The 111,422-nt window shown below is 49.6% G+C and overlaps 2 protein-coding genes across 2 annotated transcripts; one reads left to right on the top strand and one right to left on the bottom strand.

The window, feature by feature from the left end:
- Window positions 1-913: 913 nt before the first annotated feature.
- COTL1 (coactosin like F-actin binding protein 1) lies at window positions 914-42,776 on the bottom strand. The gene is made up of 4 exons (XM_057713583.1): window positions 42,498-42,776; window positions 42,157-42,239; window positions 18,713-18,870; window positions 914-2,133 (listed from the first exon to the last, which is right to left on the bottom strand). The coding sequence occupies exons 1-4, from the start codon at window positions 42,572-42,574 to the stop codon at window positions 2,023-2,025; spliced, it is 429 nt and encodes a 142-aa protein (XP_057569566.1). The 5' UTR covers window positions 42,575-42,776; the 3' UTR covers window positions 914-2,022.
- Window positions 42,777-70,454: 27,678 nt separating this feature from the next.
- Window positions 70,455-82,301, top strand: KLHL36 (kelch like family member 36). The gene is made up of 5 exons (XM_057712617.1): window positions 70,455-70,581; window positions 72,974-73,052; window positions 77,835-78,908; window positions 80,386-80,543; window positions 81,585-82,301. Exons 2-5 carry the CDS (start codon window positions 72,993-72,995, stop codon window positions 82,138-82,140), a joined length of 1,848 nt encoding a protein of 615 aa, XP_057568600.1. The 5' UTR covers window positions 70,455-70,581; window positions 72,974-72,992; the 3' UTR covers window positions 82,141-82,301.
- Window positions 82,302-111,422: the final 29,121 nt, after the last annotated feature.

Genomic DNA, 111,422 nt, shown 5'->3' with positions numbered 1-111,422 from the left:
TTCTGACCACACAAGACACATCACAATCCTGCCGTCTCCTCTCTGTCTCCAGTCCAGGGCCTCTCCACTCCCCTCACGAGCTACAGCACCAGGGCTACTGGGAGACCCAGGTTCAAATCTCAGCTCTGCCACCTTCCAGCTGGGTGGCCTCAGGTGAATCACAGACTCTCTGAGCCTCAGTTTCCATAAAATGGGGACGCCAACAGTACCTCTTCCTTCTTCCCTGCCTGCCTGCCTGCCTTTCTTTTCCTGGCTGCACTGTGCAGCTCACGGGATCTTAGTTCGCCAATCGGGGATCACACCTGTGCCGTCTGCACTGGGAACTTGGAGTCTTAACCACTGGACCGCCAGGGACATCCCAAACGGCACCTGTTTCTTACCATTGTTGCTAAAAATTAAATTTATGGAATATGAATACACCCAGCCCCCAACAACTCCGTGAATGCCAATTAAATCTGAATATGGCAAACACCTTTGTTTTTCCAGTAAAGAGAGAAGCTTTGTCAGACCAATCAGGGCTTCCCTGGTGGTGCAGAGGTTAAGAATCCACCTGCCAATGCAGGGGACACAGGTTTGATCCCTGGTCTGGGAAGATCCCACATGCCTCGGAGCAACTAAGCCCGTGCGCCACAACTGTCGAGCCCGTGCTCTAGAGTCCGTGAGCCACAACTACTGAGCCCGTGAGCCACAACTACTGAGCCCGTGAGCCACTGCTACTGAAGTCCACACACCTAGAGCCTGAGCTCTGCAACGAGAAGCCACCGCAATGAGATGCCCGTGCACCACAACAAAGAGTAGCCCCAGCTCGCCACAACTAGAGAAAGTCTAGAGAAAGTGTGCAGCAACAAAGACCCAACGAAGCCAAAAATACTTAAATAATAAAATAAATCTTAAAAAAGACCAATCAGCCTTGTTTTTTGAAAAACAAAAAACCATTTATTTCTGTAAACCGTTTCGAGTGCAGACGCTCTTCACGACCCCAACACAGCACAGACTTCCCCCAACGAAATGAACAAGGAAAAAAGAAAGAGAACGCTACCAAACGTGCTCATGAAGAACCAAGCCAATCTCATCTTTCTTTGAAAAAAAAACCCTTTCGCCGGTGTGGTGCCACCGAGGATTAAAACCACAGACTTTCTGGTCCCGCGAGGGCGGGGCTCCCGCTGCACACGCTCTGTCCCCTGCTGTTCTTGCCGTCGGGCAGAGGACCAGCTGGACCTGAATGCCCATCCCGCACCCTGGCCTCTCTCCCTAATGTCATCCCATGGGGAGCCCAAGACGTGAACCCTGAAGGACTCCTCCTGTTGAATCTGGACTTAGGCCTTTGCCCCCACTCCATGCCATCGTTAGATTTCGATCAACGGGCCACTTCAGACCGGTGGCAAAGCCAGGCAAGTTTTAAGGCAAATTTTCTCTCGTCTCTTTTGGTCTGAGTCAGGCCTGCACATCTCTCCACCGAGCACCGTCTCTGATGGGGGGGTGAGCTCGGGGCTCTGGAGCGACTCTCGGGGGCGTGAGCCTGGCCAGCGGGACACGTGTGTGCTTGTGGAGGCCGCCGTTGAGGGCACAGCTCCTGCCTCCTCAGCGGGAAGCAGGCAGGCCGCAAAGAAAACCGAGATCGCGGCCACGGCCCAGGCGCCAGAGGCGACATGAGGTTGGCGGGTGAGGCCGGGCAGGCTGCTTGTGCGTCAGAGAAATACCAGGCAAGGGTCACCACGGGAGGCACCTCTGATCGGATGATGTGCGTGACCTTGGCATCAAAATGATTTTTCTTTAGAACAAGAAAGGGGGGGGAGAGAAAGAAAACAAAGAGGAAAGAAAGATGTTGCATGAGCTTCATGGGCTAGGACACAGCAGGTGCACAAGGGAAGTGGGGAGGGGAGCTGGGTTTTCGGCGGGGTGGCGGGCGTTGCCTCGCATTGCGTCTCCTCTCCCTGGGCTGGTGGGCTGGTAGCTGAGGCCGCGGTCCCCTCCCCCGGGGAGCAGGCAGATGACTTCGGCAAGGGGCGGGGTGCGCAGGGGTTACTCCGTCTGGGCATCGTAATTGGCTCCCCCCGCCTTCTTGAGCTCGCTCTTGATGAAATCTTCCTCCAGCTCCTTCCGATCACTGATCACAAACTCTTTGGCAAAATTCTGCAGGAACAAAATAAAACACAGAGTTCCCGTTAAAAAGGAGGGGATGCGATCTGAGCGTTGCTCAGGCAACACACCAGGAAGTCTTGGCACCTAAAATACTAAGAAATGATCAAAATGAAAATCTGGTGGCAGAATGGTTTGGCAGGGGAAGAAAAACAAAAAACAAAAAAACAAATTAAAAAAAAAAAAAAAAAAAGTGACCAGAGATCAGGAAATGGATCAAGTCGAGATACTGTGTAGGCCTATGACCATGGGGATGGGCCAAAGTCAGGTCTGGGTTCGGATTCTGGTTCTGTCATTTTCCAGCTGTGTGGCCTTGGGCAAGTTCCTTCAACTCTTTGTGCCTCAGTTTCCTCATCTGTGAAAACCCACCTTCTCAGGAGAATAACAGAAGAGGAAGTTGGAAAGGCAGGCTGGTCCACGGGTAAATGTCTAATACCAGGCTCTCTCAAAAACAGGGCTTGGGGGGTGATCTGTAGCTTTTACCCATTTCCGTGGTGTAACTGTCCCCCAGGTGGCTGATTATGAGCTATCAACAGGGGACTTGCACGTGGAGCTGGGAAGAGACACATGATTGGCTGTCAGCTGGTAGGAGGTAGCTTCACGCACCCTGTCATAGGGATGCAGGGCCTCTGCTCCCAGGTCTGAGTGATCAGCGCAGACACTGAATGCACTAAAGCAGGTACTGGGGCTCCGCGCACCCTGACTAGAGAGCCCGTGTGCTGTGGAGCCTCTGAGCTACAACTAGAGAGCCCATGCACTGCAACTGCTGAGCCCAGCTCTCTGGAGCCCGTGTGCTGCAACTAACACCTGACACAGCCAAAAAAATTAACTAACTTTTTTAAAAAGGATGTACTGGGCTCTCCAGCCACACTCAGTTACTTGAAGGTGGGGGGGGTTGGTTACATGGATTTAAGAAACACCATGCCATGTGATGGGGCTACAGTGATTAGCCAATGGTTGCGCTCGCTGTGCCCTCTTAGGGTACACATTTCAACCATGAAACCCCACAGGCCTGGCACACATGTGGCTCATGGCATGAATGAATGACGCAGGTGATCTGGCGTATCAGGTAACCCTGAGCCATGAAGCATCTACAGTTATGTCAATACATGCATCATTAGACTCCCATCAACAAGGAAAAATTCAGGATGGGGACAGATAAGAATACAGAGAGGGGCTTCCCTGGTGGCGCAATGGTTAAGAAGCCGCCTGCCAATGCAGGGGCACAGGTTCAATACCTGGTCCAGGAAGATCCCACATGCTGCAGAGCAACTGAACCCGTGCGCCACAATTACTGCGCCTGCACTCTAGAGCCCGTGAGCCACAACTACTGAAGCCCGTGCACCTAGAGCCCATGCTCCACAACAAGAGAAGCCACTGCAATGAGAAGGCCGTGCAGCACAATGAAGAGTAGCCCCTGCTCACCGCAACTAGAGAAAGCCCATGCACAGCAACAGGCCCAATGCAGCCAATAAATAAATATATTTTTTTAAAAAAGAGAAATTTACGAAAATAGGAATAACAAGTTTGAAGGTCAGAAAATCATCCGCATTAAAAAAAAAAAAAAAGCCCACAAGGAAATAAGGTAAACAATTACCACCATTTATGAAGCACTTATGTATACCAGACACTGCCACACATTAGCAAACTTAATTCCTAAAACCTTTTAATATGACCCAGCAATTCTACTCCTAGAAATCTGCCCAAGAAAAAGGAAAGCATATGTCCACACAAACACTTGTAAACACTAATATCCACAGGAACATTATTCATAACAGTCAAAAAGTGGAAACAACCCAAATGCCCATCAACACATGAATGGGTAAATAAAACATGGTCTATCCATACACTGGAATATTATTCATTCATAAAAAGGAATCCAGAGAGACAGAAAGTAGATTCATGGTTTCTAGGAGCTGGAGATTGGAATAGAAAATGATGGAAATGCTCTAAAACTGGATTGCAGTGATAGTTGCACAACTCTGTAAATTTACTGAAAATCATTGAATTGTAGACTTAGGATGAGTTAATTCTGTGGTATGTAAATTATACCACAATAAAGCTGTTTTTCAAAAAATCGTGTAAAATGGTCAATATTATTTCCATTGTGAAGATGAGAAAATAAAGGCTGGAGATTATGACACCTGCCCAAAGTCACACAGCTAGTAAGTACAGCTGACCGTAAAGCTGACCTTCTTAAAAAAGTGTCACCTTGAGGTGGGGGAGTCAAGGAAGGGAGGGAATACGAGGATATGTGTATAAAAACAGATGATTGAACCTGGTGTACCCCCCCCCAAAAAAAATAAAAATAAAAATAAAAATAAAAATAATAATAATAATAATTTAAAAAAAAAAGTGTCACCATCTCCTTTAGAAGTGATGGAAATATTCTGAAATTAGATAGAGGTGGTGTCTGCACAACATTTTGAAGGAACTAAATGCCACTGAATTGTATAGTTTTAAATGGTGGTTAATTTTGTTACGTGAATTTCACCTCAATTAAAAAAAAAAAAACAAGAGAAAGAAAAAAAGGAGAATGACTAAACCAGGAGCACTCTCAAGGTCAAGTTTTACAGTGTTGAGACAAAACGTTCACCATGCCAAGCCACCAAGAATACTAACAGGAAGGAGGAAATGGGAGGTTAATATTTATCAAGCAACTAATAAGTACCAGGTGCAGCCACACACATTTTCTCACTTAATCCTCCTTCAGTATATTAGCTTTTTTTTTTTTAAAGATAAGATCCGCAGGCTGGGCTTGGAGAGATTGTGTAACTAGCTCAGATGACTAAGCATCCTTTCTACGCCCAGCCCACCATGCTGTACTGCTAAGTGTCTGTGTAAGTCATCAGCACACGAGTGAAAACAAGGGGAACCTAGAAGGAACATGTTTCTCAACCTGAGCAGGGGGAGGGGCGATGAGCAGATCAGGAGGAGGAAGCCCACAGCTCAAGATGCCTATAGAAGGAAGTCCGAAGTTCCTCTGCCCTGTGATAGCTATATATGGCAATCTAGAGAAACAAGAACACTCACGCTTGTGTCTGTTAGCCATTAGACAGTTTAGATTAAGAAGACGTTTGATAAGGTCTAAGAAATCCACAATGAAAGTGCACATAGAGCACGGTCCACCTTAAAACCACAGGTATATGGGAAATCAAATCACAGCCAGAAGGAGCAAACTGGGATAGCAGAACCCAGTGAAACATAACAATAAATATAAATGAACAAAATTACCTTAAAAAATAGCTATGTCTCTGACTGCCAAAAAAAAAAAAAGCAGCCCCAAACCCTATACATCTGAGAATCTGAGACATTTAAAACCAAAAGATTTGCCAAAAAATGATTCTTTCAAACAAAAGTACACAGAAAAGCAACCCTCCCCCATGGGAACGAGCCCCTGCCCTCTAGAGGGCAGGCAGGAGGTGGCTGCCACATGCAAGTGGTCCTGGCAGGCCTGGTGGGCCTCCCCACCACAGGATGCTGGGGTCGGGGGTGGGGGAGGGCAGAGACTTCAAAGGTGAGCCGATGCTTCCCCGCAGGGTGTGGACTCTGCAAAAAGTCCCGCGAAGGTCTGAGTCAGCCTCAACCCAACTCAAAATGACTGTACACTTGTCCACCTCTGTTCCTCCCAGAGTCCCTAAAGGGCGGGCCTTCGATGTGGCAAGGGAGATGCCACCACCTCTGCGGAGTGGGCTTAAATGTGAGTTTGCAAAAACAGGCAGAAACAGAGCAAAAACGATGGGAGCAGCACCAGGGACCTGAGGGGCGTGTAAGGACTCGCCTGTGCTGAAAGCCACAAAGAACACATCTGCACAAAGCAGGGCCACCTCCCACCTCCCCACCATGCTCCCACCTCTGCCCTCAGCCACCGTCCCTGGCACCCTCCGGGGGCCAAACACCTCCCAGGGCAGAGGCAGGCCACACAAAAGCTGCAAGATGCGGGGGGGTGAGCGGACGGGGGCAAGTCCTTACCAGAAAGGAGGCCAGCAGGGCCCAGAGCAATGCTAACACACAGGGAATTTTAAATTTTCTAGTAGCCACACTGAAAAAAGTTATTCTGTTCTCCATACTAAGTCTGAGAAAGCCAGTATGTATTTTACATGCACGCACAGCACACGGCATAGGACGAGTCAGACTTCACGTGCTCTGCAGCCACGTGTGGCTAGTGGGAGCCCAGGCCTAGATAGAACAGGAAAGAGCCTGAAAGAATAAAGTGCTCTGTCAAGGATTATTAATCATAGAATAGTAGAGCCAATCTGAGTGGGGGAGGGGGAGCCTTCGGGGGTGGGGGAGGCAGGGTACTGGAAATGCTCCATGTCTTGATTTGGGGGGTAGTGCCACGGGTGAGTACAAAAACTCAAAGTTTCCAAATTCAGAAGTTTATCAATCTGTATACCTAGGATTTTTGTGTTCTCCTCTATGTAGCAATATTATACCTTGGTTAACAAAAGAAGCGGGGCGGGGGGACTTGAGCTGAACGAGCCTTCGAAACCCTGACATTCACCCCTTTATTTGATAGAGAAGTAGTAAGAGACCTAGACAGGGGAAGCAATTCACCCCAGGGCACACAGCAGCCTCACCTCGGGGCCCTGGGGGCAGGTCCTCTCTCCTCTGCACCCTACTCGGTGGGCTGCTCCAGACTGCCCGTCCCTCCCCCGCCAGCATCCGTCATGCCCTGAAGGCTAAGAAAGCCACATGCCACAGACTTCAAAGCAAAATGTGCCGGTCTGGGGGCACTGTCACCTGCGGTTCTAGAAAGATCTTCATCATTTCTGGGAACTCGGTGTCCCTGGTTGATAGCCTCCAGACAGGGCAAGCGTGCCGGTCTGGGGGCACTGTCACCTGCGGTTCTAGAAAGATCATCATTTCTGGGAACTCAGTGTCCCTGGATGATAGCCTCCAGACAGGGTCTCTCCCTTTTCAGCCAGCGCAGGACTTTTCAAAGGAAGAGGCCCCATCCAGCTAAATAGGACTCCAAGATGGTTTGGAAACACACACCAATCAAGTTAAGGACATGTTCTGTCCCTGTGACTTTTCTCAAGTGCATTTAAGTTCATGCTTCAAAGATATAAGATGGACATCGGTCTGCTCCCAAGGAGGGCAATTCTAGAGAAGGACTGGGGTTAGGAATTGGGGCTCTGTACACAGTCAAGAATCTATTTGCAAGCCTGGTTTAAAAAGTGCATGAGTGTTTTCCTATCCTTGGTTTTAAATCACCTCATTTTTAAATGGCTCCCAACTGCCTGGGGTTTACGCCCCGGCTTCAGTCCTAAAACGTGCTGGGAGTCGTTCGTGCATCTCGGGCAGCCTGACCCTCCCCAGAAACTCACCAGCCCTGAGCCTGAGCCTCCTCATCTGCCAGCAGGGGACAACAAGAGGACCTACATCCTAGGGCTGGTTGTAAGGACCTGATGAGCATGCAAAGGAAGTGCTCAAGAATGATTAGGTAGTATTTTAAACAATCCTGGGTTACCTTCGTCCTCAAAATTGTTAGGGGAGTCTGAGCTATAAAGAGGTTGTCTGAAACACTCAGAGCAAATGCACAGGGAGTGGTTAGTTCCTCTTCTCTCACCCACACTGGTTTCTCCATCCCCACCGTTTACTTTTTAATGAAGGGAAGTCTGGGGAATTCCTCGGAATAAGCAGGGTAGTGACACTGGCTCTCCTCGTTCCTGCAGAAAGAAGACGGCAAATCCAGCTGCCCACCGAAAAGCTGAGCACGGGACTAGCCACAGGAGGACAGAGAGGAAGCCTGTCAGGGTAGAAGTGTGTCTGGCCTTCTACCTAGATCATTAGGACCATGGTGGGTTGCTACCCTACACAGACAATGCAGGTGCAGGGACGGTCTGGGAAGAAAAACTGAGTAGGGAGTCTCTGACAGTTAAGTTTGTGATGCTAGAAATGCACATATCTACAAGGCAGGGCCGGGGAGGAGAGGTGACCTTTGTTGCATCCAAAGACAATTAAGAGCTCATGCAATTCATTCTTCCAATAAACACATGCTTACTGAACATCTATTACATGCCAGACACTCTCCTAGGCCCTGGGAAGTCAAAATCTGGTACTTTTGAGTCCCTCAAGAAAGAGAACCCAGGGGCTCTAAAATACCCGGAAGGAAGCAGTCAATGGCTCTGGGCCCTGGTGTCCATCTCTGTGAAAGAAAAGGGCTGGACAACAGGTTCTGCCAGCCCTTTCCCCACCAGCCATCTGTGGATTTGCAACTGAGCCTACAGAGCATGTGGGACAAAGTTCCACCTTGGACACCAGAATCCAAGGGGCAATGGGGAAAACTGGCACAGAAACAACAACTTTGGGATCAGAGCATGGCTTTTGAAAAGGAGACTGTGTGCTAGTAAACTCTTGCCAAAAAGTGAGGGATGGAACCTCCCCTCCCACACGTGTGAGACGGGGCAGGGGGTGGACGAGACACATGCTGGCCACAATATTGTATCTTTTCCCCCAAGTAGGTGAAGATTAATTATAAAGCCAAGACCTTGACTGCTAAGGAAAAGCAGTTGGTCCCCAGCAGGCTGCATCTTGCTAGGAGAAAAGGTACCCTCCAAGGAACCTGAGCCAGATGAAAACGCACAGTAGCAAACTTGCCAGCCCCTCCTGGGCCCCCTACACCTTCCCTCCTACAGCTATTCTACAGCGCCGCAGAGGCCAAGGTTTTAAAAATCCTTCCAGCAAGGTGTAATTTACTCAAAAAGAACAGGTTCTTGTAACTGGCATGAGTCATCACAGACAAGGGGAAAAACAAATAGGTCAAAATGGTACGGTCCAGTGTTTGACAGATACAGGAACACAGGCACCTGCGTCACCGTCACAGGGCAGAAATGACACGACCCTATTTCACTAAGGAGAGGACAAAGGACGAGAGAGAGGCATCTGGTGACATCTCCAGTGGACACAAGGTAATTGCCCAACACAGAGGGATGGGGGGGAAGGCATGCTGGGGTAGGTTTGGGTCCAAACCAAATAGGGGCAGCCATCCCTATGTCTTGAATCCTGACCCATGCAGGGCCACCCACTTTTTTTTTTTTTTTTTTAATATTTATTTATTTGGTTGCACTGGGTCTTAGTTGCAGCAGGCAGGCTCTTTAGTGGCAGCATGCAAGCTCTCAGTGGCAGCATGCATGCAGCATCTAGTTCCCCGAGCAGGGATTGAACCCAGGCCCCCTGCATTGGGAGTGTGGCGTCTTAGCCACCGGACCACCAGGGAAGTCCCCCTCCCACCTCTTCAGCATTTGAGTGACTGCCTGGATTCTGACCCCTCCTTTCCTGACCGGGGATATTTACAGAAGCCCTGCCCCCATTCTTCCTGATTTCTGACCACAGCTCCATCCAGATCAGGGATGGTAAGAATGGGAGAAACACACTCCATTCTCTCCTCCAGGGTCCACGGCAGACGTGACAAATCCATCATGGCACTTTCCCCACTCAGTCCAGACTTAACCTCAGAATCATTCTTAACCCAGACCTCCAAACAGCCCCTGCTATGATCACTTGACAAGCAATATTCAATCTGGGTTTAGGACTTCAGTTTCTGCCTGGTCGAAATCATGCTTAGCATTTCTTGTTTCTCAGCAATACCACTTTGGGGACTTTTTCCCAAAGAAATAATTCAACAGAATTTTTTTAAAATTACAACACATATCCTCACAGATGTTCACAGTCAGTAAATACCAGACTGCTTCCACTTTCCAACAAAAGCTGGGTAAATAAGTAAACAGTATTGAATGCTTCACACGTAGCAGGCACTTATACGGTAGTTTACTTAATTTTTACAATTCCATGAGTTAGATATTATCATCCCCAATTTTCAGAGGAAGCTGAAGCTCAGGGAAGGGAAGTAGCCAGAAGAAGGTCGCACCCATGGTGAGAGGTGTGGCTGGGACCGAAACCCACATTTAACTCCACGTCGAGGTCTTTACCAGAAGAGTGAACACACACACACACACACACACACACACACACACACACACACATACACATACACACGTAATCCCACATTCACTGAACAGAACAGTATTCAGCTGTTAAAATTATGAAAACTGAAAATATTTATGAAATGTTACTTGAAAGGACACACACTGGACCTCTGCTATGATTAATCCTGTTTGTAATAACACGTACCATGTGGCCAGGGCTCCAGGGAAATTAGCAGAAATCGCCAGGCGGCTGATCATCATTTAGGTCCTTCATTTTGTCCGAACCATTTTTCAAGACCACGCTGCCCTGGGATAAACCACCATGGGGGAGAAAACAGAGAGCCTGGAGCTGGTTCTGGGAGGGACTCTCGGGACAAACTATGACAAGAGAAGGACAAAGGTGGGGTGGCCCATGCCAGGGAAGGGAACAAGGGAGGGAAAATCTGAAAGATTCAGATGCAGAGCGTGCAGGCAGCCTTCGGCCCCCAAAAGCACGGTGGGGGTGCGTGTCCCACGTGGAGACCTGTCTGGACTCAGCGCTTGAGCTCCTTCCGCAAACACCCGCACACGCTCTAATCCGGCGTCCCCACAGCATGGAAACCGTCTGCTGTTCACAGCGTCAGGAGTCACTGCGTGAGCATCAGAGGCCAGCTGCCGGAGGGCCACCAGAGAGGAACCACGCCAAGGCCGGCTGCCCGAGGGCGGGGACCCATCTGGGGTTTAGTGATGGGCACCCGGCCACAGCCCACTGGCAGAGAGGGCTTGTGAAAGCGGCTTCCATTTCCATGCCAGGCTCAGGGTGCGGGCGTCTTCCTCTTTCTCCCAAGAGCTTTTCACCTCTTGGTAGCAGGTGCATAGAACCAGGTTCCTCATTGCCCTTCCCTCCACTAAAGGGGTCTCTGAGCCCCACCATCTGGCTTCTGTCTTGACACTCACCTTGGCTTGAGGACTCACCCCCTCCAAGACTGTTTCCTCATCTGTATATTGGGTGTATCATGGGACCTGCCCCTCTACCCATGATCCCTGGCACCACTGTTCACAGGCTGCTTGGGAGCTTTGCATTTGTGTTTTAAAGATAGGACACGAGCATCGGAAAACCCCCTTGCCCGAGCCCAGACCCAGGTGAAACACATCAGCACAAAAGGCCTTTTCTGCTTCTGAGAAGAATAAAGGGCCTTTCCATGAACCACGGGCTTGAAGAAGCAAAAAGCGCCCCATAAAAATAAACAGCTGAAACCCTGTAAAGCAGGATGAAGCATCTACGCTGGTCCCCCAAGTGCCAGGCTGCAACTAACGCTTTGCAAGAGGGAGCAGCCCCGTAAATCTCATGACACCAAGGTGTGTGGGTTCTCCCAGCTGATCCAACCAGCTCTCACCTCTGCTTCTCAAGGAAACAAAGCAGAGCCTTTGGAAATTCCAATCCACCCCCAAATCCCTCCCTGAGTGTAAATGGCTTCCACAATTTAATTCAGCGGAACATTTATTTCATTCCTGAACATTTATTAGCTTCTGTCCTAGGAATTCACCAAGAATAAGACACAGACTAGAGCCTAAGTGAACAGATCTGATTCTTCATTTTTAGCACCTGTTTTAGTACTTTCCTTACAAGAAAGACAAGTAAAGCAGCCATGGTCCCTGCCCTTGAGATTACTTTCTAGGGTCACTTAATTATAATTCATGGAATTTGAGTCATAGTATTATACAAACACAGATAAAGGAGCAAATAATTCTGATTGAGGCTGGTAGGAGAATGGGGTAAAGAATAAGGGTTTTGAAGGATGAACAGGAGTTCATCAGTCGCTAAAAGGAGAAATCTTTTCATATCCTTCGTTTTTCTTTAATCCTTCCAACTGCTCTATGAAGATCCTTCCAACATTCTGTTTTTCGTAAGTGAGAACAGAGTCTGGAGATACAGTTACTTGCCCAAGGTCCTAGGGTGAAAAGTTGGTGGAGCTGGAATATCAACTTGGGTCTCATTCCCCTTAAGCCCAGCATCTCTTCCATTTGACACAGCAGCATTAAAAAAAAGAGAAAGAAACACTGTGCCATTGCACTGTTCAGCTTCTAGTAAAAAAAAAAAAAAAAAGATTCTTCCATCAAGGAAGATTGAGAACTAGAGTAGTAAACTTACAAATAAATGTAAAGGGGCTTCCCTGGTGGTGCAGTCGTTGAGAATCCACCTGCCCATGCAGGGGACACGGGTTTGATCCCTGCTCCAGGAAGATCCCACATGCTGTGGAGCAACTAAGCCCGTGAGACACAACTACGGAGTCCGCATGCTGCAACTACTGAAGCCCGCTTGCCTAGAGCGCATGCTCCACAACAAGAGAAGCCACCACAAGGAGAAGTCCCCACTCGCCAAAAATAGGGAAAAGCCCACGTGCAGCAACAAAGACCCAAACACGGCCATAAATAAATAAATAAATTAATTAATTAATTAATTAATTAAATTAAATTAAATGTAAGGAGACTTCCCTGGCGGTCCCGTGGTTATGACTTTTCCTTCCAATGCACAGGGTGTGGGTTTGATTCCTGGACAGGGAGCTAGGATCCCACATGCCTCGTGGTCAAAAAACCAAAACATGAGACGGAAGCAACATGGTAACAAATCCAATAAAAACTTTAAAAATGGTGCACATCCAAAAAAAGTCTTTAAAAAAAAAAAAGGTAAAAGGTTTGTTTCCTACAGAACTTCTCAGAGACTTTAATGTGAGTCTATAAACGTAGACTTTCCAAAGGGATGTTGGCCTCAGAACATTTTCCTTGGTGCTGGAGGACTCTGGGAAATGCGTAGGGGGATGAAGTGACAGAGCTGGGGCCCCGGGGTCAATCTGTAAGCATGGGGGACCTTGAGCAACTTCCCCAACTTCCCTGGGCCCCAGGCTCCTCGTCTATAAAATGGGGATAATGACAGAACTGGCCTTGTTGTGAAGAAGAAGTAATTTTAATATGTGGAAAGTCCTTGAAAATGACAGGCATGTGGCAGGGGACAATAAAACTCTCGTCCTTCATATTACGACCACACTGGTACACAAACATGACCCTCCTGGAGAATGAGGACATGTGCTCCTGGCCCTGGGGCAGTGGGGGTCCAAACTGTAAGTGGCCCCTGCTCCTGGGGTTCAGAAGCCATCAGGATACACTACACTGAGGGTTCCAGGCAGTCACTGACATGCCCGTCCTTTTCGCCTCCACTTCTCCTTGGAGGAAACACTCCCTGCCGTTCTTTTCCCAGTGCTGCAAGCTGAGCTCTACCTCTGGTTACTTGGCTCCATGAGCATTCTATATGATATTAAAAAAGAAAAAATAGATAAACGGATCAAAAGAATAGAGCGATTCTGCAAGGCCAGCAAGATGCTTCATCGACCGAGTCCACTCCAAGCCAAGGCAGCCGGGCCCGGCGGGGGCAGGTCTCTAACGGGGGTGACTGCAGTGTCCCTGTCATCCCGCAGAGGCGCCAGAACAATGGGACGGGTGTTGTGTCGCCGGCCCCAGCCGGGCATTTCTGTGCTGCAGAGGACGGCCGTGACGACGCAGCCGCGCACCCTGTCCACTCAGCACATTCCGGGGCCCGAGTCCGGCTGTCACCATCGCCCGGCCCGCCACCCGCTACTGCCTGTGGCCTTGCTGGCCTTGTCCTGTTTTCCGCCAGCCAAAGAGACAGCTCAGCGTCTCAGCCTGGCTCTGAACACAGACTAAAGAGACTCAGAATGAAACCTCCTGACTTTTAACTCCTCCGGGTTCCAGCCCTGGACCTGCTGCTTGTTAGCTGTGGGTTTGGGGCAAATCCTATCACTGCTCTGGGCTAGAGTTAGGGCTAGGGCTAGGGTTAGGGTTAGGGCTACGGTTAGGGTTAGGGTTAGGGTTAGGGTTAGGGCTAGGGCTAGGGCTAGGGCTAGGGTTAGGGTTAGGGCTACGGTTAGGGTTAGGGTTAGGGTTAGGGCTAGGGCTAGGGTTAGGGCTCCCCCTCTTGCTGATGCACCTCCGCACAGGCTCTAGGTTAGGTCTGGATTGCTTGAAGTCAGCACCGGCAAGGGTGGGTAAGGCCAGGACCTTCTTGTGTTGATAGCTGTGACTGTGGTCTAAGCCATTTGCAAGATAATGAGATTTCAGGACGGCTCAACAAGACTCATGCTTCTGCACAAGGACCTGCTCCCAGGGAGATGCTCTACAACACGGGAAGCTGTGTATCGCGGTGACGTCTAAACAGGAAAGCTGGGACGCATAACAGCTACACTTCCGGGCCTTGACCAGACACGGTTCAGCATTTTCCTTCTACTTGCTCATTTAATCCCCAAGAAACCCCAAGAGGCAGACTATCCCAGCCCTGTTTGGGCCGTCAGGGGAGTGAGGCCCAGAGGAGAGCCACTCCCTCAAGGCCCTGCAGTAAATGGCGAGACTGAAATCTGACCTCACACCATCTGGCTGGAAAGGCTAGGGCGGCCTGTAACAAGGAAGAGCCAAGACGGACTCCATGTGGGATCTGTTTCTTCTAGTTTAACCTTTGCTTCCCACTGCTTTTGTTCACTAAGAGGAGACTGTCTATACACAATGACCTGCCTCGGGGAGCCCTGCTCCTCTGCCTGAATGTTACACCAAAGTGCCTTTGTTCAGGGAAACATCCTGACCCTATCCACCTGTGGATGGCTGCAAGAAAGAAGAGATTAACACATCCCTCCCCTTGGCTGGCCATTCCAGAGGACATTTGGAAAGCTTATGGCCTTTTTACTTTACTTCCTCATCTCCTCCCCCTCTCTGTGCTATAAAAGAAACTGGCAACCAAACCCAGATAAGATGGTTTTTTGGAGACGCTCGTCTGCCATCTTCTTGGGCTGCCGACTTTCTGAATAAAGTCGTATTCCTTGCCTCCACACCTCGTCTCCGATTTATTGGCCTGTCGTGTGGCAAGCAGAGCGAGCTTGGGCTCGGTAACAAGACCACCGCCCTACACACTTTCTTTGTCTGACAAAGTGAAATATGGTTCACTTAACGGTGATACGCTGTCATAAACAAACTACCCCATAAAAAAATGAAACAATTTCAGAATAAATCAAAACAGAATACAACACAGCCTTTCAATTCATCCAACTCATTTTTTAAATGGGGAAATTGGGGCCCAGGAAAGGAGAAAAGCTTGCCCACAGGCCAGCAGGTGGTGTGAAGATCCACCCTTCTTGATTTCAGTGTCTCTGAATTCAATTACCTTCTCTATGTTTCCTACAAAGCCTAAGGATGTGGGTATATTCTTTTTATTATTACAAAAACCAAAGGTGTATCAATAATCTTAAACTAAAACTCAATCCATTTATTCTTCACATGGAAATTGTGGTAAAAGGCAGCTAGGGATGTGATCCTGTCCCCAAGACACAGAATCCAGAATGGCCCATCTGGAGACCCCTAAGAGAACATCTGTTCTGAGTCCCCATTAAGCAGAGGGGAAAGCTGACCCGCCAGAATCAGCATGATTTTCGTGACTGTCAGAAGACAACATTACGCCAGTAAAACTGACCCTCTGTAACATAAATGGTGGTATCTGCAACTGTAGCAAAAACGTGAGGTCTTCTAATAGCTTCAGGTAATAAACATTTTTAAATGCAGAGGTGGAAAATGCAAAAGGTAAAGACCAAAATATCACATTGCACCTGCAGTTCAAGACAGAGTCCCTGCTCCCCAGCGGAAGGGACATCTGTGCTTCTCATCTACCAGCTTCCCAATTTAACAATTAAACAATTGGGATCAATTCAGAGCGGCCAATCATGAGGCTCCACCTTCCTGCCCCACAAGATGTGCATGAGACCTAAGCTGGGCCAATGGGATCATTTTAAGGAAGTGATTGACACTGAGGGAGGAGGGCTCTCCTTCCCCTGGGATCAAGACCCAAAAGAACCACCAGGCCTGGACCATTTCCCCTGCTGCACAGAGGCCACCTGAGGCCAAACCCAGAGGGAAGAGAAAAGAGACATGAGAGGAAGATACTGCTTCAGCCCTCTATCCAGCCACACCTGAAGCTGGCCTCCCCTGCACTTGCCACTTCAGAGAGCCAAGCAATTTCCCTTTTTGCTGCAATGTATTTGAGTATGCAAACAAATGAACTTTAACCAATAGTCCCCACTGAAGTCTTTCCACCAAAGAATCTTATTTCCCCAAATCACCCTCTTAACCACTTAGCCAAATTCAGAAGTGTTCTAGATATAAAAGGAAAACTCTACAGACTGCTGATAGGGACAGGGTTTCCTTTTGGAGTGATAAAAAAGTTCTGGAACTTTTGGACGATGGTGATGATCACCCAACACTATGAATGTACGAGGGTGAGTCAAAAATTACCTGCACCCCGGTTATATTAAAAATTCTATAAATTCTACAGCCACAGTGTGGATAAATTTTTGACTCACCCTCGTACTTCATGCCACTGAATCGTACACCAAAAGGGCTAACGCTTTACGTTACTGTACTTTACCACAGTCTTAAAAATGGAAAGAAAACAGGAGCTCTGCAAGATTCAAAAGACTACCCCCACTGGATGCACCCCAGCAAACAATCCTCTCCCCGTGTGCCCTGTTCTCCTGGCCACGCCGGGCCGGCCAGCGAGCGGGCCAAGAGTGGATGGCGGGGTCCAGCAGGAGACCTTTGCCCTTGGATATGCGTTCTTTGGCCTTTTCCATTCAGCTGCCATAAAGGAGACCCTTGAAAGCTGGTTAACCATTAAAACCCCCAACTGTCCTAGAGAAAATAGCCCGTGGGGGTTGAGTAAGCGGCCATCTAAAGCAAGGGTGCCCGTGCTGGACAGGGTACCAACCGCAGGGTTCACTGGTAATGCGATTAGGACAGGAAGCAAATGGTACTCACTGAACACTGACTATGTCCCAGGCACAGTGCTACCCCTTTAGGAGGAAATCTGACAGCCTATATACTTTTTTAAAGCAACTATCACCCCTGCTAACTCTGGAACCCCCACCTCCTGAAAGCATATTCTAAAGAAACAATCCAGTGGATGACAGAAAGGAGCTGTGTGTATTAAAATGTTGGTTGGGACATTACTTACAACAATAACAACTGGAAACAACTCAAGGGGCCAACACCAGAAGCATTTTCAATACATCACAGTGCACTTGTGAAATGGGACACTCGGCCGCCAGAAAAACGTTCATTACAAAGACTCTGCAGCCACATAATTTATGTAATTACCTTACGTTAGGGAAAAAAATAGAAGATGCTGATTAGGGCGTGATTTGCAGGCTGGGACTGCAGCAATGTGTGGAGGTGGGTGAGCTCGCCCACAGAACTAGTAAGGAAGATGGAAAAATAAGCCGTAATAATGGAATCATAGGAAATCTTTTCACCTGTTATTATTTTTTAAATAGAAGTTTTATTTAGGGATACTTTGGGGTTTATAGAAAAGGTGCAAGAGACAAAGCCAAGAGTTCCCACTTACCCAACAGGCCACTTTGACAACTGGTAACATCCGATGTTACCGTGGTACGTGTGTTAGAGCTAAGAAGCCAACACCGGAACATGACTACTAACTAAACTCCACACTTCATTCCAATTTCACCAGTTTTCCTGTTCTAGGATCCACTCCAGGACGCCACATTGCACACAGCCAGTTTTTTTTTGGTGGGTGCGTTTCGATGTCGGTTTTTGTCTTTTTACGATGCAGTGGCTTTTCGTATGTTCTCAGATGTGTGCGACCATCATCACGGATTTTAGAATATTTTAGAATATTTTCATCACCTCCAAAAGCAGTTAGTTACCACCTCGCTATCATGGGTTTTGGGAAATCCTGTTGCAAAATGGAGAACCCTTTGGTAAGGAGAAAATTGTCTCCCCCTCACTTCCCTTCCCCAGTTTATCTTTCTGGAAATTGGATTTTTTTCCTCGGCATGACCCTGTGCCCTAGCCCCTCATCAACTGCTTTGGAAGTTTCCGATAGTGTCGATTTTTGTTGTGTCCAGAATGGGAAAAAAGTTTTAAGTGGGGAGCTCTACAGGTAGAACTGTTTAGAAGCTCAGAGACAAAACCAAGGGACCACCCACCTTTCCCTCTACCTCTTAGTCTAATAGGGACACAGGGGTAAGTCGGTCATGGCCAGCGCCCAGCTACCCAGTCTAGGAATCTCCGCCATTGTTGATACAACCTTTGTCATTCTAGGGCCATCAAAGGCATCATAAAACCCCTGCTGGCGTCCATAAGGTTGACACTTATTCATTCACCAAGTGCTATTGAGCACCTACTGTGTGCTAGACCCCACTCAGAGGGCACTCACGAATGCTCCCATTGCGTCCCCATGGCCACAGCTGGAAGTCATCCATCACCCAACCAGGAAGTGGTACCATTTTGGTCATCCCACCAACCGCCTTCTCCGTGAGCCACCTGCCCCACCCACAGAGGTAGACACCAGCCACCGTGTTTCTAGTATTCGACAGTCAGGACTGCAAATGCGGCTACCGCCCTCCTAGCTGCACCTGGAAAGCAATTTGGGGTACCTCTCACCAGTGGTGCCAGTGGTCCGGAGACGTAGCACGACACGTTCAGAATCACAGACCAAGGAGCCAACAAGCCCAGCCCCGGTGTCCCTGCTGGATGGTGACCCTTTGTGGGATGTGACCCCCTCCCAGACCCTAAAAGAACACAAGGACAGTTACCTGTACCACCTCCTTCACCAGGGTCTTGTCCGTGCCGGTCTTGGCGCGCTGCAGCCCGCTGACGTTCTCGCCAATCCACGTGATGAGAGCGAACTTGGACCTCTTGCTCATCGCGTCCCCGGTGGTGAAGCGCACGAAAGCGAACAATCGGATGTCATCTGCACCAACGGCAAAAGGAGGGCACGGTGCTCAGTTACGACACCCCACATCCACATCCCCAGCAGGGGCGCGGAGCCACGAGGGTACCCAGAGCCACAGGGCAGGAGACAACGTTCCCTCGTTCAATCCCGGCAACAGCGCTGCAGGCTGGGATGCCCATTTCACAGACGGGAAGCGGAGGCGCAGAAGGGCCACGTGACACTGCCAGGCAGGTGAAGCCCAGGCCTTTCTGCATGCCACATCCGAGACCCTCCCCTCCCCTCATACAGTCAAAGCTCAAATTCTGAATCTGATATAGGGAGCAGACGTTCGTCAGCTCTTTTCATCCCAAATCTTTGAGGCCCTATTTGGAACAGGAAAGCCACATGGTGGAGAGATGGGAACCAGGCTGGGGCAGGTGAGGGGTGGGGGATAAGGAGGAAACAGAGACGGTGGCCCTCGTTCTGGCCTGGGATCCTGCTCTGGGCACACCGGGCACTCCTAGCTTATGGCCAGACAATCAGGCCAATAAAGAATTCTGAAGGGACTTCCCTGGTGGTCCAGTTAAGACTCCACGCTCCCAATTCCGGGGGTACGGGTTGGATCCCTGGTGGGGGAAGTTCCACTGGGTGTGCTAAGCTCAGTATATGGTACATATTCGATGACGCTGGTGTCTATTCTGGCCGACGGATCTATGTTTAAGTCTGTGTCATTTCCACATCACTTCAGAATCTCTTCCACAGACCACGGTGCTGGTTCCCCTGTCCTCCGCTGCTCTCCATCCCCGAAATATCAGGTGATATTCCTGAGTTTTTAAAGCGACGCATGTGTGTGTGTCCACCTTGGCACTCTAGTCATTTGAGGCAGGGTCATTCTTCGTGGTGGGGTGGTCCTGGGCACCGGGGGACACTGAGCAGCAGGCCTGGCCTCCACCCACTAGAGGCCAGTATCACTCCCTGCGGCCCCCGCCCCACGACAATCAACAACATCTCTAGCCACTGCCCAACGTCCCCGAGGGCAGAACCGTCCCCCCCCCCCCCACCCCGGGTAAGAACAAATTTCTAGACATACTTTGTGTCCCCATTTAATCAGGACCCCTTTGTGTTTTCCATCAAAATCCTGCACTTTTTGTTGAGGGCATCACATATCCTTACTCGGATTCATCTCTAAATAGTTCCCATGTCAACTGCAGTTATCCGTGAACTCTCATCCCAGCCCCACCCCCACCCCCACCCCCACGAGGCCGGCACGAGGGATGCTGCTGGGTGGGGATCCTTCATCTCATACCTGCCGCTTCACCCAGCTCATACTCTCAAACGGCTTTTCGTCGCCAGCTTTAGGATTTCTCAGGGACCCAACGACCCGTCGAGCTGTGCTCCCCGAGCACTGTGCGCATCTGAATCACCTGGGATCCAGCTAAAATGCAGATTCCAATTCGGCAGGTCTAGGATGGGACCCCGGGGTCTGCATTTCTAACTAGCCCCCCGGGGATCCTGGTGCTGCGGGTTAAAGGATCGCACCTGGAGGTTTCAAAACTTTATGTCTTTCTTTCTAGAATCATTCCAGGTGCCTCCATGCCAAATCCCGCACAAGGTATAGGTTCTCACCAAGACCCAAGGCCACCAGGCCTCTGGGTGTAATGGGGACAGTCTACACTGGCTGGTTAGTGCCTCAAAGCCTGGGCTTATCCTCCACAGCAAGCTACGCTGTCTGACGGGGAACCGTCTGACCGGGGGAGCTGAGACATGGCCCTGGCAGGCTCCAGACTCCTGATCCAAACTCCACATCCAGGCGTCTCTTAAAGGAAATAGACCATAATCGCTCTTCACGCCGGCACAGCGCCTCTCAGTTTATGGGTTAGTATTCACTGGGCCTTCATTAGGATGCTGGGAGGGGAGCCATGGGGACACCACCGTCACCATCATCAACAACGAAACCATCGTTTGGTAGCTGAGGCTGGGAGGTGGTGGGACGTGCCCAAGGTAACACGCCAAGGACGAAGCCAGCCTGAAGCCGAGGGCTGGGACATCTCAGGTATGTCTGCCCGGCCCCCCTCCTTAGGGGAACCACCCCATCTGGTCATGGTGGCCCTGGTGGGTTCCCAACCTGGGACCTGACCATGGGGGTTAATGGGTGACAAGGCAGTGAGGACAGAGAAGAAAGACCGGTCTCAGGGGCACGTCACAGGCCAAATTGACATGGCTTGGTGACCAACTGGCCGTGGGAAGTGAGGGAGGAAGAGGCCAGGGACAGGAGACCACGTGACCCCCATCTCTTACTCCCCGAGGAATCTGAGGTGATCCCCAAACATCTGAGCCTCAGCGGCCTCACCTGTAAAATCGGGTGATTTTTTGGTCCTCCCCATTTTTTTCTTTATTGAGATGAATGTCACACCACAAAAATTCACCGTTTTAACTATCTTAAAGCACACAAGTCAGTGGCATTTAGTACATCCACAGTATTGTGCAATCATCACCACTACCTAATTCCAGAACCTCTGCATCACCCCAAAAAGAACCCCCTACCACCAGCCTTCACTCCTCACCCCCCCTTCCCCCAGCCCTCAGCAGCCACTAATCCGCCTTCTGTCTCTGGATCTGCCTGTTCTGGATGTTTCTCACAGACAGGACCCGACACTACGTGGTCTTTTATGTCTTTTCTTTCCCTCAGCATGTTGGCAAGTTTCACCCACGTGGTAGCACGATCGGTACTTCATTCCTTTTATGGCTGAATAATGTTCCATCGTACGGACTGACCACATTCCGTTCTGTTCATGCACGTCTCCACCGAGGGACACTTGGGATGTTTCAAACTGGGGTAATTTTATACCTCCCTCCTTCATCAGCCACGAGGAGTAAATAGGATGCTGTGAACCCACCTGGCCCGGCACGGTAGAACCGTCTCCCCAGAGCCCGAGCTATGCGGCGGAGCTGCAGGTGGGGAGCGAGCACAGGAAACGAGGCTGGTGGGGCTGAAGAACTGAGATTCAGGCAGCCACGCACGGCTGGCGCCGGAGCCCGTTTGTTCCCGAGCATTTCCCAGCATCAAGGCTGCTTTTGGGAAGCCAGCGCCCTGTTCCGAGTAGTGTTATTGGAGGCACAGGAGAACCCTCTCCAAAGTGTTTAATTAAATTGCAGCCTTGACTTGAGGGGGAGGCGGGCCACACATCGGAAGCCTCCCGCCTTGTTAATGCCAAGACAACACCAGCAGAAGAACTCGCCCTCTGTTTCCATGGCAACCACTCTATTTGCCTTTCCCTCATTGGATTGCCTGGACATTTGGGATCCCACAACCACACTTGGATCCCAACCGCCCCATCACTGGCCAAAGCCAGTGGGAAAGTTACAAACCACGTGTCCCAAGTACCAGCCCAGGACCCGGCACAAACAGATGCCCGATAAGTCAGTCTCACACCCACCCCCAAGGACACGGGGAACCTGGCTTTTAAGACCTTCCAGAACTGCAGCCCAATGTCATTTAAATTATCACGGCAGGAGAGACTGCTTTTCTGGGTGCCTGCTGGTGCCTATCTGACAATGGTCTGGCCAAAAAGATTGCTGACGTTTTTGAAAATCTGAGAGTCACGTTTTGCTTACCAATGTCTGCCCCTTGGGATTTGGCACGACATTGAAAAGTCAGCTGAAAGTCTGAGATGAAAAACCTCTTGGTCTAAACGACATTCTCACAGCTACCCATGCAGACCTCTGTCTCCCACGCATCCTGAAGGAGGTTCTCAGCCCATTTGACCTCCAACTGGTCAATGCAGAAGGCAGTTCTCATTGAGTCGCTAACTTCCTTCCTCTGAACAAACCAGACAGACCAAACACAGATGTGCACACGAGTGTATCACCTGGGAGGCAGAGCGTGACCCCAACACATATATGACTGTGTGTGTGCCTATACGCACATGTGTGCATGTCCATGGATGTGTGTGAATATATCTGTGAGCATGTACACACTAGGAGGGCCAAATCGGCCAGAAGGTTGGTACGTGAGCTTACTGTCACCCCCATGGTGCCACTCGGTCCCCCATGGGCAAATGGCACACCTTTCCAGTCTGAGGTTGAGGAGTTGAGGTGCAGCTCTGGACAGCCCCGGTGGGGTGACCCGGGCCCAGGACTCACACCAGGGGACACCCACCCTGAGCCCCCTGTGAGAGGTCCCAGCACAGCTGTCTACACCTTCTACTCCCTCGACATTCTGGTCTACAGCGTCCAGGTTGAGTCCAAGTTCTGGAATCCATTAGAAACTCATCCCCACTTCATACCAGATCTGTGACGAGACCAGATTCCGGAATACCTCTAAGCCTCAGTTTCCTCATCTGCAAAATGGGTCAAATACCTCCCTCACAAGGTGGTTGTGAGGATTCAATGAAAAAGAAAGAGACGCGAAAGGCCTGGCTGATGGGGATGGTGACTGTGTTTCCGTCCCCATCTGTCTGGTGAAATTGCTCTCCGAAGTCCACGGTGGCCTCCTAACTGCTAAACCCAATGGGACAGCCTTGGGGACTTCCCTAGCGGTCCAGTGGTTAAGACTCTGTGCTCCCAATGCAAGGGGCCAGGGTTCGATCCCTGGTCAGGGAACTAAGATCCCGCAAGCTGCACAGTGTAGCCAAAAAAAAAAAAAAGAGAGAAAAAAAAAAATCCCTCCAGCGGGACAGCCTCCCTTGCCTTCCCACCTCTCTGCTGGCTTTCTGTACCTGCCAAACGTATGCTCACCCCACGTGCTTTCAAAACAGGGGCCCTCCTAGGCACACGCAGTCATGTAGCCACTCCTCCCATGAGTATTTCTTGAAGACCTACTGTGTGCCAAGCACTAGGGTGCACAGATAAGACCAAGGAGTGTCCTAAAGATAACAGAGGCTATTTATTGAGCACTTACTACGAGCTCGGCACCTTTCCCTTACACGCAGCTGCACATTTTTCCATCCGAACCTCTCTATCGGATCAGCACTGCTCATGATCCCATTTCACAGATGGAGAAACTGAGGCTCAGGGAGGTGAAGTGACAAGGAGCCACACATCCCTTTTCCCTGGTCACATCTAGAGCAGCGGTTCTCAAAGTGTGGTCCTCGGACTAGCAGCAACAGCATCGCCCAGGAACACATTAGACTGTGAATTCTGAAACTCCGGAAATGGGGTCTGGGAAGTGAGTTTAAATGAGCCACTGGAGGGGATTCTGATGCCTCCAAAGCCCGAGAACCACTGACCTAGAGGAAGAGGTGAGAAGAGGAGAGGATGGGGTTTTCAGCTCAGAGGACCCGCTCTCCCCCGGCCAGGAAACGGGGTGAGACAAAAGGTCTCGTGGGCAGAAAAGCTGAAGTGCCTGGAGTTCAGCCCCACCTTCCCCTTTTATTTTAAGGAAGTGATCATGTAAAGGAGCTTCCTGTATGGTCTGTTTTCTCAACATTGGAATTTACAGAATTCAAGGCATCTAGGCATGGTTCCCTGAGCATCTCACCAAAGACCACTGGGACTGTCCCCAGTGACTCTCCCTCCCCACCGAATCCCACAGCCCCAGAGAAAAGAACTAGAGAGAGAGCTGCTGAACCACGGTACTGGTAATAGGGAGATTTTCTGTGACCTCTGCATGTCTACTGACATAAGCCACCATTAACAAGCATTCGCAAATGCATCGCAAAACCACACACGGCCCCATCTCAGGGGGAGCCATTGACCAATAACAAAGCAAGGTTGGAAGCCCCGTCCCCGAGGACCATCAACGCCGTTTGCTGCCTTCGGGCTTTCTCTGTAGTGGCCCCAATTCGGGGCTGTGGACACCCTCCCCTTCCCACTCAGTAAGAGTCTTGCTCATGAAGAGATGGTCCTCACAGGGCATTAATGAACTCCACTCTCAAAAGGACTTGACCCTTTGGTTGGTCTGTGAAGCCTCATCATGGGCCAAGGATGGGTTATCAGTGTGAAACAGCTCCTGGACCAGCCGATCCCACAGCCCTAAGGACTCCTCAGCACCTAGAGACCCCAGGCAGGGCCCACTTGGTTCAAAGTCCTTCTCCTCTTTTCAAGGCTCCTTGCCTTCACTGACTCAGTAAGTTAATTTGCAGCATAAAGTCATTGCACGTAAAGTTCTCGGGACACTGCCTGGCAGAACTGTGCTCAGAAAGGCCAGCAGTAGTCACTAGGTGTTCTCTCCTCTGCAGCCCCTCCTGCTCCCCCACCGCCCTCCTCTATCCCCCTCCTCAAGCCTGCATTTCCCTCTCTCTCTCCTATCAATTCCTTTACCACCCCTTCCCTCCTCCCATCTCTTCCCTCCTCCAGCTCCAGGTCTAGGGCTAGACGGGAGGGAGGGACTTTGGAAAAGAGAGAGGGGGAAGGCAGGAGGGTGGGGCATAGGAAGGAAATAGAAAGACACAAAGAGGGAGGGATGACCACTGAGGGCATGGGAAGAGGGGTGAAGAAAAAAGGGGGATCAGACTTCCCTGGAATCACCAAGGCCACCAGGATGAGCTGCTCTAGTCATTTTCCCAAAAACTATGAATGGCACATAATCCCCACCAAGATCTCAAGGACTCCCTGCCCTCCTCCGCCCCTCCCACCCAGACTTGAAATCTCCTGAGGCTCAGAATCAGTGAGGGGCAGATTCTGACCAGTCACACCCAGTATTCTCACCACAGAGACCCTGATACAGGATCCATATTGACTGAGGGTCCCCACCTTCTCCCCAAAAAGACCCTTGTCTTCCCCTCTGCCTTTTCCCAAAGCTGGCACTGGCTGGAGGACAAAACCCAAGGAGACTGAGGCTCTGCTGTGAGCCAAGCAGTGTGAGGCTTTCTCACACTTTAGCAAATGGTCTGAACAGTTTTTTTCATCACACACAAAACACACACTCGGTGTAGAATAATTAGAAATACAAACAAGAGAAGAAAAAAAAAAGCCCCGCCACCTAAATGACCCCAGTAAACTCCCTACGTAGCACCTATGTAAACCATTGCGTGCATGTGCGTGTCCTTTGATCTTTTTAGCTGCTTTCATATCTGTCCAGCTCCTGTCATTATCCCAGCACCAACCACAGCGCCAGGCACATGGTACACATCCAATAAACATCTACTGGTCAACAGAAAGAAAAAAGAGAGAGAAGTAATCATTTCATAATTTCCATCCAACACTGAATTTCAGAGCAAGACAAAAGAAAGGGGGAAGGAGACAGCAGGAAATTGCCCCAGAGCTGGGCTGAAGCTGCCCTTACCTTATATAGACTCCCTAAGAAGTTATGCAAACAAGGTTCAGTAAGGAAAAAAACAACCCACACACCAAAAAGCTGAGCTGTCAGCTTCCACCAAGCAAGCTCCCTAGAGCGGGCATGAAAGGAAACGGGAAAGAATTCAAACATCCTGCCGCCTGGGGCAGAGGGACAGCTGGACAGTAGCCACAGCTGCATCATTTCCAGCGGGCTGCTAATGGAGCCCAGGCAGTGACAGACAAGGACCTGGAAGTGGAGAATGTCCTCTCTCTCTTGGACACAGAGGACAAGGGCTCTGTGGATGTGTGTACAGTCCTTGCATATGAGATCACACAGTCTATGGACATCGATTCTTTGTCCCACCCCTTCCTCAAAACAGGAGACTTCTCAAATGATTCCTTCCTCATTGAATTTTCATGAAATGAATGACCCAGCTTTCCTAGTTTGACAGAGAACACAAGAAAATGGAGTGCAGGATAGCCAGAGGAAAAGAAAGATGATTACTTCAGTAGAACCCTCAGGGAATGGGCTGATCTGAAGGCGCAGATTATCAGCTTAGGTAAAGGTTTTCCCCCAGTGACAAAGCAGCAGAACTTTTTTTTTTAATGATGACTTTTACTTCCTTAAATGGAAGTCAGTGTGTTACACTTGGCTACACCTTCTGACTTAGAGAACCGTGGCTGTACCAGTTCCTGGAGGCTCTGAGTACATGACTGCAGTGTTGACAATGAGATGCTCTGGGGACACTGAAGGATTCAATGTCTGATTGCCTGAGCACTCAATGCCCCGCTGTGCACAGCTCTGCAATCTTTTATCCACTTTTTATAGTTTTGCTGTTTCTTCCATTGCTGTTAGTTAGTCATTTGACAAACACTTGTTGAGCGTTTGTGGTCCAAAGACTTTGCTGAATAAGACACAATCCGAACCCTCAAAAAAGACACAATCTAGCAGGGCAAAACAGAAAAACTAAGTGTGTGAACACAGTGAAGGTAGCACCATAGCCTCAGGGGTATCACAGGGCATCTGAGAACATCAAAGAAAGAGAAATTAAAGCCAAAGAAATTAACCATGCCTGGGGGGATGGGGATCAGGCTTCACAGAGGAGGTGTTGTTTGAGCTGGGTCTTAAAGGATGACCCAGAGTTCATCCAGCTGACAGGGTAATGAGGAAGAAGGGGGCCCGTGTTCACAACTTGAGGGGTAGATTCTGACAGAACTCCACAGACAAAAGCACCAGCTTCTGCAGGCAAGTTCAAAACGCTTTCCTCTATCAGCCCCCCTCTCTGTCTCTGACTTGCCACAGGCTAGAGAGGCGTACAACTAGCTTCTTATTACTGTGTGTAAAACAAGAGTTTAAAGGCTCAGAATGACAGCCCTCAGGGCTCCTGCAGTCTATTCATCCCTACACCAGGAGCACAGGAATCCTGTGGACATCTCCAGTGCCCACAACCGTGCCTGACACACTGTCCACACTCAACAAACGTTACTTGAGTAAATGAGGAGCCTCTGCCCATCTTCTTTAGCAGCTCAGAAGCATTTTGGTCCCCAGTCCTCAACTGTGTCACTCCAGTGAGAGATGCTATCTTATAAGAATAGAATCAATCCCCTCCCTGGATTTTAAAGGTGTGGCTTCTAATGAAGAGACCAACAGAAATAATCAGATGTGGGCAGACAGGGAGCAACTGCCTGGTCTGGACAAATGTACCCTGTAATTAAAAGCGCCTGGGAAGGGCAGCCCAGGAACATGGTATTGCTAGGATTGCAATGCCTGCATAACCTGGGGCTTCTTCTCTCCCTTCCCTGCTCACATCACCAAGCACAGCGCCCAGAGGAGCAAAGCAAAAGCCAACCCCCAGCAGCCCAGAGAGCCAGTCCCACGTTCAAGTCCCAGCTCTGCTTCTCTCTGCTGTGTGACCAGGGCCCCGTGGCATCCCCTCTCTGATCCCCCCCGCTCCAAGTGGGGGCGTGGCGGGGAGCTTCTCCATCCCTTCTCAGAACCCCCGAGAGGTGGGGACGGACACACAAGTGGTTTTCACCCGCATGGCTGTTGACACTCGCAGCCCTCGAGTTCGCCCACACATTTACAGCTGACTCACCTCACCCTTTTATCGATTCACTTAGTTACTAACCCACTTGAACATCCAAGACAGACTTTCCTCTTCTCTTTAAGTACCCATTTCTGACGCAAGGGTTGCAGGCAAAGAAACATCTCCTGGGCGCCACTTCGGTGCCAGGCGCTAGACTGGAAGATGAAAACCCAGCTGTGGGTCCAGGGCTGTGTCCAGCTGTCAATCCTCATCAGAATTGAGGAAAGGCTCAGAACTGAACCTGGCACAGAGCCAGCGGGTGGAGCGCGTCTGGGACGCGTGCGCTTGGGCTGTGGCGGTGGGAAAGGCAGGACTGGCGGGGAGGGAAGAGTGGCGGAACCAAAAATGCGGACCTGGGAGGGAACCACAGGAAGGCCCATGAGGTCGTGGGACAAAAGTCATGAGAATAAAATGCATGCCGTTTGAGCAAAATCAGAGTCCTCGCCTGGGTCCCCAGGCCCCGGCTCTGTCCTCACCTCCCTGCACACGCGAGGCCACCACCCTGCTGATTTCTGCCCTCCCCCTCCCCCCCTTTCTTCTTTTCTTTTCTTATTTACTTATTTATTTGGCTGTGCGGTGTCTTAGTAGTGGCATGCGGGATCTAGTTCCCTGACCAGGGATGGAACCCAGGCCCCCTGCATTGGGAGGGCGGAGTCTTACCCACTGGACCACCTGGGAAGTCCCACCCCTTTTCTTCTTTACCTTTTCAAAACTGAGATAATTACATACCATAAAATTCACCCCTTTTAAATGTACAATTCAGTAGTTTTTAGTATATTCCGATCTGGATGAATTTGCTTGTTTTGGAAACTTGAAATAAACAGAATCACACAACCTATGGCCCTTCACATGTGGCTTCTCAGCATCCTGTTTCACTCAGTATCATGTTTTCAAGGTTCCTACATGTGGTAGCACGAATCAGTACTCCATTTGTTTTCATGACTGAGTAATATTCCATCAATGGATGGACCACATTTTGTGTATCCGTTCATCAGTTGATGGACACTTGGGTGGTTTTCACATTTGGGATTGTGAAAAACGCTGCTGTGAACATTCATGTACAAGTTCTTGTGTGTTTTATTCTCTCTTGGGTAGATGCTAAGGCATGAGATAGCTAGGCTTAGACTTTCAGGAACTGCCAAACTGTTTCCCGCGGCGTCTGCACCAGTTTCCTTTCCCACCAGCAGTGCGCAAGGGTTCTGATGCACGACATCCTCTCAACACCTTTTATTATAGTCTCCTAGTGCACGTGAAGTGATACCTCACTGTGGTTTGACTTGCATTTCCCTAATGACTAGTGATGCTGAGTGTCTCTTCATGTGTTTGCTGGCCACGTGCATGTCTCCTTTGGAGAAATGTCCACGCAAATCTCTTGCCCTTTTTTTACTTGGGTTGTTGGTCTTGGTATTGTTGAGTTGTAAGAGTCCTTTACACACTCTGGAAGCTAGACCGCTATAGGATGTTTGGTTTGAGGGCTTTCCCTTTTGCTGGGCTCACTCCTCGCCACACACCCGCATGCCTGGCTCCTTTCCATTCAGGTCTCGCCTTCATGTCGCCTCCACTTCAGGCCTCCCCTGACCATCCTGGCTAACAGTGGCCTCCCTACAATCCCTCTCTGGCCCGTTGCTTCATTTCATTTTCTTAGCACCTTCCTCTCGTTCTAAAAAGATCGGCTTTGCTAGCTTGCCTATTAGCTGCCCCCGCATTCAGCGAGTGTAAGCTCTGTGATCTGGGTCCCCCAACTCCCCCAGTATCCAGAGTGCCAGGCACATAGTAGGTCCTCAATGTACATTTGTTGGATAATGAGTAGTTACCAAGAGCCGGAGAAGAAGTTACTTTCCCCAAATTGAACACACAGCAGTAGGTTTTGCCAAATCAAGAACAGAACAAGTGATGTAAATCAGCTATACCTCAATAAAATTAAAAACAAAACAAACGCAAAAAAATCAGAGCAAGTGGCATCCCAGTTCACGGCTGCAAGAGCTCGCCGGAGTGAGCACAGGCCCTCCCTGGTCGGGCAGGGGGCTCACACAGGGGCTGCACAGAGCCTGGCTCTTTCCACTCCTCAGGAGCCCCAGTGTGTGACCCAGAGGGGCCCCTGGCCTGCTCAAGGCAGCAGCTTCATTCATTTGCAAGCCATGAACAATACAGTCCATTCTAGAGTCAGGGTAGGATTATAGCCAAAAAAGGGAAGAAAACTACTTCCGGGTCAGATCAGATGACCTCCAAGGGACATCCTTTCGGTCAAAAGTCAGAATTCTTCCCTGGGAAGAATGGAGGTGTTTGAATTAAGGAGTGTCGCTCCCCAGAGACCACCACAGGCTTTCCACTTGAACAAAGGCAGAAAAATTACATCTGGGCTGCATATTCTCAGAAATGTGCCACCAGCCAGAGGCACAGGCCTCGGGTCTGCCCCTTGGCGTTCAAGAAAAAAGCTTGTGGAAAATTGTTAAGAGAAGAGCTCCTAAGAGTTCTTATTACATAGAGGAAAAACATTTTTTTTTCTTTTTATTGTATCTATATCAATATATTGTTAAGTACACCTACTATGGTCATCATTTCACAATATATGTAAACCAAACCATCGTGCCGTACCCCATACACTCACACAGTGATGCGTATCAATTGTTTCTCAATAAAACTGGGGGGAAAAGGAGCGAAAAAAAGAAAAGAGCCCACCCATGGTCTTCCCTCCTTGTTTCCAAAGAATTTCAGCTGCACGTGTTGGGAAGCAGCAGGGTGTGAGGAGTGGCAGCCAGGAGCTCAAGCACTGGGTGAGAAACACAGCTCTGCCTCTGTGCAACCCCTGCCCACTGCCTTGATGGCTCTGAGCCTCAGTTTTCCTGTCTATGAAATGGGAATGACAACAGGGCCTACCACATGGAGTCATGGTGTCGATGAAATGAAATCATCATTAGATGACTCTCGCGGGCAACACAATGGACCCCAAAGACGTCCACGTCCAAATTTCCAGAACCTAGGATTCTGTGTCGTGACGCGGCAAAGGGGATTTTGCAGGCGTGATTAAATTAAGGACCTGGGCATGGGGAGATTATCTCAGATGATCTGAGTGGGCCCAATGTCATCACAAGGATCCTCATATAGGGAAGACAGGGAGGCAGAAGGATCAGAGAGATGGCATCGTGGGAAGGACCCAACCAGCCACTGCTGGCCTTGAAAGTGGAGGAAGGGGCCGCCAGCCAAGGGATGTGGGTGCCTCCAGAAGCTGACAAAGGCCAGGAAATCTATTCCCCTTTTGAGCCTCCGGAAGGAACACAGTTCCGCCCACACCTTGAGGTCAGCCCAGTGAGGCTGATTTTGGACTTTGCCCTCCAGAACTCGAAGATGAGAAAATTCTGTTGTTTTAAAGCACTCAGTTTGTGGTCATTTGTTACAGCAGCCACAGGAAACTCATACAATGACCTCAGCACAATTCCTGGCACAGTAAAAGCCCAGCGTCCGCCATTATTTTTTAAGTATTATGATTACTTATTATTGGCAAGAAAGCTTATACAAATGCACTAATGATTAAAAAAAAGAATAAGTGAATGAGGAAAAATGAGACAGATGATCAGCAACTAAGTCCAGAACCCAAACAGGATGTCAGGCAGGTTAATTCCAAATGCACTGATGGAATAAAACACAAAATGCTGAGGTTAACAGCCCTGCCTTCACACACAGGCCTCTGGGGACCTGCCCCTGCAGAGGCCACTGAGCAGAGTCTGAAAAGCCAAAAGCATCAAATTAAGTCAGTGAGGAATGCAGCCACGCACGGGCTCCGGGGCAGGGAGCTGGGCCAGAGGCCAGTGGGGGTGAGGGTTTCAGAGTCTCGGCACCTGCAGACCCTCCAAACGGGCCATTGGGCTGTTATGGCAGAGGGGACAGCGAGCCATCCAGGGGTGAGCTCAGCTCTCAAACATCTCAGAGGACTGTGTTCATTCATCTATTCAACACACACCTGAGGAGACTGCCAGGTGCTGTTCCAGGTGCCGATGGTACAGCAAAGAACCAAGCAGAGCAGGCTGCCACCCCCAGGAGCTCAGATTCTAGCAGGAGAGTCAGACACCAAACAGATACATGAACGCTCACGTGGATATCGCCTGGGGAGTTGGTAAGTGCTACAGCCCATGACTTGGGTCCACACAAGGGAATAACATACCCACTGGGGAAAAAGAGATGGGGACTGGGTACCCATGAGGGGTGGGGATGCCCCACTGAGGATACCACCGCCAGAGAGACAAAGTCTCCCTTTCCAGGATCTCCCTGTGGAATTGAAGAAACAGACGCACAAGTAACTGCTGCAAAATGTGATGAGCATCGCAAAGACAAGGAGGACGTCTGAGTGGAGGGGATATTTACACTGGGCCTTGATGGATGTATAGAAGTGCTCCAGGAAAGCAAAACAGATGAGGACAGGGCCAGATGAGGGACAACCGTGCACAAGTCCCAAGCAAGGGGGAGGGCAGGGCAGCACAGGACAGGGGGAAGGCTGGGAGCCTCGGACACAGACCTGGGTTCAAAGTCCAGTTTTTCTACCTATTACATCATCTCAAGCAAGTGACTTCTTTTTCTTGAATGAAAGATTCTTTAAGTTCTGTAGTGCATTACAATTTTCAAAAGTTTCACACACATGGTTTCATTTAATTCCGTAATAACCCTTTTCCCGCCTTGCTCCTATGTTGCCCCCCTCCCAACTGGTAACCACTAGTGTGTTTTTTATCTCTGTACTCTACCAAGCAAGTGACTTTCGACTCTCCGAGGAAATCATCAGATTTCTTATCAGTAAAATGGGAATGGCTCCTACTCTGGTGTCACTGTACTTACTACATACACACCCCTCGTGGATAAGAAAAATCAGCTGCGCTAATACATGCAGAGCGCCCACACAGTGCGGGGCATTTGGCAACCATGGGGTCAGAATCATGTGCTGAGAACGTTCACAAGTGGGGTGAGCTGGCGAGCATTCCGTCCTAAACGACATTCCGTGCCATCTCTAAGCATTTGGACCTTATGGGCAAAAACTACCAAAGGTTATTAAGGGGAGAGAAAAGCACCCCCATCCCCACCTCCGCCTGGACTGCAAGCTCACCAGGGTCAGGAAATTCAGCATTCAGCAAATGGTTTGCATACAGCTGGCACTCAATAAATGCCCCGGAGAAGGAAAAGCCAGGGTCAAGGGTGGAGCCCAGGAAACACCCACACTTATGGGGCATGAAGGGAAGGAGAACCAGCAGGAGGAAGTGAGAGCAAGAGATAAAGAGACAGAAAAGGAGAACTAGGCGAGCTTTGCAGTACAGAAGCAGAGGGAAGGGGAAATTATCTTTTCAGTAAGTGGCGGTCACTGATAAAGCCTGGAAGGAGGGCAAGTGGAATAAAGACAAAGAAATGGCCACTATATTTGGCCACCAGAAGGTGACCAGGGGCCTGGGCACGGGATGCCAAGCTGCAGATATGGGGGGGATGTCAAGATGTAAAGAGGTGAAAAAAGGATGGGAGATGAGGACATGGATATAACATCTATACGATCCACCAGCAATACTTTCAAAAAGTTTCCATTAACATCTGAAGATTTTCAAGGAGCAAAACTCAATTCATGGGCTTCCCTGGTGACGCAGTGGTTAAGAATCCGCCTGCCAATGCAGGGGACTAGGGTTTGAGCCCTGCTGCAGGAGGATTCCACATGCCGCAGAGCAGCTAAGCCCGTGAGCCACAACTATTGAGCCCACACGCCACAACTACTGAAGCCCACACACCTAGAGCCTGTGCTCCACAACAAGAGAAGCCACCACAATGAAAAGCCTGCGCATCACAACGAAGAGTAGCCCCCACTCACCTCAACTAGAGAAAGCCTGTGTGCAGCAGCGAAGACCCAACACAGCCAATTAATTAATTAATTAATTTTAAAAAAACCTCAATTCATTTCAACTAGTTGAACACTTCTGTTGAACCAGAGACACCCTACTTACCAGGAAAAGGGACATCTAGCAACCTTCTCCATGGGAAACGTGGCCACGAACTCCAAAGCAAGCACAAATATCCCCCAGAAGGGCCGTCACAAAGCCTACGCAATCTTATGACACAAAGAAGCCACACAGTGCAGCTCAGGGCCTCCCAGCAACAGATGTGTGGGCCAAGAAGGCAGTGGGAGACTGAATTTTGCAGAAAACTGTGATGGTAATGTCTCAATAGCCCTTCAGGTGCCACTTAAGGATCAACACCCAACACTGTTTCTGAAGCAATAGAAACGATATTTCAATCAACCTTTGATGAATGCATGATGGATAGATTATTTAGCTCTTTACAATGTCCAAAGCACCATCACAGATTTACAGCTTCCTTTTGACCTCATATTCCCTTAGACTCACTAGACAATTTCTCTCCTTACTTTCGCACTCAAATTTCTAAATTTGAGCAATGCTAGGGGGAAAATGTGTATGTACAACTAGGGGGAGAAAATCCAAGTGCAGAAGAGCCAAATAGACTGCACCACTTGTATGTGTGTTGTACAACTGCACACACAGAGGCCATGGACTGCAGGTGTATTTACCTCTTTCCCATCCCATCCCGCTTGTGGTAATAGCAAAGATTCTCTCCTTGACTAAACTCTAACCAGGCTCTTCTGAGCTCTTTTTCAACTAGGTCTCAACTTCCGGACTTCTGTGTTCATCTCTGCCTTATCCATTTTCACAAGGATCCTGCCAAGTCAGTTGTGCCTGAATTCCCCCATCCTCCTTATCTGATCACCCTTGATATCTAATCGGGCTCCTCATCCCCACCCTCCCCCAGGGATGTCTGACCACTGGCCCGCCTTCAGCAAGAATTCCCCCCACCCCTGACCTTTCCTCTTGGTAACTTTCTACCCACAGATCCCCACCTTGCTCCTTGACTATAAATTCCTTCTTTTCCTTGCTGTATTCAGAGCCTCATCTCTGTCCCCTGTAATGGTCCCTACACCTATCACAACAGTTCCCTGAACAAAGTCTGCCTTAGTGTTCTTTAACAAGTGTTAGAATGAACGGTTTTTAACAGTAAAGACACCCCCGTTTTCCTTAGGAACCATCCCACTGCCACACTCAGTCCCTGGTAACGCTGACCCCACCCCAGAGGGGAATTACCTATGCCTAAGCTAATGCATTTTGTCACTCTTCCTGGGAGCAGAACAGACCAGAGAAGGGGGCTGTGAGAGAGAAGGAGGATGTACGGTCAGGAAGGGCCTCTTTCAATCCCTTTCTTAAACATCTATGACAAGGGGTTGGGCAGCGTCCCCTGATATACCTCCCATGATGGGGGTCTCACTACCCACAGTGACAGCCCATTCTAACGTGAGGCCAGTTCTTCCTCAGCCAAACCCAAAATCTGTCCCTGAAATTTCTATTGTTTGGTCCTCTACCACATGGGGCTGGGATGAGGGTAGGAATACTGAAGAAGTCCACACCTTCCACAGGACAGTTCCTCAAACATCTGAAGACAACACTCCTGTCCCCCTGAAGTGTCTTTCCAAGTAAAATATGCCCCATTTCCTCAGTCAATTCTCACATGAGAGGTTTTGAATTCCTTGCCCAACCTGGATTCTCCTTTTTCATCCTGTCCCAGCCATCTACCCTGGGTGCTATGGCCAGCACTCTTTTAGAGGGAAATGATAAAGAACCCACTCGAGATGGCTTAAGGGAAAAAAAAAATTGGCTCATGAAAGCAAACAGCCAGGAGAGAGCTTCAGGCATGGCTGAATCCAGGAGTTTAAGCCATGTCATCTATTCTCCACCCTCCATCTTTGGCTCTATAGCTGCATTTTCAGGTTCCTTCTCCAAATGGTTGATGGGTCCTGCAAGCCCCAAGCCTTCAATGTGCTTGCAGGTTTCAATCCCAGAGAAAGATAAAGGGACCCTTTCCTAAGAACTGTGTCCAAAGTCTAAGGGATGGAGCTGATTGGTTTGGCTTGAGTCACATGGGTCCAACATCAAACCAATCAGTTAACAGGCTTGTTAACAGTTAATGGCTTACTCTTATTGGCCAGGTCTGGGTCATGTGCCCTCCCAGTGAGGAGAGGCAGTCAGCCCCACTGGAACTACACTGGCCGAGCAGGATTATTATAAAATGAGAGGGAGAAGCTCCCCCAAAGAATGGGATGCTGGACAGACAAAAACATGGAACCTCACATCTCTCTGTGAATGATGCTTTGAGTTGAACACTCCAGACTCACCAGAGCATCATGGGAATATCATCTGCACCCAGAGAGACATCTTCCAAGGTGTGGTTATTAACAATAACCACAGTTATTGAGCACCCACTCTATACCAAGCCTTGCCCTACAAGCTTTATGTGTATCATGTCAATTTACCCTCACAACAACCCGGTGCACCACGTGCAGTCACCATCCCCATCTTATGGACAAAGAAAACAGAGAATCTGGGAGACTTGCCCAAGGTCACACAGCGCAGCAAGGCTACAAGTCAAGGTAAGACACCCTGCCTCCACCATCAATGCGCGTAACTGATCGGCTCTAAAATCTGCACCAACGGAAAACTGGCTTCATTCCCAGATGTCTGGATTCTTTCTAAAATAAAACTGCTTGCAACAGAGTACTTTGGGGTCCATCAATAAAAGATCTGTTAAACAGTGTTACATTTAAATGAGGGAACGTAATGGAGCCACTTTAAAGGCTGGGTGATGACAACAAAACATCAGCTGCATGAGGACAGGGGCTTTCTCTGCCTCCACATTTATCCTCAGTGCCTGGAACAGCTATACCCTACAGAGTAGCCGCTCTGTAAACACTGGAGGAAGGAAGGAAGGAAGGAAAGAGGGAATGAATGAATGAAGAAATTTCTGAGTGTTAAACTATATCTGAACTGTACCTGGCTTTTATTCTCTTCTTTCTGCTTAGCTTGCTTCCTGGATATTCTGCAAAGGACGTGCATTACTTGGAAGGTACAGAAGCAAGACGATTTCATAGCCTGAGCCATTGCCCCGACACATACGCACGATCTGTAAGCCCTTTCTGCTGAGATCAGAGAGATCACACGGCCGGTCAGTGTGGCAAACAGCTCCTTTCTCCTTTGCCAGCTGAGCCCTAGCTCCTCCCGACTCCCTGTGGCTCTGTTGGGGCCCCTTCAGCACAGCCTGGTACCCATTCCCTTCCCGTCACCTCTTCCCCTCCCATCTCTCTTGTGCTCTCGGACCACACACTGCACATCAATTAAATCCACCAGCGAGGTGACAATCACAGTGATTAGCATTCACGGGGCACTTTCTGCGCCCTTGGCACCACGCACCTGCTTCTTCAATCCAGCTGATGACCACATATAGCAAAAGAATGAGCAGGTGAGTAAACGCACCTGCTCCAGGTCACATGACTGCCAGGTGTTTGAACCCAGGCCGTTTGAAGCAGCCCAGACCTTTAACCACTGTGCTAACCACCTCTTACCATGTCCTGAGCCCCTACTGCATGCAGACTCGGGCCAAAGATCTAATGCATGCCCGCGTGGGGCCTACTGCCAGCCTGGGGTCAAGCGCCTCTAGTGGGCGAACCCAGAGCTGAGTGCCTACTGTGTGCTGAGCTGGGGCACGCACTGAAAGCTTCAGCGCACAAAGCACGCTGCCATCCTAAGCGCTAGGAGAATAAAATTAACGATATAAAAAGTAACAGTAACAACAGCCAATGCGCTCTCCTTTTAGACATATCATTTCAGTTAACCCTCCCAGTCACCATCCGAGGCCAGTGCCACCAGGACCCGCATTTTAACAGACCAGAAAACTGTGGCGCAGAGGAAGGAATGTCCTTGCCCGAGGCCGCACGGCAAGAGGCAGAGTTTCTCTGACTCCCAAGGGCCCTGGCTGTGGAAATGCAGAAGAGATTGCACCAGGCTGGTTTGCTGGCTCAACCCCAGATGGGCAGATACAGCAGAGAGGAATTCCACCCAGAGGGAACCTCCAAAATCACTGGCCTGCAGGCTGGGAGTGTTACACAGGGTCAGGCCGCAGGTTGCGCTAAGAAGGCTGTGGGCAGGGCTTCCTAGGTGGTGCAGTGGATAAGAATCTGCCTGCCAATGCAGAGGACATGGGTTCGATCTCTGCTCCAGGAAGATCCCACATGCTGCGGAGCAACAAAGCCCGTGTGCAAAAAAAAAAAAAAAAAGGTAAAAGAAGGCTGTGGGCGCTCCCGGGCAGGAGATGTGGGTGGGGGAAAATGGAGTGGAAAGCCAAGCAGACAGTCCGCACTTAATGCAACGGGCAGGTGGGAGCTATGGGTGGTTAATGAGCAGAGGAGAAATTTGATTAGAGCTGTGCTTTAGGAAGAGTTACTCCCAATGGGGGGTGGGGCTGGGGTAGAATGAACACAAGACAAGAAAGAACAAGGGCTGAGAGACTGTTGCAATTAACGGGGGCCATGGACCTGTTCTGGGATTGCCTCTCTTCTGGAAGCAGCATGCCTTCCTTTTCACTCTTCCCTTAGGAGACCACCCTCCCCTACCCTGTGTCCTGGTTTGGGTGGGCCTGCCCCTGCCCCCACTCTCAGGGGGAGCACTGATCCCGACCTAACCAGCCAGCACATCAGTGATCAGTTCACAACAAGCACGAGAACCCAGCCAGGCCGAAGAGCATCTGCCAGTCTGGAGACTTCCACTGAAATCAGTGGCAAAGGGTCTCTCTGCCCCCATCAGCGTGGCTCTGCCTGCAGCCTGGCAGCCGGGATGTCAGTGACCGTCTCCATCACCGCTCAGGGAGAACTGCCCTCCTCCCCCGAGAAGGGCAATGAGGGAGGAAGACAGAGCTAGAAGCGGGAGGAGGGGTGAGTGATTTGGGGCAGCCTTACCTGCAGCTAGTACTTTGCCTGGACTTTGCAACCATGGAAACTACAGACTGATTTTTTTTTTTTCTTAAGCTAATTGCACTGGGCTTCTCTCACTGCACCTGACAGATCTCTGACCATCCCACATGGACTGAAGTTTGGGGCAAGAAGCAAGAGTAGAGGTGGTGATGGAGCAGTTAGTGCAGAAGGAAGGGGACCAGGTGAGTCCAGCGCCGGAAGAGCCAGTGCAGAGCACAGAGAGCTCCAAATCCTGCCGGCAGAAAGAAACAGGAGGACAAGGGCCCCACGACCTTCCAGATCCATGACCTTCAGGAACCAGCTCCTGTGGACAAGGACTGGCCAGCCTAGGGGCTGAGAAGAGGTGACAGGGAGAGGATGGATGGGCAGATTCCATTCTGGAAAGCCCGAGGGAAGGACAGGAGAAGGAAGACAGTAGCCAGAGGGCAGAGGAGGGGCAAAGGAGGGCGTTTCAGAGAGGATGCCCGAGGAGGGGCTGTGAGGGAGGAGAGAGAGCCTGGGGGCGGGGGGTAGGGGTGGGGGGGGGGGTGGGCAGGGAACCCTCCACCCTCTTGTTCCCTGAACACAGAGGGAGGAGAGACTAGGTACAGTTTTCAGGCTCCCAGGTTCACTGTGACCCTGTGAGAGATTTGGAAATAGGAAGGCTGGGCCAGAGCCAGAGCCTTGGGCCTCTCAGGACACCTGGCTGGGGATGAGGGCCACAGAGAGGCCTCCCTGCATCACATGAATGGGCAAATGTGTCTTCTGTAACCTACAAACAATCCCACAAGCCCTGACCAGAACCTGCTGTACCACTGAAGAAGCCTCATGGCTTAGAAGTGAGACCTTAAACCACTGCCTTAGCAAGCAGGGGCCAAGAGCACAGGCCTCAGAGCCAGCCTGCCCGGGTTCAGGTCCCAGCTCTGCCATGACCTTGCTGTGTGATGTCAGGCAAGTCACTTAACCTCTCTGGGCCTTGGTTTCCTCACCTACGGAAGGGAAGCAAGCTCAGTAACGGAGACAAGGTGTGTCCAGTGCAGTGACTTGCATATAGAAAGTTACTAGTCAGCGTTCTGAATCCTCGGTCACTGGGTTATGAGGACACAGCAGTTGGATGGAACCGGCTTTTCTAAGACAAACAAGAGCAGACACGACAACCATAACTCGCCTATACATTTGTCCAACAGATGGCGGGGGAAGGAAGGCGGACTTCCAGCCCAAGCAGACGGAGCCTTCAGATCCCACAGCCCGTTCATAAGATTGACAAGCAGCAGGGAAAGCATTTTTAGTTCTCCCACCAGGCCCTCCCCACTCCCATCCCTGCTGTTGGGGGAGGGGTTGGAGTAGCAAACCACAAAGCCCCAGGGAGGGAGGAAGTGTTCTCTGACCACAGCCTCACCCGATGGCTTGGAGCATCTGTCCGGAACCTACTCACAGGATGCTCTTTCTTCCCAGGGTCACCTTCTCCTACTCAATGGAGAAAACAATAGCTTCAGAGGTGTGTGTGTGGGGTAGGGAGGGGGAGACCCCAGTCTGATGGGGGGGGGGGGGGACGGTGATGGATGGCCGGCAGGAGGAAGCTGCTACTTTACTGTCCAGAGAGGAAGGAAGCTGGCCTATGAAAAAGCCTCAGAGCCAGCAAAGCAATAACTGCTGCTGAAGCTCCCAGTCATACACCAAATCGTGGGAGCCAGGGGTCTGCACTTACTCCACCTGTAAAAGTAGCCATCACGGTGGCGGAAGGATAGAGGTGGTTGAGAGACTGGGCTCCTGAGTCAGGGGCCTGGGTTCCAATCCTGGCCCCACCAGGTCTCCACGAGAGACCCCATGCACCTCATTAGATGTGAGTTGTAATAATACTTTACACATCTGATATTTTAAACAATCCTTTCCAAAAGCAGTGAGTGAACTTCTAGAGGTAGCTCTCAGGGAGACATGTTAGTTGAGAGAAGATTTAAAAAACAAAACACACACAGGAAAAAAACCTCAATACCACCCAACCCAAAGCAGACACTTTATAAATATTCTTTGAATTAGAGTAAGTGTAAAATACCATTTGAATAAAGGGACCATTGGATGATCCTGGGCACAATATTGTACTTTTTATTTCACAAATGACCATGTCATTTGTACAGGCACTGACTCCCGCATCCTCACAACATCCCTCTAAGATTACAGGTGAGGAAACCAAGGCCCCGTGAGGTTAGGCGACTTGTCCCAAACCACACAGCTAGAAAGTGGCCACACTGGGATTCCAACCCACCTTGCTGACTGAGTCCCCACCCTAACTTCCAGGCTGTGCTGCCTTTGTCTGAATGTATCTATTTCCAAGCTGGAGACCAGAGCTTGGAAAAAAAGAGTCCATTCTCCAATCTCAGCTTTGAAAGGCCCTATTACCAAAGATGCTGGACCTTTTGCTTCTATGGGGTGGGGTGGGGCTGTGGTTATACATGCATGCATTCTTTCCTCCTAATGGTTCAGCACACCCCAGGGTAGGGCATGAAGTTTACAAATCCTAAGGATTTTGCTTGAAAGACTTCTTACATATGAACACACCTGTGTAATCGCCTCACACATCAAAATACAAGGAACATTTCCAACCCCACCCACATTCCGTGTACCCCCCCATCAGTGGCTATCTACCCTCAAATGTGACCACTCTTCTGAGTTTTCAGACCACAGATTAGCTTTGCTTTTTCTATAATTTCATATAAATGGGATCATATGGTATGTACCCTTTCATATCTGGCTCTATATTCTACAAATATAACACCAGCACATGAACAATGATGGGGGGGGAGGGGGAGTTGGAAGCTGACCATTTCTATTTCCTGCAATAAGTACCACGATGGTTTTTATTTGGGCTCACTAACCGATGGAAGGGAAAAGTGGGGAGGGCTGGACCCTGGAGTTTGGAACTGCGAGACTTGAGGGTGGAAAACTAGTGACCCACAGGGGGCAAAGGAGCTGCCCTGCCTGAAAAGGTTACCGTGGGAGAGAGGAAGCCAGGCGGTCACCTCTGATCGCTCTGGATGCCCAGAGGGGAAGAAGCTTTTATAAGGCTTTAAAACGCTCAAATCTGGTTCCTCCAGCGCCAAAGGCGCCCAGGGTGGCCACAGGCTTCTCCCAGTTTGGCCCCTGCCGCTCCGCTCCCTGGCACTGACAATTCCCCCCCAAAGACGGGGAACTCCCCCAGAAGGCGCGTCTCCCTACCCGTGCACTGTTGGATGAAGTCCTGGTACTCCGCTCCCTGCTCGCCGGGGACGATGGTGGAGCCGTCATATTTAAAAGTCACCCTTTGGATTGGGAGAAGAGAAAAACACACACACACATCAGCGTTGGTAGCTGCATGGCAGAGCTTCCAGCAGGACAATCTAAAAGATGCTCTGGCTAGGGAGACGCCAGCGCTGGCTTTCCACACTGTCCCGAGTTAAGGCTGCGGGAAGACAGCACGGGACGAGCCTTCATCCGTCCCGTCTGGACCACGGCTCAGCGCACCAGGCCCCTTGCGAGCCCGGGGAGTGGGGCTTGGAGAGCAATGGAAAGTTCCTCACCAGATGACTGCCGAGCCGTCGTCGCGCACCAGGTTGTACGCCGTCCGGCAAGCCTCTTTGTCGATCTTGGTGGCCATCGCCGCGGTGCCGCAAGGGGGATGCGGGGCTCGTAGCGACGGAAGAGCGCGCTTCGGGCCGGCTGCAGGGACCGCAGAGGAGCGGGGCGGCGGCGCGCCGAGGGCGGGCGGGCGGGCGGCGGCGGCGGCGGCGGCAGCGCGGGGAAGCGAGCGCTGAGCTCCGAGCTGCCAGCTCCCGGCTGCGAGCGCGGGTGCAGTTCCGAGCGCGGCTGCAGCGCGCGCCGGACCCAGGCCGCGCCGCCCCGCCCCCCTCCGGCCATTGGCCTCCCGGGACGCATCCCGCTCCGCCCCCTATCTCTATTGGTCGTAGGGGCTTATGGGGCGGGGCGTCTTTACTCGCCCGTGGCCAATCCCAGCCCGAGTGGGTTGCGCAACTCTGCGGTGGGGGCTGGAGAAAGGGGCTTTTTCCTCCTTCCTCCTCCCTCCTCCTCCCCACTCCCTCTTCTCCTCCCTCCCCCAACCCCTTCCTCGTTCTGCAGCCGTCCCCCAGCTTCTCCCCCCATTTCCTCCTCCCCAAGCCCTTTCTCCTTTCCGTTTCTCTTGTCTACTCCCTCTCCCTCCTCCCTCCTCAAGTCTCCCTCCTCCTTATTCTCTCCCCTCTCCTGGCCTCCCCTCCTCCTCCTCCTCCCTCCTCCCCCTTCCCTAACCCCCTCTCCCTCCTACCTATTCCCACCTCCCCTCCCTTCCCCCTCTCCTACCCTTGCCTCCCCTCCTCCTCCCTGTCCCCCCACAACAGCCCCTTCCTCCTCCCTATTCACTCCTCCTCCCTGCCCTTCTCCTTCCCTCCTCTCCCCTCCCTCACCTTGCATTCCCCCCCACCATCCCTCCCTCCCCAGACTGCAGGGCTGCAGAGCTCCACGGGAGGCCTCCAAGTGGGCGACTTAATGCACCAAACCCAAGGAGACTGCCGCTGCCCCCGTGTTTGGCTCCGTGGTTTCTAGGTAGGGAGGAACTGGAAAGAATAAAGCGTTTTTAAATAGGAGGGGATAGAAAGGGGACTGCTTCCAAAACGCTGGTGAGTTACAAGGTCAAGGCAAGTAAAAAGGCCGGACCCCAGAGACCCGGCTTTTGAATTGCATCCAACCTGCCTCTTTAACTGTGGGCCCTTGGACAAGCCTCAAAAACTCTGATTAATTTCCTCCAATGGAATAATAATAGTACTGACACCATAGTTTAGCTTTATGATTCAATGGTACCCATTTTGTAAACAAATATGTTAGACATTCAATAAAAGGTCATCGTTGTTAGTTATTAACTAAAATAAATCCTAATTAGAAACCCCGAAGGTCAGGAACAATGTCTGATTAGTAATAAAATTCTCAATTCTCAATGGCAAACAAACAAAAAACAATCAATCAGGGACTTCCATGGTGGCTCAGTGGTTGAGAATTCGCCAGCCAATGCAGGGGACATGGGTTTGATCCCTGGTCCAGGAAGATCCCACATGCCCCAGAGCAACTAAGCCCGTGCGCCACAACCACTGAGGCTGCACTCTAGAGCCCACGAGCTACAACTACTGAGCTCATGTGCCACAACTACTAAAGCCTGCGTGCCTAGAGCCCATGCTCTGCAACAAGAGAAGACACCGCAATAAGAAGCCCATGTGCAGCAACGAAGAGTAGCCCCCACTTGCCACAACTAGAGAAAGCCCATGCAACATTGGGTCTTCCAGCAACAATGACCCAACACAGCCAATAAATAAGTAAAGAATTTGTTTTTAAAAAATCAATCAGTCAAGCATTAAACAGATAAATTGGGGGAGGGGGTGGGTGGGACCACATTTACAGGAAAGTAGGAGCTGGTGTTGAAATAAACAAAAAAGACAAAAACAGAGAAATTCCAGTCTGATGCAGCCCAAAGCAGCTCTTACCTTACTTCTTGATAAAAATAATGGGACAATTGGCCATTAGGAAGAAAAACAAAGATGGCTCCACGCCTCACACACAGATCAGGGTAAATGCCAAAAGGATCAAAGATCTGCCTGTAAATAAAGGAAACCACAAAAGTTGCCAGAAGAAAACATGGGATGCTTCCTTTATAAGACTGGAATGGTAAAGGTCTTTCTAACCATGACTCCAATTCCAGAAGCCATAACAAAAAATGAATACATTCAAATATATGAAAAGTCTTCTTTAAGTGGAAAACAAAACAAAACACAAGGCAGTAGAAAGTATTTGCAGGGACTTCCCTGGTGTTTAAGAATCCGCCTGCTAAAGCAGGAGACACAGGTTCGATCCCTGCTCTGGGAAGATTCCCACATCCCATGGAGCAACTAAGCCCGTGCACAATAACTATTGAGCCTGCGCTCTAGAGCCCGCGAGCCACAACTATTGAGACTGTGTGCCACAACTACTGAAGTCCATGCACCTAGAACCTGTGCTCCGCAACAAGAGAAGCCACCAAAATGAGAAGCCCCTGCATCACAATGAAGAGTAGCCCCCACTTACCACAACTAGAGAAAACCCACTCACAGCAACAAAGACCCAACACAGCCAATAAATGATAAATAAATAAATAGACTTACAAAATGGCTATTTTTTTAAAAAAGTGTTTGCAACTCAAATCACAAAGAATTTGTCTTGCTGACATATAGAGAAACTAGCCTAAAAAAGAGAAAAGAGGGAATTCCCTGGCGGTCCAGTGGTTAGGACTCCATGTTTCCACGGCAAGGGGCCCTGGTTCAATCCCTGGTCAGAGAACTAAGATCCCAAAAGCCGTGTGACACAGCCAAAAAAAAAAAAAAAAAACCAGAGACAGAGAAAAGAAAAGTGGGCACAGGATACGACTAGACAGATCAGAAGGCTCTTAAACACGAGAAGATGTTCAATCTCAAGCCCTAATAAAAGAAATGCAAATTAAAGCAAAACTGCAATATCTTAAAAAAACTAGCAGGTTAACAAAAAGCAAAGTTTGAGAGGCATGCTTTTTTAGTGAGGCTGTGAAGACGCAGACCCTCTCATACAAGCCGGTGGGAGTGCGCGTGGGCACAACCAGCCACGAAGCAGTTGGTCAATATCTAGCAGATTTACAAGTCTATGTGCTCCTGACCAGTCGGTTTCCCCTAGACATCAGCAGCACACAGGGTGCCCTGTGTGCCCTGGTCTCATGCTCAGAGATCCCGATGTATTTGGTCAGAGGTATGGCTTGGGGGGTGGGATTTTTAAAAGCCCCCTTCGTCATCCTCATGTGCTGCTGGAGCCGACAGCCACCGCTATCGATGCACTCCAGTGTGTGCAAAATATAGTCAGGGTTATTCACTGAGCTTTATTTCTGGCAGCAGAAGCCCCCCATTGATGGGGGGCTGGATGAATAGATGACGATACAGGAGTGCCACGAAGTCTGCAGCAGGAAAGACAGAGAGAGCAGGGGGGCCTTCTCTCTATGTACTGCTGTGGATAGCTGCACAGTCTACCTTCTGATTGAACAAAGCAAGGTACCAAACAGTATGTTCAAAACACCTTTTTGTGTTGCTACCATTGGCTAAAGTGGGCGGGGAGGGGGGGCACGGAGAAGGGTTTACAGACATATTTGTATCTGTTTTTATGTGCTTAAACACCTCTGGAAGAGCACACCCAAGAAAGATAACAGTTGTACCTGAGGTGGGTGAAGTAGGAAGCCAGGCATCAGGGAAGAGGGGTGGGAGGGAGATTTCATCATCATTTTACTTCTCTTCTTTTCCCTTCCTTTCCCTTCCCTTCTCTTATTTTTGAACACATGAATGCATTATCTATGAAGAATATTAAAGAACAACAACAAGAAAGTGACTTCCATCCTGGATTTGATCCCATGGTCCAGGGATCATGGGGGGATGCCTTGACAGTGTCCCCCCCTTAACTGCATTTCTCCTAGTCGCAGTTGCTGTCGCCCTCTCCTGGACTGAAAGTGTAAAGGGTTGGTTGTGAGGCGAGCCCTGATTTGGAGCATCCTGAAATCAACACGCCCAGCTAAGGCACAAAAACAAACTGCACACCAGAAATACATGCGGTGTGTGAATATTTGCTTAAACTGAGATCCACACAATACAAAAAGCAATCTAATTCAACGCATGTTTCTCTAGAAATCAAATCAAAATATTTGGCACTTATTATATGCTAGCTACTATGTCAAGAACTGGGGGAGGGACATCCCTGGTGGCGCAGTGGTTAAGAGCCTACCAATGCAGGGGACTCGGGTTCAATCCCTGGTCCGGGAAGATCCTACATGGCAGGGAGCAAATAAGCCCATGTGCCACAACTACTGAGCCCGTGTGCCCTAGAGCCCAGTGTGCCACAACTGCTGAGCCCTCGCACAGCAACTACTGAAGCCCATGAGCTCTAGAGCCCGCAAGCCACAACTACTGAGCCCACATGCTGCAACTACTGAAGCCCATGTGCCTAGAGCCCATGCTGTGCAACAAGAGAATCCACCGCACTGTGAAGCTCACGCACCGCAACAAAGAGTAGCCCCTGCTCACCACAACTAGAGAAAGCCCACATGCTGCAATGAAGACCCGACACAGCCAAATAAATAAATAAGAGTTGGGGCAGTGTATAAATTCATTCATTCATTCATTCCTGGCAGTGGGCCCATTAGGTGTCCAAGGGGGTCACAAACGCACTTGCCTGTAGGGGGCAGGCACGTAATGTAAATGAGCGAAGCACACAGCCTGTAAGAAAATGTTTTCTGAAGGTCATTCTCCTCTGGGAATCAGTTTCATGTTGAGAACTGCCATCTAAAGGGGGCCGCTGGTTCTCAGATCCACCCCAGCTGCCACTGGGAAACATTAGTATGACCACACCAAGCCTTCCAATTGTCTAAGACAAGCAAAAAAATCTGAATCGTTTTGTGAAATCTCTCAATTCTTAAACTTGGGCAATAACAGTGTTACATGTAAGAGCTGCCTGCCTGCAAATTTCAACGAGACAAATACATTCCCTGCCCTGATGGGGATGACAGTCTAGGAGGGGAGACACACAGTTACTTTGGTGTGGGGACTCTTGGCTGTTAACACCTGAACACTCAGTTCAAATAGGCCTAAACAGTGGAGAGAGAGCAATGACTCCGTGATGGGAAAGACCACAGCGGAATTCAGGCATGTTTTCATCAGGGCTTGGCCTCTGTCTTTCTGCATGTTTCCACTTTGCCCTCCTTTTTGTTATCAGTCCCATCTCCAGGCAAGTTCTGCCCCTCTGCCTGCGCACCCGCCCTACCCCAAATTCTGCATGGCTGACTTCTTATCCAGACCTCAAAGATTGCCACTGGGAGAGGACTGCCCAGCATCTACTATAAAGCAGCCCCCTCTGTGACCTCCACTGCTCATTCTCCACCACATGGCCTTTTGTTTTCCTTAGCACTCATCACTATCTGAAGTCACCTTTCTCCTATATCTCTTTACAACTGTTGTCTTTCCACTCCCAGAAGAATGTCAGGTCCATGAGGACAGGGATGGTGTCCATCTCACTCACCATCATATGCTCAGGTCCGAGCATGGCACTGGTCCCTGGTGGACACATAATTGACGGTTGTTGAATAGATGGATGTGGGATGAGGGCAAGGGAAGAGTCAAGGAAGGTGATACTTGCATAGAAAGGACATATAGACCAATGGAACACCACTGAGAGTCCAGAGATAAAGTCTTACATTTATGATCATTTGATTTTTGACAAAGGTGCTGATATAATTCCATGGGGAAAGAGTAGTCCTTTATCAAATGGTGCTGCAACAACAGAATATCACATACAAAAGAATGAAGTTGGGCCCCTACCTCACACCATATACAAAAATTAACTCAGAAAGGGTCATATATAAATGTAAAAGCTACTTTTAGAAGGAAACATAGGCATACATCTTCATGATCTTGGAGTAAGTGGTTACTTCTAAGATATGACACAAAAAGTGGAAGCAACCAAAGGAAAAAATAAGATAAATTAGACATTAGCAAAAAAATTTTTAAATTTTGTTTTAATGTAAAGGGCACCATCAAGAAAGTAAAAAGACAACACACAGAATGGAAGAAAAATATGTGTAAATCATATATCTGATAAGGATCTAGTATCCAGACTATTCAAAGACCCTTACAACTCAAAAATAAAAAGACAAATAACCCAATTAAAAAATATGCAATGGATATGAATAGATATTTCTCCATTTGTATACCCAGAAGATACACAAATGGCCAATAAATATATGAAAAGATGCTCAACAATATTAGGGAAATACAAATCAAAGCACAATGAGATGTCACTTCACATCCACTAAGACAGCCAAAATTTAAAAGACAATAATAAGTATTTATTTATTTATTCATTCATTTATTTATTGGCTGTGTTGGGTCTTCATTGCTGCACGCAGGCTTTGTCTTCTTGGAGCTACTCTTCATTGCGGTGCACAGACTTCTCATTCTGGTGGCTTCTCTTGTTGCAGAGCATGGGCCCTAGGCGTGTGGGCTTCAGTGGTTGTGGCATGCGGGCTCAGTAGTTGTGGCTCTTGGGATCTAGAGTGCAGGCTCAGTAGTTGAGGCACATGGGCTTATTTGCTCCATGGCATGTGGGATCTTCCCGGACCAGGGATCGAACCTGTGTCCCCAGCATTGGCAGGCGAATTCTTAACCACTGAGCCACCAGGGAAGCGCCAAAAAGACAATAAAACGTATTGGTGAGGATGTGGAGAAACTGGAACCCTCGCATCCTGTTGGTGGGAATGTAAAATTGTGTATCTGCTTTGGAGGGCAGTTTGGCACTTCCTCAGAAGTTAAACATGTAATTATCTTTGACCCAGAAATTCCATGTATAGGAATATACCCAATAAAAATGGAAACATATGTCTACGTGAAAACCTGTATGTGAATGTTCATAACAGCTTTATTCACATTAGCCTAAAAGCGAAAATCTAAATGCCTGTCAACTGATGGCTGGACAAACAAAAATGTGGTCTATCCATACAATGAAATATTATTTGCCCATGAAATGGAATGAAGTACTGATTCATTCTATAACACAGATGGACCTTGAAAACATTGTGCTGGAATATTACTCAGCTATAAAAAAGAATGAGAGTTGCCATTTGAAGCAACATGGGTGGGCTTAGAGATGATCACACCAAGTGAAGTGAGCCAGACAGAGAAAGACAAATGCCATATGATATCTCTTACATGTGGAATCTAAAATATGACACAAATGAACTTATTTGCAAAATAGAAATAGACTCACAGACATAGAAAGTAAACTTATAGTTACCAAAGGGGAAAGTGAGAGGGAAGGATAAATTAGGAGTTTGGGATTAAAATATACACACTACTATATATAAAATAGATGACCAACAAGGACCAACTGTACAGCACAAGGAACTCTACTCAATATCTTGAAATGACCATAATGGAAAGGAATGTAAATATATATATGTGTGTGTGTATATATATATATCTATCTGAATCACTTTGCTATACACCTGAAACTCACACAACATTGTAAATCAACTATATTTCAATAAAAATTTTTAAAAATAAATAAAATGCTTCATTAAAAATGAAAAAAAAAATTGTGCTGAGTGAAAGAAGCCAGTCACAAAAGACCACATAGTGTAGGATTCCACGGACATGAACTGTCCAGAATAGTAAATCCATGGAGACAGAAAGTAGATTAGTGGCTGTCAGGGGCTGGAGGCATGGGGGAACACGGGGTGACTGCTCATGATTATGGGGTGTCTTTTGGGGGTTGATGAGAATGTTCTGGAATTAGTGATGATGGCTGCAAAACTTTGTGAATATATGAAAAATCACTGAACTGCACATTTTAAAAAATGTTTAATGATGTGAATCACTATGGTGTGTATCTGAAACTTCCATAATATTGTACAGCAACTATACCTCAATTAAAAAATGTTTAATGGAATTTTTTTTTAAAGAGTGGAAGAAGCCTCCTGGATGTGGGGCCTGAGTAGCTAGGTGGGTGGAGGAGATGAGTCCGGTTTGAGATAGGTGGCATTTGAACTGCTTATGGGACATCAAGGTGGAGACGGCCAGCAGAGTCGCAGGACAGAGATTTGGGACAGAGGTTGGGTGGGGGTTGCAGATCTGGGAGCCATGGGTCTACAGGTGGTGATCAGGCCAGGAGTGTTTGAGAGGGTCCAGGGAGGATGCTTAGGTAGACAGGGTCTATAGTGGAGCCCCAAGGGTCATCAGCATGGATGGGAAAGGGAGCCCAGGAAGTAGACTCAGAACTTTCTGGAAAGGGAGGAAGAAGCCCAGGAGAGATGATATTTCAGGAAAGGGAGAGTGCCCAGCTAGGACCCATCCCTGTGATATTAGGCAGGGGAGAAGATGGGGGTAGCAAGTGGGGAGGGGGCATGAGACAGGGCACAGATAAATTTTGTAATCTGTTATTGACCCAGAAAACAGACGATGGATGGAGACCAGTGTGGGTGGGCTCTCCAGCAATTCAGAGTATTGCCTCTTTTGAGACCCACGGCTATGCCAGATGGGCAAGTTATATAATCTATATCGATATATTATTAATAATAGTAATTACATATCCTGTACATGATACAGGAACCATAGCATGAAGTATTAGCAATAGTAGTGTCTTCCTGTAGGTTGTGTTCTCTGTGCCGAGTGCCACGCTAAGTGCTTTATGACTGTTTTCTCAGGTAATTCTCCTATCAGCCCAAGGAGACCGTGTCATTAACCCCGAACATAAAGGGGGGAACTGAGGCACCAAGAGGTTGAGCCATCTCCCCAAGGTCACATAGCGAGAACATTGCAGAGATACTGTGTCAACTCAGGCAGTGTGACCTCAGGAGTCTGAGCCTTCCCAGCAAGAAGCAGAGTGTGGAGACCGTGACATTGACCTGAAGTAGCTCAACTACATGTGCTCTGAGACTAGAAACACCTGTGCTGACTTTTTAAAACCGTCATTTTTGCATGAGCATTATTTCTTTCATTGCAAAAAAACCTTACAGAATTTTTGAGGTCAGTGTCCTGGTTTCCACACTTTCCTTGGGGCTATAAATTTAAACAAAGAAAGAAAGGAAGAAATACCACCTCAGCTGTAATTAGAGACGGGAATAAAACATAACCCTGAAACTTGCTGTTCTCAGCAAGGTGGTTGTCATTCTGAAGCAGGTGCCTTACACCGAATGGATATTTATAGAAAATGATATTTATAGAATCAGTGCTGAGCTCACACATTGTCAAATCTCTGAAGAGAGGCCCCCAGGAACTTTTGGGAAATGAAGATGCTGAGATACTGACTGAGGGAATGTAATACCCACCTCCTGAATGGTCTTTCTCAGGAACTGTGAGTCACTCAGAGAGAACTCCACTTGGGTTCCAGAAATCCAGTCAGAAGACACTAGAAGGGCAATGTGACCTGGAATTTTATCTACCAGTGAGTAAGGACAGGGTGGGTCCAAGTCTCTGAGTAGGGCAGTGTGGTCTAATGGCTAAGGGTTCAGGCAACTGCTCACTCAAATCCTGGCTCTGCCTACCCTTCCTGAGCCTAAGTCTCCTCTTCCATGAAGTGGGAACCTCCCACAGAGGAATTGTTTGAGGATCACATGGAAAATGCATGTCAAAGGATATAAAAGCAGCTAATATTTTAAGTGACAGACTGCCTCCCCCCTTCTAATTAGTATGTAATCTTAAATTGCCTTACTAGAAGCAGCACACAGCACTCGAGTCCACTGGAAAACAGAAACTGTATATATACAAATAATCAAGCGCACGCACGAGAAGTATATAAGCAGGAAGAATTGAATATAGGGTATTGGCTGCAGCAGGGAGGGGAGAGCTGAGAAGCTGAGCAGGTTGGTGACACACCGCCAGAAATCAGCCACAGGACAGACTAGCAACCAGCTCTGAGTTAGAGAGACAGAGAGTGGAGGAGGGGACGCTAGAGTAGGGGATGCTGCAGCTAGGAGGAGGTATGGCTGCTGGAGATTTGCTCCAGAGAGTGGTAGAAATACACCTGCCTTTTCTTCCCTCCTGCCCTCCACTCTCTCATGAGGGTCTCCCACTGCTAGACTCATCAGGAAGCCTCTGACCAGGGAGCTGGGAAATCCTGCCTGCAGGGGTGGACACCTTTCCCCTACTCCACCGCCATCCCCCTGGCCATTCATGGCCAAGGAGGGCAGGTGGGAGGAGAAGCTCTAATGCCCAGAACCAGAGAAGGAGAAGATGTGGTTCAGTTGGTCAGACCACGCCTTGAGAATTGTGTTCTGACGTGGGGATTGTGCTTAAAGGAGGACCCCAGCTGACACTGGGAGGGGATGCTAAGCCACAGATGTGATTTTCCTGCAGGAGAGCAGTTTCATGGAGGACAGGAGAACTACTCCTCCTCTTGGAAGGAGGTCTCTCTTGCAGCCGATGGTAGTCATCTTATAAGACCCTTCCAGGAGCAGATCAACACCAGCTACAGGAAGAGAGAGTTGGAGTCAATATAAAGAAGCTCTTTCTGTTTCATAAAAATTAACACAACACTGTAAATCAACTATACTTCAATTTTTTTAAATATATTGATTAATGGACTTCCCTGGTGGCGCAGTGGTTAAGAATCCACCTGCCAGTGGTTAAGACATCAGTTCGATCCCTGGTCCGGAGCAACTAAGCCCGTGCACTACAACTACTGAGCCTATGCTCTAGAGCCTGCGAGCCACAACTACTGAGACAACGTGCTGTGACTACTGAAGCCCGCAGCGTCTAGAGCCCTTGCTCTGCAGCAAGAGAAGCCACTGCAATGAGAAGCCCGTGCACCACAATGAAGAGTAGCCCCCGCTCACCACAACTAGAGAAAGCCCGGGTGCAACAACGAAGACCCAATGCAGCCAAAAATAAATAAATAAGTTTTTTTAAAAACTTAAAAATATATCAATTTAAAAAAAAAAGAAGCTCTTTCCAGTGGGCTCCCTTGGGAAGGAGGGAGTTCCCCGTCACAGCAAAGGATTTGTGAGAGTTAATTCTAGATCTAGTGACTGTTGCTTTTTTGAACTAGCTTCTATGTTTGACACGACAAAGAAGTTTCAGTAACACAGAGGATCTTGTATCATCAGTTAAATTTTTAAACTTGCTTTGTAAAATCCCTCTGTTTTATTTCTCCTTAGTAAAATCCCTCTGTTTTATTTCTCCTTAATAGGCTGTAAATTCCTCACAGACAGAAACATGTTGTAGGTCTGCCTGACTTTAAGCAAACATAATATATGAAAATCCTGGTTCTTGGTCCCACTGAAAACAAACAAATAAACAAAATCTACCACTGAATTCCTTTAACAATAATTTTCCCTAGGGCATTTAAAATATACTTCCAGGGTCAAGTAAGATTTTTTTCTTAAGTGTTTATTTTACGCAGGCATAGGGAAACTATTATACAGACAAGGCCTACAGAGAGAGAGAAGTTAATGTGAACAATAGGCAAATAAAAAGCCACAACTGTCTGCAGTATTTGTTACAATAAGCATCCCTTTGACTTTTTTTTTAAATTTTATTTATTTATTTATTATTTTTGGGGGGGGATCCCTTTGGCTTTAAGCAGCCCATAACAGTCGCCTGAAGTAGATAAAGAAATATGAAGTTAATTACAGAGAATACTCCATTGAATTCAACAGATATAATAAATTTAAAATTAATTTTAAATTTAATATTAAATAAAATTAAAGTTACAGAAATTTAAAAACCAGTTTCATGCTTGGACATTTAGTAGAGAAAAAGGAAGGAAAAATGAGAGAGAAGAGAAAAAGAGAATTGGAAGAAAAGGAGAAAAAGCAGAGAACTTCAGAAAGACAAGGAAGCTTTCTTAGCCTATAAAATCAGGATTTGGGTCAATCAGCTAACAGTGAATCTAACAAGTCAGTTGTCCCAGGGAGTCACCTTAAATTCAGTCACACTGCGTGTATTTGATTGGACCTACCACATATGCGTGTACATTCTTCTTTGAGCATGCCTGAGCTGGCTGAAATAGGTTGATTTACAATGTTATATTAGTTTCAGATATACAGCAAAGTGATTCAGTTATATATATATATATGTATTCTTTTTCAGATTTTTTCCATTATAGGTTATTACAGAGTATTGAATACAATTCCCTGTGCTATACAGTAGGTCCTTGTTGTTTGTTATATGTATTGTAGCATGTATCTGTTAATCCCAAATCCCCAATTTATCCCTCCCCCACTTCTCCCTCTGGTAACCGTAAGCTTGCCTTCTATGTCTCTGGGTCTATTTTCATTTTGTAAATAAGTCCATTTGTTTCATTTTTTTTTCAATTGCACGTGTCAGTGATACCATAGAGATGTCATATGATATCTGTCTTTCTCTGTCTGGCTTACTTCGCTTAGTATGATCATCTCTAGGTCCATCCATGTTGCTGCAAATGGCATTATCTCATTCTTTTTGATAGGCCTGTGTCTTTCTTCTCGCCTAGACCACGTCTATAACCCTCCTGCTACAATTTCCCATTTCTTGTTCTTTATGGCGGCTGGAGAACCTAAAGATGCTTTCAAAGCCATCGTGGTGCAGGACGAGCCCCCCTCCCCCCCCCCCGCCCACCTGGGGCTCACAATTCCCTTCCGCCTTCTCTTTCCCAGTTTCTACTGCTGGTTTGATGTCAATTTCCCTAGTCACTTGCTTCAAGCTTTCCCAAGTTTCATCTCAGTTTTCACAGAGACAGTATTCTTTCTTTTTACCCTCATGTTTCCACAATTTCTGTAACATTTAATTGAATCAGTTATTGACAAAAATAAATACAACTGCCATAAACATTTCAGAGCAAACACAGCTGACTCTATCTAAGCATAGAGGCCAAAGGTAGGGGAAGAAGTACATAGATGGCAGATTCAATGTGCTCGTGTGTTTCACAGAAGAAATGGGAAAAGCTCATTAATCTAGTGAGTCAACAAAGTGGAAGTTGGTTAAGACAGCATTTTAAAAAAATAAGTGTGTAAAAATTAAAATTTGCTTAGACATTAGAAGTTACAGGTGACTTTTTTGCATTAGCACATTTTATTCAGTCATCTACCTGTTCTTTCGTTCAATAAATATTCCTTCCATGGCCTCACAATACTAGACGTATTGCTGGCCACAGGCTGATTGGCAGGGTCACTTTATTGTGCCTATTTTATTGATGGGGAGACTGAGGCTTAACCCTCTGTCCATTGCCACACATGTAAGTACATGCGCCGGGTCTCATGGTTGTACATCCTCATGTACCCCCTACCATTTAATGCTGTGGTTTCAGAGTTCTCTTGCCCTTAGACCAGAAGTTCAGGTTCTCATGACAGTGTGAGAAAAAAGCAGACAGCTCTACAAGTCATTTTGGAGAATGAAAGATAAATAGATTGAAAGGAAATTTTTTTTTTTTTTTTTTTTGGCGCATGGGCTTAGTTGCTCCGTGGCATGTGGGATCTTCCTGGAGCAGGGATTGAACCTGTGTCCCCTGCATTGGCAGGCGGATTCTTAACCACTGCGCCACCTAGGAAGCCCTGAAAGGAAAATTTTCCCAGTGTTTGGAGTCAGAGTGCTGACAGCAAACAGAAGGCACATCAGATGGGATTCCGAAGAGAATTTAAATGAGGGGATATAGGGAGTTCCCTGCTGGTCCAGTGGTTAGGACTTGATGCTTTCACTGCCATGGCCCAGGTTCAATCCCTGGTCGGGGAATTAAGATCCTGCATGCCACATGGCGCAGCCAAAAATTAAAATTAAATTTAAAAAAATAAGTAAGGGACTATTTAGAGAATCAAATTAGAAGAACTTATTGAGGTACCCAGGGCCAGTAAGAACAGAGTTGCCACCACCTGAGCCTGAAGACACAAAGGCAAGGAAGAGTATTACTGGGGCCTGGGGGCTAGAGCCCAGAAGATGGATTGCAAAGACGCCTCCTTGGCCAAACTTCAGTCATGCTCTTCTGGTCCCTCTTGTCAACAATGTCTTGACCATGGCCCCACCCTCTTTGGCCTGATGAGCCCAGTTTCAGTAAAGTCTCCTGCTAAGTCAGTTTAGGGAGGATCTCCCCACTCTTGACATCGGATCAAATTCCTCATCCCCCACCTTTGATATCTAAGTCCTTGGCTTACCTTGAGCAAGAATTCTATTAAGTCAGTTTAGCAAGACTCTTCTGACCCTTGATAGTTCCTTGTAGTAATTTTCCATTCACTGACACCTGACCCTGCTATAAACGCCCCCCGTCTCTGCTGTATTCAGAGGTGAACTCAGATTCTCTCCCCTGTTGCAGTAGTCCTACATAAAGTCTCTCTTGCATCTTTAGCCAGTATCAGAATAACTTCTCTTTAACAGGATTGCCTGGCAGGAGCTGTGGTCACTGCAGCCACTGACAGAGCCTCAGCCCAAAGCAGGGGGTGGGCAGGGGAAGAAATACCCCCATCTCTCTCCTCCTGCCCTCCAATCTCTAGTTGGTACCTCCCACTGGTTGAACCCAACAGGAAGTCATAGGAGAGGAAGCCCATGTGATGCCATCCATCGAAGTCAGACTCCCAGGACAGAGAGAGAGTGAAGAATGAATCTGGAGAGCAAGTAAATGGAGAATAACCAGCCCACCCCGCTTGCCAATGGGTGGCATCATTGATGGACTCAGAATGATTTTTTCCTTTACAGTGTTAAGGATTCTCTGAGACTGACCCAAGAGGAAGGGGCAGGGAGAGGACCTGCCAGCCAGGGCAGTATTGGTGCCAGCCCACTTAGAGGGTCAGAGTGGGTAGGGTCAGGGAACCGATATGCAGACCCAGGCCTGCCAAATCTCTGGATGCTCAGAAGGTGACACCTAGACCAGAAAAAGGACTTTGCAAGAGATTGAAGGTCAACAGGTAGACAAGATTTGTGGCAGGGACAACTCTACCATCTCATCCTGATTTAAGAGAGTCCCAGTAGGGATGGACTGTGGTCTTCAATCTGCTAGATGAGAAATTGTCACTGGTGAAGTGCTCACCCTTCAGATCCTCTCTCCCCACCTCTAACTCCTGTCACCACAGCCAGCAGTTCTGCCCAAGCCTTCCTTACCTGTTTTGTGCAAAAGCCAAATGATGGGGATGCCGCCCCACCCCTCCCCCCACAGACCTACCTATGTCTTTAGTCCCCAGACTTCGCAGACACTATGGCATGAAATACCACAGAGCCCGCTAGCGACTCACATTGCACGACCCAGAAGCTGGCAGTGGGGTTACCATGAGCTACCCTTGACAGTGGCAGTGCAGGAACCAATAAACAAAGGTATGCCCCTTCCAGCTCTTGGGTGGACAGTTCTGAGATGCATTTCCCCAAGAAGTCCCACAGGATTGACCACACAGTCGCCCCAGCATTGGGCAACTTGAGGGTACTTGCCTAGGCCAACAACTTCCGATCCCCAGTTCCACACCCCCATCTGGAATTCCTGCTTCCTGGAATCACATGCATTATGTAACTTCGAAAAGAAAAATATGAAACTTTCCAGTTGAGCTCAGCCTTCCGGGAACTAACAGTATGGGAATGACCTGGCTTCGAGGACAAGACTCATAATTCAAGACTCTCAGTCTACAAATATGTCTTCATCCCTGAAATGCTGCCCCCTTTGAGTCTGAGGGATTAAAATATGAATTGACTCTGCATTAGTAAGGACTCAGATGTTGCAAGTGAGAGAAACAGAAATCACACCAGCTTCAGCCAATAGTTTTGGGGGGAAAAGATGGTGAATTTTACTGGCACAGTGGGACCAGGAATTCAACATCAGCATCTTCATCCTCTCTCTCCCCCTGTCTCTCCCATCTCTCGTTTCTGTTCCCCTGCATGTTGGCCACATTCGCTTCTATGGCAAATGAGCTACTTCCATGCAGACTTTGACTTTACACCCTCCCCAGTTAGTAACAAAAAAATAATGAATTTCTCTCTCCCAGCAACTGCATAAAAATCCCAGAGGAAGATTCTGATTGGCCCTGCTTGGATGAACTGAGGAATCGGCTACTGTGATTGGCTAGACATGGATCATGTGCCCACACTGGCGGGTGCGCCTGTGTGAGGTTCTCAGATTGGCAGCTTCAACAGAAGCTTTTGGAAAGGACTTTGGGGAGGAATAGTTCCGTAAAGGAAGGTGCTGCGAATGCTGTCGGTGTTCCATCCATATTCCTCAGGGCTTACTTCTCCAGCTGCCAGTATTTGCAGCTCTGGGTCTGAGGGCTTTGCCCCAGATTCACAGGAAATGCTCTGCCCACTGGCCCAGCAGGCTGGGAAACCCTGCAAGGAGCTGTCAGCCAACACGTACCAGGAAGGACGTGCGAGTACCCCCATCTGCCGCACCTCTTGGGTGGGAATGCTCTAAGGTGCGCCTTTCCCGTTGTTTCCAAGAGTTACCTCTGAAGTTCCAGCTTGACCTGCACTGTTAGGACCTCTTCCCTTCTCGGTCTCCATACCTCCGGCCCCATGGCTATTTCCTGCACTTTTCAATTAGCTACTTGAACCTGAATTCTAGCCTCAGTGTCTGCTTTTGGGGGAACCCAGACAAAGGAGAAAAGGATTGGTAGGGGACAGGGGCTATTGTTTTAGGAGGAGAAGAAGATGAGGAGAAGGAGAAGGAAGAGGAGAAGGAAAAAAACAACAGTTGTCACCAATAGCTCTGCCCCTTCAAGCACTTGTTCCTCTGTGGCATCTTAGGTCAGGTTTCTAGGACGCAGAACCCATGACCTGGATGCTCAAGCAGTGGTTTATGGAGCGAGAATTTGCAGTAGAAACCTTAAGGAGCTAGGAGGCAGCACAGCGCAGTGAGAAAGCCTGGAGAAGAGGTGGTCTCGGCAGGAGACTACCTTTCACTTGACCCCAGAAGAGCCTGGAGCTTGAACAGAACCACAGAACTGTCCTCTCCACCTTGAGGCAAGAGCCAGACCTTTACACCTCACTATTGGTCAGCCACTGGCTGCAGCCTGCCCTCAAGAGGAGGGGCTGGAACCTTCCAGCTCTCCAGGGGAGGAGCACCTATGGTCACAGCTGGCGCGATCTGGGTGAGGCTGGGGTAGGGTCCTCTACTTGTGGATGGCGGGTTATAGGGAAAAGGAGCCTCGAGGCTGCTGAATGTTTTGACACAGACAACAAATATGTACTGAGGGTAACAAAGAATTAGGATACAAGGGATTCGTCTTCCCAAAGTTCATGGTGTGCTTGTGGAATTTAAAATAACATAAATAGATAGCTAGTGGGAACATGCTGCACAGCACAGGGAGCTCAGCTCAGTGCTCTGTGTTGGCCTCGTTGGGTGGTATGAGGAGCAGGGGGAGGTCCAAGAGGGAGGGGACATATGGATACATACAGCGGATTCACGTCACTGTACAGCAGCAACTAACACAGCAATTGTAAAGCAATTATACACCAATTTAAAAAAAAATCTGCGAGCCACCACAATGAGAAGCCAGCGCACTGCAATGAAGAGTAGCCCCCGCTCTCCACAACTAGAGAAAGCCCATATGCAGCAAGAAGACCCAACACAGCCAATAAATAAATAAATAATTTATTCACAAAAATCTGGGACATTTTTCACTAAAAAAGTAAATAAATAAAATAAAATAACATACTTCTTGGAACTTCCCTGGCCATCCAGTAGTGAAGACTCCGTGCTTCCAACGCAGGGGGCACGGGTTCCATCTCTGGTCCACGAACTAAGATCCTGCATGCTGTGTGGCACAGCCCCCCAAAAAAGAAAAATAAATAAAATGGATACACAACAAGGTCCTACTGTAGCGCACGGGGAACTATATTCAATATCTTATGATAAAGCATAATGGAAAAGAATGTAAAAAAGAATGGATATATACATACAACTGAATCACTTTGCTGTACAGCAGAAATGAACACAACAGTGTAAATCCACTATACTAAATAAATAAATAAATAAAAATAAAGCTACTTCAACCACACTTGCCAGGCACTCAGCTCAGTGCCGATGAGTTTCTGTCCTTGTGGAGTCCAGTCTCCTCCATCAACCCATTGACTGCTGTTTCCCTGCAAGCACCCCGCATGCCAGCCACCTGGGGCTCTTCCTCCACTGTCCACTGCTTCACTCCTCCGGGCCTTTGCACATGCCCTTCCCTCTGCCTGGGATCCCTTCTCCTCTCATCTGCCTGGGATCTCCCAGTTACCCTTTCAAACACAGCTCAGTTGTCACTCCCCCCATCGTTATATGTCATGAGCAGAAAAGCTTTATCCCAGGGGTGCCAGGAGAGTTTAGCATTTGAAACAAATTTTCATTCCTGGAATTAACAATGCCAACAGACTCAAAGAGAAAAATCTCTGGGGATCCGGAGATGTATGTGTGAATGCCAGCAGCAGTGAGACAGTATTGCGCCCCAGGCATCGTGTTAAGCCTTCTCCATGGAGGGGGAGGCGGGGAGGCTCTACTGTAAACCTCATTTCACAGAGGAGGAAAGCAAGGCCCAGAGAGGCTGGGTAATTTGCCCAAGATCACAGTGCTGGTAAGTGGCAGAAATAAGAGTTCAAGGGAGATGTCGTCACACCACCTGTTGTTACCACCTGCTGTGCTGAATGAATGATGGAATGAAGGTGACCAGCAGAACCAAAATGATGGGCGGTACAGAGAGGACAGCCCTGCTGAGTCCGGTCGGGCTGTTCGGGTCAGTCCCTGCAGCGGGGGAGAGCAGGAGCCAGGACAGGCGGTTCCAAGGATGGAGAAGAATGCACCCCTTCCCATGAAGCAGACTCCCGGGGACCCTGTGTTCCTCCTGTCCTCGGTCCCCATGGCCGAGGGCCAGACTCCGCCCTCCCCCATCTCACTATATTACAATTGCAGGTTCACGTGTTTCTCTCCCACTTCGGACGCCGGGCCAGGTTTCTCTCAGCCCTTTTTGGCCAGGACTGTTCGTCCAGCCTAGGCAAGGTCCATTTTTCTTGAATAAAGGAGAGGAGCGGCACTCAAGACTCCAGGAGCTCTGGGGAGAACACGGCCAAACCGCACTCCAAGAGGCAGGGAAGCAAGAAGCCAGTTCCTGGCAGGAGGTCAAAGCAGGACCAGCTGCTGGGCTGACAAGGTACCAACCAGCCACCTGCTCTTTCCCCTAAGAAGGGTCAGACCTGGGCCTGGAGTCTGAACTCGAACTCTATAGACAGGATCTAGGGATTGTGGGGTCCATGCAGCTCATAGGGGAACTCGGAGGTGATGTTGAAGAGGATGTGTCTGAGAGTGCTGCTCCATGCTGTTCCTGGAATCTCAGCAGTACCTCTGGGCTCAGTGGGAAAGTGCTGTGATCCATTAGCAATGTCTGCCGTGGGTACTGGATGGGCAGTGAAGGCATGCATGTTATGTGTTTACTATCCCAGGTAGCAGGGCTGTGGGAGAAGGAAGCTGGGCAGATTACTAGTCATGATAGCAACTCACATTTCTTAAGCACTTAGAATGTGCCAGACACTATATTAAATGCTTTTCCTGCTTTTTCCAACTCTCGGAGACAAGTACTCCTCTATGTCAGTCAGCTCCCATGAGAGTCACCATTTTATTTATCTGTGTTTAACGCTACATCACCAGTGCCTAAAAGAGTATCTGGCATATGGCCAGCACTCAATAAGTATTTGCTGTTGAGTAGATAAACTCCCATTTTGCAGATGAGGAAACTGAGGCCCGGAGAGATAAGTAACTTGCTCCAAGTCACGCGGTTAGCAAGAGCTGCCCTAGGGCAGCATCTCTGGAATGTTCTGAGACAGAGGAATTGTTCTATAATCTGTGCTGTCCCATATGGGCACCACTAGCTGCAGGTGGCTGGTGAGGACATGACACGGGGCTAAGGCAACTGAAAAAGTGAATTTTAAATTTCATGTAATTTTAACGAATTGAAACGGAAATGGCCACAGGTGGCTGATGGTGAAGGTTTCGCCCAGCACAGCTCTAGAGCTTGAGGGCTTGACCACCCTACACTGATATCAAACCCCTGGCCCAGGTTCTCCAGGTCAAACACAATACCCCGAGACTTTCTCAGTCTTCATTCCATCCAGGAGGGCAGGCAGGGTAACCAGTGGATGAACCTGCAAGCAATAGCATTTGTGCTCTGCTGGCCACACAACTCTAGGAAGGCTTTTATCCGTGCGCCTGGTGTTACACATGAGAGGTTTGAAGATTCCAGAGGAGACATGGCTCGGCCAGGGTCAGGGTTACCTGCTGACCTTGGACGCCAGCCAGGCTTGCAACCCTGAAATGCCAAGCGCTTCATTTTCACAGTTGGCAAACAGGGAAGCATGCGTCTGGTCTGGCCAGCCATGGCAGAGTCAGGCTGTGGGCAATGCCAGCTTAGTTAGGGACCTCGGCGGTGAGTGACAAGCAGTTCTGACTGGACGGGCCCCCAGACAGAGTCACCTTCCAGAGAAGCTGTGACATACAGGGAGCTTCCTGTACCTTCTGTGCCTGGTACCTGCCCCCTCTCCCCCCTTCTCTCTTTCTCTCTTGGGGTATCTTCCTCTCCCAGCCGGTCCCAACACAACAACGTGATCTGAAGCTGATGAAAAGGTGTCGAAGGCTAATAGAAAAGAGCCCATTTAGGAGCTTTCTCTGGTGGTCCAGTGGTTAAGACTCCACCCTTTCAATCCAGGGGGCGATCCCTGGTCTGGGAAATAAGATCTCACATGCTGTGCAGTGCGGCCATAAAAAAAAAGGTCAATTTTCAAATGATTTCTATTTTAACAGGAAACAAAGGCTTCAGCCAAAGAAGAGCTCTCTCACTGGTAGACAGTCAGGCACTGTCAGCGGAAGCTCAAGTTTAGGGAGCTTTATGCACGGGGCACTGTTGGAAGTGGTTGTCACGTATTAATTCATTTATTATTACGCATTCACTCACTCACTCACCCATCATGGATTAAATCGTCACCACCATGAGAGGAACAAAGGCCACCCCACTTGGAGATGGGAAACTGAGGCAGAGTGTAGCTGGTCCAGTTCACACAGCTGGGGAGTAGCCAGGCCGGGGCTCAAATGCAGGCAGAGCTGGAGAGAGAAGTCCTGGGGAGACGGAAGGCGGGAGCAGCAAGTGTCAGCTGAGGGACGGCTTTTCTCTTTTAATCTGAGGTTTTAGGGACAACCAAGGCCTGGACCCACACTCCCTCTGTGATTCTACCCATTTGCTGCTCTGTCGCCTCTTATCCTCCAGTCTAAACAGTTACAAACTTACCCGGGTGGCTGAGCCAAGAATTCCGCTTGGGGACATGATCCCGGGTGGCCCCCAGGCCGGCTCCTTTACACAGGGCTGCGATTTTTCTAGATTACTCAGCCTTTGAGAGGGAAGCTGGGCCAAGGATAAACCTCTGGTGAGAAAAACAGAGTGTTTAGAGAGCCGGCCCGGCCTCCTCCTCCCCTCCTCCTCCTCCCCTCCTCCTCCTCCTCCAAGAGACTCAGGGACCTGGAAACTCCCTGGAGGGCACGGGCCGCAGCTGCAAGTAGCAGTTCTCACAGCCCCGCCCCCCACCCTGTCCTCAGCGCCCCACCCCCACCCCTCCCCGCCACCGCCAGGCCCAGCTGTTCCGGGGACCTGGCCGGCAGCTGGCTGACACCTCTCCCTGCCTCCCCTTGGGAACAGCTGCCGCCTCCTGAGCACCAGGAAGGTCACAGCCGAGAAGGTAATTTGAAAGAAAAGCAGCTTGAGCCCTTCCAGGCTGGGTATCTGGGTAACTGTCTGGGCGCTGGCCCACGACGACCTGGGTTCCTCATCCCGGTTCCTGCGCTCACCAGCTATGTGATATTAGCGCCCGCCAATCATTCAGAGCCTCAGTTTCCGCATCTGTAAAGTGGGGATAACAGTAGCATGGACTTGCAAAGTCCCAAGAGGATTCCACGGGTGATGAAAAGAGTGTTTAGTATGAGGCCTGTGCATTACCCACAATTAGCCCCAGCCCCCTGCGCTGCCCTCCTTTTGTCCTTCTGTGTGTCCAGGTGAAGCGTGTGTATACTAAGGTATCCTACTGTGACATGTGCTTTGGAACTGGGTCTCGAGTAGCCTCGAGTGTTCCTCTTTGGTGACAGTCCCAACTGTCCCATCTAAGGCCAGCAGTCACACAGGGCCCTGCACTCAGAAAGGCCCCACACTGGGGTTTAATGCTCTACATTTGTTGTCTCGAAATTCTTAATAATTTTATCTTTTGACGTTGTGTTTTGTAAATGAAGCCAAATGGTACAATGGAGCATGGTCTGGGGGGATTCGGAGCCGTGTTCACAGACTCTTGTGTGGTTCCATCTCCCCTCACCCCCCTGCCTTCCAGGACCTTTTTGATGCTGTTGTTGTTTTTTAAAGTACAGTTGATTTACAATGTCGTACATAAATCAAGGTGTACAGCATGGTGGTTCAGTTATACATATATAATATATATATGCCCTTTTTCAGATTCTTTTCCCTTTTAGGTTATTATAATATATTGAATATAGTTCCCTGTGCTATACAGTAGGTCCTTGTTGGTTATCTATTTTATATGTAGCCCTGGACCGTTCTTGACCTCAGGCAACCTCGCCCCTGCCCGGCAGGGTGCCTGGATACACTGCAGGAAGGCTTGGGGCAGCCTCTGCTCTGCCCACCAGACTGCACAGCCCCAGGTGCCTGTGAGGGTCTGCACGAGTCCCACAAAGGAGCAAGACGTGAAACAACAAATATAAAGCACCAGGACGGCTCTTAAGAGAGACTGCAGAAGAAAGGAAAAAGTTGTTCTTCTGCTTTACAAACAAGGAGCCCCACAATTTCATTTTGCACTGCACCCTGCAAATTACGTAGCTGGTCCTAGTTCCGTCTGATGGGGCCTGAACCTCAGAAGTGATGGGGCACTGAGCCACTGTCAAGGGGAACTCACCGGGACAGCGTTTGTGGGGGCAGAGGTCAGAGCCTTACAGACAGGCGCTCCTCTGACCCAGCAGCTCTGCTTTACCATCAGACGTGGGTGCAAGAGTGTTCACCTGTGTTACTGTAATAGTGAAGCCAGTGGGGGGCCCCAAAATGGGGAGGGTCAAGCCCACAATCCAATGCAAGAGAACTTACTGACACGAGAAAAGCTCGTGATATTTGCAAAAGGGGGGGGGGGGCAGTTTCCAAAGGGCCTGCGCCACACGGCGTCACGGGCATGCCTGTGCGGGGAGTACCAGCAGACCTACACCTGAGTACTGACAGCTGTTCTCCTCCAGTGGGTAATGTTTTCCCTTTGGTGCTTGTCTGCGTCTTCCAAGTTCTCTGCTCGGATCATGCCTCGCTTTTATCATGACACAGAGGCAGGCTGGTGCAGAGGGCAAGGTTAGGCCTGCACACTGCAGTGCCCAGTTCGGACCAAATTCAGAACCAAAAAAGGCTGATCGTTGAAAAAAAAATTTTTTTTTCTTTTTGCTGTGCGGCATGGCCTGTGGGATCTTAGTTCCCCAAACAGGGATCAAACCCATGCCCCCTGCAGTGGAAACGTGGAGTCTTAACCACTGGACCGCCAGGGAAGTCTCTGATCATTGAAATTGAATATTGGGAAAAACTCACGTTTTCTAAGCCAGGTGGGCTCTGACATGGAAATAAACACACACGAGACTGCCTCGGTTCCAAGCCCAGCTCTGCTCCTTACAAGCTCTGTGACCTTGGGCATGTGAGCTAACTTTTTCAGGCCTCAGTCTCCCTTTCGGTAAACAGAGAAAGTAATAGCACCTCCCTCAAAGGGTCCAGCAGATTAGATGAGTGAATGTGTACAGGAAGCTCAGAGCAAAATGTAGCACATGTGAGCTGCACAGGTGGTGGTGGTGGTGGTGATATTATTATGAAAAACCTTGTAAGGGGAAAATATGAAGAGACAACAGTATTAACAATTTTTTTAAATTTATTCATTTATTTGTTGGCTGTGTTGGGGCTTCATTGCTGTGCGTGGGCTTTCTCTAGTTGTGGTGAGCTGGGGATACTCTTCATTGTGGTGCATGGGCTTCTCATTGCAGTGGCTTCTCTTGTTGTGGAGCACGGGCTCCAGAGCGCAGGCTCAATAGTTGTGGCACACGGGCTTAGTTGCTCCATGCCATGTGGGAGCTTCCCGGACCAGGGATCGAACCTGTGTCCCCTGCATCGGCAGGCAGACTCTTAATGATTGCACCACCAGGGAAGTCCCTTTTTTTTTTTTTTTGACAGTGCAAGACTGAGTGGTTTATTTTTCCTTTCGGACTTTTCTGTATTTTTCCAAGTTAAGTTAAACATGCATGACTTTTATAATTTGAGAGAAAAGGAGACAAAGGAAAAAAAGAAAGTGAAAGGATGGTTCACCAGGTGGTGATGGGGAAAACAGGACAAAGCCAGCTTAGCCACACCAGCATGTTTTTCAGGTCAAGGTCACATGGGGTTCCTAAGCATGTCCCAGGCCCTCTCTCCAGGCACCGCCTTCAGCTTGTACATCTTCTCCTTCATATAGAACCCAACACCAGGAAGACAGACAACCAGGCCAAGTTAGAGGCTGATAAAATATCTATAGTTAAATCTCTCTAGATAGTTAGATAGATATATACCTAGAGAGATCCATGTGTATCTTTGCCTATCTCTATTTATCTATCCTTATCCATATCTATCTATATAGAGGGAATCTTGAACAATACCTATAAAAAAGAATACGTCCCACACACAGCACTATGAATATATCCCTAACAAAGGACTGACCTTAATACAGTCATTGCTTATTTATTTGCCTCCCTCCCTAAAATCCCTAAAAGTATCTACTTTCTATCCCTGACACCTACCACACTGTCTGACACATAGTAGTAATTCCCTTAAAAGTCTGCTGGATGAATTAATGAATGAAGCAGTTCAGGAATTCATGTAATAGTGGAGACTTGCATATCATGATACAAGCATAGAACAAGATATGGGATTAGCTTTGTTGGGGTGGGAAGGGGTCAAGGAGGGGTCGAAGATGGGCAGCTAAGATTTATGTTTTTTTTTTAATTTATTTATTTATTGGCTGCACTGGGTCTTCGTTGCTGCGCATGGGCTTTCTCTAGTTGTAGTGAGCAGGGGCTACTCTTCGTTGCAGTGCGCGGGCTTCTCAGTGCGGTGGCTTCTCTAATTATGGAGCACGAGCTCCAGGTGTGTGGGCTTCAGCAGTTGCAGCACGAGGGCTCAATAGTTGTGGCTCGTGGGCTTTAGAGCACAGGCTCAGTAGTTGTGGCTCATGGGTTTTGTTGCTCCTCGGCATGTGGGATCTTCCAGGACCAGGGCTGGAACCCATGTCCCCTGCATTGGCAGGCAGATTCTTAATCACTATGCCACCAGGGAAGTCCCCAGGTAAGGCTTTAAAGAGATACCTGAGTAAAGTACTGAAGGGTGAATGTGCATCTGTCCCCATAGAAAGGGGAGAGATAGGGGGACAGCAACCCAGGCAGTGAGAACATCATCTAAATGATCCTCTAGGCAGTTTCAGGGTTAGTTTTATCCTCACTCCCTTTCATTTCAAAAGAATTTCTATACTTTTGTTTCTGAACAAATTAATATTTAATACAAATTCCAACCATCAAAGGTTAAAAAACAAAGTTCCAAAAAAAAACACAAAAAACAAAGTTCCAGGGACTTCCCTGGTGGCGCAGTGGTTAAGAACCCACCTGCCAATGCAAGGGACACGGGTTCGATCCCTGGTCCGGGAAGATCCCACATGCTGCGGAGCAACTAAGCCCGGATGCCACAACTATTGAGCCCATGTGCTGCAACTGCTGAAGCCCACGCACCGAGAGCCTGTGCTCCACAACAGAAGAAGCCACCACAGTGAAAAGCCCGTGCACCACAATGAAGAGTGGCCCCCGCTCGCCACAGCTAGAGAAAGCCCATGTGCAGCAATGAAGACCTAACACAGCCAATAAAAAATTAATTAATTATTTTTAAAAAGTTCCAAAAAATGCTTTTCAGAAAGAAGGAGAGTATGATGGGCAGTGGACTGAACTAGGCATGGGAAGGCCCAGGAAACCAGAGCTCTGCTCTTACTGACACCATTCACAGATGGGGAAACTGAGACTCAGGAGGTGACACTCGCTCAGAGGAAAGGATGGAGCTCACCCCATGCCTGTCTACCCTCCTGTAGGCTGAGAGAGGCAATCGGTCCATCACTGCACAAATCCACCTTACATCCTTCTTTTCACCAGATGTGCCTGAGATCCACCCCAGGAGGCAGCCTCTGGTAAGAGGTGCTTGGTGAGGGTGGGGCCCAGCTGCTCAGGGGACAGGCAGTTCCTTGCCAGGAACCTTCCCATAAAAGGAGCCAAGTTGAGGGTCACGTCTAGAACAGAAGGAACAAGGAAAGGCCTCTAGGATTTGCCTAGTCATATTGACCCTCCACCCTTATTTTTAATTACTTTCTGGCCCACCTTCCGGGTACCTCTAGCCACACTTTAAGATGCTCTTGACCCTTTCCAGAGAAGGCAGGGAATAGAAAAACAGGGAGATATTTTTCCTTTGGTTTTTTTTTTGTAACAGCTTTATTGAGATACAACTCACATACCATAAATTCACACACCCCAGGCTTCCTAGGTGGCGCAGTGGTTAAGAATCCGCCTGCCAATGCAGGGGACACGGGTTCCATTCCTGGTCTGGGAAGATCCCACTGCCGCGGAGCAACGAAGCCCGTGCGCCACAACTACTGAGCCTGTGCTTTATAGCCCGTGAGCCACAACTATTGAGCCCATGTGCTGCAACTACTGAAACCCACACGCCTAGAGCCCAGTGCTCTGCAACAAGAGAAGCCACAGCAATGAGGAGTCTGCGCACCACAAGGAAGAGTAGCCCCCGCTCACTGCAACTAAAGAAAGCCTGCGCACAGCAAAAAAAAAAAAAGACGCAACGCAGCCAATAAAATTAATTAATTTTTAAAAATTCACACACCCCCGCTCTTTTTTTTTGGCTGGGCCAGGCAGCTTGTGGGATCTTAGTTAAGACCAAGGATTGAACCCGCCCCCTCAGCAGTGAAGTGGAAGCAGCACATCCTAAGCACTGGACCGCCAGGGAAATCCCAAATCCACCTTTTTGAGTTGTACGATTCAATGGTTTTTTGCATATTCAGAGTTGTGCAATCCGCAATACTACCTAATTTCAGAATGTTTTTATCACCCCTCTCCCTCCGAAAAATCCCTTAACAGTCACCCCATTTCCTCCCAAGTTCCCAGCCCTGGGTAACCACTTAATCTCCTTTCTGTGTCTGCGGATTTGCCTGTTTTTGACACTTCATACAAACGGACTCATACAGTACGTGTCCTTCTGTGTCTGACTTGTCTCGCTTCGCACAAGGTTTTCAAGGTTCATCCAGGCTGCAGCCTAAGTTTGACAATGAAAGACCCCTAACGCTAAAACTCATTCATTACTCAAATATTGATTGAGCGGCTACTAGGGGCCAGCCCTGGGGGCCCAGCCAGGAATAAGCCCGACAGGAAACCCCGCCCTGGAGGGTTTCTCTTGGCGGAGAGAGTCAATAAGGCAAAGGAATAAGGAAATGATTTGTGAGACTAGACGCTGGTAAGAGCTAAGTGAAACGGGGTGAAGACGGAGGCGAGGTGACTTTATTCACAGGGGTCGGCGAAGGCCTCGCCGCGGGGTGGACGCAGGGGCCGGCCGAGCTAAGGCTGGAAGGAGGTGACGGTGGCCCCTCCCAGCACTCGGGTCCCCCAGGCGGGGGACCTTGCCTGTCCCGTCCAAGCCGAGTCCCAGCGCCTGGGACGGCGGGCAACACCCAGTAGGCATTTCGCGATGCGTGACTGTGAGCGACCCGCCTGGGCCGCAGGCGAGTCGGGCTGCCCAGCGGGCTGCGGGCTGCGGGTGGAGGGCGGGCGAGGACCCGGCACGCCCCGGCCCCGCCCCGCGCAGGCCCCGCCCCGCGCAGGCGCCGTCCCCGCGCAGGCCCCGCCCCGCGCCGCCCCAGCCCGCCCACTCCCGGCCGCCGCCATTGGCCGCGCGCGCCTCCGCCCTCGGCCTCGCACTTCCTGGCGGAGCCATGGCGGCGCACCCGGCCGGCCCCCGGGCCCCGGCGCCCCGGCCCCGGCGCCCCGCCCGCCCCGCCCCGCCGCCAGGGGTCCCCGCGCCGCGCCCGTAGCGCGCCCTCCCAGGTGGGCCTCCGCGCGCGCCCGCTCCGCCCGGGCCGGGCCGGGAGCCGCGCGCCGTCCGGGGGCCGGGGCGGGGGGCGGGCCTGCCTCGGGAGGGGCCCCGAGCCCGCCCCCGGCGTCCCCCCGGGCTCGGGGGTGGGGGTGGGGGCCGCCGCGGGGGGACGGGGCGGGGCCGGGGGGACGCCGCAGGTGAGACAGGTGCGGCCTGCGGGGTTGGCGGCCCAGGTGAGCGGGCGTCCCCGCGTCCTGCCGCGGGCGCGCCCCAGCCCCGCCTCCGGCCGCGTCCTCGCCGCCGGCGCGAGCCTGCCCGCGGCCGTTGTGCCGGCGCTTCCGCCGGGGGTGGGGGGTGGGGGGTGCCGGGTCCGAGCGGCGTCCTCGGAGACCCTGCCCGCGACCCCCGGGGCCGCCTCCACCGCCACGACGCCGTTATCCCGAGCGCAGGTGCAAGGTCGAAACCCGGGGAAGGAGCCCGCAGAGGAGGTACCCTGGGGACCGTCCCGTCCGGACGTGGCCTCTGTTCCCATGTTTACTCAGAGACCTTTTACGCCTTACTGGGGATCGCCACCGTCCCTGCGTGTGGCCCTGACCCCTCACCTGCTTGCAGAAGGCGCAGGAGGCAGCTGACCCCCACGCTGCCGTAGCGCTGGGCCCCCGACCACTTGCCTGCAGACAAAAAGGGAGCCTCCACGAGGGGAAACTCTCCCTAGAAATCTTGGCCTAGAGAAGAAAGCGTTTAGCACTGAAGGCAAACCTGAGCCCTGGCTGGCTGCCTGCGTTGTTGGAGACTGTCTGCTCTGTGACCTTGGGCGGGCCCCAGGGCCACCTGAGCCTGGGTGTCAGAAATGATGGTGGCACCTGTCTCAGAGGGTGAAGGGGAAACAAGGAAGTCAAGGGCTGAGCAGGAGGATGGATGCCCGTGTGCTTCGCTTCCCTCTCTGAGCCCGGCAGCATCCTGGGGGAGTCCGAAGGGATAGGAGTGGGGACAGCTGGTCTTTGTCACAAAGTTGCCAGTTTGTCAAGAGAAATCTAGTTGTCCCTTCCTTCCCCCAGGGAGCTGGCGGGATGGACTGCCCGGATTTATTCCTCCTGTGGGAACATGGGAACCCCCTCTTCATGTCCCTGTTTGTCTTCACACAGTGCTGACTGCTTGTCACATTGTTGTTTATTAGCAAAGGCTATGTTCAATAGATAACAGATTGACAATTCTCAACTCCAATAGCGGGGGAAAGATTCCTCCTTAAACCCTCAGTCCCAGTAGGTGACTTGTGCCCATCTTGCTAGCTTAATCCTTCCTCTGTGTGCCCCCCATCCTCCAGGGTCCTCAAAGCTTGGCTCTGGGCTGTAGGTGAGTTGCTTGACATTTCAAAGCTGGAAGAAACCTTAACATCGCCTGGTACACCAGCCCTCTCCATAGACTCGACCATGAAGTCTAGAGAGGTTAACTTGCTTGTTAAAGTTCATCTTGGATGTTCCAGGCAGGTTATACCCCCACCCCCACCCTCACAGAGGTTTCCTGCCTGTGGGTGGTTTTTTTTAAAACCGTCAAGTGGAATAGCCTGGGGGTTGAGAGCAGGAAAGCCTCCTTAGGTTGGAATCCTAACTCTGCTTCTTCTTCCTGTGTGTGGTGCTGGGCAAGTTAACTTCCCCTCACCGCCATCAGCTTCCTCTGCTAAGAACTGAGAATAATAATAGTGCTGGCCTCCTGGGGTGGTTGTGGGGGTTAAATCAGTGAGACACGGAAAAGCCTGTGTCTAGAACGTACTTTATACGTGGCAGTCATCACTGCATCATATCCTTACCTTTGTGAAATTTCAGAAGTATGAGACTTAAAGATTAGGCCACATTCAGCCAAGCACCCCAGGGAAGAGCTTGTGTCTGTCCAGTTTTGAAGCTGGACGGACTCAGGTTTGATTCCTGGCCATTCACTAGCTTTGTGACCTTGAGCTCAATATCCTCATCAGTAAAATGGGTTAAGTGACAACAGCCCTGCCAAGTAGTTGTGGGAGTTTAATGAGATAGCACGTGTCACTCCCTTAACTTGGCACCAGAGTCATAGTCTGGGTTCCGAAATAACTGTTGTCATAATCTTGATCGGTTGTAAAGACCTAATTCAGCTCAAGCATCCAAAGGTAGGTACTTGTAGGAGGTGGGCCAGAAGACACGATGTCAGATTTTAGGTGAAAAAGAAACACTTATTAAATGTTCCATGTGATTCTAACCCCCTGATCTTTTCAGCTCTCAGCGTAAGAGTTCTTTGTAGTACAGTGTTCTCTCCCTCTTTCCTCCATGTGACTGTTTCGCTCTTGCTGTCACTGATACCTGCCAGCAGAGCCTGTGATTCATGAATGACCTCGAGTTATTCACCACATGCTCAGAAATCCTGTTCTTGTCGTAGGGACGCAGTCTCGTTTACGATGGAGGGAAGCCGGCAGACGCGCGTGTCTCGGCCGTACAAGATCAGCGAGTCCTCAAAGGTCTGTGAGTGGGTCGCTCACCACCTGTGCAAATTGCTGAAGAAGTGTGAAGTTCTTCTAATGAGCTCATTCTTGTTGTAAAGACTGGTTTTCCATTCTTGGTGTTGGTGTTAATCTCCTTAACGATGACTGGAGGTGGCACAGGCAAGGAGTGGAAAAATCATAAACTCAGAGAGAGCGGGGGTCGGGGGGTACGAGGGATGTTAGAGAGACAACTTGAGTCGACCCTGAGGGCTACAGGACAGGGTAGATGCCATGGGATTTCCGTTTCCGTTTAGGGCCCAAAAACTCCAAGGATGAATCCATGGAGGAGCCAGCCCCCAAACTTATAGTGGGGGCAACACTGCATACCTGGATGTTAAGGGCTCAGAATCTTCCCCTGGGGGTGACTTTCCAGGACCCTAGGAGTGAGCGAGGGTCAGTTCCCCAAGGCAGGGCTACCTACCTGTGTCACACTTGACTGCATCAGACTCACCCTGGGAGAGGGGGAGGGGGCAGGTGTCTCATTAGAAGTGCGTATACCCAGCCCCACCTCAGACCTGCTAAATTAAAGTCTCAGTGCAGGCCCTGGAACTCTACCTGTAGCAAACGCCTCAGGTGACTTGGAGTGGCCCCTGTCCTCACAGCTGCTGTAGATAAGGTTTGGGGGACCAGTTTGTGGCACAGTCCCCATTTGCACCTGTCTCTTTATGAATGTTAATAACACCCTTTATTTTACTTTTTTTATTTTTGGCCACACCGTGGCTTGTGAGATCTTAGTTCCCTGGCCAGGCATTGAACCCGCGCCCTCGGCTGTGAAAGCGCGGAGTCCTGACCACTGGACCGCCAGGGAGCTCCCAACACCCTGTTCTTTAAAAGTGCCCTTTGTTGAAGATTACATGTCACATTTACCACGCATTCTCCACGGGGCTGATGTTGTTCACAAGGAAATGAAATGTGTTCTTGGGGGTGTGGAAAGAATTTTACTCTTAAAGTATAAAGCTATACATATGCCGCATGCACAGATACAGAATGTATATTATGTGTTAAAATGGCATGACGAGCTATTAGGGAAACTATGTTTAAAGCAGACTGAAAAAAAGATGAAGAAATACCATTTTAGATAAAGGGAGTTGGGAGCAGCCTATAGATAAGAGGAGAAAGAGGGAATGAGGTTCGACAGAGGCGTAAAGAAGAAAAACAGGGTGTAACTTTCAGGGGAGGTTGGTCCTCCTGAGAGCTGCTCTCCTATTTCCATTGGAGTTGACTGAGAAGGCTCTTGTCAAGCCTGACTTTATCTGCTGCAAAAACCCAGAAAAGTCTCGCTCTGACTCAAAGGGGCTTTGTTTTGAGGCTTGGCTGTGGAGACAGCGTAGCTTTCTAAGTTCGACAGCGCTAGAAATCTTTGTCCCTTCAAGCCAGGTTCTGAGCCTCTTTCTCTCTGAATCGAAGGCTTTAGGAATAGGCTTCTCTGTCCCTTGGTGGGTTGTATTTGTGGGTTATATTTAAAAAGTGCCCAAATCATAACGTACCCTTGATTTTCTAGACATTCAGCACACCCGTGTGTCCAGAACCCAGATAAGTTAAAGAGCTTTACCAAACCCCTCCAGTCCCTATGATCAAGACAACTGCCCGCCCAGCTTCCAGCCCTGCAGTTCTGCCTCCCCTTGAACTTACAAACATGGAGTCGGGCTCCTGTGTGCCTGGCTCCTTGGTCTTGTCACCCCGCTGCTGAGGTTCATCCCAGTTGCTGTGTGTGATGGTAGATCGTGCCTGTCTCAGACAGGTAGAGTCTTCCACTGTGTGGCTGCTGCGGTTCATTGATCTACTCTAAAATGTGTTGATACACTCTGATGCTGAATTCTTTTTTATTTATTATTTTATTTTATTTTATTTTCTTCTTTATTTATTCTGGCCATGACACACAGCTTGCAGGGTCTTAGTTCCCCAACCAGGCATCAAACCCATGCGCCCTGTAGCGCAAGTGCAGTGGAATCTTAACCACTGAACCATCAGGGAATTCCCTGAGTTCTTTTTTTTTTTTTTTTTTGGTTGTATTGGGTCTTCATTGCTGCACGGGCTTTCTCTAGTTGCGATGAGCGGGGACTACTCTTTGTTGCCGTGCGCAGGCTTCTCATTGCGGTGGCTTCTCTTGTTGTGGAGCACGGGCTCTAGGGCACATGGGCTTCGGTAATTAAGGTGCATGGGCTCAGTAGTTGCGGCTCGCCGGCTTTAGAGCTCAGGCATAGTGGTTGTGGTGCATGGGCTTAGTTGCTCTGCGGCTTGTGGGGTCTTCCTAGACCAGGGATTGAACCCGTGTCCCCTGCATTGGCAGGGGAAGCCCCTGCCACCAGGGAAGCCCCTGAATTCTTTTTTAATGTGAGATATCCCATATCTGCTGCTTTCTGCCCAGTGTTAGACCCTTAGTACCTGTGTTTCTTCACCTTGCTTAGCCTCTGATTAAGGTGCTAAAATAAGAAATGAAGGAATGAACAGTGTTAATACCATCACAGAATGTTGGAGGTCGGAGTTTGTAAATTATATGAAATGCTGCAGCTCGGTTACTGATGCCCTTTTAAAGTTGGGACGTCACGTTTGTCGGTTTTTAGTTCTCGTCTCTGCTGCTACACTAAATAACCAAAAACGGACTGGTTATTGAGACAGACCAGGTACAGAATTAACCGTGCCTGCTTAGCCTGGAGACACAGCTGTGGAGACAGTGGCTGCTGTCTCCGCCGCACTGGCTCTCTGCCGCTGGTGGTTCCCCTGGCAGCTGATGTCCCTCTGGGGCCCTCCCCGGTCCCCGCCTCTCCCCGGGGCTGTTTCCCTTTTCATCCCGTAGCCTGGGTCATGTTACCCCTATTTAAATGTGGTAGTTCCAGCACCCCCACCAGCTTGGAAACAACCAGGAGCCCGGGGTGAGCTGACAGCCCACCCGATGCCCCTCACTTGCTTCTCTAGGACACTAGTCTTCACTGTTCCTCAACAGCCTGCTGCTATGGTGCCTTTTTCATTTCCTTCCTTCAGTCCGCACCCACGAGGGGCCCCAAGCCAGTATGTATTGGAGTCCAGACCGTTCCTGCTTAATCAGAAGCCCGTACCTGGCTCTCTCTCTGAATAACCAGAATAAACGGAGCTATCTGTGTATGGACCTACAAGAAGCCATCCTGTAATGTGAGGCAGGAGAGCCTGGCTCTGTAAACTTGGAAGGGAAGGACGCTTTAGGGAACGTCTGTTTGGTATCCTCAGAATGTGAGGACGTTGCCCGAGATTGTCACATAGACGGAGCGATTGATGTTGGAATCGGCCAGACGGGGAAGGACCACAGGGAAGTAAAGTGCCCCAATTACTAACGTATCAGAGGCAGTAAAGAGCAGCTTTGGAAGGGAAGGAAAAAACCCACCCCCTGCTGTAGGACACGCGCTGAGAAGTAACCCATAGGGACCTGTGTGCCAGTCACCCAGCTGCTCATGCCCACTGAGCCCTCACCCACCTGTCTTCCTTTCCACTACCACTTCCCCTTCAGGCTTAACGCCCAGCCCACCCCATCCCTTTCCCCAGTCACCCTTGAATCGCCCTGCTACCTAGTTGATATTTCTGAATGGTCTGTTTTTCTGTATGTTGAGTTTTCTTGTTGTTTTTGTAGGGAATAAATAAGTGAAGTATTCTAATTAGGCCTTCCAGGATTTAGAAACCATTGTCCAGGTCTGATTTTTCTTTTGTATCTTCAAAAGCCCAGGGCAGGCAGATAACAGTCAATCAATGTCCACCAGCCTGAATTTACTGAACTAACTCCTATTAATTATTCCTATGAATTGATTTGTTCATTCCAGTGTGGTGTGGTGATGAAAGGTTTGGGCTGTGGGATCAGACCTAGGTTCAAATCCCAGCCCTGTCCCTCAGTCACTGTGGGACTTTGTACACGTGGTTTAGTCTCTCTGAACCTCACTTTTCCTCGTCTGGAAAATGGGGATTATGATTGTCGCTCCTTTGGAGGGTTCCCGTGATGCTCGAGCGAGAGCGTGCGGGCGAGTGTGCAGCGCGTGGGTGTGCACAGCCCCAGGGAGAGACGGCATTCCTGCAGTCTGCATACATTTCTCTTAACCCTGGCAGTGACTGTGGAAGCTGTGTGTCTGAAAGTAAGACTCCCCAGAGCACGTTAGTCTGCACGTAGTCTTTGGGACCCACCACCTCCCTGGACTGGTCTGTAGCGTAGCTGTCAGCACCACACCTCTGTGGGAACTGACAGCCACAGTCGCTGACGTCACTCCTGTCCTCGGGCCAGCTCTGTGCCATGTGCTGTCTTATGCCCCCCCCCCCCAAACCTGGGTGACAAACACCCTCATCCTCACTTGTGAGCCCAGGAGCCGAGGCTCAGAGGCTGCTCGTGCCCCGCACCCCGATCCCTGGGCTGCAGAGCAGCAGAGCCGCTCCGACTCGAGAGGCCACACCCCACACAACTTCCCACTCCCAGTAGGACAGCGTTTTCAAACCTATGTGCCACGACCCACACGCACCAAGCAGGAAAGAGAGGAAAGGAAGAAAACTTTCGGGAATTCTGTTTATAAAGAAGGAGGAGAGAGGGGAAAGGGAAAAAAAGATTGAGTTAAAATTTTTATAAAGAATTTAAGAAAGGAAATAGACAAATACACACGCACACACACAGGGAAACAGCCTTATTTTCTGTGAGGCTCTGACACGTTACTTCCTTTCCTTCCCTCGATGGGTCCTGGGCCCCTGCAGCGTGGGGGCGGGCTGGCAGCCCCCTCCCCACCTGACTCGCGCTCTCCACCGCCACCGCAGGTGTACCGCTGGGCCGACCACTCGAGCACCGTGCTGCAGCGGCTGAACGAGCAGCGCCTGCGCGGCCTCTTCTGCGACGTGGTCCTGGTGGCCGACGAGCAGCACGTGCCGGCCCACCGCAACCTGCTGGCCGTGTGCAGCGACTACTTCAACTCCATGTTCACCCTGGGCATGCGCGAGGCCTTCCAGAAGGAGGTGGAGCTGATCGGCGCCTCCTACATTGGGCTCAAGGCCGTGGTGGACTTCCTGTACGGCGGGGAGCTGGTGCTGGACGGCGGCAACATCGACTATGTTCTGGAGACGGCCCACCTGCTGCAGATCTGGACAGCGGTGGACTTCTGCTGCGAGTACCTGGAGCAGGAGGTGAGCGAGGACAACTACCTGTACCTGCAGGAGCTGGCCTCCATCTACAGCCTCAAGCGGCTGGACGCCTTCATCGACAGCTTCATCCTCAGCCGCTTCGGCACGCTGTCCTTCACGCCTGACTTCCTGCAGAACATCTCCATGCAGAAGCTGTGCGCCTACCTGGGCAGCAGCGAGGTGCAGCGGGAGTGCGAGCACGACCTGCTGCAGGCCGCCCTGCAGTGGCTGACGCAGCAGCCGGAGCGGGAGGCCCACGCCTACCAGGTGCTGGAGAACATCCACTTCCCGCTCATCCCCAAGAACGACCTGCTGCACCGCGTCAAGCCGGCCGTGTGCTCGCTGCTGCCCCGCGAGGCCAACTGTGAGGGCTTCATCGAGGAGGCCGTGCGCTACCACAACAGCCTGGCGGCCCAGCCCGTCATGCAGACCAAGCGCACGGCCCTCCGCACCACCCAGGAGTGCCTGCTGTTTGTGGGCGGTGAGGTCTCCGAGCGGTGTCTGGAGCTCAGCGACGACACCTGCTACCTGGACGCCCAGAGCGAGCAGTGGGTCAAGGAGACGCCCCTGCCGGCCCGGCGGAGCCACCACTGCGTCGCCGTGCTGGGGGGGTTCATCTTCATCGCCGGCGGCAGCTTCTCTCGGGACAACGGAGGGGATGCGGCATCCAGTCTTCTTTATAGGTATGACCCCCGCTGTAAACAGTGGATCAAGGTGAGATTAAAGCCAGATTATTTCTTTACTCTTGAGGACTTTTGATCTCCTTAACATTAGCCTTGACTGCCCCCACCCTTTGCTCGGGCCATGACCACCGCCCTGCTTCTGAACGAGGTGTGACAATACAGTGACAAGCCACATCATCCCCCTGCCCCGCGGTGGGGGGCGGTGAGGGCCGACCGGCCACCTTCTGCAGGGACGGTCAGTGTCCAGGGCAGTGCCGTCCAGTAGACCTTTCTGCGCCATCCGATACGGTAGCCACCAGCCACGTGCGGCAGTTGAGCACTTGAAATGTGGCCCATGGGACTGAAGAACTGAGCTTTCCATTATATTTCACTTTCACTAATTGACACGAGTGTAAATGGCCACACAAGGCCAGTGGCTACCATATCAGATGGCACCGGTCTGGAGGCTTGACCCGTAATTCCGGCAGCCTCCCCGTGTCTCAGTCTCCACCGAGCTCCTCTTTGGGACAGCTTTGGAGCTGGTTCAGGGAGGCCATGAAGGCTCACACCTGGATAGGAGTCGTGGCCCTTCGACAGGTGTGGCGGCTAATTCTGGGAAGGGCCTGGGTCTTGGCATCAGACCCAGGTTCATATCCCAACTTGGCTGAGTGGTCGCTGGGGGTTTCAGACCAGTTTCTTGCCCGCTCCAAACTTCAGCTTCTCGCTCTGGAAACAGGCGGGGGGACAGTGACCTTCCAGCGTCGCGGTTGTAGCTCACGTTGATTGGCAGGTGTGCCCCTTTCCTCCCAGGAACCAGATGGCCACCCACGAAAGTCTGTCTCAGTCTCTATACGTGCACCTCAGTCTTCTTACTTAACTTGGTGCTTTTCTGAGCTCAGGGCTCAGAAGGCACTTGGATGGCCTTTTGATTTTATTCTCAAAACTCTAAAACCAAGGTGTAAGTCTTGCCACTAGGTAGAGGCTCCCAGCTTTGAAACCCGTCCTCCAGACCTTCATAGCCTCACCGTACGGTCTCCTATGGGACTGTGGTCATTTGTGTGTTCTGCTTGGATGATCTGAAAAAGAAAGAGAAAAAGAAACTTGGGTCTCCTGTTGCTAATTTCCTGTTGAGCGCCACTTTCTGCCCGTCAACACGGATGGCAGTCAGCACTAATTTTACAGTACCTGATTGTGGGGGGCGAGGGCGAAGATGAACTCTTATTTCAGGAAACCGCCACCTCAGCAGTCCCGACCTGTGTGTCCTGCAGAATTCTAGGCCACAAGGTCGGCCACGGGGCCAGACAGGTTTGGGCAAGTGAATTCTCCTTCCCCTTCTTGGGGATTCACACTGTCTTGAGGGTCCTGGGAGCTCTGAGAAACCCCACCTAAAGAGCCCCCTTTCTTCAAGTTTGGCTCTTTTCCCCAGACGCACATGGCCACCGCCTCCGGGGCCGTGTCTTCCGTGGTGCTGGATGTTGACGCTGACCCGGGTTTGGGGAAGGGAAGGTACAGGTGTCTCGCCTCCGCAGGTGGCCTCCATGAACCAGCGCCGCGTGGATTTCTACCTGGCCTCCATCGAAGACATGCTGGTGGCCGTCGGCGGCCGGAATGAGAACGGAGCTCTCTCCTCGGTAGAGACCTACAGTCCCAAGACTGACTCCTGGTCCTACGTGGCCGGCTTGCCAAGGTGATTGGGGTTTTGTGGTGGACACTACAGACGTGGAGGCTTTGGGGTTACAGTTGAGCCCACCCCCCTTTCTGGATATTTTGGACTCTGATTCCAGGAAGAGTCTCCTGGCTTGTAAAAAGCAGCGTGGGGAGCAGAGGGTGTGGTGGTCAGGGTGCCTGTACTGGGCCTTCTGAGGGCAAGTGTCAGCTCTGCCGCGGAGACAAACATCCCTCCGTTTCCAAGTCTCTTCACTTCCTGAGTTTCAGGGAGTGAGTGCTGGGTTCAGAGAATGGGAGGTTTACTGACAATCTCTCTGACTTTGGGCAGGAGGCGTTCAGGCGTGGGGGCGGGGTTCTCTATCCTGGATCTGACTCAAGCAGGTGTCTTCACTCCAGGCTGTCTCTGCTTCCGCATCTGTAAAGGGGATGCATTTGTTATCAGGGCTTAGCAGAGCTTCCTGCCGTGGAACCTGCAGGCTCACTCTCTGAAGCGGGCTTGCTGTGGAACACATCTGGACGTCTGTGTCCCTGGGAGTTAGGAGAGTGTCTGGGGTGAGGATCCCAGTTGCTCCAGTTACCTGCCTTCACCGCCCACCCCACCCCTAGTAACTGCCACCTTCACGTAGAGGTTCCAGGAAGCCAGTGCAGTCACCCCTAGACACCTGTGAATATGAGGGTGGCACAGTCCTGATAGCAGCTGTGATCACCACCTGCCTTGTTTCACGTGTGCCCCAGCAGCATGGCGTGCCCGGCCCCGACGGGGAGGACGCGGTCTTACGGTGATGCCCACATCTCAGATGGGCAGGGAGAGGGCAGAGCTGGGGTTGTGGCCCAGGCGGCCTGGCTGCAGAGCTGCCCGTGGGTCCCCTGCCCTGCTCCGTCTGTCGGGTGTGCACAGGGTGCCTGTTCCCTGCGCCACCCCCTCCCAGCCTCACGACCCCCTCGGAGGGCAGCTTGTCCTCACTGGGCCAAGGAGAAGAGCGAGTGCCCGGCTTGCGGAGGCCCAGCCCGCACAGCCCTGAGCTCCCCTTCTGTCTCTGTCCATCCTCCGTCTCCGCAGGTTCACGTACGGCCACGCGGGCACCATCTACAAAGACTTCGTGTACATCTCAGGGGGCCACGACTACCAGATCGGCCCCTACCGCAAGAACCTGCTGTGCTACGACCACCGGACGGACGTGTGGGAGGAGCGGCGGCCCATGACCACGGCGCGCGGCTGGCACAGCATGTGCAGCCTGGGCGACAGCATCTACTCCATCGGCGGCAGCGACGACAGCCTCGAGTCCATGGAGCGCTTCGACGTGCTGGGCGTGGAGGCCTACAGCCCGCAGTGCAACCAGTGGACCCGCGTGGCGCCGCTGCTGCACGCCAACAGCGAGTCGGGGGTGGCCGTGTGGGAGGGCCGCATCTACATCCTGGGCGGCTACAGCTGGGAGAGCACAGCCTTCTCCAAGACGGTGCAGGTCTACGACCGCGAGAAGGACAAGTGGAGCAAGGGCACCGACCTGCCCAAGGCCATCGCCGGCGTGTCCGCCTGTGTGTGCGCCCTGAAGCCACGGCTGGAGGACAAGAAGAAGAAGGGCAAGGGCAAGAGGCCCCAGGACCGCGGCCAGTGACCCCCCACCCCCGCCGCCACCTCCTGGCGCGTCTGGAGACCAGTAGCCACTTGGTAGAATCCCGGAACCGTTATGTACGACATAGCAGCTTTTTTTACTTTTATGATTCCCGGTATTTCTATGATATCACAGTAACTGATTAAATATTCTGTATGACTTGACATATTATCTTGCTTGAATAATTAAACCGGGGCCCAGACAGGAGCAGTCCCTGTGTCTGTGCAGGGCTGCTTCCCACACTATGAACCCACCCGGCTGGGTCCCACCCGACCATCCCCCTGAAAGCAGCCACGGCAGGGGTGATGCAGAAACTTGCAAAGCGAAAAGTAGGGCTTCGGTGGGATGTTTCAAACCCCCTAGTCCACGCCTCCCCAAACCTGACTGAGCTGTAAAAAAAAAAAAACAGATTCCTGGGCCCCACCTCAGAATGATTGAGTCTGAAACAGCAGGGTGGGGTCGGGGCGGGGGGTTGTGCCTGGAAACGACTGTAACCAGTCCCGGGAGTGACTGCGCGTCAGCCAGGTTTGGGAACCACTGGCAAGGTTGTTTTTTTATAAGCGGGGCCCAGAGACCCCCCCCCGCCCCGAGGGTGCCTGAGTGACCGAGGGTCACCAGCTCGCCAGGCAGTCAGGCGAGACGTGGGACTTCTCACCAGGGAGGTCTCCCCACCGGGATTTCTTCCCAAGGTGACTGCTGTTTCTAAATAATCCTGTTTCTCCTGGTTGGTCATCTTCCTGAATTCTAAAAGAGTATCTAGGAAGAAAGGAAAAAGGCAGGAGGCTCTTTGTAAGCGTTATCCTCTAGTTTGCGCTTTTGTCTTCTTACTGTTTCTTTTTTCTGGAATCTGCCGTTTCTCACATCACTGATGTACTGAGCCCCGCAGGTCTCCATTGATCTCTCAGGAAAGAAGAAGGGCGCACGTAGGTTGTGCCATTGTTTTCTGTGACTCCAGCTCTGAGAAGCCACAGGAAGCTCCCACACGAGTGAGTGAGGGCCCGTGGGTCCCCAACACGAGGAGGTTGTTGGAGCACCTCCCCCGAGGCTGGTGCCACGTCCTGGTCCCAGCCGTCTGCTGCCAAGTAGTTGTGTGCTGGGGGCAAATTCTTTAACAAGTCCTGAGCTGTTTCCCCCTTCATTAAGCAGTAGATGAGATAACGGCCAGGCCTCCTCCCAGGGATTAAGCTCTCTCAGTCTGTATAAGCTATGAAAATAGATTCTGTACCTTCTTTTGACACGTGTGACCGCCCTGCGCTGGTTCCTGCAGTTACTGGAACAGACAGCAGTCGTGTGTGCCCTTCAAGGAGGGTCTGAGACTCCTGCCCAAGCCACCGTGTCACACCAGGACAGCGGGCATGGGGTGGGTTTTAATCACGAGCTACGGGAGGCTCTCGTGGCCTGTATTGTGGCTGAGATCCGATGGCAGAGACAGTACGCCTCAGGATTTATCCTTAACACTGATGTTAGAATGAGAATCTCAATTAACTTCTTTCTTCCTTTCCTTTTTTGTCTCCTTAACGCATTTCCTTTCCTTCCCCTTGAAGGTTTACTGTGATTTTGATTGACCTGTTCCTATAGTGGCCAGGAGGGCTGAGAGCCACTTGGGAGTTGAGAGCTTCAGTACCCAAATGACTGTCTCCTCTTGTGAGACAGGTGACCTGTCTGCATATTTAGCTGGTTTCTTGCCTATGGAAGTCTCTGAAGGCTTCCAAACTCTTGAGAGGTCCTGCAAGGCATACAAACAAACAAACCAAAAAACCATCCATCCTCTTGGAGCTCTTCAATGCAACACTTTGGTGCATTAAAGGCTCTGAGAAGTCATTAAATGTTAACTCTCCATCGACCCAGCATTTCCAAACTTCATTGAGCCTGAAACCCTTCTTTTGTCTCAAACCTAGTCCAGCCCTCCACCAAACATGTTTTGCAGAACTACTGCCAACTTTGGGATAATTTACCCCCTTCCTATTTCAGGAAAAGTTTTATTATTTGAGGACCCTTTAGAAGGCACAGAACCTGTAGTCTGTTCTTCCCAGCCCAGCCCAGGTCATGAGCAAAGAGGTTGCCTTTCAACCAGAATCCAGGGGCAATTTGGGCTGAGCACATAGGAAGACCATGCATGCTTTGGTGAGCAGGAAGGCTTTGACCTTGGGAAGAGGACAGCTATGAATTTTTAGCCTAAGCCAGCTGTTACATTTTTGACTTCCAGGATGTGTCCTGGATAGGGTGCAGTGCTGGCCTCTGTTCTGCTTTTCTCGTGCCTTGTGGGTTAACGTACCGTGTCCTGCACCTAGGATTCTGTGATGTCTCCCTTGCCGCTGTGAAGGATGTTTGTAATTTACACGCCTTAGAATCTAACACGATCGAGGTGGTGAGTGTTCTTTTAAAGGTAGGGTTGATGGGGAAGTTTCCTTCTGTAGACCAACTTCACATAATTGGCGGTGGCTCCAATGCGCTAGGAAAGGTTTTCAAGCTCGTTGGGGTCCGTGGAGAGGAGGAGCGTGGCCCGTGAGCAGTGCCTGCCTGCATACGGAAGAGCAGAGTGGTGGGACTGTGGCAGGTCTCTGCTGTCTTTGTTTTTAAGAGGGAAAGCACTGTGCTGTGCAGTGCAACTAAGAGTGGAAGAAAATGGCTTATGACCCAGATGAGCAGAGCTTGGGGATGTACTTATGCAAGTGGCCGTTCGAACTGCGAAATCGCAATCCTGTGATTTCAGACTATGGTGACGAAGGCTTGGCGTCTCCCGGCTGCTGTGTTGAGACAGAAACAGCAGCTTTTGCCACCATGTTGTCAGACTCAGCGCCCCAAGCTGTTCTGCTTGAACGTGGACAGTGCCTGGATCACCTCGTTCTCCTCTTTCAAAAGGAGCCCGGTGGGCTCTTATTCAGGTTCTGACTTTTTTCTTTTAAAGAACTAGAGTGTTCACTTCATGTTCGTAGTAGGTTTTGAGTCTGAGCCTCACCCAGGTTGGAATTCTGTTTGCTTAAGATGTTCATGTGACAGTGGAAGGGAGGCAGAGTAGAGAAGCTGAAGAGTCCCTGTTACTTGCAGTGGCCTTTCTGCTCTTCAAAATATACGAGATCATCTTAGCACCTTCCTCCTGTATATAGCTCAACCCGTATGTTTAACATCCTGCCGTTTTAGAAATCTAGTCTACCAGGTAGACTCCTTCTAGATCCTGATGTGAGCGTGGAACCTCATGTGTGTGTTTACGTTCTGAAAGCCCCTTCCCCTCGCCCCTGAATGATGAGTCCACCTCATGGTGACTTAGTAGGAACCCCAGAAGCCAGCCCTAAAGGGTGTTCCGTTTTGGATGGGAACCCAAATGCCAAAGGGAAGTGGAGTCCCTCCCAGGTCTAGGGTCGCGCTCTGAGTTCAGGTGAGTTAACCCGTGGCTCAGAGTGCCTGGCCCCTGGGCCAAGAGTGACCTGTGGGTGGTTTGCAGCTGTGTGGGAAGTGGAAGGACTCAACCCCCCCACCCCCCTCGTAGACATCGCAGCCTCCTCGTCCTCTTACCCTGGTTCTCCCTGGCCTGCGGCTCTGCCAGCATCTCACCGAGCTTTTGGCTCTCAGAACTTTTGGCTAGACTCTCAGATCACTGGTCCCACGCCTGGAGGGGCAGTGCCAGCCATGTGGCGTGGGCGTCCTCATCGTCTCCGTGGATTCGGAGCGTCTTCAGAGGGGAAGGGGCGGTGTCCCCACCTCCAGGATAAACCTCTGAAGTGTAGGGCAGCCCTCCGGGTGCCCGGAGAGCCTGCCCTGTGTGTCCGCCAAGCCTGGCAGTTTTTAAAGTTTTTTGAAATGTTTTGATACTTTTTGATACCATTTGCTAATAACCGTTTTGTAGTTTCCTGCTGGGGCGTTCCACCTCCCCCCACCCCTCGGGCTGGCACTAGCCAGCAGGCATCCCCGGGTCAGTGCCAGGGTCTCGCCTGCCTCCTATGGCTGTGACTCTTCTCCGTGACTGCGATCTGGTACAAACTCTTGAATTGTGTACGCGTCACATGTGCCGCAGGAGGGTGACTGTCCTGGACCCCACAACTGAGCAAAAGGGCAGCACTTTGTGATGAGGACACTCTCACACCCTGAGATGTTGTGCATTTCTTCCAGAGCTCCTACCTCAGCAGAGTGTGCAGAGTGGAAAAGATACTTGAGGGCTGGTCCACATACCACCTGTCCAATACGGGTCATTTCTCACCCAGGGCATGGCTGGGTCTTGATTCACTCCCGTCCACCCCTTCTCTTCAAAAGACATTTTAGCATGAAATCCACAAAAGCTCTAACAGTGAACCATCCTGCACTTTACAGAGTGACTGCCCTTAGTGTTGGAGGTCATTCATTTTTTTTTTTTAACGTGGTTAGAATTTGTGGCTTCACAGGGTGTTTTTTCTTTGGGGGGGGTCTCAAGAAATTGTCTTTTGGTTGCCTTAGTTAAAAGAGTTGAGTGAATGTACAAATGGTGGTGGTGGAGGTGGGCAGAGGAGAAAAACCCTCCCGTGTCAGTTTTCTTTGAGAAAAGGAACTCCACTTGTCAGAGTTACTTGAGCTGTCTTCACAGGTTTGCTTGCGATGGACGGGAAAGCCCTTTGGGTCTGAAATCCATCATTACTACCAGCCCCCGTGCAACATTGATGAGATCTTTGATGATTAAGTATGATTAAGTATTGATAATTCATTGGGTATGTTCTGGCTACTCATGTTACCGAAATCTGTAATTGTATGTGCGCTGTTGTGTTTTTTTTTTTAATTTGTTGCTTTTGTATTTGTAATGGTGTGCCACCCAAAGCTTTTCTGTGTCTTACCTCTTCTTAATTAGTTTTCTGCACGTTGATTTTTCGCCCTCTGTTTTTAATTCCATAAAGAGTATTCAATTCTCAAAACATTAAAAATGATTTGCCTGCTAGGGTCTGGCTTATTTTATAATCACATCTGAGGTCTTGTGTGGTTATTGTCATACTTTTCAGTCCTATTTTCTCAGCCTGAATGAAAAAGAAGCCCTCGCATGTTGAGCCCAAGTGTAATTTGGAAATGAACCAGACTGTCTTGCAGTGTTGCTGGAGTCTGGGATGTTTGGATTCTGCTCTCACTGTGCTTCTAGTTACTGTATTTTACCAGGAATTTCATTCAGATCCTTGACTGCAGCCCCAAGTCGCGTGACCTGAAATGAAACTATTTGCTTAAATTTGTGTCAGTTGGAGTAATTTGGTAAGAGAAGAAACACAGATATGCAATGTATCTTATCTTTATCAGAAAGATACAGTAACATTTCTGTAAGAACAAAGTCCGTTTACTGCCCTGGGGCCCAAGAAGAGGAAGATAGGTCCCCTGCCCTGCTGAGGTTTTTGCAAGGCCATCAGCAAGCAGACGAGCCTAGTCACGGTCTGGCCTGGCGTTTCTTCCCTGAGTGTTTGGAAATTCAGCTTTGGGAGGAGGTGGGAAGGGCCTGCCATGCATGTCACACCTGGAAAGTGGATTCCGATTTGCCTCCAAGCCAGTGAGCTGCCCCAAAGGGGACACCAGTTGCCAGATGCTAAATTCGCCTGGATTCTTACATTTCCAGACGAATCTTAGGTTGGACACAATACTCCTTCCCTGTTCCAGATGAAGCACCAGAAACTCCGGCTAATTATCTCACCCACGCTGAATTACCTTACCTCCCCAGCGGGTCTGCATTCACCTTGGTTTGGGTCCTCTTGAACAGAGAGCCTTAGACGAGGACTTGGAGGCGGGTGGCTGATCCGGGGAGCTGGTCCTCACATTCCCAGAAGCTGAGCCAGACCAGGAAGGAGGAAAAGCTGCTAAGAAGGTGCTCTATCTGCGGCTGAGTAGCGAGTCACCCCACGCCATGGCTTAAAGCCATAGCAATCGGTTACTTTCGCTGGCAGATGGGAAGGTTGGCTGGGCTCAGGTAAACAGCTCTCACCTGGGCTTCTCACAGCACTGGCCAGGTGGGGGCTTCCGGAGGCTCACTGCGCATCGGGGCCGAGTGGGGGTCCCTCCCCCGGGACCACTCCCCTTCCTTCCTTTCCCCCTGCTCTACCCCCTTCCTCTCCCCATGCCATTGGTGTCTCTCTCTCTCTCTCTGGTCTCTCCACGTGCTGGCGCTACCCCTACCACATTTCTTACCTGGCAGCCAGAGTCTCCCAGAGCGAGCATCCCAGGTGTGACCCGCAGCAGCCAAGTGGGTGCCGCATCCCCTCCTCGAGGGTGTCATAAGGGCCCCCCCAGCTTGGAGGTGGGGGGGACAGAGACGGCACGTGTCGCCGGGGGTATCAGTGAGGTGGGATAGTCCCACAGCAGCCAGTGTGTTCCCACACAGCCTCTGCCTGAGGAGGGGGTGGGGGGGCTCCCAGAGGCCCTAGCGGCCTGCGCCCCGGGGCTGCTCTGCTCACCCAGCCAGCCGTTCAGTGTTGGGGAAGACTCAGCAGAAAGAAGCACCATGGACTCGCTAGGTGGCACAGTGGTTAAGAATCCTCCTGCCAATGCAGGGGACACAGGTTCGAGCCCTGCTCCGGGAAGATTCCACGTGCCATGAAGCAAGTAAGCCCGTGCACACAAGGACTGAGCCTGCGCTCTAGAGCCCATGAGCCACAACTATTGAGCCCATGTGCCACAACTACTGAAGCCCACACGCCTAGAGACCATGCTCTGCAACAAGAGAAGCCACGGCAATGAGGAGCCCGCGCACTGCAATGAAGAGAGAAGTAGCCCCCGCTCGCCGCAACTAGAGGAAGCCCGTGTGCAACATCGAAGACCCAACTCAGCCAATAAGGAGAGAGAGAGAGAGAGAAAGAAAGAAAGAGAAAAAAGAAGCACCGTGTGTGACGGAGGGGGACGCTGTCAGCATGAGGCTAGTGGGGCCTGCCCTGCAGTGGAATCACAGGAGGGCAGAGGCTCTGTGTCGGAGCCCAGAGCCACCTGCTACATCTGGAGCTGGATTTTAACCCAAGTCTGCCAGCTCAGACCCAGCTCTTTCAACTACCTAAAAATCACCACTGTGTAAGTTCCCTGCGTGGGATATCATGTCCTCAGAAGGCCCTGCCGGGATGCAGGTAGCTCTCACTCGACCATCAGAAAAGATGCTGTCCCTGACACAGAGCTCGCAGAGAGGCAGTGGGTGTGGGACAGGCGAGTCTGCATGGGGCTGGGGGAGGGGAGAGTGACGACCCAAGCTTACGTCTTCAGATCCACCCACGGATGAGGTCCACATCACGTGTCGGCTGAGGCCAAGGCTGTCGTCTCAAGGACCTACTCACGTGCTCCGTGGGGCTTGACAGCTCTAAGTGTGCTCGCAAAGCTGCCACAGTCACTAGGTGTCCACTCTGTGCCAGGCAGGCACCGCAGGGGGTGAGGGGGGTACAGGATGAACAGGCAGTAAGACGCCCGCCCGAGGACTTACATCCCAGTGGGAGAAACACACCAACAAACCCAGGCCAGGTGGGGATAGTGACAGAACACACTGAAACCCATTGAGCTCTACCCTTTAGGTGGCCAGGTGTTATGCGGTGAATTATATCTCAACATAGCTTTTTTTGGTCAAACTCTGCACGGGGAGTGCCCATGGCAGTTCAGAGGAACAAAAGGCATTGAATGAGAGCTGGGGGCAGGGACTTCCCTGGTGGCGCAGTGGTTAAGAATCTGCCTGTCCAATGCAGGGGGCAAGGCTTTGACCCCACGTGGCGCGGAGCAACTAAGCCTGTGCGCCACAACTGCTGAGCCTATGCTCTAGGGCCCATGAGCCACAACTACTGAGCTCATGTGCTGCAACTACTGAAGCCCACGCACCTAGAGCCTGTGCTCCACAACAAGAGAAGCCACCACACTGAGAAGCCCGTGCACCGCAACGAAGAGTAGCCCCTGCTCACCGCAACTAGAGAAAGCCTGCATGCAGCAACAAGGAAGGACCCAACGCAGCCAATTTTTAAAAGAAAAGGGAGAGAGAGAGAGCTGGGGGCAAATCACAGAGCATGTGAGCAGAGGAGGGAGAAAAGGGACAGAAGGCAGGAGACCCATCAGGAGGCCTCTGCCGTCACCTCCATCCTCGCCAGTGATGGGGGCCAGGAGCAGAGACTCTCCGATAAACCCCCACGGGGAATGCGTCCCAGCTCCCTACTGCTGGTGCTCAAAACAACGACTTCATTATATTTTACAATTGTGTGGGACAGGGATTGGGGTGGGGCTCAGCTAGGAGTTGCTACTCCCCCATTTGGCTTCAGCCTGGGTCCCTCCATGTTATGGCCTCACTCGTGTGGGAGCTTTGGAAAGGTAGGCTGGCTTCACCTGGGACCTATAACTGGACCCCCGGCCTTTCCCATAGGATGGGCTCAGAGAAGGCTGAGGAGTTCACGCCTGGTGGCTCAAGGCAACCCTGTTCTAAAAGATAAGAAGTAGAATCCGTCCATGTCCTTTTTCTAAAAATAAACCTGCAGCAAAAGGTACTCTGTGCATGTGTAATAGGCCTATGAATTTAAACAAATAACCAGTCAACTATTCACTGCGAAAATTAAAGCCCAACATGGGTGAATGGATAAACAAAATGTGGTCTAGCAAGAAGATGGAATATTAGTCAGCCGTGAACAGGAATGAAGCACTGACACAGGCGACAGCATGGATGAACCTTGAACACATGATGCTAAGTTGAAGAAGCCAGGCACAAAGGACTACATGTTGTGTGATTCCGTTTATATGCAGTGGCCAGAACGGGCAAAATTTAGAGACAGAAAGTAGATCAGTGGTTGCTTTGGGTTAGGGGTGGGGATGAGACAGGATAGGGGTGCGGATGAGACAGGATAGAGGTGCAGAGACAGAAAGTAGATCAGTGGTTGCTTTGGGTTAGGGGTGGGGATGAGACAGGATAGGGGTGCAGAAGCTAAAGGGTAGGGCTTCTTTTTGTGGTGATGAACATGCCCTAAAATTGGCAGTGATGGTAGTTGCACACGTCTATGGCTATGTGAAAAGTCATTGCGTTGTATGATACATGAATTATATGTCAATAAATGTGTTTAAAATATTAAAGCAATAATTCACCCCGTTCTCTGAGTCTCTTGTATTGGTATCCCAGATAGCAACAGGCTGAGAGCCAGGATAGAAACCTCCCTACCTGGGTTCTAAAATTGGGGATACAATGGTCAACATACAGGTAGTGTTGATTTCAGGACCACCAGGGAGCAATTCTGTGTGCAGACCTCAGGGCATCCTCCAGAGGGCGCTCCAGAGCAGCAGTCCTCAAAGAGTGGTCCCTGGACCACGGACACCTGCATCCCAGGGAATTTGGGAATGCAGATTCTCGGGCCCCGCCCCAGATCCGCTGATGCAGCCGCTCATGGGGTGGGGCCCAGCGACGCATGTTTTTCACAAGCCCTCCTGGAGAGACTCATGCATTCTCAATTGAGAATCCCTGCTCAATCCCTGCTCACTTCCCTGGTGGTGCAGTGGTTAAGAATCCGCCTGCCAATGCAGGGTTCAAGCCCTGGTCTGGGAAGATCTGACATGCCATGGAGCAACTAAGCCTGTGCGCCACAACTACTGAGCCTGTGCTCGAGAGCCCACGAGCCACAACTATTGGCCACAACTATTGAGCCTGTGAGCCACAACTACTGAGCCCAAGTGCCACAACTACTGAAGCATGCCTGCCTAGAGCCCGCGCTGCACAACAAGAGTAGCCACCGCAACGAAGAGTAGCCCCCACTCACCACATCTAGAGAAAGCCTGAGCGTAGCAATGAAGACCCAACGCAGCCAAAATAAATAAATTAGTCAATTAAAAAGAAAGAATCCCTGCTCTCTAGAGGATTCTGTCTCCTTTCTGCCCCCAAAGGCTTTCCTGAGTTATGAGCCTGCCAGACCCCCAACCACTGTTCCTGGTTTGCACTGGCCAAACCTGAACCACTGGGCTTCCCTCTGGTTAAGTGCAACCCACCCAGGGGTAGCTGAAGCTCTGAGCTAGAGAAGGCTGGTGAGGTCTTGGAGCAAACCTCTGCCGGGGCCACACACCTGCTGTATCCCAGGGAAAGTGAACCCCATCTGTGGACTTCCTGTTGATGGGGGGAGGGGGCAGGGCAGGAAGCCCTGGGGCGCGGCCCAACCCTTTGAATGGCCTCCAGCATCCGGCGGCTCTGGGACTTCGTGCTTGGCTCAATGGAATCCTTTTACCAGGCATGCCACGACAGTGATTCATCTTCCCAGGGGTCACCTAAAGGCACTAAAAATACATCACTCCTGTGTGCAGTTCTGAACTTCTAAGTGCCCCAATGCTGTGGGCTTTCTTTTTTTTGTTCCAGGCTGAAATTCAAGAGACCAGGATTCCAGTCAGATCTTTGTAACTAATTAGCCTTGAACAAGGCTGGGCTTGGTGTGTCCTGCTTCTAGAACGGGGACTAGATCCCACCTCTGTGACATGGACGGAGCACGGGGCTGTGCGTCAGGCATGTGGGGTTTTTTTGTTTTTTTAGATTTTGGCCACACCCCATGGCATGTGGGATCTTAGTTCCCCAACCAGGGATGGAACCCGTGCCTCCTGCATTGGAAGGCAGAGTCTACCACAGGACCACCAGGGAAGTCCCAGGAATGTGGGTTTTAGACTTGGCTCTGTCACATGCCACCTGGACAAGACACTTTATCTCTTAAATCCCAGTCCTTACACTGTGGGGTGAGATGTCCCCCAGGACCTGCACCATCCTTTTCCCCTAAGCAGCTGCCTGAAGGAGCTCTGGTCAGGAAATGTGTGGGGAACTCTGGAGGTGAGGTCCCCCTCTTGGAGAGTCACATCAGGTACACATGTGTATATTACAGCCTCTGAAATTCCCATTAAAGACACCTACCTTGGGACTTCCCTGGAGGTCCAGTGGTTTGGATTACATGCTTTCGCTGCTAAGGGCGCGGGTTCAATCCCTGGTCCGGGAACTAAGATCCCACAAGCCGCGTGGCCAGGATTTCCCAAGCTTGTTTGCCCCTGGCCCCCTCCCTGCTTTTTCCTCTGTTACTAACTACAGAGACTTTATGTCATCATAACACCTTTTGGGGAATGGGAAGTGAAAACATTTCTGTGTCCCATCGACGCTGACAGTCAAAGATTCGGTGATTGTCCCATCACCCACTTGGAAAGATGCCACAATGATGCCAAAGAAGATGGTCAGCTGACTCATTTAGAATTCCCCGTAGAGGACAGTGGCTTGGTATGGTTGCTACGTTTTAAGGTCTGGCTTTCAATTTTGCACATCTAGAATCTTGATTTGGCTAAAGCGTATGTAATGGCTAATTTCACGTGTCAACTTGGCTGGGCCCCAGTGCCCAGCTATTTGGTCAAACATTACTCTGAGTGTTCCTCTGAATGTGTTTTTTGGATGAGATTAACATTTAAATCAGTAGACTTTGGGTAAAGCAGGATGCCCTCCATTACGTGGGTGGGCCTCACCCAACCAGGTGAAGGCCTGAATAGCACAGAGACCAACCTCCCCAGAGCAAGAGGGAATCCAGCCAGCAGATGGCCTTCGGATTTGAACTGCTGCACTGGCTCTTCCCAGGGTCTCCAGCCTGCCAGCCAACCCTGCCAACTGTGGACTTGCCAATTCCTTAAAATAAATGTCTCTCTCTATATATACATACACATGCTGTTCGTTCTGTTTCTCTGGAGAACCCTGACTAACATGGCGCCTGTAAGAGAACAGACTCCGGGAACTCACTACGTGAGCCAGACGCTGAAAGAATTCAGCAAGGGAACTCCTCCCGAGAGGCCGACTTTGGCCGATGCAGCTGGTCACCCGCTTTATGGAGAAAGAGAAGTAAGCTGAGATAAGGCTATATATGGATTCACGGGCAGTGATAAACGGCTTGACTGGTTGGTCAGAGACCTGGAAGAAAAAGAAAACAGAAGAGGCATGTGGATGAGTTTATGCAAGTGGACACTGAGCGTGTAGGTGTTTGTATCACGTGCAATGTTCACCAGAGAGCATTCACCATGGAAGAGGCCACCCCAATGCTGACACAACAAGGCACATGACTAGAGTAGCCATGGCAACAGGGATGAAGGCTGTGCATGAGCTCCATTTACCAAGGCTCATCTAGCTGTTGCCACTGCCACCAACGTAGACCAATGTCAAGCCCCATGTATGGTACCATCCCTCAAGGAGACCCACCCACCACTTGGCAGCCAGTCGGTTACAATGGACCTCTTCTACCCTGGAAGGCTCGGCAATTCATCTTGACCAGAATTAATGATAATCCAGGTATAGGTTTGCCTTTTTGACCCAAAGGGTCTCTGCCAGCATCACTATCTGATGGCTTACAGAGTGTTTGATCTGCTGACATGGGATCCAGCATGGGATCTCCTTGGACCAGGAGACGTGCTTTATAGGAAAGGAAGTAAGGAGGTGAGCATATAGCCATGGGATTCCTATTACCTATACCAGAAGCTTCCAGCATGATAACGTGACAGAGAGATCTTTTGAAAGCAGTCAAGGTGCCAGTTTAGAGATGATTCCCTGAGAGTTTGCCACACCATCTTCCTGAATGCAGTCTACCCCCCAAATTAACGACCAATACAATGTGATGTGTCCGCCAAAGGTAGAATACATTGGTCCAGGAAGCAAGGGACAGAAGCAGGTTTGGTCCCGGTCAGTACCACTCCCAGTGACCCTATAACAGGTGTACTTCCCATCGCTCCAACTTTGGGCTCCGTGGGCCTAGAGGTCCAGGTTCCCAGAGCGGTTAACCTTTACCACCTAGGGACATGGAATGGTCCCCATTAAACTTCTTTTCCCCCCATTAAACTTTAAGCTCTGAGTTCTATCTGGGGGAAATTTTTAAATGTGTGAATTTTATGGTATGTCAATTATATCTCAAAATTTTATAAAGCTGTTATAAAATGAGTAGGGACTTCCCTGGTGGTCCAGTGGTTAAGAATCTGCCTTCCAATGCAGGAGACGCAGGTTCGATCCCTGCTTGGGGAACTAAGATCCGACATGCCACGGAGCAACTAAGCCTGCACGCTCTAGAGCCCACACGCCACTGCTAGAGAGAAGCCCACACGCCGCAACTAAGACCCGGTGCAGGACTTCCTAGGTGGCGTAGTGGTTAAGAATCTGCCTGCCAATGCAGAGGACATGGGTTCAAGCCCTGCTCTGGGAAGATTCCACATGCCACGGAGCAACTAAGACCATGAGCCACAACTACTGAGCCTGTGCTTTAGAGTGTGTAAGCCACAACTATTGAGCCCATGTGCCACAACAACTGAAGCCCATGAGCCTAGGGCCCGTGCTCCACAACAAGAGAAGCCACAGCAATGAGGAGCCTACACACCACAATGAAGAGTAGCCCCCACTTGCAGCAACTAGAGAAAGCCCATGTGCAGCAATGAAGACCCAACGCAGCCAACAGAAAAATAAATAAATTTATTTTTAAAAAAAGACCCGATGCAGCCAAATACATAAATAAATATTTTAAAAATTAAAAAAAATAATAAATGAGTAGCCTAGGGTACCATGTGCATACCCACCCTTTTATTTTTCTATCGTAATATGAAATAGATTCAAGCCTGCAGGTGGCCAGGGCTCTGCATGCAAAGGTTTTACTCTTTATCTGACTTCCTTTGCCACCACCAGTAAAACTGCAGTGGCTTTTGGAAAGCAACATTTACTGGGGGATTTTTTTGTATTATTTTTGTAATAATACACTTTCAATTTAGATAACTGGAAAAACACAGAAAAGGACAAGGTAGAAATTTATGAACCACTCTGAATCCCCATACCCAAGGATAATTACATTCTTCTGTATGTCTTCCCAAGATTGTGTACACATGTTTTACTTTTTGCCTTTTAACTTGGCAATGTGAGTTTAAATTTTTTTTTTTTTTTTTTTTGGCACGCAGGATCTTAGTTCCGGACCAGGGATAGAATCCATATCCCCTGCTGTGGAAGCGTGGAGCCTTAACCCCTGGACTGCCAAGGAAGTCCCCATGATGAGATAAGTTTCTTTGGTCTTTACCCCATGCCAAGCACTGTGCTAAATATTTTGCACGCATTTACCTCTCACAGCAAGCCTATAGGCAGATACTGGTGTCCCTGTATTACAGATGAACTGAGTGAAGGCCAGCGGGGTTAAGTCACACTGGCCCAAGGTCTCACAGCTGGTAAATGGTGGAGCGAAGATCCAAACCTAGATTCATCAGATCCCAAAACCAGTGTCTCAGTTTGGTGACTTTTCCCTCATATCAAGAAACATTTGTCGACAATGTAATTTTTGGTAGTTTCCTAGCCTCCCATTATATGGATAGATCATGGTTTACACATCTACTTCCTACTGTGGACAATTCGGCTGTTTCTATCGTTTGATGTTACAAACGTTACACAGCAAATACCCGTGTGTGCACATTGATTTCCTTGATTGAGTTCCTAGGAGGTCAGAGGGTGTGATGGACATTTGTTCCGTTTGATCACCCAGCATCTGGTTCCCCAGCTTTTGGAGGCCCAGCTCACACGTTTTCTTTTGGAACTGCACCCACTCAATGCACCCAAGACCAGGCAATCAAAGGATCGCGTCCCCTTGGCAGGAGTGATTGGTCCAGGCATGGAAACAAGACCCAGGATAGTCCAAACAAGCCTTCATCCTGGATCTTTTGTTTGTACAATTGGTGAAAAGAAGTGCTCTTTCCTGGGGAGGCTAAGAAAAGTATGTAATTGAGAAGTTTCTGACACTACCTTATCATTCATTAATATTCATAGAAGTGAACCATTAGAAACAATTTATACACGTGAAACACTCACAGGACAACATTGTACAATTGCTTAAAATAATGTTTATGAAGTTTTTTCCTTTTGAATAAAATGGAAAAATACTTGTGTTAATGTACTGGGAGAAGCCAGGCACAAAATCAGATACCCAGTAATAATAATAGTAACACTTTCATTTCCTGAGTGATAACTCAGGCCCTGTCTTGGGTATTTTATATGTATCAGTGAACTGAATGAACGTCTCACCATTATGTTGAAAATATATTATAAAAAAACAGCAGTAACACTTGAAAGATATACCTTGAGAAGCCAACAGCATTTGCCTTTGAAGAGCAATGAGTTTTTTCTTCTTTAAACTTTGCTTTACCCTCTTTAACGCTTTGAGCTCGTATTGCCTTTGTAACCGGAAAGAATGAAAACAAACTGGCGTCTTACAAGCAGGATGGAGCTTCACTCTCCTGCCTCTGACCCTGCATCCCATTTGTTTGAGGTCATGGTCCTGGTGAGGGTAACGATGACAGGTGGTCGGGTGCCCCTCCCCCCGTCCCAGGAGGCTGCCATCCCCTGAATCTGCTCACGAAGTTAAATTCAAAATCATTGTGTGACGAATGTATCCATACTGCTAACAGCAGCAACACAGTCTTGCATGCAAAACACTTTTATTTAATCATAGAGCAAGCACAGAATAGTAATTACCTATCAAATGGTACTTTCGCTTTTATTATTTTTTAAACTTCCATGAAAAGAAAGCATCTTAAATTGGAAATAAACAGTCCGTGTCACAAGCCAGTTAGTCAAAAACTGTTTGTTTGGAGGGCCCAGAACCATCACGGTGACATCCAGCCCTTATGAAACACTTACCATGAACCAGGCGTGATGCAGAGCCCTTGGGATTTGATTTCTCTTCACTGCCTTGATGGAGATGCATCCTGTAAATCTCAAGATTAGAGATGAAGAAACAGAGACAGAAAAATTCAACAAAATCTCTTGTTGAAGGGGTGGAGCTGGCATTGAAGCCTCGGAGCATTTAACTCAGAAGTGGGGCAATGCTAGCCAGCATGTTACGTTATCAGTACAGGTATGTTCTTATGTATTTATTATTTTATTTATTTATTTTTGGTTGCATGGGGTCTTTGTTGCTGCGTGCAAGGTTTCTTTAGTTGTGGCGAGTAGGGGCTACTCTGTTTCAGTGCATGGGCTTCTCAGTGCGGTGGCTTCTTTTGTTGTGGCACAGGAGCTCAGTAGTTGTGGCTTATGGGCTCTAGAGAGCAGGCTCAGTAGTTGTGGCGCACGGGCTTAATTGCTCCGCAGCATGTGGGATCTTCCCCGCCCAGGGCTCGAACCCATGTCCCCTGCATTGGCAGGCGGATTCTTAACCACTGTGCCACCAGGGAAGTCCCAGTACAGGTGTGTTCTTAACCTCTGTTCACAAAGGTGTGTTGATGGAATCGAAGAAAAAGATAAGATACTGTGCCTCTAGATGAGGACTGCCATTCGCTTGGCTTGCGTTTCTCTCCCCCATCAGACTGAGGGCAACCAGAGAGGTTCTGTTACTGTGCCCGACGAACTATGAAAAGTCAGAGTTTGGAGCAGAGAAATGTTTATTGCAGGGCCAGGCAACCAGATGGGTGGTCAAAGATATTGTTCTGTGTATCCCCTGAGGGGGAACCAGGACCCTGCCCCAAGGCTGCACTATTGTTCTTTGGCTGCTCCTCCCTTGTTTCTGCATCCCTTCCCTTCCCTGATAGACAGCTATTTGAATCTGCCTTTTGGTACTCAGAGAAGGTCAAGGAGGCTGAGAGGCAAGAAATGGGGTATACAGAAAAGGATTTGTACCACGGAGGGCACCACAGGATTGTACTCCATTTCAGTTCTAATTATAGTTAAACACCTCATCCTAGACTGTCCCATCTATCCAGCCCAACAAATCAGAAATCCGTAAGGTATTAGGATAACATTGCCTCTCTCTCACCTTTCACATCAGTTGACAGATTCTGTTACATCAATCTTTCAACTCTTTCCCCTGTGAACTAGCTCCTCTGCAGCATCCTGTTCAGGATGGCTTAATTGGGAAGTCTGTGAATTTTCTCTAGCTTCAGGCATGGCTGTATCCAGGAGTTCACAAAGTGTCTCCAGCCTGGGATTCAGTTGCAGGCTCTTAACTAGCACCAAGTCTTTCTATCTCTTCATGCTCCTCCAATCTCACCACCTTCCCACCGCCAGCCCCACTGGTTTACCTGCCGATACCTGAGATGTCTTTCTAAAATGAAAACACGATCACCATTCCTGAGCTCCCAAACTCACCTCCCACTATTTTTCCCCACGTGCCATATAAGGCAAAATTATCCCTAATTTGGGGCACTGGATGCCCTCAGGATATTATAGCAGATGACTACAGCTTTGTTCTTAAGGCTGCCCAAGGGTCACGTGACTCTTAAGGCATGAGGAGCTCCCTGAAGGGGTTACAACCCAGATTGCTGGCCTGCCTGCTCCTGGAGTTTCTGATTTGTTGGGTCTGAATTAGGGTGGAGGCTGAGGATTACATTTCTAACAGTTCCCTGGGGCTGATGCTACTAGTCCAGGGACTGCACCCTAAGAACCGTAGCTCTAGGGCAAATTTTTCCTGTAAAGGGCCAGTTAGTAAAGATTTCCTGGGCCAGATGGTCCTTGTTGCAACTATTCAACTCTGTCTTTGCAGCAGGAAAGCAGCCAGAGGGGATATGTCGACAGGGGCTTGGCTGTGTTCCGATAAAACTTTATTTACATAAACAAGTAGTGGGGCATATCTGGCCCCCGAGTTTGCCTCTCCAAGGCATGATCATTTTGCTTGACTTATCTACCATTCGGACAACACTCTGTCAATTTAGATGTTAACTTGTAGGAGTATTAGTACGTTACAAATGACTTTTGTCCCACAGAGATGAAAATGATTTACTCCTAGAAGATAGCCCCAAATGCCACCATTTTTATTGCCTTGTAGGGCATTAACCTTTCTGTGTTGGACTTTATAATTTTACTCCAGCATTCTTTCTTTCATTAACTATACAGACGCGGTGTCTTGTATTCTCCCTTGAACCCACCCCCTACTCTGCTGCTTTCCTTGTTAATGAGCTAAGCACACCTCTGACGTGGGCTATCTATTCTCTTCACATGTCATGGTTTAGCTTTTGGAAAACGACACTTGCACGACAATAATGTATTTACGGCACTCATTCGCTGGTAAGTGACAAAATCCCAGTCCAAAGTAGCAAAATTTGAAGGGGGCAGGGGTCTCCGTGCATGTGGAAATCTGAGTTGTCTCCAGTTTCAAGCTGCTGTATCCAGGGGCCCAAGAAACATTGTCGGCTCTCTCACCTCTGTCTCTGTCTCTCTCTCGCTCCATCTTTCGCCTGCTAGGTTTCTTCTATTTTTGTTTTGTTTTTGTTGGCCGAGTGGCATGTGAGATCTTAGCTCCCTGACCAGGGATGGAACCCATGCCCCCTGCAGTGGAAGCTCGGAGTCTTAACCACTGGACCACCAGGGAAGTCCCCTTTTACTTTTTTTCTTTTTTAATTGAAGTATAGTTGATCTACAGTGTTGTGTTAGTTTCACGTGTACAGCAAAGTGATTCAGTTATACGCGTATACCTATTCTTTTTCATATCATTTTCCATTATGGCTTATTACAGGATATTGAAAAGAGTTCCTGCTTGGCTTCTTCTAAAGCGGGGAGTCTCGTGTGACCACAAGTTGCCCACCCACCAGCAGCCCGGCGTTCAGCGTGTGGCCCCTCTACCATGCCTGTCTTTGTCTCATGAGCTCTGATACATCCTGGGAGGTGTCTGACTGACCCAGCTTGGGGCAGGTGTCCTCTAGGAGCCAAAGACGGAGCTCAGTTGATGACATGTCTCCTCTGATTAGCTGGGTCCAGATCAGGGCCTGCGCCTGGGGTGGGGGGGGGAGTGTGGGAGCCGCCCCCTGCAAGGAGCAAGATTATTCTGGAGTGGGAGTGGGGCGCAGGGCAGACAAGCATACTTCTGCTGCTGCTGCAGACTATTGCTGCTATTACTACCGCGTCTACAGCAACAACTACTGCTGCTGCTGCTAATAATAATAATATCTTGGGGACTTCCTGGCGGTCCAGTGGCTAAGACTCCACGCTTGCAATGCAGGGCCGTGGGTTCGATCCCTGGGAGGGGAGGTTCTTCATGCTGCGTGGCGTGGCCAGAAATAACAATAATGATATCTCGTATTTATTGAGTCCATGCTGAGGACCCAGCACTGTGCCAAGTGCTTGACCTTCCCAATCTGCTTCCCCATCACAAACAGCTCCACATTCTACCTGCTGCCATTAGCTCCATTTCACAGAAGAAGACACCGAGGCTGGGAACAGCTAAGCACCTCACCCAGGTTCACTCAGCTAATCAGTGACAGGCGTTGCGACCCACGTCCACCCAAATCCAAAGCTTGTGTGGTTTCCAATAGTGCTTGTGCTACTTGCAAGATGAATAAATTAGGAGTCTGCCGGGCTAGGCTGGAGGGATGAGGGAAAGGTGTTTTAGACAGAGGGAAGGGCACCGCTAAGTTACAGAGCAGTGAGAGGCCATGTGGCTTCTAGGGAACAGGGAATGCAACCTGGTGAGGCCATGGCCAGGCCAGAGAGCCTTGCAGCGCTTCTCCGTCCAGGCTGCACATTAAAACGGCTGGGAGGATGGGGTGTTCTTTTTTTTTTATTAATTAATTTTTATTTTTGGCTGCATTGAGTCTTTGTTGCTGTGCACAGGCTTTCTCTAGTTGTGGTGAGTGGGGGCTACTCTTCATTGCAGTGTGCGGGCTTCTTATTGTGGTGGCTTCTCTTGCTGTGGAGCACGGGCTCTAGGCATGCAGGCTTTAGCAGTTGCGGTGCACGGGCTTAGTTGCTCCACAGCATGCAGGATCTACCTGGACCAGGGATCGAACCTGTGTCCATTGCATTGGCAGGTGGATTCTTAACCTCTGCGCCATCAGGGAAGTCCCAGGATGAAGTGTTCATTAAACACCCGTGCCCAGGCGCAGGCCCAGAGATTTGAATTGGTCTAGGATTGGGTCCCAGCATCAGTGTTTTAAAACTATAAACAAAAAGCAAAAACTCCTCAAGAGGTTTCAACCTTACAGCACAAATGTGGTAGCAAAGTCCAGGTTTTGGGGGCAGATGACTCTTGTTACTAAAGGAACAAAGACTGACAGCAGTGCTAACCCGGTGCCCCGTTGTCGTGACAGACAGTAGTTTAAGCAGATAGGTTGGGGGTCCCAGGAGAAAGAGAACCAGGAATGGCTTTCTTGAAGTAAGAGAAGCCATTTTGGCCTAAGCTATCTTGTGATCTAAGCTCGGCCACCATGCTTGTCCTTGAACAGGTCTCGGTAATCAATGATCTTAAGGGAACAAAGGAATACAGGAACAGAAGAAACGCAGTGATAAGCAGAGTCCTGGTTCCTCCTCGAGGGACATACATAATAACACATCTTTGCGTTCTGCAGGGACTAAGGCCCCCGCCCAGGTGAAGGATGGAAGGATGAAGTTGACCCTCCTGACTTCAGTCAGCTAAGACTTGGACTCTGTCGACATGGGCCCCAGTTCTATGCCTAATCCTCCCCCGCGCAAGGCACTTCATGAATAAGGCATGTACCCTTAGCGTATAACATAAAATGGGGCTAATGGTAAAAGCGGCTCCTTCCTAAAGTTATGAGTATTAAATAGGCCGATAGACATAAAACATCAGCCCAGAGCCTAAGCAGTGGGTGTCATCAGGGATTACCACCCCTATTACATGACTTAATTTCCATCCCCTGGGTGATGAGGTCCTGAGGACTCAGGGGAATCACAGATTATTTTCACGGTGTCTCCAGAAAGTTTCCTGCAGGTGAAGAGGCTAATCTTCTAGTATCTGCATTTTATTTTATTTCTTTTTATTTTTTTCGGCCGTGCCATGTAGCTTGTGGGACCTCAGTTTCCTGACCAGGGGTTGAACCCATGCCCCGGCACTGAAAGCACAGAGTCCTACCCCCTGGCCCACCAGGGAATTCCCTAGGATCTGCATTTTAGTCCTTCAAAAAGTAAGCGAGTAAAATTCAACTCAAGGCAGAGTTGGCTGTTTCTACTTGCCATTAGACGAATCTTAGCAAAGGACAGGAATCCTGGGAATATGTCTGTATCTGTGTCTCAGAGATTGTTTGGTGCTAGAGACTAAATGTCCCCCACACCACCCCCCAAATTCATATGTTGAAATCTATCTCCCAATGTGATGGGATTAGGAGCTGGGGCTGGGGAATTCCCTGGCGGTCCAGTGGTTAAGACTCCATGCTTTTACTGCCAGGACCCGGGTTCCATCCCTGGTCAGAGAACTGAGATCCCACAAGCCACACAGCGAGGCCAAAAAAAAAATTAAAAACAACCACCACCACTCACTTATCTCTTATGGTATTGTGGGCTCAGCTGGGCAGTTCTTTTTTCTCTGTGGCAACCTGGGGCCCCAGTCATCTGGGATCTCGACCAGGTTGGGATGTCCTGGGGCTGGGGAAGGAGACTCTCACACGTGGCTGGCAGTGCTGGCTGTCCCCTGGGAGCCCAGCCAGGGTGAGGACAGGGATTCTTGGTTCTCCTCCTTGGGGTCTGTCACTTGGGCTTCTCACACCATGCGGGCTGGGTGTCAAGGAAAAGCTCCAAATGCTCAGGGGAGAGGCTGAGCCTAGGAATCTACACAACATCACTTCCATGGCCTTATGTTGGTCAAAGCACGTCCTGGGGCCAGCTCACATCCGAGGGAAGAGAAGGAGACTCCATCTCTCAACACGGGGGGTCAAGGATTGGCTACCATCTTGTTTTTTTTTTAATATTTATTTATTTATTTGGCTTCTCTGGGTCTTAGTGGTGGAATGCAGGATCTTTAGTTGTGGTGTGTGGGATCTAGCTCCCTGGCCAGGGATCGAACTCGGGCCCCCTGCATTGGGAGCTGGAAGTCTTACCCCCTGGACCACCAGGGACGTCCCTGGCTGCCATCTTTCATCTTCCTGGCTCTGGGTGTCAACTCAGCCAGAAACCCCCAGGGTGACTTTGAACGTGGTGGAGCTATAGGCTAGCATGCTTTAGAGCACGTTTCAAATGGAGGGGAGAAGAATGTTTCAGAACCATTGGGTGAAGGGTCAAAATGGTGACGTTTGGAAGTAATAGTTGTCGGAGATAAAAGAGATATTAGAAATTTGGGGCCATCCTTCGCGTGTTGCTGGAGAAGTCCCCAGATACAGGAAGTGATTGTCCTGGTTCTCAGGAGACCCCCATTCTGGTTCATCAATTAACTACTTCATTAATTCAGCACATATTTATGGGGACCATGGGACAGGCGCTGCTCTAGGCTCTGAGGATATCATAGTGAACAAAACAAATATTCCTGCTTTCGAGGAGGTTCCATTTCAGGCAGCAAGACAGACATTGAAGGAAATAAATTAATTAAATATATGGTGTGTGAGTGATAAGTTCTAAGGGGAAAAAGGAAACAAGAGGATAAGCAGTGTTGGGGGAGGATGTTCCCATTTTATCTGGGGCAGCCAGGGAAGTCCTCACAAGAGGGGGGCCCTGGAGAAAAGGGAGGAGTGACCGCAGGGATATGGGGAGGGCATTCCAGGTGGGGGTGGGGTGGGGCTGGGAAGGGGAGCAGCCAGTGCAAATGTCCTGGGGCAGGAGCATCCTGGCCTGTGTGAAGAATGGCAAGGAGGCCAGTGTGCTGGAGCAGAGGGAATGTGGGGAAGAGGAGCAGGAGAGGAAGTGAGGCTGGAGCAGCTCTCTAAGGGAGTCATCGGCTACTGTATGGACTTCTACTCAGAGCGATGGGAACCAGCAGAGGGTTCTGAGCAGCAGAGGGACAGGGTCAAATTTGAGTTTTCCCAGGATCCCTCTGGCTGCTGCATGGAGTGTAGACTGAAAGAGACCAGGGTGAAACTGTAGGATATTCCAGTAGTAGAGAACTGCCATCATCCAGGCAAGGAGAGAGGAGGTAATTTTTCTCTGTCTCTTACTAGCAGTGTGAGCTTGTCAAGTTTGGAAAACCTAGATTTTCCTGGGTTGGGAGAAAGACAGTCTCTACTCAGGAAAAGACTTGCGGGTGGTTTTTGAAGGCTTGAAGCTGTTGCCTCCTTGTCTGGAGATGCTAGCTCCCATTCACATTTCTTTGGGGCCCTAATGCTTCATGAATTCATCAGGAATTCGTAGAGTACTCACCACGTGTTAGAGATGGTGCCTTGTGTTGAGGCTACTGTGAAAAGCAAGGCGTATGTGGTCCCCACCTCCCCAGAGCAGAATTGCGATTGTTGGGGCCGAGCTGGAAACCAGCGTGCGATTGGACAAAACCATCGCTTAGTCTCCGGCTCAATGTCATCAGCAGTAAGTGGCCTCCTTTATGAGGAGTCACTGCTGTCAGGAAACCTAAAATGTGTTTATCGGCCACCAAGTCATTGCTTATTTAATTACTTAATGATTAAAAGGGCTTGTCTGGTTGCACAGTGGTAAAGAATCCGCCTGCCAGTGCAGGGGACACAGGTTCAATCTCTGGTGTGGGAAGACCCCACATGCTGCGGAGCAACTAAGCCTGTGCACCACAACTACTGAAGCCTGCGCGCCTAGAGCCAGTGCTCCACAACGAGAGAAGCCACCGCACTGAGAAACCCGTGCACCGCAATGAAGAGCAACCCCTGCTCGACACAACTAGAGAAAGCCCATGTGCAGCAGCGAAGATGCAAATGTAGCCCTAAATAAATAAATAAATAAATAAATAAATAATTTTTTTAAAAAACCATTAAAAAAAGTCAAGGAAAGACAAGAAGCACATACCTCATAACAGCATCCTCATGGAAATACTGGAAAAAACCTGCCTGGGACACTGTGAGCTGAGAACATGTCTTTGTATGCACAGTCTGTGTACAGATACATTCTGCATATACATTGTTTCACTTCCCTCTTATCTCCAGCATCTATATGGACACTTGCATACAGTAGGAGCTCTCTATGCTTTGCTGAATGAATTAAATGATTGGCTTATGGGGAATTCCCTGGCAGTCTAGTGGTTTGTGGATCCAGATTCAATCCCTGGTCGGGGAACTAAGATCCTGAAAGCCACAGGGGCATGGCCAAAAAAAAAAAAAAAAAAAAAATCAGCTTACACATTTAAAGGATTCAATCAGGGGCTTCCTAGGTGGCGCAGTGGTTAAGAATCCGCCTGCCAATGCAGAGGACATGGGTTCAATCCCTGCTCCAGGAAGATCCCACATGCCACGGAGCAACTAAGCCCGTGTGCCAAAAAAAAAAAAAGGATTCAATCAGAGTGCCTAGCACAGAGCGCTCAGTAAATAGTAGATGTCATAATACGAACTGTCCCCTCCCGTTTCTCCAACACCATATCTGCCAAGACTCCCTGCCTCCCTCACCCCAGACTCAGCTACCAGTCCAGCCCTGGGCTTTAGAGGTACTGAGTGAACACCTTTAGTATCTGTTTCTTGTGGTGCCTTGGCTGACCCTTGTCTATAATGCTGTTATATAGCTGACATATATGATCTCATTTAATCCTGACGACCACCCTTTGAGAAAGGTGTCAAAGGAGGAAACTGAGGTTTTCTGCAGCGGATGTGCTCACATCCATGCTAATAACAAGCCCATGGGAAGAAAAAAAGAATCTGACAATCATAGGTGTTGTGCCCCAGTTCTGGAGTCATAGATTTTTTTTTTCTTCCAAATCTCTTGATTTTGTTACAGTAATCAATCTTCACTTGAGAGTAGAAAAGATACTTATTTTGGTAGGCTAAATGAGATTGAAAAATGCTACCCCATCTCTGCCCCACCCCCAGCTCTCCGTTTGGCAGAAAACAAGAATGGATTAGTTGATGGATTACTTTACATGGTATGAGCTGCCACGACATTCATCATCCCTCTTGATCTCAGTATGTACCCCGTGAGGTGGGCAGGACACACTGGACTTTCCTCCTTATGCAGGAACCGAGTTACAGAAAATCAATAATTTTTTCAAGGTCTCAGAGTGACTTGAGGCCAGAATTAAGGCAATCCAGACCAATGGTGTATCTTACCTTGTCTTACTCCTTTTCTTGAGCACTTTTGCCCCTGGCCAAGGTCCTTTAAGATAGTGGCACCTGCTCTGTTGTCTGGGGACAGTCCCCGACCCTGGGGAGGGCAGAGACAAGGAAATAAGTACAATGGAGAAGGGAGGAACTGCACTGTGTGAGTATTTTACTCAAGAAGAGACTTCAACTATACGAGTTCTGCCATCAAAAATAGAGGAGCAGGACTTCCCTGGTGGCGCAGCGGTTAAAAATCCTCCTGCTAGATGCAGAGAATGGACTGGAGGACACGGGGTTGGGGGGAGGGGGGCGAAGGGGAAGCTGGGACGAAGTGAGAGAGTAGCATAGACATACGTATACTACCAACTGTAAAACAGAGAGCTAGTGGGAAGTTGCTGCATAACAAAGGGAGGTCAACTCAATGATGGGTGATGCCTTAGAGGGCCGGGACGGGGAGGGTGGGGGGAAGTCGTGGGAGGGAGGGGATATGGGGATATGTGTATAAATACAGCTGATTCCCTTTGGTGTACCTCATAAGCTGGTACAAGGGTGTAAAGCAATTATATTCCAATGAAGAGCTTAAAAAAAAATCCGCCTGCTAATGCAGGGGACACAGGTTCGAGCCCTGGTCCAGGAAGATCTCACATGCCGCAGAGCAGCTAAGGCCGTATGCCACAACTACTGAATCTGCGTGCCACAACTACCGAAGCCTGCGTGCCTAGAGCCTGTGTTGCACAACAAGAGAAGCCACTGCAATGAGAGGCCCACGCATCACACTGAAGAGTAGCCCCTGCTCACCACAACTAGAGAGAGCCTGCACGCAGCAACGAAGACCCAACACAGCCAAAAACAAAAAACAAAAAAAAGGAGCAAAAGGAGAAGAAATAAATGGGTGAATACAACATTCAGGAAGCTGAGAAGAGAGGCAGCTACCTGTGTTCCCTGCTCCATCTGCTCCCTTCCCTCCTCGGGCACGTTGCTGGGCTGAGTTTGATGTTGATGTTTAAAGATTAAACATATTTGAGATAACATGCCCTGCAGAGCAAACCATGATTAGGGGCTCAGGGGGACAACCTGAGGTTCCATTGGGCTCTGGATGAAAAGCCCTCAGAGCTGGTTTTATTAAGTGACACAGAGGGAAGAAGGCCATGTGACAACGGAGGCAGAGATCAGAGTGCTGAAGCTCTAAGCTGAGGATTGCCAGCAGCACCAAAAGCTGGAGAGATGCCTGAAATAGATGCTCCCTCAGAGCATCTATTTGTTACAGCAGCCCTAGGAAACTCATACAGCTACTAGGCAGGTCCTTTCCCGAGAGAATGGGATTGCTCTGATGGGCAAATTGAGCTCAAGGACTTTTTACCCAGCCCTTCCCCATCCTCACTCCTGCTCAGAGGAGAGCCCTGTGCCAGTCCAGGTCTCTCCCCACTGCTCCCAGCCCCCTCCCATTTTCCTGCTTGCTTCTCAGAGGACCCAACGGGACACTCTAATATCTCGGATTCAGTGATTCTCAAGATTTCACCTTGTTTGCTTCATCTATTCCTTTTTCCTTCCTGTATTTTCCTCAGATATTTGGAAGCAAATCCCACACACCCTGTCATTTCACCTGTACATATTTCAGCATACATCCCTCAAGACAGGAAGCAGTGTTTTCTAGCATAATCTCAATGCCGCTAGCACCCCAACACATTTGTTAGTAAATAATTCTCTGGTCTCCTCAAGGCCTTACCTACACTACTAGGTTGTCTCAAACATGTCTTTTTTTTTTTTTTTTTTACAAGAAATATAATAATTTATTAGATATCTGGTTGTGTAGGCCAAAGTATTTGCCCATAAAGCAAAATTTCCTTGAAGTTTTATTTAAAACTTCTTATGTAGATTCCATCCTAAGTCACAATAGAGCCATATTTTCTTTGCTTTACAGTATGTTTCTTCAAAACCTTTCATTGAAGTAGACCCACTCTGAGAGTGTGGCTGCATACCCTGCGGTGTTGTGTACGTCTGCCATACCACAGCATGTCTTCCTTTACTGTTGATATTCCAGTTCACAAGTTGTGTCGGAAGCCTTGTGTATTCTTTTCTTTTTTTTTTTTCCAAAAATGTCTTTTGAATGAAACAATGCCATTTGCAGCAACGTGGATGGACCTAGAGATTATCATACTAAGTGAAGTGAGTTAGAAAGAGAAACAAATATCATACGATATCGCTTATATGTGGAATCTAAAATATGACATAAATGACCTTCCCTACAGAACAGAAACAGAGGCACAGACATAGAGAACAGACAGTGGTTGCCAAGGGGTTAGGGGAGGGATGGGTTTGGAGTTTGGGGTTAGCAGATGCAAACTATTATATTATATATAGGATGGATAAACCATGTCCTACTGTGTAGCATAGGGAAAAATATTCAATATCCTGTGACAAACCATAATGGGAAAGAATATGAAAAAGAATGTATATATATGTATAACTGAATCACTTTGCTGTACAGCAGAAATTAACACAACATTTAAAATCAACTATATTTCTTGCGGTTGACATATATATGCTAAGATGTATAAAATAGATAACTAGGGACTTCCCAGGTGGCACAGTGGTTAAGAGTCCACCTGCCAATGCAGGGGACATGGGTTCAATCCCCTGGTCTGGGAAGATTCCACATGCCACAGAGCAACTAAGCCCATGTGCCACAACAACTATGGAGCCTGCACTCTAGAGCCTGCAAGTCACAACTGTTGAGCTCATGTGCCACAACTACTGAAGCCTGCACACCTAGAGCCCGTGCTCTGCAACAAGAGAAGCCACCGCAATGAGAAGCCTGTCCACTGCATTGAAGAGTAGCCCCCGCTCGCCACAACTAGAGAAAGCTCACGGGCAGCAACAGAGACCCAAAGCAGCAAATAAATAAATAAATAACTAAAATGGATTAATAGAAAAATAAAATAAAACAAACTATTTCAATGAAACAAATTTTTTCAAAAAAGTAAAAACAAAGAAAGAAAAATGTCTTTTTATGATTTGACTCAATTTCCAAATCATATTCCAATCGGGCCTTTGACAAACCTATTTTTTTTTTTTTAATCACAACCGGCCCCACTTAGAAGTGGTGGCTTGATTTCTTTTTGCACCCCGGGCCTGAAAATGGGGAAACCAATAGTCTTCACCTTACTGGGTTCTGTGAGAATTAAATGTGGTCGCTTGTTCATTCATTCATTCAATAAATATTTATTGAGAGGCTACCAAATGTCTGGAAGGGTTACAGGTGCTGGAAAACTATCAGGGAAAAAGTCTGAGCTCCTAGCTTCCTTCCTGGAGCTTAGTGTCTAGTGGAGGAGACAGATCATGCACACCTAAAATAAATATACTGCGCCTGTCGTCCAGTGAGAAGTGCTGTGGAGGAAAAAGCAGCACAGGCGGGACCGTGGCCCCGCAGAGAAGTGGTTCTTTCCGAGAAGTCCTTTCAGAGCTGGTGGCCATCAAAGACCAGAGACCTGAGTGAGAGAGGGGAAGGAAAATTCCAGGCAGGCAGAGGGGCAGATGCAAAGTGAAGTGGGGGCCTGCCTGGTGCCCAGAGCTGTCCTTCTTTTCTCAGAATTCTTGGTCTCAGATTTCTTTTCATTCTACACAATTATTGCTGGCCCCCAGAAGCTTTTGTTTTTGTGAGTTCTATCTTATTGCTATTTACCAGTGAGGAAGGAAAACCAAGACATTTACAAATATGTATGGCAACTTATTTCTCATAAACTCATTGCATGTCAATGTAAAAAATAACATTTTTAATGAAACGTAACTCTTTTCAAAATAAAAAATGTTGGCAAGAAGAGTGGCATTATTTTCTATTTTTTTAAACCTTTTTTGTGTCTGGCTTCTTAGGGAAATACCTGCCTGTGACTTCAGTTGGTTGTGATATGTTGCTTTGATTAAAGTGTGAAGAAAACCCAGCCTCACACAGGGCATGCAGTTGGGAAAGGGAGAGACGAGTATTTTCCTGAAAAGTATAGTCCTCATAAGGAATGGCCTTTTTTAAGAAAAAAAGAAAAGAGAAAGGAATGGTCTTTTCCAGTAATCATAGATATTTTTCTTTGTTGCTCTGTGAAAAGCAGACAAATTTCTTAAAGGAAAATTGCAACGTGGAATGTGAAATCATCTCAATGAACTTTTCATACACTGTTAGATCAAAGTCTATCTTGTACTCTGACTGGATCTTTTATTCGTGCATGATTGTACAGTATCTTACACGGGTCATTTGGAAAATACTGATTTAATGAGTTATACACATCTTCCAAATGTTGAAATGTTCCATTAGTCAGTATTAAAAAAAAAAAAACACCTCATTTGTTACTATCACCGCCAACCTCCTCAGAAAAGTCCTTAAGTGTTGGGAAGCTGCCCAGTTCACAATGGGCAGCCCAGCTCACAATGGTTTCCTCAAATTCTAATTTTTGTTTGAAAGCTTAAATTTTGCCATTGGCAATAAATCCTGTCAAATG

The sequence above is a fragment of the Hippopotamus amphibius genome, chromosome 16, assembly GCF_030028045.1.
Source record: "Hippopotamus amphibius kiboko isolate mHipAmp2 chromosome 16, mHipAmp2.hap2, whole genome shotgun sequence".
NCBI lineage: Eukaryota > Metazoa > Chordata > Mammalia > Artiodactyla > Hippopotamidae > Hippopotamus > Hippopotamus amphibius.
The sequence above is the reverse complement of the archived record's forward strand: the minus strand, read 5'-3'. Positions and strand labels throughout refer to the sequence as shown.

Bases quoted from the DNA above. Each gene is read 5' to 3' on its own strand.
- COTL1 (XM_057713583.1), bottom strand. From the start codon at position 42,574: ATGGCCACCAAGATCGACAAAGAGGCTTGCCGGACGGCGTACAACCTG. The intron at 42,240-42,497 runs GTGAGGAACTTT...CCCAATCCAAAG, and splicing joins GACGGCTCGGCAGTCATCTG to GGTGACTTTTAAATATGACG. The intron at 18,871-42,156 runs GTAGGGAGACGC...CCGTTGGTGCAG, and splicing joins CTTCATCCAACAGTGCACGG to ATGACATCCGATTGTTCGCT.
- KLHL36 (XM_057712617.1), top strand. From the start codon at position 72,993: ATGGAGGGAAGCCGGCAGACGCGCGTGTCTCGGCCGTACAAGATCAGC. The intron at 73,053-77,834 runs GTCTGTGAGTGG...CCGCCACCGCAG, and splicing joins AGATCAGCGAGTCCTCAAAG to GTGTACCGCTGGGCCGACCA. The intron at 78,909-80,385 runs GTGAGATTAAAG...TCGCCTCCGCAG, and splicing joins GCTGTAAACAGTGGATCAAG to GTGGCCTCCATGAACCAGCG.